Source organism: Aplidium turbinatum, chromosome 12 (genome assembly GCF_918807975.1).
Source record: "Aplidium turbinatum chromosome 12, kaAplTurb1.1, whole genome shotgun sequence".
In the NCBI taxonomy this organism is placed as follows: domain Eukaryota; kingdom Metazoa; phylum Chordata; class Ascidiacea; order Aplousobranchia; family Polyclinidae; genus Aplidium; species Aplidium turbinatum.
This window is the reverse complement of record NC_137483.1, coordinates 10312086-10433981: the sequence shown is the minus strand read 5'-3', so window position 1 is coordinate 10433981 and position 121896 is coordinate 10312086. Positions and strand designations below refer to the sequence as shown.

At 38.0% G+C, this 121896-nt stretch overlaps 5 protein-coding genes and 1 non-coding gene across 7 annotated transcripts; 2 read left to right on the top strand and 4 right to left on the bottom strand.

Moving 5' to 3' along the window:
* The first annotated feature begins 9157 nt into the window (after window positions 1-9157).
* On the top strand, window positions 9158-16282 carry LOC145780829 (sn-1-specific diacylglycerol lipase ABHD11-like). The gene is made up of 7 exons (XM_082592473.1): window positions 9158-9384; window positions 10769-10913; window positions 11197-11370; window positions 12138-12204; window positions 13717-13832; window positions 14519-14709; window positions 15559-16282. Exons 1-7 carry the CDS (start codon window positions 9293-9295, stop codon window positions 15710-15712), a joined length of 939 nt encoding a protein of 312 aa, XP_082448599.1. The 5' UTR covers window positions 9158-9292; the 3' UTR covers window positions 15713-16282.
* Window positions 16283-21416: 5134 nt separating this feature from the next.
* On the top strand, window positions 21417-37567 carry LOC145781178 (syntaxin-5-like). Its single transcript, XM_082592953.1, has 8 exons — window positions 21417-21549; window positions 21844-22004; window positions 30336-30409; window positions 30724-30779; window positions 31137-31324; window positions 34730-34874; window positions 35175-35436; window positions 36764-37567. Exons 1-8 carry the CDS (start codon window positions 21501-21503, stop codon window positions 36921-36923), a joined length of 1095 nt encoding a protein of 364 aa, XP_082449079.1. The 5' UTR covers window positions 21417-21500; the 3' UTR covers window positions 36924-37567.
* Window positions 37568-37882: 315 nt separating this feature from the next.
* On the bottom strand, window positions 37883-55862 carry LOC145780777 (neutral alpha-glucosidase AB-like). 2 transcript variants are annotated; one of them, XM_082592413.1, is made up of 22 exons: window positions 55638-55862; window positions 53845-53952; window positions 48248-48484; window positions 47631-47822; window positions 46418-46493; window positions 46189-46324; window positions 45549-45747; window positions 45065-45197; window positions 44540-44688; window positions 43911-44021; window positions 43636-43767; window positions 42917-43027; window positions 42255-42438; window positions 41980-42076; window positions 41793-41894; window positions 41247-41442; window positions 40757-40935; window positions 40525-40607; window positions 40212-40325; window positions 39744-39853; window positions 39337-39434; window positions 37883-38894 (listed from the first exon to the last, which is right to left on the bottom strand). In XM_082592413.1, the coding sequence occupies exons 1-22, from the start codon at window positions 55661-55663 to the stop codon at window positions 38785-38787; spliced, it is 2883 nt and encodes a 960-aa protein (XP_082448539.1). In that variant the 5' UTR covers window positions 55664-55862; the 3' UTR covers window positions 37883-38784. The 2 variants fall into 2 exon arrangements, with proteins under 2 accessions (XP_082448539.1, XP_082448540.1); XM_082592414.1 differs by having other exon boundaries at window positions 55537-55671.
* Window positions 55863-59143: 3281 nt separating this feature from the next.
* Window positions 59144-94889, bottom strand: LOC145780744 (uncharacterized). Its single transcript, XM_082592372.1, has 18 exons — window positions 94768-94889; window positions 94027-94126; window positions 93546-93652; window positions 88004-88085; window positions 85719-85924; window positions 82249-82405; window positions 74871-74992; window positions 74209-74346; window positions 68787-69000; window positions 67720-67853; window positions 67452-67542; window positions 66835-66999; window positions 66526-66599; window positions 65720-65795; window positions 65202-65286; window positions 63415-63494; window positions 62926-63128; window positions 59144-62659 (listed from the first exon to the last, which is right to left on the bottom strand). Exons 1-18 carry the CDS (start codon window positions 94851-94853, stop codon window positions 62014-62016), a joined length of 2766 nt encoding a protein of 921 aa, XP_082448498.1. The 5' UTR covers window positions 94854-94889; the 3' UTR covers window positions 59144-62013.
* LOC145781455 (U6 spliceosomal RNA) lies at window positions 75633-75739 on the bottom strand. The gene has a single exon (XR_014290748.1). It is a non-coding gene; the product is annotated as a U6 spliceosomal RNA (small nuclear RNA).
* An 8490-nt stretch (window positions 94890-103379) lies between the features above and the next one.
* On the bottom strand, window positions 103380-115383 carry LOC145780721 (delta-1-pyrroline-5-carboxylate dehydrogenase, mitochondrial-like). The gene is made up of 11 exons (XM_082592343.1): window positions 115254-115383; window positions 113238-113418; window positions 112762-112965; window positions 112268-112420; window positions 108328-108402; window positions 107784-107971; window positions 107537-107662; window positions 106760-106904; window positions 106021-106218; window positions 105645-105766; window positions 103380-104807 (listed from the first exon to the last, which is right to left on the bottom strand). The coding sequence occupies exons 1-11, from the start codon at window positions 115298-115300 to the stop codon at window positions 104576-104578; spliced, it is 1671 nt and encodes a 556-aa protein (XP_082448469.1). The 5' UTR covers window positions 115301-115383; the 3' UTR covers window positions 103380-104575.
* Between the last annotated feature and the right edge of the window lie 6513 nt (window positions 115384-121896).

Here is a 121896-nt window from a genome sequence, read left to right as displayed (position 1 = left end):
AGCCTACTATAGTCTACACAAGGTGGAGGTAATTCAAAACAAATTTGTTCGAGGAAGCTTGTTAGTGAAAGGAAAACCTCGACCTCGGATCTCCTACTTGTAGGACTACAACAAATTTCAAGTATTGAAAGTATATGAGCTTGCAAAGCTGGTATATGCACACTTCATGTTTAAATATGAAAACAACTTATTGCCAACTTGTTTGGCTACTTTGTTAAGCTTGATGACGTAAGCTGCATCAATACAATAGCCTACAAGACGGGACCAACTTTGGTAAAAAAACACTGCAAGTGTGGAGTGACATTTTACACCACACAAAAGGTTTACTTTTTCATCGCTTTAAAAAAAATGTCAAAAACCAACTCTTAGGCTAAATGGATAGGCTATAGGTCTACATGCACACCAAGCTTAATGCAAAGGACCACCTTTCTCAATATCATCGTTCTTCTTTTCTGTCATCTACAGCTGTACCAAATCATTCTATTTAGGTTTTATTCCACCTCCATATACGTTTTTTTTTTCTGGATGTATTTTAGTAAAACTTTGGCGAACGCTGTAGGCCTATTCTAGCACACAATCACAAATTGATCGTTGATTTAATCTTGGTAGCTGGTTTGAATAAATATCATCGGGTTTCTCAGTCTGAGGGTGGAGATTCAAACTAACAACAGTTGTTTTCTTTAATGTCATCAGCCAAACCCTTTTTGTTTATTGAAGTAGTTGCCTGCTGCCAGTGGCGCCGCCAGACCTTCAACATTGGGGGGGCAAAATATTGACAGTGCAAGACAGTAGCATAGTCAAAAATTTTGAAAGGGGGGGTGTTGACAGCCGGCGGGCGAAGCCCGATGGCGTGTTCGCCGAAGGCGACACTTAGCGGCGGGGGGTCTGGGGGGGCCTCCCCCAGAAAATTTTGAAAAATTACTTTCAGTTTGGTGCATTCTGAGAGCATTTTCAACAAAATTGTGGGTATGAATATTTCTGTAAAATGGTGCTGTCCGGTGGCATAGCAAAAGGATAAGATCATGTTTTCTTCGGCATTTTTCGGAAATAAAGCTAAGTCTCTATGTTTTCTTGTTGCTAATTCCAGACTGAGATATTTGAATGTTTGGTATTGGCAAAACTCGCTTTTTTAATGCAGTTTGGTTTAAATTTAGGCAAACTTTGTTTTAGAGACATAGGTTGATTGCTTTTTTTGCGAGATTATTACAGTTTTATTATTTATCAATTTTTCCTTGGTTGATTCAAAAAACGATCTTATTCCGGTAAGTCACTAACTTTTATGCTCTAAAGTCAACTCAAAGTTTAGAAAATGTAACGTCATAGAGGTCATACATCTTGATGAGTGTCAAACAAAAAGCTTTGAGACAATGAAGTTACTTTAGGCCAGGGGTTCTTAAACTGGGGTCCGTGAACCCCCAAGGGGTCCGCGGACTAGTTTTAGGGGGTCCATGAAAGCTCAATGGAAATCTTAGTGTATAATTTCAACAATAGAATAAATTTTTCAAAAGAAAAGAGATTAAGTTCAAATAACGCTGATGATTTTCCTCAGGTCATCGTTACTCATTGCTTTTTACATCGCCATGCATTAGAATCGAAAACTCTCCCAACAAATTTGAAAGAAATTTTGTCGGGTAGTGTGAAAAACGTTAATTTTATCAGAGCTTGGGCTTTGAACCATCGAATATTCAAGAGGTTATGTCAAGAAATGGGAGCGGAACATGAAGTTCTCCTCTATAATATAGAAGCTCGCTGGCTGTCAAGGGGACAAGTTTTGAAGCACTTATTTGAACTTCGAATGGAAGTTTCTTTTTTTCTAAGAGACAAAAATATTGAACTCTCAAAGCAGTTTAACAGTGAAGAGTTTATTCAAGGGTTAGCTTACTTGGCGGATGTTTTTACTCATATGAATGAGATAAATCGTTCGATTCAAGGCCCTGCCGTTACAACTATGGATGCTTCTGAAAAACTTAAAGCTTTTCAGGACAAGTTATCTCTGTGAAAAAGGACATTGGAGACTAACAACTATTCTTATTTCTCAACGTCGGAAGAATTGATGCTTCAAAATGGAACTGCAGTTTATAATGCTCTACCATCTTCTCTGCACACAGACATGTGCAGTCATTTGGAAGCTTTGCAAAACACTTTGTGAGGCCACTGCTCAGCCGCAGAGGATATTAAAAATACAGCATGGATAGTTTGGATACTTTACTCTTTCCTCGTTGAACTGGAATCTATCAGGATGAGGAGGACCTTGCAAAAGATGAGTTCATTGAACTAAGGGCAATGGAATCATTAAGAATGTCCTTCAATTCGAAAAGTATTGGCGATTTTTGGAGTGCGTTGACGCAAGCATATCTTCTTTTGGTAAAGAGTGTCATGGCTGCTATGTATAATCTCTTTGGGACTATATAGGCTATTTATGTGAGTCACAATTTTCATCCTTGGTAACTATCAAAACAAGGAATCGAAATCGGTTGGATGCAAAGGATGACATGCGTGTTGCCCTATCAAAGACGAAGTCACAATTTCATATTCTTGTTGAAAACTAACAGCAGCATCCTTCACATTGCTGAAATTAAATCGAAGATATTGAAAAACAATCTGCATTCGCTATTTCAAACATAAATTTTGTTATCAATTCACTTTAATTTTATTGCGTTATGTCCAATTCATGCTGATCAAAAAAAGTTTCTCGGACTAGGCCCCAAAGGGGGTCCACGCAAATCAATTTTTTTTTTAAGGGGTCCGCGTTAAAAAAAGTTTAAGAACCCCTGCTTTAGGCTATTTCTGATATATTCAAGTTTTGTATAACGAATAGCTGTTTAGATGTTAATCTAGATCGAACAAGGGATCTCAGCAGTTGCAGATGGCTTGCATCCTTGCACAGTTTGACGAGAAATTACATCATAGGCTAAAACTTTTCTTGTAAACAATGTATTAACATCCGTAAATTCAATTTGAAAGGTTGAAACCCCCGAACCCCCCTCCCTTGGCTACGCCACTGGTGCAAGACAGTGGTATATTATTTATTTTCTCTTGTTTTCTGCCAGGGCTGGAAAAAATGTTTAGCTTCCCGGGAATCTGCTTTTTAGAGAAAAAATTTCCCGCGGTTTACAATCACGATAATGAGAACCTTATATTTTACTGATCTCCGGAGCTGACGTAAACCTTAAAAGTCATGTCGACATATTCTTGATGCCCCTTTATCGAAAATTGTTCTTTGTAATACCGCTTTGAAGGAGGATTACGACTATGAACAAAAGAATAAATTTCAAACTTCATATTTCTATTGAAAATACATGACGTAATGTCTTCCAACCTTATCACATTTTTTTCATTACGTAATATTTACCACCACCAAACCACTTTTGACGATCGAATTTGTTAATTTATTATTCGGTAAAATGTTTAGATGATGTCACGTCATTACGCCGATTTGAGATATAATTTCATTCATGACGTCGTATAGATGAAAAACTTTTACAAGTTTTATACTCTGCTGAGATTAAAGAAGAAACATAAATGATAAATATTGGAGAAATTGAGTCTCCTTTACAACTTAAGAATCGAACAACTCAAAACTGCTGAAACAAAACGTTTTGTTTAAGTGAAAGAATCACTGCAAGCAACTAATGCCAAAATGGGCGCGGAAGAAGTCATGGGAGTGTGAGGTATCAAAAATTTAACAGGTTGTTATTTTTCTACTTCAATGTGACGTTAGTTAAAACTTTAAAAAGTCTTTATCTTTGCTTCTGTAGAAAATCTTTTTATCTACTGTACAATTTAGTCATCAAGGTTTTTCATACTTTTTTTTAAAGAGAGAGCTTTTACCTCCCCATCCCCTCCCCCCCCCCCCCCTTGCAACTTGAGTTGACTTACTTGAGGTTGGGATCCAAATATTAAAAAAATAATATTAATATGTATTAATAAAAAAAAAAAAATTAAAAAGATGATGCCCAAAACATTGGGGGGGCAGCTGCCCCGCCTGCCCCCCCCTGCCGGCGCCACTGCCTGCTGCCTCTGCGCGCACACCTGTGTGTATGAATGTGTAATTCGACTTATTGTTGTGGCATTGTGGCTGACTATACAGTAGATCCGCAGCCCCCAACCTTTTTTCTATCGCTCACCGGTTTTAAAATGAAAATAGCTTCGCGGACCGGCCATAAGAAAAACGAAGTTTGATATCTCTTGTTTTATTAAAAAGTAAGTCTTATTTTCTCTCTAACTCTTATTTTTATAGAGGTTTTAACACCTATCAGTATCTTCGTTTTTAAGTGGCCCTTTAAAAACTTTGCCAGTTGGCTACTATTATGTTCCTTCAATCCATTTACGGAATGCCACTAGTTGCGAAATTAGCAACATGATGGAGCGAGCCGGGCGAGCCAAATTTTTTGCAAAAGTTTTGAAAATTTACGTTTTTTTAAAACTATTTTTGGGGAGCAGGTGACTTGCCTCCTGCCCCTCCCTGGATTCGTCACTGCTTCTTTTATAGATGTAGCCTACAATAGCTAAAAGAAAAGATTCATTTTATGGCCAAGGATATATAGGCCTGCTTTCAACCCACTCACACGCTTGACCGCCATTTTAATTGAGTGTTCTCGCGATCCGGTAGCAACCATTTCGCAACCCGGTAGTTTGGGACCCCTGGACTAGATGACCACTTAGGCTACGGTCTTTCGCTGTGAACTGTGATCCTAATTGTGCCATAATCTAACCAACAATAGGTGTAGGATAACTTACAATGAATTGTGTTTACTTTTCATTTACTCTGCTTGTTTGTTTATATATGTGGAGCTAATGAAACAAAATAAATTTATTTTATTTTTTTTAAATTATGAAGTTGAAGGCTTATGAAGAAATAAAACTGCAATTTTGGAAAATTAGGTAGCTGAAAAAAAAAACTGTTGCTTTAAAAAATCATTCCATTGTTTAATTATTCTATTCCGTGCAAATTTAACCCAAAACCATGCATGGCCTATAATAGTTAATCGACAATCGTGCAATGCCACGTCGTGGCCTTCACTTCGTCATGGAGCTTGCAAATTGTTTCGAAAATTCTATTGGATAAGAAACTTTTTGCAGGAGAGTCATGATGACGTGCTGGTACGAAACGTTGTTTTGAGAGATTCTTCCAGTTATTTATAATGATTTTGTCAATGGCGTTGTCGTCACGATGTGCAATTTTCACTCGGGTGATCTTCCTTCTGTTTAAATTTTGTGTTCACATTTTTTTTGTGAAGTTTCATAAAGGAATCAGTAGGCCTACAGTTGTTTTTATTTCTGACTATCACAGCGAAAACAATACGCGTCAACCGTCAACTTAGCAAAGGTCTAAAAAAGGATAGAGGCGACAAAACGTATTTAGCAGTCGCGTTTGGTTTCATTCCACTTTTACAAAAAAAATTTCAATTTTGATTGTAGTAAGCGTGAATTTGTTATATTTGTGACAATTAGGTTACTCTTATAGCAGCAGGCTACAGAGCCACTATAGTAGGCTGCTTTTCTTTAGCAACTGGGTTAAAACTTTTAAAAACATTTGGCAACGTTGTTCTCAAGTCATTTTCACCAAGTCCAAGCATAGGTTCAAGTTAGTTTGGTAACAACTAACTAGAACATCACACAACTAAGGCGAAAGAGAAAATTGAAAAAAGAAAACTGATCGCGAAATAATTAAAACATTGCACTCTCGAGTTTTTTGGCGCTAAAAGCTAAAAGTAACTACTTTCAGTTCTCTCATTTTCGCAAACCATCAGTTTTCCCGATTAGTTTTATTTTTTTTATTTTTCTCTGGTTGCACTGAAGTTTAAATGCCCTTGCTACAAGAGTTTATTGATTTCAAAAGTTTTTCCTATTTTTAGTCACCCGGAATAAAGTTTATATTTGAATAAAACCACAGGACTTCACTTGAGGATCGCAGCAGCACATGATTTCTTTTCTTTCATTAATATTACTGAACATCAGCCTATCTTGTTTCAACGTAATTTGCCGATGCTTGACATTTGTCACATTAAGAACTGGGAAGCAGCTGACTCGATGACTGATATAGTCTTTCGCTGCTTCCTGTCTGTTGTGGTATTTAGATAGCTATGGTACTATTTTATTTGTATTGTGTATAATTGTACCGTACTATTGTCGCAACAGACGAAATAAAAGGTTTCTCTCTCTCTCTCTTTTGCCTGAGTTGTGTGATGTTCTAGTTGTTACCTTCAAGTTCAACATAAATGCTAGGCAGTAGAAAAGATGCCAGGTTGGCATTTTTTATGTTGTTTGGCATGAAAAAATTCTGTTTGGCATTTTTTTCAAAATTCTTGTTTCTGAAGAATACGGTACTCTCAAGAATGAAGATAGCTAGGTTGTGCATTGTGCAACAGCAGCAAGTGTAGGCTGAGCTTTGTTGCAGTTTTATTCATTTTTTACCGAATCCACAGAGATGTACGTATACGCCGCAAATTCTACGCCGTAGACTTGCGGCGTAGACTTTTTGTTTACACTAACGCCTGCGGCCACATTTTTTTTTGGATAGTTGTCGCTTGAGGCTACGCCGTAAAGTTTTTGCGGTTTTTTAGCGCATAGCGTCTACGCATACTTTTTAATATCTTTTTTTGCTACAACACGCCAATACCGTACCTTCCAGCGCTGCAGTTGAAAGAATGTTTTCAATGTGCAAAGACATATTGAAACCAAAACGCAGCAAAATGTCAGATGAACACTTTCAGATGCTTGTGTTTCATCGTGGAAATTCAAAATAAAATTTGTTTGTTTCGAGTGGTTTGGTTTGTACCGTGTGAATGTTTGGCACCTAGCAAACAAACTGACTTTACGCTAGTGTATGCGCTGACACTGACGCAGCCAACTTTTTTTTACAAGTTACGTTGACGCATACGGCGTATGGTTTTTCGAACGTTTGCGTTTACGCTGACGGCATCAATATTTTTTGTATGAGCGTACATCACTGCGAATCCATTACTTATTAATGAAGAAACCTTCGATTTTGCAGCGTTTTGCCTATTTGGCATTTTTTAGGTCATTTGGCATTTTTTGACAAGTTGTTTGGCATTTTATCCATCAGTGGAGCTGGCAACCTTGGGCACTTGGGCAGCCTGCACGCCCTGCAGCATCAGAGATCAGAATCTTTAGCATTAGAGAGGGTACGTAATATTTATGGTGCACGGTCGTTTGGTCGACAGACATTTGGTCGACAGGACGTTAGGTCGACAGAACGATTCATTTTTGGGTTAGGGTTAGAGTCAGGGTTAGATTAGGGTTATGGTTAGTTAACTAACCCTAACCCTAAAATAAATCGTTCTGTCGACCTAACGTCCTGTCGACCAAACGTCCTGTCGACCAAACGTCCTGTCGACCAAATGTCTGTCGACCAAACGTCCTGTCGACCAAATGACCGGGTACCATATTTATCAAGTTCTACAATTTTCAAAATAGTCCTGTTTCGTTTTCTTTTAAACGTTCAAAACAAAGCAGCGTTTTAAAATTTGCGCATACAAAGTTACAGAAACTAGAATGCGAAACTTATTGTTTTGTGCAGCAAAGAAAGATTAGTGACTGGTGTTGGCTTTTGTCTAATCAGCAATAACGTCATCTGCATTCGGCTTATTTAAGAATTAATGTTGTGGTTGCATTACAAAATAAATATTATATGTTTATGTTATGATGGGAATATTTATCTTTTAATAGCATAAAAATCAAAATTTGAAAACTTGGCTTGCATTGCCATGATTTGTAGGCTTTTAGACTATCAGAACAATCATCAGGCACAGAATTAAGCAGAAGTTAGTAAAGTTATTTCAATGCGCAAAAACACCAATGCAGGCAAATTCACAGCATACTATAATTAGCCTATCTTATTGACATGCAATACACAAACGAGTCACTGCACCAGGAAGCCATAAAAAAAAAACGCAAGGTGATCGTGCCAAGGCTTCCTTTGGCATTCTGTAGGGAACAGTATCAGTGACTGGAAATTAATGGCACATAAAAGGTAACAAATATATCGACGATCAAAAACAAAAAAGTTGTAAGTAACATTTTGAGAAATTCCCTTTTTTGCATTTTCAAAACCTTTGCACTTAGGACTATCTACTGCTATTTTACGGATGCAACCTAGTTCGTACCCTGAACAGTTCGTACCCTCAGTTCGTACCCTAAAAAGATCGAAAGAAAAAATTAAAAAAAGCCGAAGTTGCTGATCGCAGTTTGCGCAAACCAACAAAAACTCTTAAATTCATTACCGGAAATTTTAAAATGTTTGCGGAAACTGCAATCAGCGACTTCGGCTTTGTTCTATTTTTTTCTCTCGATCTTTTCAGTTTGTTTGTTTGCGGAAACTCCGATCAACGACATCGGCTATTTTTAATTTTTTCTTCTCGGTCTTTTCCTAATCCTAACCCTTTTAAAATGTTTGCTGAAACTGCGATCAGCGACTTCGACAAACTGTTTGGATCATTACTGGAAATTTTAAAATGTTTGCGGAAAAACGGGAACTCCGATCAGCGACTTCGGCTTTTTTCTATTTTTTCTCTTGATCTTTTTAGGGGGAAAATTTTAAAATGTTTGTGGAAACTGCGATCAGCGACTTTGGCTTTTTTAATTTTTTCTCTCGATCTTTTCAGGGTATGAACTAGGTTGCACCCCTATTTTACTACTATAGTTACACATATTAATGCTCAAAGTAAAAGCATTAACGAAATTTAAAAAAGAAACTCCAAAATGTAAAAATGCACTTACGACTTTTTTGTTTTCGACCGTCGATATATGCGGAATGGCCCGTTTCGGTGAGTCTGATTCGGTGAGTCCGATCCCTTAACTGGAGATTTTTTCATTTTTTTTTAAAATTATCGGGTACCGTAGCCTAATTATCATTGCCGTTTCAGGGTTAGTGGTTAGGAACTCACCGAATCGGACTCACCAAATCGGACTCACCGAATAGTAGCAGACCCTGATATATGGTCGGCCTATAAAAAAAATCACAAAAAAAACACAGATGATAGGTGCAGAGTAATCGTAGTTTTCATATTCAGAGAGAACTTAATCCTACCGTATATTGTAGGTCAGTTGTAACTATTGATAACATTTATGACTTCCTTTATAATGTGGCCTGCATATAGCATTTAACACTAAATCAATTTATATTTTTAATAGAATAGTGTGCAAGTTTTTATTATTTTAGATTAACGTAGTCTAGGCCTATACTTTGTGTACCAGTGATAAAAGTTTTGTTCCAGTTAGTGAACTGTCCAAGTCATAGCCTTCAGTTTGTTTGTATGCCTTTTTCAAAATGAAGCTCATGCTAACTTTCAAACGGTGCAGAAAATGTATTGCTGACCTTTCTGAAATGCAAAAACGCTTTGTACAACTCAACTGCACAAGGTAGGCTAGGCTATATTTTGGGTAAACATATTATGTAATGCACATAAATATGTCACTAAATTATGCTTGGTATTTTATTTTTTAGTTACTTTCTAAGATCATGTTTTTATAAGTAGAAGTGTTAAAAAGTAGCAACCTTATGCAATTTTGATTATAAAACTTTAATAATCTACAGCGCATGCAGACACCAGAGATAGCACAGTTTGGCTCAAAATTATATATATCATACGCGCCGACTTCCGGGGGGGCCGAGGGGCGGCACCCCCCATAAATTTATAGTTGAGGGGCAACAAAAATGACTAATTACAAGTGGTGTTTCAAAGATAAAATATTTCGTGAAATAGATTTAGATCATTTAAACAGTCTTTAAGAATTCCGAAAGCGAAAAACAGCCTAGCCTTGTTCTGGCTCGCAAAACAGCTGATTGCACGGCTTTTTCTGGAATGTGAATTACTGGCGCACGGCACGCACACTGCTTTTCTTCCCGCGCGTGAGGAGCAACTTCAAAGTCAAATCGCGTGGTAGCAAAAAAGCGAATGCGAGGTTGAATGTTTATTCTCATTTCACAGGTTATTTTTTCTGTAACTTCAAACATGAAATCGAACAGCAAACTTTGTACGACACAACGAACAATTACGTGAATACTGACTACTGTACAGCTTAAAAAAAAACGCATTTTTCAAAACTGTCATCCGTGTTTTTCTTCAATAAGCACTGTATTGATGTATATATTTTCACAATATATACATACATCAACAATTATGAGAAAACTGCACTATTCAAAAAAAGACTAGCCACTCCCACTTACAGAAGAGAAAACACTTTGTCGTTATATTAATGCTTTGAAAGTAATTACTGTAATTAGCAAAAGGAGCGAAACGAGGTAATAAAACTGATAGCGGGTTTCCACTCTGCTTGAAATCATGATTTTTTGCGTATTATTTCGATAACTTCACTGTCTTGATCGTTGTTATTCACTCGCATGAAAAGGAAATGAATCGGCTTGTTTTCCAACTGTTTCAATTATGAGCTAACACAGTAACACTATCAAAATTTTTACGACTAGGCGTAGCCTACTGCATGCTTAAAACTAATCGTTTCACAGCGATTCTAATAAATTCGGTTTGCGACCTAGGTGTCAATATAAACAAGACAGTAAGCTATTTTACTATTTTAATTGAGTAAAATAGCCTTATGGTTATGACGTCATCACCTTTCTTGCCCCCCAAGGTTTTTTAAAAAGTCAGCGCCTATGATATATATATTTAATGTTTTTGCTTCTTTAGAGTTACTGTACTGTATATCATATACAGATGTACACTGTAGTGTACAGTATAGCGTTGGATATGTTTATAAATATAGTAAACAATTTTTATTTTTTTAGAATGAAAACCACAAATGTGTCATATAAAGTTCTTGATGGCACATCTGATCTTCAGTCACCACTTCTAATGGCACATGGAGTAATGGGAAACAAAATGAATTTCAATTCAGTTGCAAAAAGACTGCATGAGGCTACAGGAAGGATGGTACATACTTGGATGCAATTTCATAGCCATCTTATTAATCTATTGCATTCCTGTAATCTCATATTCTGAGTAAAATGTATCAAAACTGAACATGCCATTGTAAGAAGCTTTATATTTTTTAAGTTCATTTGTGACATTATTTTGAAAGATAGCAGACAGATAGACTGCTTGATTATAGTACTGGTACAATATCGTACTAAAATTTCTGTTTAATGTTATATTTTCCATCACAAGTATCATTGTATTTACCTCATTGCCAATGATATAAATATGCATTTAACAGATAATCACATATGATGCAAGAAACCATGGACGTAGTCCACACAGTGACACCATGACATTGGAAGACATGGCTGGCGATGCAGTTGCCTTGCTCGATTCCTTAGATGTCAAAAGATGTGTATTTATAGGGCATAGCATGGGTGGAAGAGTAGCTATGCAAACTGCTCTCTCATATGTATGTGATTGTATTTTCTGTTAGCAATATTTGTGTAGTCGAGCTATGTTGCTCCAGAAACTAAGCTAAAAAGTCATGGCAACCTGTCCTTTATGCACACTGCACAGGCCATGTCAGTGTGCAGCTTCAAATTTGACTGGCGCTGATATGTTAATAACCAAAATTGCTAGTATAATATAAGTTATATTGCTAAGTATAACTTTGAGTAGTGGTTACCATTAGTCTGGTGTTTATTTTATGTAATTTTGAGCTACGCCTGTGCTAATGTTATCGTACAAATGATGGACTGGATTTTGGCACGTGTGCTGGAAATCCAAAAAGCATCTGGCAACACTGTTGTCAGTTTTTAAACGTAAAATTAGACGTTTTGGACTTTTGCAATGATTTGAGATTCAGTGATCACACTTTGGCCATTTGGGTCCTTAAACTTATTATTTCAAATGGAATAGGGATATCAAGTAATTTTAGCAATTAAATCCGCCTCCGGTTGGCCTGTGTATATAGGTCGCTATGTTTTAAGTTTTTAAGTAAGTTTTGAAAGGCTTACTGGTAATTCTAAATGTAGAATGTGTTTTAATTTAGAATTTATGTGTAATGAAAAAAACTCCATAGTTAAAGAAATACTTGGGTATTCCCCACATGTTTTAAATGTAGTCAATTTGTTTCAATCATGAGCGTAAGTTAGTGTCTCTTAAGCAGTTTTTCATTCATTGCTTGCACAGATTGTCATCGTAATGAATCCCAAATGATGCATGTTTTACTTTCAGCCGGATCGTTTGGACAAGTTAATTGTTGTTGATTCATCTCCTTCAGTCGCCACTTGCACTCATTTTGGTAGGTTTCTTGTATTTCATATCAGTCTGTCTAAGAAGGCTATGACTTTTCCGGTATTCTGAATTTTATATGTTTAATCATCATCCATTTCGCTTCAAAGATTATTACGTCTAATGCTACTAAAAAACCATAACTAAACTATGGTCATAGAAAACCACCATATGCCACTGGGCTACATTGAAGCAGGCTTCTGCTTAATAGTGGTTTATTCTATGTCCGCTTGTTTTCTATGTCGTACTAAGGCGACTGCACAGTGCACACACGTCAACATCAGAACAAGAAAAATTGAATTTCTTATATGCGATTCAAACTACAACGTCTTAATTATAAAGTTTTTTCCTTGTTTTCACTGTCCTTCTTTGCTTGTTTTCACACCCAAACAAATATTCATGCATGTTTTCAACCTTGTAAGGTTTTGCCACCTTTTCTTTGCATTTGCGTGCTGATATATTGCTTGTTGCTGCCTTGGCATTTTGTTGTTCCCGACTTGTTAATGACGGAAAATCAATTGTTATGAATTTTGATACCAGTAATGGCTACTTTGTTGTCACAATTCTTTCTATCTCTTACCAGGAAAGAGACTTTGGAAAGATTGATGACGTATTATTGGGATATCAAATGTTAAACAGTCAAATAAATGGTGGAATAGTTCTACTTGTAAGATGATAAATGAAAATTCTTGAACTGACGAATGATTCACCACTTCCAGCACATAAAGAATTCAAATTCTGAACAGCACACGTCTTCGTCGATTTCAAAATAAATATACACTATCACTTGCAACAGCTACTTTACAATTGGAAATAACTTGCAATTTTACAACCTATTCTATTCAATATCGGCTAGAACTCTACAATCGTCTTCAATATACTTTTCATTACAACTTCTAATCCCCATAATACACAACTCCATAATACTCTAAACACCACTATCGGTACAAACATAACTGCAATCAAATCATATGGTTACTATTATTTCAAAGGGATATTTTTATAGAGGTTTTAACACCTATCAGTATCTTCGTTTTTAGGTAGCCCTTTAATAACTTTGCCAGTTGGCTACTATGTTCCTTCAATCCATTTACGGAATGCCACTAGTTGCGAGGTTAGCAACATGATGGAGCGAGTTGGGCGAGCGAAATTTTTTGCTAACCTCGCAACCTCTGCATTTTATGAAAGTGGTTTTCTTGGACCATAAACTTCAGAGACTAGGGTAATATTACATCACAAGAAGTCATTCTTCTGGTCAACAAGCCAAAGAAGTTTCCAGAATCACACGTACACAATTTTTTTTAGAAGCAGGTTTCACAATAAAAATTGCGTAACTAAAGGTTACCAATCGTCGAAACACCACAGCAAAATTACACAAAAAATAGTTCACCTATTCTAGATTCTCTAGAACATGAATGCAGCCTGCCGCCCGAGCTACGCATATTAGTTGTGACATTTATGTGTTTTATTGTTTCCAATATCCGTCCTATACTCAAACAAATTGGACATAACTTTTTTACAGCTGGAGCAACCTTAAATTATGTAAAAGCAATGCAAAGTGTCGTCTGGAATGAGGATGTGCGTACGATGTCTGATGCACGACGGAGTGCAGATTTTCAACTGCAACGATATATCCCGGTGAGTTCGTAGATATGCTCACAGCTCACTCACCACTTTCCCTATTCAACATCAGCTAACGTGCAGTTTTTGCTGTAAGAATTTTTATACATTGATGTCATTTTTGCCTTCTTATTTGGGCGATATTTATCGATAATCTTTGACATCTTCTTCTTCCTGTTTTACATCTCATTTTGCGGAGTCGGGGTAGGACGGAGTCTGGCAGGACACATACTCAGTCTCCGCTCATCACGGTCTAGTGTTGGTCATCTGCCACCGCTTGTTGTCATCGTTTATTGTATCAGAACACATCTTTCTGGGACGTCCAGTTCAGGTTTCTTTATGCTGGGAACTGGCACATCTTGGCAATGATGTATCCATCCGCTGCTCCTTTCAACATTTCCAAACCAGCGGAGACGGTGAAACCAAAGCACATTATCGACCTTTGGCAAGCCCAGCCTAGCAAGTAGAGTGTCTGAGCTGGTGTACTGGATCTCTTATGGTCTGATGTTGCAGATCCGTCGCATCATTTTGTGGTCATTCAATTAAGTTACTTGATTGTAAGATTCTTCTTCATCAGGCTTAGAAAGATTATATCTCTGATTATATCACATTCAAATTTCATTTTATAGTGTTATTTGTTGAACCCGTAAACAGCACATTGGTCAATCTACTCCGAGCATGACCACGAGTTATTGTTTTGTCAGGAAAATGCGGTACGAAATTTCTTACTTACAAATATTGTCCAAAACCTCCCTGACAAGTACGAATGGAGAGTGAATTTGGACGCAATCGAGGACCACATCAAGCATATGCGCCATATCCACGTTTCTGGTCATCTAAAGCCCTACACCGAGGACACTTTATTTATCGGAGGCGGCGATTCCAACTATATCACGTACGTGTGGTTGCTTTAAAATGAAAAAATAATTTTTTCTTCTGTTTTCAACAAAGCTGTGCATTTTTGGAAGCGCCGTGCATCGGGCGTGCAAACCATGGATATTAATTATAGTGGCGAAGAAGAGTATTTATAACCGCATATCTTTAAGGGTTAGCTCAAATTTCAGTGGTTAAGCGCCCGACTTTGTACACAAAGACACCTCAAGATCAAGCGGCGCTGGTTCGGCTCTTGTAATGTGCGCTTGAGCATTTCAGTACTGCTCTCCATTCAACTGCACCAAGTGAATGGATTAATTCACGGACAACAACACTTCAACAACAATCGGAAACTTCATTCTGCGAATCTCGGTAACCGGCCCTGCGTCAAAAGTCTACAAATATGCGAAACTACCAGGAATAACATATCAGAGGCTTAGTCCGTCCGAGTATAAAGACTCTAACCAACCAACTAAGGGTTTGTCTTAGACAAATGAAAGCCTCGGGTTTCTAATCCAGAAAATGATATAAATTGACTTTTTAAAATTGATCTCCTCCCTTTGTAAATTGGTGTGGGAATTAACTTGTTTTGTGAAAAAAATGACATATTTATAACTTGTATAACGTATTCACAAGTTCAATCGAGTACACGAACAGCTTGCTTGCTACCATTTTTCTAGATTTGTATGGTGTACGCTACGCCGTGTTGCGTAGAGCTTGCTATAATCTTGCGAAGAAACGGTAATGGAAATGTTCATTGAAAACACGGTTAGACTTTTGATGCATCAACGTTCTGCTGTAGCCAAAGTTGTGGTGTGTGCTATCTGGTTCTGCTTTGTATTTGAATTATTGAATTATTTTTTACGTTCAGTTCAAACGACTACACTTCGATCAGAAAATTGTTTCCGAAATCCACCATATCGCATATTCCCAACTGCGGCCATTGGGTCCATAGCGAACGACCCACTGAGTTCGTTTCCAGCGTCATCACCTTTTTGCAACCAACAGCTATGCCTTTGTTTTAATGTGTATCTGTAACCTTGCAGAGTTATTATTTATTCGCAGCCGTATTAGTACAATTATTGCCAGTGTTGACAAAATTTTGCTGACCACCTGCCAGCCTTCGATATTTATTTCAAGATCTTCAACGTAACACAGCGGATAAATATCTTAAGGAATCGAGTTTGGGGCATTTCATTTGGTAAAAATTTCCCCAACATGTTTTTGGTAGACTGTTGGTTTTGTATCGGTGTGTTGCAAAAGTTAAACTTGTTTTCAGTGTTCCATTCTATTTTTTAGGAAAATTATAATTTTGTCTGGTTAAATGTTATGCATGTAGCCTATGTTCAACACCAAGTAATAACGCACGAAAGCCTTTAATAACACTGTGTCAGTTGATGAGTTATTGCCTACGAATACGATTTGTAACGTCAAACACTATGTGTTTTGTTTTATACTGCACTGCTTTCTGAATAAGCTTTTTGCAGGTTTTAAGACAGTGGTGGGTACGACCGGTTTGCGCGAACCACTTAAAAATAAAAATTCGCACAAGGGAATGAGTAGAACCAGTTCCTGGCCGACTTTTTCCAATGGACCTGACCAGGGTTGCCAGATTGATAAAACAAAAAAGGCCAAATGCATCTCCAGAAAAGGCCAAATTATAGAAAAAAAGGCCAAACCTGAGGTTCTGTTCTCTTTGTTGAAATCAGTGGTGTCTTTGCACTTACTTTCAACAACAAGTCAGATAATACTTACCCAGTTTCTACTGTTCTACATGTTATCTGTTAAAGAAGAATTGCTTAGTAAAACTCCAGAAAAAATGCAATCCATAAAATACAAACAGATAGGTATGGAAACAATTGCAATACAATTGAAATATGTATATAACATTAGGCTAAGCATCATCCTGTAGACTAAAAAACCGTTAACGTCCACCAGTGAGACCCTGGTGACTAGTGAGCAGAGGAAGTGGCAAAAGGAGTTAATATTGGCATATCACTTATTGCAATATGAAATAGTATATACAATATTTATACCCAATACAATTACTTGTAGGCTACATTAAAGACTCAACACTGCAAAATCAGAGAAATCAATTGCATTTATGTCCAACATCTTTCCACAATGAACACTCCTTATTCTAGGAATGCTAGCGCCTCTGCCATTTCGTTACTGCTAGTTTCACCATAAACAATATCAGATGTGAAATGCCTTATCATTATGGCACTGGCATCAAAGTTTGTGCAACACTTTCCATTCAGCAGCATGTCCGTTCGTATTCGCAAAATCGCTTCCAAAAGCTCAGTCTGCATTTTGTTTCGTGGTTTTGTTTTCACTGCAGTAAGTAATGAAAAAATCCTCTCTACTACTGCATTACTGACAGGGATGCAGAGACATGTTAAAGCATAGCTAGCAAGGTCTTTGAAATGAGCATGATGTAAAACACTACTCCAAAACTTTTCACTGTTGCTGGGGATGCCTTCTTTAAAAGCTGCTTCATTTTGCCAGTCCACAAGATGGATTTTCCGATACTCATCTTCAATGACGTGTAGCTGAGCATTGAACAGTTTTAAGAATGGCAAATCTCTGAATGTACTTCTACTGGTTTGACTCAAGATTACCTGAGGGTTAAGCTTTGCCAAATTTTTGTACACATCTTGTGCAGAAGGGAGTCTCTTTTTTATCTGCTCAACTGCTTCTTGCAGCACCAATTGGCATCTGTGCTTAACTGCTTTAACAGTGTTGTGAGTTCGCTCTGTGTCATTTGATTGAACAATTTTTTGACATTCGTCAATAAATTTCATGCCAAAGTCCACATTTTCAATGTCTTTTGCATGTCCATTGGAATAGAAAAGCCTATCGCATAAACTCTGATAATGTATAGAGAGAGCATTTGAGAGGCAGTTTGGATCAGCGTGAGTTTGTTGAAACAATGAGTTGATCTTTTCAAACTCCTGAACCACTGGTGTTGCGAACACAAAGTAGAGATAATTTGATTTGTCTTGCAGCATTTCCTTAAGCATCCTTAGTTTGTATCTGGCATCTCCACGAATAGAACCAGAGAACTCAGCAGCCACGAAGTATGCAAGCAATTCATCCCAGTTTACTAGAATGTTGAACATCACTTTACCCCTGACAAGCCATCTTGTAGAAGAATACTTCTGAAAGGGAAGTGGAGCTGCTCTGATGTTTTCATCTTCAGCGATGTTCATTACATTGAACAAATCTTTGAATGACTCTCGTCGAATGGAACTTTTTGCAAACCACTTAGGTATTTCTGCTAACAAGAAACTTATATTGGAAGGAAGTTTTTCTACAGCATGCTGCACACACAAAGCTACAGAATGACACACGCATTTGATCAATGCACAATGTGGTGCCACTTCCTGCAGACGGGTCCAAACAGAATTGTTAGATCCCAGCATCACAGATGCACCATCACAAGAAAATCCTATGCATTTTTTACTATCCAATCCAAAAGATGACAGCTTACCTTGAATGGCTTGAAATATTGCCTCTGCTGTTGTTTCTACAAGAGGGACCAATCCTAAAAGTTCAGTACGTATTGCCATTTTTTGATCACTAAAAAATCGAACCAAAACACACAAGTATTTCTGTACAGATATATCTGTAGATTCGTCTACCAGAAGGGAAAAATTCTTCTCTTTAACATCTTCAGCAAGTTCTTCTTTCAATGCAGGAGCAATTACATTTTTTATAAGCCCTAAACACTTTGTCCTATGAAGCTTAATCTTATGAAGGATGCTGCCTTTTCCATGTTCTACAATGATTTCTCCTACATGGTCGATGCATGATATGGAGCAGTGACAAGCCATTGCAGCTGCCAACTGCAGTTCTACTTTTTTCAGCTCATCACTCACTATGTTTGATGCCCTTGGTGTTCTGATAGGATTTATCACCTGCTGTCCTTCTTTAGGTTGGCGCTTTTTATGCTTGCTTGTTTCTTGATGATCTTTCAAACTACTGTGCTTAGGTCTCAAAGTGCAATGGCACAGCTTGCAGTAGGCTTCATCAAGTCCAGTGGGTGCTTTTTTCAACCATGGAAACTGTTTTTCCCACTCAGTATTATATTTTCGCTGACTGTCGTAAGCTGGCTTCCACTTCTTTGAAGATGCCATGCTAAACTTTCAAAACCAGTTAGGCTACAGCTTTTTCAATGCAATACAACGAATACCTGTTTAAAGTTTACACCTGATCAGCTGAAATAGGACTAGGTTACCGACCACCCAACCGAAAGATCCCTGATTCCCTGGTGTTCTGTGACATCATAGTTAGGTGACATCGCCAATGCCGAAATCTGACTGAAAACTTTGATACAGTATAGTTACAGTATCTACAGTAGAAAGCGGCAAGGACTTAAACTATCAAAACCAAAAGAAAAAAGGCCAAAAAAATGCCAATCAGGAAAATAAAAAAGGCCAAAAAAAGGCCAAGCGGCCAAACAAAAATTGTCCGGCCAAACACTTTTCAAAAAGGCCAAATTTCTGAAATTTGGCCGTAAAAAGGCCAATCTGGCAACCCTGGACCTGACATGTTAACCGTTTGAAGGGTTGCCAGATGTGGTTAATTTTAATCGAGCTAGTTGGTTACTAACTAGATTAATTCCCACCACTGTTTTGAGACACATATTTATTACATAAGCAAAAGAAATTAATGCAAATTTATTTTTTGATAAATCACTCATTACATATTGGATGTCGCTAAGCTGGGAGGCTATTCAATTATCATTAACCCTGTCGGAGTTTGTAAAAATCATCACCTTGCAATAATTGCCTATAGTCACTATTATGCTTAGTAAGTTATTTTTTAGTAACTAATATATTTTCATCAGGCACGAACTCCATAGAAACCATATACGATTATACAGATGATTTCAATTGAAGATAGCTTTGCATTTCTTTCGTCAATAAACATGCATAATGGCTTTCTGTTGTGAGTCAAAATGTTGAATCATAATGCCATTCAGTTGACAATTGACATGATACTGAATGAGCAAATACAGATCGTTTTGAGTTTATTTTCCGAAGAAGTTGCCTTTGCCAACTACGTCACGCTTCTGTTGCTACGTTCAACCAGATAAAAACAACTGGTTGGGGTCCCAAACAGAGTTGGATCAATTACACAGTTTTTAGTTCAATTAGGTATTACAATTATTGTACATGTGGGGTAATAAGTTACACGTTTCAATTAGGATACGTAAATTAAATTTTTCAGTATTTATGCTCATCTATGCATCATCGATTTTTGTTGCAACAAGAGTGATTTGAACTTTACTGCACAAAAAAATAGTTGTGACAAGTTTCCAGAACTTCCAGTTTAAACTGTTTAAGAGTAAACTGAGGTTTCTCGTGACAGCATCGAGTTTTGAACACTGATGGAGTCAGTCACCATTCCACTGACCACTTCGCCACTCAATGTCAAATAATCAACTAATTCGATAAGTTTTACACGGACAGCACACAAACTCAACAGACAGCAGCCTCAAGTTGAAGAAAAGAACCTTACAAAATTACAACACACCAACTCCAACCCCATTCGTCATAGCACATAACTAGAGAAATGTGTTTTGTAAAGTTACCTATAGTTACCAAAAGTAATTGTATTTTAGACCAAATTTTTGGAAATTACGATGACACAAGAACAAAAGTCGCAATTACATAAAAATTTGTAATAAATTCATTAATAATAATCGTGTTTTTTATTTGCGCCCATTGCGGTAACATACAGTACACTGCGATCACAGATGCGATACAACAGACGACAGGAAGTAGCGAAGTGTGCTTCCTGTTGACCGCGTCGTCCTTTCGAACGTCGCGAAGACGTTCTCACCACTCGGCTACGCAGCCGACTTTCAGGTAGGAGTTGGTGGAAATTTTGTTTCCTCAATGGAGAAACTCATTCAGTGGCGTCTGGCAACAGTTCAGTAGCCTAGCCTAATCTTCAATTTTTGTGAGATCATGGATGAGATGAATACAGCAGTGTATTCAGAAATCAAATTTCAAAGTTGAATTTTAGACTAGCCAGACAGTAGAAACCCAAGCATAAAACTGTTTGGCGTATCCAATTTTGTATTGAGTTAACAAGGGAAAACCGCTGTTAGCTCAGAAAGTACGGTACCGTACGTACGTACTAGATCATTCGGCGATTGTTAGGCTCTTCTAGTGTGCCCATGAGCAAGGCATTTCAGGACTGCTCTCCATTCTGCGACATCCAGTGGATGGAATAATTTCTCGGTAACATATTTCAACAATCAAAAACGTCACTCTGCCAATCTCGATAACCTGCCCTGTGTCAAAAGCCTCTACAAGTACGGTATATGAAACTACCTGGAGTAACCTAGTATCAAGGCTTTGTCAGCTGGAGGATAAAGATTCAAAAATCAAACCAACCAACCATGTTGCATTTATCGATTGTTGGAACCTTTATCCCTAGATTGAGAAACTTTCATCCTGACAGTTTCGCAAACTTGTAGAGGCTTTGGTCTGTTAAAACAGGCCTAGTTGCAACGATTGAACGTTCTGCTTATTGAAGTGTTGTTATTGTACAATATATGAATATGGTCAGACGCTGTTAATAGAAATAATGATAGTAGTATAGCCTACATTTGTGGAAACATACCCTAAATGACTAGGCATTAAGCTAGATGTGTTTTGAACAAACATTGTGTATGTGTTGTATATTTTACTGATCAAACATTCAAACAGTGTTTACATTTCTGAATACACTAGCCTAGTTGAGATAGTATCAGCTGTTGCTGTGGGTTAAATAAGATTTTGGCTAGTCTAAAGTTCAATGGCAGCAAGACATCGCTTTATCAACAATCAAGTTGCTAAATCCACTGGTGAGCAAATACGTTCATAGTTTAACTTACCAGTACAGTAATACTGTAGCCAACAGCTATTTAACAAGCCACATCTCAAATTAAAAGTATAGGCTATGTTGGTATAGTCAGCTACTACAGATACCATTAGATCTTAAGTGTTTATAAAGATAATAAGTTGCTTGTAGGTTTTAAGCCGCCTCCACCCGCTTGTCGGCAACTTCTCTTCTGTATTTATCTCTCATAAAATTGCGGGCAGCTTAAAACCTACAAGCCCCAATAGTATGAATCAATTTATTAGGATACAATTGACAGATTTGTGGAGCAAAGGTAAAGAGATTCCTTCTCAGTGTGAGTTTGATGCAAATAATCAAACAAGCATTCGTCTTGATGAGGAGCTACAAGCATTGAGTGTTGCCAGTAGAGACCGTACAAATGAATTTTCTGCAGTTTTGAAGTCCATAAAGGCTAGGCAGGTAATATGATATGTCAAATTCGATTTTTACAGTTTCCTGACCTACTATACAATTATACATACAACCGCGTGTATTCACTTGGCACTGTACAAATAAGCATTAACACATCATGTGCTGAAATAATAAAGTAAAAGCCGTTTAATATGATCACAGACTAAAATAGCTTCTCGGTTTATTATATAACTATGTTAATATGACCATCTTTAGGTGATATAATCACATCCATTTTTCACTTGTGTCAAAATGAATTCACCATAAATGAAAGAGCTTGATAACTTGGATAAATTTATAATTATGAATAAAAACATTTTGTTTCTCGAGACAAGTTGGATGTTTTTGAATGAAAAAGCGATAAAATATAACTTTTGGAGATAATGAATGCATGCTGGTGCTGTACATGATGAAACCAATGCTTATCGGTCATGCAGTGTGTTTTAGCCACTATGGTCTTTTCCAACATGGTCATAATAAGCAGAGTCTACTGTACTGTCAACAGAAACAACTTTATCAAAAATTTTGTTTAAAGTGCAAGAAAAAACTATTAACTGTAAATCTTTACATCAGGTTGGATATGGGAGAACGGGGTAAGTTGAACCGTTTTTCGCGATTATCGCCACAGATCGTAAAATACTGGCACTAAGAACCTGATACTTGGACACAAGTTTGTGACACCTATCATGCATGTTTACGAGTAGATTATTTGCAGTAGCAGCTTTTATTATGTACATAAATATGATCCTAAAATGATCAGTCTTGCGGTTCAACTTACCCTGCTCATGGGGTAAGTTGAACCGGACAATAGGGTTAGTTGAACCACTATCAATTGGTCACAGCGGTAAACCATAATTTCTTCGTGGGAAAATTGTAACTTAAAGTTCCCGGATCCTTTCGTCTGCATATAATGACCGAAGAAACACACACTTGAACTTCTTTTCAAACAGTGTATTTCTGTAAAAATTAGCCCACGGCTACCAAAAACGAGGGGGTGCAACGCGTACACCACTTAAACTGTCACTACACAACAGATTACTTGGATAAAAGACGGAACTTTTGTCCAGCTAGCAAGCACTAAGCCAACAGTTAAATGTGCGGCCAACTTTCAAACAATCATTTTACGAATGACCAGAATAGATATCAATATCTCAAATTCACGTAGAAAGTAACTGTGACGCAATAAATGAAAGACAATTATGAAGTCATTCCAACAGGTGTTTAAGCTGATGTAATATTTCCTGTTTAAACAGGCCCAAACAGGTCCAAACAGGTCTTATGAACGATGGTGCAATTTTGGCACATGCTTTAGGAATTTCCATGACGTAATATTCAGTAGACTTGAACGGTTTTTATATGACGTTTGATTTGGTGAAAATTGTCGGGAACATAGCGGCCCCTAGTTATGACAGTCTGACATGGCATAACTAAAAAGAAATGACGACAATTGTGAGCCAATGAATAAAAACACATGATACACAAATTGTTTAAATCACTCACGTTTAAGTTAATACGCAAATACAAAGGGCATGCAAAGAATGAACAGCAATAAGAATAAACACGACGATACATGAAATTGGTACCATAGGTACACGCTAAATGACGCTATATACAATGGTTGCGCTAATAACCGACTGTTCCGGGCTCAGACAAGGGTCGGCCACCGCAGACAAAACCAGGCTCAAACCCTAACACTTAGGTGTTCTTTACGGGGGCAAGGCACGAAATATCCCTCAACACGTAGTCTACTTTCACTTTCCCCGTACTCTCATCATAGTTGCAGACGGCAACTTTGGCTCTACGAACCACAGGCTTCCCTTTCCTAATTTGTGGAACTACCTCATGCACCCTCCCAAGTTGATACTTCCCACGTTTACCAATGTCTTGGAGAGAACCTACCACTACAAGTTGACCAGGCTCCAAATTCTCGGCCATTTTTAGCCATTTTTTCCGGCCCTGAAGACCTGGCAAGTAAAAATCGATCCATTTACTCCAAAACTGCTGAGAAAGTGACAAATTGAACCGATAATCCCTTTTTAATTGGTCACGATCATGTGGTTGCCCAACAGCACAGTATGGGTCTAAGTATGGGGTCAAAAGTGAGGCAGGGGTGATGACAGTAAAATCCCTAGGGTCGTCACTCAAAGGTACCAAAGGGCGTTCGTTCACGATCCGAACGGCACTGCCTGTGTACGTAAGCAGTTCAATAAAATTGGGCTTGCGTATTGAAGAGTCCAAAATGTGAAAAAAGTACTTGGTCATATCGGCCACGAAACCAAATCTGCCAAGCCGCAATCTAGCCAAGAGATCTGCCAGAGAGTTTAACAAATCAGGACCCGAAAACATTACATCATTAACACAAGTTCCTCGAAATTCAGACTTGCCATCGTAAACAATGCGCTTTTTTAATTGTGACGTCACAAAGTATGGTAAATACCATTCAAATCCCTTGACATTTCCTGCTTCACCCGCGCGCTCAATATAGCCATTAGATTTAAGATCTTTCATGGTGTCAGTAAGGAAATCACGAAGTTCAGGTTGTTTTAAAGCTTTCTTTCTTAAAGCAGCAGCTCTATCTGACGCCAACACAAAATTGTTAGGTAGATCAATATCTTCCTTCAACGGAACAGGTATCTCAAATCGACCATCTTTCAACTCAATATTCGGTTCGACAAGTTCTCTAGCCAAAATATCATTGCGAGACAATTCACAGGTTTCATTTTGCAAAGTCAAATCCTGAATGACTTTATTCAGGTCTGCTATTTCCATATCACGAGACTCAATTTTACGCTGAAAGCCAGAGATGACATCCGACTCTGAAGACGTCTGCACTCTGCACACTTTAGCAACGCTTTCAACTAAGGGTGACTTACCACCACAAGCCAACCAACCGAGAGGAGTGAGTAAAGCATGCGGTTCACTGCGATTTTCACCAACACGTTCTTCTTTTGCCCACATCAAATAAGCGTTGTCATTGCCAATCAGTACATCTACAGTACTACAATCATTCAAATGAAACATATTCACGTCATGAAAATGACGGAAACCACTTAAATCTTGTTTATGAGGTAAAGTTTTAACATCGTCAGCCCAAGCTGGGTTAACCACCGAGGTTATATCACAAAACAGTTCATCAGTCTCTAACGACTGGATGTTGAGTTTAACAAGGTCAGCACAAGTAGGTTTCTGACCAGCCAGAGTATCTATTTTAAACGACGCTTTATCATACGGTTTAAGACCAAGTTCGCACACCAAGTCACTCGAAACAAAGGTCAACTGCGAACCAGGATCATGCTGACAATACACCAACTTCGATTTGCCAGTCATTGGATTCAAAACACGAGCAGCAGTAACGCGGTTAAAGGCTGCTTTAACATTTCCAATCTTAACATTACGCACAGGAACTCTGGCACCAGCCTCATCTTTACTTACCAAATCCAGAGAATCACGTGACGTCACATAAAAATCATGCAGAAGAAAATAGTGTTTCCTATCGTTGGTAGGTCCACACTTACGACAGTTATTTGCATGATTACAGTCTCTAACCATATGCTGGCGCAAACAATTCAAGCATTTGCCAGCTTTCACAATGACATCTCTCCGATCTTTAGGTGTCAAGCGCAAAAATTCTTTACAATTAGACAAAAAATGATATTCAACTTGACCACGTGACGAACAACAAAAACATGCCGGTATGTCACTACGTCTGGCCACACCGCCGCGCGGTGCGCCAACAGCAGTCGAGTACTGCGAACTCCCTGAAATCACATTATCATGGGGTTTTACCGACGTCTGCCTAACCGGACATGAAGGCAATTTTCCTTTGCCAAACTTTTTAAAATGCTGCGACTCACCAGAATCGCCCATTAGCATAATGCTAAAATCAGTCGACTTGCGCGTTTCCTCCCGTACTACAAAATCAAACAAACTCTGAAAGGTAGGTTCCTCAGTGCTACCATACTGATCACCTAAAAAGTCAAGATAACGCTGCTTAGCGTCAAACGGGAGTCGCTTAGCCAAATCCAAAACAAAACGTCCTTCTAATTTATCACGCTGACCATAAGCTTTCGCGTAAAGCAAACACTGCGACAATTCATCTTTAAACTCTTTCAAATCACTGGAAGAGATAGAAGTCAATTTGCTACCATAGCGATACTTTCTAATTTCTGGTTCTGCGAAAAGACCTCCACGAACCCCAAAACGTTGGGACAAGCGAGCTAACGACATTTCTATCCTGTCTTCCTCTGACAAGCCAGGAGTGTCAGAAACCAAATTAGCAATCGTTTGTGCAGCTGTTCTAACACAAGCTGCTTGCAACAAAGTCAAACGAGTTCCCTTAAAGGGCGAAGCTGCCATCAAGGCCATAACACGATTTTTAAAGAAGACAAATGGCATATTATTACCATCGTAACCAATCAAGGCCGCCTCATCGAAGAACGTCCTACTATTTTGGTATTCAAAAAAGCAATCCTGCTGTTGAGAACTCGATTTAGCGGGAGAAGACAAGCTATATCCCTTAATGGGCTGAGTGGGCTCAGTCACATGCACAGCCCGATCACGATCCTCACATACGTTAAAATCAGGAGACACGATACGCCTCTCACAACCACCCAAATTACGTGTAGCTGGGCGATCAAAAACTAGCGGCGCTGAAAACTGTGAAGGGGGCAAAGCATTACTGCTAATGGCGGCCCCGTGACCTGTACGCTCTGGGGGAGGAGTTCGGTTGTAATTTGCAGACCTTGGCTCTACAGCCTTCGGAAGATCCTTAGCCGCGGCCCCGAGACCTCCTGAAACAGCTGGAAAACATGTGGATTGTACAGGTCCACTTACGGATTGAACAGGCGTGTGGAAAAGGTTAGGTAAATTAAACTGTGATTGATGTTCACTTCTGGAATGCCTAGAAGAGCCCTTCCTAGAGCTACGCCGGGAGCCCAACTCAGAACGATATTCAGCTAAAACTACCTCTTTACGTTGTTCGGCCCTCAACTGAGCGTCTTTGAGTGCGAACTCAGCAGCTCTAGCTTCGGCTCTCGCGGCGGCCTCAGCAGCTCTCGCTTCGGCCTCAGCAGCTCTCGCGTCGGCCTCAGCTCTCGCGGCAGCCTCAGCTCGTATGGCCTCAGCTCGTATGGCCTCAGCTCGTATGGCCTCAGCTCTTGCGGCAGCCTCTGCTCGTGCGGCAGCCTCAGCTCGTATGGCTTCAGCTCTTGCGATGGCCTCAGCAGCTCTTGCTTCGGCCTCAGCTTGGATCTGGAGCTCCTCTCGTCTTAACTGTAGGTTAATTTGTGCAACTATCCGTGACGAGCTCTCAGACATCCTAGTGCTTACATTTGAGGCGCTATCCTCAGGATGTATGTCAGCATCCAACCTATCTGACAACTCACTTTCTTTTTGTTCGAAGTTATTTTTTAACGAGTTAAATTCGGGATCTACCCTATCACGAAGTTCTGCCAAGATTGCAGAGTTAACAATTTTACTCAAAAGAGCATGGAAATGCCGTAATTCCTCTTCTAAAGTAGATAACTTAGATCTAAAAATTAACAGTTCCTGCTTATCACTCAAAGAACCTAGGGCCACAGAAAGTTTCCCAATTTGAGTCAAAATATCCCGTCTAAGATGCCGGGCCTCTCGAACTGACTTAGCCTCATCGTTAATGGGTCCCTCCCCAGAATGGCCTGCCCGACCGCAAAGAACATCATCAGGCTTAAACTCAGTCGAGTCGACGGCGGTCGAGTCCCTGTCGCCACCGAGTGTATACATATTAAATGTTAGGGCTAAATTTAACAATTAAAAAATTAAGTTACACAAACACACAAATTACAGTAGTTATAAAAAACTTAACTGCAAAGACCGTAAAAAATACAAAAAAGAATTTAAATGCACGATACCGTAGCTGTACGAGTATGTGAAGTCCAAACGTCCACAAAACTTGCTTGGATTCTTCCACTTGAATCTTCAAGCACAGATGGATTGCCTTTAATCTTCTTTCTTGCCAATGAATGTCAAAGTTATTTTTTCTTCTGTACCAAACTGAGAAGAAATGTCTTTACTTTTTAGCTTAAAGTTCTTCAGTTGCCTACCGAGAAGAAATGTCTTTAATTTTCTTTGCTTCTTTAGACTACCAACCAACAAGATCTTCTTTTATTATTTCTTTGCTTTTGTAGCCTACCAACCAACAACTTCGTCTTTTATTTTTTTATGGTCACAGCGGTAAACCATAATTTCTTCGTGGGAAAATTGTAACTTAAAGTTCCCGGATCCTTTCGTCTGCATATAATGACCGAAGAAACACACACTTGAACTTCTTTTCAAACAGTGTATTTCTGTAAAAATTAGCCCACGGCTACCAAAAACGAGGGGGTGCAACGCGTACACCACTTAAACTGTCACTACACAACAGATTACTTGGATAAAAGACGGAACTTTTGTCCAGCTAGCAAGCACTAAGCCAACAGTTAAATGTGCGGCCAACTTTCAAACAATCATTTTACGAATGACCAGAATAGATATCAATATCTCAAATTCACGTAGAAAGTAACTGTGACGCAATAAATGAAAGACAATTATGAAGTCATTCCAACAGGTGTTTAAGCTGATGTAATATTTCCTGTTTAAACAGGCCCAAACAGGTCCAAACAGGTCTTATGAACGATGGTGCAATTTTGGCACATGCTTTAGGAATTTCCATGACGTAATATTCAGTAGACTTGAACGGTTTTTATATGACGTTTGATTTGGTGAAAATTGTCGGGAACATCAATATATGCCTAATTGTATATACTGCAGCTGAAAACCATCATTGAGATGTTTTCAGGTAAATTGAGATTTGACACTGCCGAGATGATATACAACTTCTCCATTATCTTGGATTAATGTGCTGATTTAAATGTTACCGGAGCTTGACATTCAACATTTTCAGCTATCCTACAATATACAGTATTTAACGTAAATAGACACATTAGGCTACTACAGCTACAGGGTATGACAAAAATTGTTTTTGCAAGATCAAGCAGAATAAAATGCAACAACTACTCAAGCAAATTCATCCAATTATTCAAGTCTGCTGGGAAAACAAACTTGTTTTGCCTCTTTGTGGTTCCACTGATTTCAGTAAATGGAAGAGTCATGACAATGTCCTTTTTGGGAAAGGAGCATTCATCGCCATCTTTGAATGTGAATGTTGGTTGGTCAGTTGCTGGATCATTCCTTCCCTTCTTTAAAAACTTGCCTTCACATTCTCCAGTTGTATCATCTACACACTCGACAAGTCCCACGTAATGAAGAGTTCTTTTTTTCCCTGTAAACCGCACCAGCACATAATCTCCTTCTGATGGTTCAACAATAGGCATATCATCATCACTGTTGTCATCACAGATAGCTTGTAGTTCAGTTGAATTATGGCTTTCAGTATCGGTTTTTTCGTCTGGAATTAGTCTTTTCTTTGGTGCTTTTTTTGCTAATTTTACTGCATGGAAAGATTCTAATTTTTCTTTTTCTGGCATGTCTGTAAGAATTCGAGTTTTAGCTCTTTTACGACCTTTTCTTGTTTGTTTTCTTGGGCCTGCAATTGGCAGGGGAACGATCTGTGCGGGTGACACATAGTTTCCATTATTATGAAAGCTGCTTGTGGTCAAATAATCAAGATCATTGCTAGTTGTAAGACTCTCTGCTCCACTTAATTTCGTTGTACTTTCTTCATGGTCTGTATCATTGGTGCCATGCTCAGATGTCACATTTGGCCAGTAAGGTAAGTTGAACCATGGTTCAACTTACCTTTATCTGAATGGTTCAACTTTCCCCAAACCTGTGTTGCAACTTTAAAGTAAATTCTCATCGAAACAATAAAACCTAGGTGTACAAGCTTTAGGCAAAATATTACAGTGGTACTACCTCATATATTAGCTACAATATCATATAAATATAAATTCAACATTAGAACTTATGAAACCGAAAAAACTTTTTTTAATTTTTCACTTTTACCTCAACAAATTCAGTACTGCTCAGTCACTACCAAACCGCTACAGCTTTCTTCATGATTCCTAGAATAAAATGGCGTTCTGAACTGACTTAACCAGTAGGTGACGCACAAGAATTTCTTTACGAATTTATTTAGAAAAAATAAGGGGTGGTTCAACTTACCCTCCGGTTCAACTTACCCCGTTCTCCCCCTACCTTTTGTATGTTTCGAGATCGGTTAATTGTTTTCCAGCCTACAACTTTACTTACATGGCAATCACCCCTTTTCAAAAAGTTGTTTACACCAATTATTGAAAAACAAAAATATTTGCTAAAGCAAGCTACACATAAATGAACCAAAACTCATAGTAATTATTTTTGTAGTCAAATGGAAGTCGGTTACCTGTTCAATCCAAAACACCACTGCTTCAACGAACTGAATTCTCAAAATATGCTAAGTATGCTCCTAATTAGAAGTTTATTTTATTGAAGTTTTTGAGTTTGCATTGAAATTTTTGAACATTTCAGAAATTATTTTGATTTAATAATTAAGACACACCATCCCATTGACTGTGAATGCTCATGTAGTTAGTGATTTGTGAGTAGTTGCAAAATGAATAATCACTTTGTTTAATGTATTAATTTATTCTGTGTCATTAGAATGTTTTTTCTGCTATGATATTTATGCAACTTATTGATATAGCTCAGGTTGTCAGGACTGAATAACTTTTAGTGGCCTGTTTTAATTGTAAAATATATTTTTATTTTTCAGACATGTAGGGAAAGATTTAGCGAAAACCTATGAAAAGCTGGAAAAGCTTGCATTACGTATGTTTGACTTTTTAAGAGTGTTTTAATTATGTATACATACAATGTAAATTATTTATTTACACAACTTTTTTAACATACAATGTATATATTATTTGCACAACTTTTTGTGTGAATTTGTTGGTCATATATAGTATACTATCATTATCCAAATTCAGTTTTGTGCCCACTAGTCGGGGTGGCCGATTCTTTCCTTGCAACGAATGTCTTCACTCCTAAAGAATTGTATTTTCTAATATGGCTATGTGAAGAGGCAACTTCTTAAACTTCGTCTTCTATCAGCTTCAGTTTTTTTGTATATCTTCAATTGAATTTTTGTGTTATCCGTCATTTCATGATTAAGATATTTCCTTGCAGTTTGCAAAGAGAGAACCCCATTTGATGACAGGCCGATTGAAATAAAAGAATTGACATATATCGTCAAACAAGACATCACTTCATTGAAGAGGCAGATCCAGCAGCTGGAGGATACCAAGTCCGGAGCCAAAGTGAGCATGAAACGGGATGTCCAGCGTCACACCACCTCAGTTGTGAGAACTCTCCGTGTAAGTAACCACTGTGTTTAACGGTAATGTGATAAAATATGTATATCTTTATGCATTTTGTAAATGGGGCAATATAGCTGCATTGCACTTACTTGTACAATTAAACCAGTGCAGAATGTATTGCTAATCAAGCAGCAACAGTCAACTAGCCTCAATTTCAAGATGAGGAATCGACTTCGCAACAATAGCATCTGCACAGTGGCGTAGCTAGGGAATGTGCCGCCCGGGGCGGATTCAGATTTTGCCGCCCCTTCAAGAAAAAGCATGTGAAAATGAAATGCGTTTTTTTTATCAGCATGGCAATACGCAACGTGCTATTTTCAATTTGCGGTGCAAAGTCAGACGAACGTACCATTATCAGTAGCGTAGCCAGGAATTGTGAAAGGGAGAGGTTTTGACGGCCGGCGGGCGAAGCCCAACGGTGTACTCGCCGAAGACGACACTTATCGGCGGGGGGTCTGGGGGGCCTCCCCCAAAAATTTTTGAAAAATTACTTTGAATTTGGTGCATTCGGAGAGCATTTTCAACAAAAATGTGGGTATAAATATTCCTGTAAAATGGTGCTGTCCGATGGCATAGCAAAAGAATAAGATCATGTTTTCTTTGGCATTTTTCGAAAATAAAGCTGAAGTCTTTATGTTTTCTTGTTGCTAATTCCTGACTGAGATATTTGAATGTTTGGTATTGGAAAAACTAGCTCTTTTGATGCAGTTTCATTTAAAATTAGGCAAACTTTTTTTTAGAGACATAGGTTGATTGCTTTTTTTTGCGAGATTATTACAGTTTTATTATTTATCAATTTTCTCCTTAGTTGATCCAAAAAACGATCTTACTCCGGTAAGTCACTAACTTTTATATTTTAAAGTTAACCCGAAGTTTAAAAAATGTAACGTCATACATCTTAATGAGTGTCAGACAAAAAGCTTTGAGACAAAGAAGTTACTTTATTTCTGACATATTCAAGTTTTGTATAACGAATCACTGGAATCGGGTATAGGCTATAAAAGGTTAGTGCAATTTTTCACAGCTGTAGATATTGCGGTGTTTCCATCGACTGCACGAGTTAGCTGGATACCATGGATACTGAACAGTTGTAGAGCGGTCACACCCTGCTATATGAATTATGAAAGGTCATTCGAATTATAAAGCATAATATGCTTTATAACACACAAGTTCTTACTCATTTTAAAAGATAAAGCACCAGAATTGCTTTAACATGTCGAATTAGTAGAATCATGCTTACAGCTAACAGCTATGAAAAATTCATCAACACAAGCAATAAGAATGCAAAAAATCATTGATACTGATGAAACTAAAGGGAAAAAGGAAGTCGACGAACCTTTTCACACATCTTGTTAATGACATCCTCAACAGTTGGGACCAATTTTCTATACAGATTAACCAAAGCCAAACCATTTAATCGGTTTTCGGAGGTTGAATTTCTTAAATAAGTTTAAGTCTTCGAAGAGCAGAAAAAGATCTTTCATTGGTGCAAGTGGTAGGCTAACTGGAAGAGTAACCAGAATGCGGAGTAAAATATTAATGTTTGGAAACGTTGACTGCGGGCAAAATGGCAATGCACTTACAGCACTTTTTGGCAAACTGGTTCGGGAAGAATTGAAAAGACATCGATACCACATATACGCAGTTCAGATATAATAGCAAGGGCGTTTATACACGGCAGATCTGCTTCGTAAAATTTAAAGAGTGATTCAGTTTTCTCCATTTAGTTTTTCTCAAAAGGGGGGGTTGAAACCCCTAACCCTCCCCACCCATTGGCTACGCCACTGACCACTATAATTTAGTAATATACTGAATGCAAAAGCACAAACACTGCAGAATGCACAAGTGCAAAAGCACAAGCACTGCAGAATTAAAATAATCAATTTGTAACCTTTTACAAGGCTACCCAAATTTGAAGAGAATGTTTCCGCCTCTGCTTAATAAAGGCTAGTAGGAATTTTGTAACGAATTTTGTAACGTAAAAACATAACGGCAGAAAAATTCATGAAAATTTGAAACGTTTTTAGATATTTAAGATGTTTTGACAGGGCCGGATTTAGCAGTAGGCAGAGTAGGCAGTTGCCTAGGGCGGCAAATTATTGGGGGCGGCAAAATATACGAATATATTACATTGATAAATGATAATACTGTACGTGAATATAATAATTCACAACAGATATATAGGAATTAATAAATATGTTATCACATCACACACATTTATAAACAGTGCGGCAAGTCATGTATGGCAAGTCATCGCCCTTAGAGTACTTCACGTTTGGTTGGTTTTCAACAATATGTGCTGCTTAGCGCTTGTTTTATTTTTCTGTCTCGCTTAGTATGGAAGACTAGGGTTTGTCTGTGCAATTTTTATTAATCTTTGTTCGGTTTGTTTCACTGTTAGTAAATTTAAAGGAGCCTAGAAAAAATGTTTTTAGTCAATGTTAGGTTGATGGAAAAGTTGCAGGCTATTTTGTGTACTTACCTTGATGCTTAAAGTATGTAAACAATGAATGATCTCACATTTTTGAGGATTAACTCATCTTTATTGTTTCTACAGACTTTGAAGAAATTATTGATTTGTTTGCAAGAGAAAAAGCCCGCCGCAAGCGATTTTAAACAATTAGTTCATTATACAATGACATTCATTGATGTATTCAAATAAACACTGCAAATAACTTTTTTGTAAGGAATTGAAAATATAAATCGTAGCGCACCATCGAAAAATTTTTTTTGGGGGGCGGCACTTTTCGTATCTGCCTAGGGCAGCGCTTAGGCTAAATCCGGCCCTGTGTTTTGAACGTTGCCATTCTGTTTGCTTTTATTTTTCGTGTACTTTTGCATTATAAAAAAAAACGTCCTGTCTGAAAGTGCCGCCCCCCAGACGTGCCGCCCGGGGCGGTCCGCCCCCCCCCCCCCCCTAGCTACGCCACTGCATCTGCATTCTCACAACGTACAGTTAGCGTATGTTTTTTCGGTTCACAACATTTTGACGCGGTTCGAATGTCACGAACTCGAATGACGCAATCCGTATGCCATCACACCCGAATGCCGTGAGACAGGAGACTTGGTTCTTTCTTGGGTCTGTTGTTGATGTTGCGCAGTTCAGAAACAAAACGTAAGCTTCAATACTATCATGGTCATGATGACACAGACGAATGAACAGTGACGCACGTTATATAGAGAGTTAATTCTGCATACTAGCATTGTAGCAATGCAAGCGATACCTCTGAACAGCACAACCTCAATAAATAAACAAGTCCCACGTCATTCGGGCATGGCGGGATTCAAACCGTGTCATAAAAACTTGCTTTGCAGATTCTAGCACATAATTGAATGTTTTTTGCGCACACCATATGACGTAGCCTAACCTTTGTCTTGATGATGCTCTTTTGTTTGTTTCAGTCAAAACTTGCCAATCTGTCTGAAAATTTTAAATTGGTGTTGGAGACACGTCGCGAAAACATGAACCAGCAGAGGCCAAGTGATGAACAACACAACAGCTCCAATCGTACTGCCATAGTCCAACCATTGGCCACGCCTTTTACTCGTAAGTATATGTTAGACAAGCGGTATGATCAACGGACCAATTATTGTTTTGCACATAACTTGTACAATGTTACTTGTACATCAGTTTCATTTTGAAAAGTCCTTCTATTATTTGATTGTAAAATTTCTTTAAAATCTTGCCATGGCCGATAACTCGCATTCCTGGCTTCGTTTGGTTGTATATAGCCTACTCTTAGGTATAAAGTTTACTTTTTTGAACCATAAGTGGTTTTATAGTCTTGGTATCTACAAAAGCTATGCCTCAAGTGTTCATACCTGAGAAGAATGTTTTTTTTTTCAGAGGGGCCAGTACTGCGGAGGGTCGAGCGGCAGCCCAACAACCCGGCCGGTGCGGTCGCTATATCAATGGAGGGAGGTTCGTTCAGTGGTGGAAGTAATCCGTCCTCTCAGTACCAAACGTCAGAGCTGGTTGAACGACAGAATAAATACATCACTGAGCGAGCTGACGTCATGGATACAATTGAGACAACCATCGTTGAACTTGGAAATATCTTCCAACAACTTTCAACCATGGTAAAAGAGCAAGAAGAACAAGTGACGAGGTAAGTAAATACTTGTGTCGTGTGCTGAAGTGGTCTTTTCGCGTCAGGGCAGTGAGAAAGAAGATTATTATCCTAGCACTGTACTAACTCTATCGGCCAGCTTAATTTTTGACTTAGAATTTCCTTTAACAGTTATTTTGAGAGCAAGTCTTTTAGGCGCAGACAGTTAGACGCCGGTCAAATAGGCGCGCACACTGTGGCGTTAGGATATTAAGGTGCGGAGCACTGTGGCGCCCGTTCATTTAGGTGCTATTCCTAGTAAAGTCTGCAGATTGTATCAGCTTGGCAGGTAGGGCAATGCTTTTTACACAAAATGTTATATTGAATAGAAAAATATGTTCTTTTGTTAATGCGCGTGCATTTATTTGTTGTTAGTCATGCTTCAGTGAGTGAAGCTGCTTAAACCGGTAATGCTTTCAGTTTTCACACAAAATGTTGTATTGAACAGAAAAATATGTCATGGCTTCGGTGAGTGAAGCTGCTTAAACCGGCAATGCTTTTCACACAAAATCTATGTTATATTGAACAGAAAAACATATTGGTTTTTTAATGCGCGTGTTCGGCATTTATTTGTTGTTAGTCCAGGTTTGCGTTGGCGAAAGCTTTATCAATAAATTATTCAAGTTTCCGAACTTGACTGAGTTAACTTTTAGTTATATAAGTCAAATAATAACTACACTAAACATCAGTAAAAAATATACCGTAGCCTATATTCAAGCGGATGGTAGGCTTGAGTGAAGAGTAACTTAGTTTTCCGTCAAAACCCCAACTAGGTTTTGCCAAAACTGAGCTGATACAATCTGCAGACTTTACTAGGAATAGCACCTAAATGAACGGGCGCCACAGTGCTCCGCACCTTAATATCCTAACGCCACAGTGTGCGCGCCTATTTGACCACCGCCTAACTGTCTGCGCCTAATAGACGTGGACCCGTTATTTTACACTCAAACTCATTCTAATTTATTACACTTCAGAAAAAGCGATGTCAGTGAACAACGGCAGTTGTCAAACCAAATGGATGAAAACTAATTGTATTAATTTCCCGATATTATCAGCAATTCATTACAACTTGTTTCATATCTGGGCAGCTGAATTATTTTGTACATGTGCGATCTTCTTACCAAGTTTTTCAAATCTTTGATATCGGTAACCTAACCATTTTTTTAAATATCCCAAAATATGGGTTCTTAATGCGGTCTTAAATTTCGGAATTTGTGAGGGAGAGTTTGGTTTCAAATCATACATACCTCTCACGGGTACTGCCAATGATAATTTTGCAATTAACTATCATTCTGGGGTAGTGATAATCATTGAATTGTTGTTCCAGGATTGATTCGAACGTAGGAGAAAGCGAACTGAACATTGACGTCGCGCATTCGGAAATACTCAAATACTTCCACGGCATATCATCCAATCGTTGGTTGATGATAAAAGTTTTCCTAATTTTAATAGCTTTTTTTCTTGTCTTTGTTGTATTTTTTGCATAGCATAAACGTATGACATCTCCCTTACATAGGGCTTTTATGTAGAAATTACTATAAATAGGAACGTATTGTGCTGAGAAGAGGAATTCTTCGATGTTTTTGTACTTGGTGAAGCCTATGGTCTGATTTTAGAATAATTTTTTTAAGCTTTCGCGGGGTGATTAATCCTCGCACCGGTTTGGTGGACTGGACATGGCGTGATAAATATTCTAAGGCTATGATTTGTTTCATGACATTAAGCTTCGATATCGAACAAGTTCCTAGAACTTGAAACCTAAAAGTGAGAATGTTCTGTTGTCGTATTTGCCCAAATTATTTTTGTTGAATTGGAACTTTATTTTTAAGCCGAATAGGTTATTTTTGACATACTGTTTTTAGCATTTTGCTAACGAAATGGAGTTACTTTGTTTTCAATAGTGGAAGCACGAACGATGTAGTTTGATTGGGGCATTGCTTATTGGGATGCTAGATTATGTGCAATATCACCAGTGGTTCTGCTTTATTGAATTGTGCAATTTACTTTCATGGAGAAAATAAATCCGACTTCTCTAAATATGTAGGAAACCCTGTTGCTGCTTTGAATGCTTGACATAAAGTAACTAGGGAGTAGGTAACCAAATCAACTTTTTTTTTTAATCGCAAAAGTTTAAATCTGTAAAAAAAAGGTTGATTTTGTTACGTGGGACCAAGACTTGCATAGTTGGAGAGCGCAGCCGACTGAGGAAAATGACTCTCAGTAAGTCTGCAGACGTTGAATTAATGTAAAATGATGAATATTGCTGTCTGGAGACATTTGTAGATTAACAAAACGCAATTTTTACAGTTCGTTTTGAGGCTGCAGTCCTGGAAATGGCTTCAAAATGACGTTTTTGAATATAATCCTCATGTTCTGCAGCGACACTATCTTTTGTCTTGTGGTCGTGATGAAAAGTGAAAACGCGTGATGAAAATACCTTGGGCTTTTTTCATTTAATAGAGATCAAATAAAAGTCAAAACGATAGCTATATTTTGACTTGCAAAGGTAACAAGCGGTCAAGTTGATTGTTGCATTAATGTAGTTCATAGCCCAAAGTTACCTTTTTACGTTAATGTTTTTAAACCACTAGAATATCTCAGACTTCTGCTCAAAAGTACGATTTTAAAGGACTGGGCCAAATCGTTAAAAAAGTTAAGTCTTGACCTCCAGAAAAAGCGAGTTCTTGTTCGCGGCAGCTGTAGTGATGCCCAATTGCCCATTGTATCAGCTGTTATTTTGACATAAATAGTCAAATTTGGTTCCGTGGAAAACAGTTGTGTCCAGAATAATACACTTCTATGTAGCAGTCAATTTTAATTTCAGTAATTGCACACATTTTGTACTAATACAAGGCTAATTTATTGTTAGTGAAAGATATACCTCCATCTAGAAAGACTGGGATTGTAATCTTCACGCAAGATGGTTATGACTAAAAACTGCATTCGTACGTACTGTGAGACAACATACTGTGTTGCCACCACAGGTGGGTGGTGTTCCACCACACACAAGAAAAGTTAATTGCAAGAAAAAACGAAGTATGAATTACTCTGTTGATTACAATATTCAGCAGTGCTAGTATAGAAACTAATTTACGTTGTAAGATACACTACAAGGGTTACGATCACAACTGAAAAGTAGATCAGTGACGCAAAAAGAACTTTGGCAGATCGCATACTATAGTGGCACCCACACATCTGATTAGCAAGGTGCACGCTTTCTCCGATCATATCTACGTCAAATAACGTCCAAGCAGAACAATCTCTGTCCTGCAATCTACGATCCTAAAGCAGTTTCAACGTTTGACAAATTCCCTAAATTTCGTAATTATAATAACGTCAGTTGGAATTTTAGCTCAATGTGATGGTCCAATCCTTTTGCATGTTGACCGCGGGCTTTCGGATCGTCAGCACGCGAATGTTTGGATCGAATGAAAACTCCAAGAGGGTATTGATGTCCCCTGAACGTAAAACAGGTAAAACGTCTGCAAGATATCAGCAACAATATTCTACTGAGAAGGAAACTAGTTTTTATAGCATGAGATCAAAACTAGTTTTCATATGATCAGGGGCGGATTTAGCTGATGGGGGCCCCCGTGCAAAACATTTTTTGCGCCGACGGCGCGAAAAACCACCTCTACGTCTACAGTAGCATTAATTCAGCACTTTTTTTTTCAAGCACTTCACTGAATAGCATTTTGCAGAAACTTCAAAAGCTGTGAGAAAAAAAAACAAACCACAAAATCACATTTTTCCACGTCGGGGGGCACCTGCACCCCCTAAATCCGGACCTGCATATGATGTTCACTTGACTTAAAGAATCCCGTATAATTTCTTTCAAAAGATTTCTGTGATAAATTGACAAGAAGGTAGTAGACGAAAAACAAACACAAACGTTCATACCTGACTGCAGTCTGATTTGTGATGGGTTTCTGGCACCGATCACAACTATTTTCTCCAGCCATGAAGACGTTTCCCATTTCGTACCTGCGTCGATCGATCTAAAGCAGCAACGACAATGTAAGTTCAAATCCTATTCTGCCATTATTTGTCAGAGGCAATGTGCCAATGTAAATATGCGCAACTCTCAGAATGGGAGTTGAAGCCAACTCAACCATTTAACTAAAAAAATAACAATAACGTTGAGCCATGAGAGTAGCTATGCAGACAGCAAATGAGTCATTTTTTACATTGATTCAACGTCTGCGGACTCATTTACTGTCCGGGCAGCTTGCAGAAGTTGCCATCATTGCGTCGTTTCAAGGTCGTGATACCGGAAACTTTTTGCCGGCTGAGCAACAAGCACTCACCGCGAGGTTAACTTGTTATTCTCGAAGGTCATGTTCTTGTAATTATAAATTCCCTGCTTGTAGTCGAAAGTGTGGCCATCGTCCATGTACACTTCGCCATGCGCTCGGCCCTGATTTTAAAATAAATGACTTTCAGTGTTCATGAAAGTTGAAATCTTCTTTTCAATGCAAACGCTTTAGGATTCTGCAGCATGAAACGAGATTTTCAGTGTTCATGAAAGTTGAAATCTTCATTTCAATGCAAACGCTTTAGAATTCTGCAGCATGAAACGAGATTATCATCAGCATTCATGATGACCGCCATATGTGATCCGTTCTTCTGTGGTCGAGAGATCAATGTGGAGCCTTGTATCGGTATGAGACCTGCGCTAACACTGGCGAAATGCTCCAACGCAGAGCTTATGACAGGAGAAAACACCCCCCCCCCCCATCGGTAAAATGTATCTCAGAGGCCCTGTCCTTACGCACCTGCTGGCTGAGTGCCACGAACAAAGTGTACGGGTCATGCGTCATCAATGAGGAGGTTCGTCGCACCCTCATCTTTCGGGGGATGATGCTGCCAGCTTGCTGAAGCACTGCGATCTGAACGTAAAACAAAACGGATGTGAATGCCCCACCATGCAATACTAAGTTACTTTGTTTTGAAAGGTTTGGAACTGCATGGCCAACCCCGTGCCCAAAGGTACACCAAATATGTTAATTCCAGTGTGTGCAGACCTATTACATCAACTGCACTATGGAATGTTAATTTTTCAGTTTCGCAAAAAGGCTTCAAACTTACTTTATTTAATGGGGTTGACATGGAGACGGTGTTCGGACTAGGGTAGTACTGATACGTCTTCACGTCATACCAGCCGTTAGACCCTGAAAAAAAAGTTACCGGGCTGACAAATGATGAATATACCAACTTTGTGTTCTTCCAACATTGTTAAGATGAATTTTAAAACCACTCCAAAGCGAAACGCTTCAAGCTAATTTGCAAAAAACGAAAGCCTAAATACATTTCAAGGTACCTGGGAGATACACAGTAGTATAGCCAACATTCGGTGACACAACAGGATGGACTAGAAGAGCAGAGCCGACCATAAAAGCCTGGTCGTTCGCGAACAGACCGGTTTCTTTCGGAAATTCATACCACAACGGACGCATGGGAGGCTCTCCGGTTTTGTGAGATTGGTAAAACAACGTGTACCTGGAATGAAACTTTCAAATTTAAAGACTGGATATTTCCGGTGCACTTTTAAAACAGTTAAACGTCGGTAGAGTGGTGAGAATGCCCACATGATGTTAGAAAGGATGACGGTTCGCAAGTAAACGGCTGAGCATTGGCAAGAAAACTAAAGATACGTCAAACATGAAGCAGCGGGCTCGACGACTGCGTAGTGTTTTTACTGCTTCCAGCTGTCTGTTGGGTTGCATCTGCAACCACATTGCACTGTAAGATGTCACAAAATCATTGGCACTATCAAGCTTAAATTCATCAGGTGCAAAGTGGAGTCTTACCAGAAAGGCATAAGCTCATATCTCTCTCTGATAGCAGCACGAATAACATCCTTGTACTTATCTTCATACAGCCAGGGCTCGCGTCTGGTTGTGTCGATGTGAGCATGAGCCCTCACAAATGGTTGGTACACAGCGGCTTGATACCAGCGCGTCAGCAGCTCAGGGTCAGGGTTTTTGAAAAAGCCACCGATGTCGGCTGTAGAAAGTGTTTAGGTTAGTATACAAAGCTTGATTTTACACCAAGGGCGTAGCCACAGGGGAGCTTGAGAGAGTAATCGTTCCTCTCACAAATCTAACTCTTCCCAAAAAATGGATTTTTAATGCTACTGCAACGTTTTAATGACATTTTATTACATTTTGAATGACATTTCATAAATGTTTTGCTGTATTCGGTAGTTAATTTTTTTAACAAACTCTGTCTTTGAAATATTAAAATGTTCGCCCAGCGAACAGTTGCATATCTCCTCTAAAATTTTCTTTCTAGCTACGCCACTGTTTTACACAAAAGTGGTTTAAGAGATTTGATAAAATCTTACAAAAACCTACCTCCGCTGTGGGCTATTCCGCAAAGGCCGATAGTTAAAAGCATGGGAGTGCTATATTCGAGATGACCCCATTCTGCCGTGTTGTCGCCGGTCCAAATTGCGCCTGGAAACAAGAGAGTTGATTGAGCAATCGACTGGCGTGACTTGCACTCGTTCAAGCTTCAACCGAAATCCTTTCAGAGTCTCACCGTATTTTTGTGTGCCCACGAAGAAAGCGCGAGACAAAACGAACGTCCTCTCATTCCCGCCAGAACGAGCTAGTTGCCCTTCAACGGTAGAAGCCATCTAAAGACAAAGATGCTTAGTTTAAACTAAGCCCTACTGGAAACCATTTGGCGTGTCAAACAACGAAGGAAAACCAACATTCGCATGTTTTTGTTTACTACACTAAATAAATAAGGTAAACGAACATAATTATCCCCTCCAGTACACACTACACAGCGTAGGAATGCGCATAATGTACCTGCAAAATGCCATACAAATTGTGGACGTGTCTATGCTCCCATCCGCCACCATGTTGAATATCTTTGTGCATTGTTATCTCTGGACCGTTGAAGACGCTTGGTTCATTCATGTCATTCCAAGTGAAGAGATTCAGAGTTGATCCTTTGTAGATGTCCGGTGCAAACTGGCTTGCCCACCATTGTCTGGTTAATGTAGGTGCTTCATTAAGTGTTGAACAGTGTGCAAACTGTGCATCGCAGATGTGCGCTTCTTCACTTTCCGTTATTTTTTCAATGATTCAACGTAAAATGACGAATTTTGCTATCTGGGTTACAACGCTTTACAATAGTTAGGCAGTCAAGTGAAATTTCATCTCAAACCGTGGCGACCTATGTAAAACGCTGTGTCTCAAACGAATTCCATATCAATGTTGTCGGCTTACCAAGAACCATATTCAATGCCATTTCAACAAGACCTTTGGTATTAGCCTCGAGACATAGAACCACGTCTGCCCATTCAAAGGCGGATATTCAATACACAAGGCCACGTGAAAACAAAACCGTGTTTTTATAGATTGAACAAACGGAAGTTATGATTGTTGTAAAACCAAAATTATATCAGTCGCTTGATGGCAAAAACAACATGGAACGAGGTTTCAACGACACCAGAAAGTCTCCTCACCTAACTTCAGGCAAGGTGAAGTCGAGATAGGCAGAATCTCCAGGCCAACACCAGCCTTTGAACTCGCCACCATTCTTGTCTTTGATGAAGTAGCCTTTGGCCTGCGCCTCGCTGAACAGAAGGTAAACTGTAACTATCACTGAACGGACAGTACTATCGCTTAAAATGTGAACTTACACTGAACTGTTAGTGTTAATTCAATAACAACGATTTTCAATCGTCTGATCGACCCTGATCTTTCGGAATGAAGACCAGACTTCTTAAAAGCAAAAAGAAGATATTTTCTATTGCAATCTATTAGCAAAAGTTGGCGCGATACAATATAACACCACGAGAAACGATCATAAAAAGAGCATATAGAATAAAGAGTTTGCACAGATGTACAATTTCAAGTATAACAACCATGAGTAACATCATAAACATGCAATCAACTATGTTTTTCGGCAGCCGATTGTGCAGTGCTGCAGCAAAAATTGAAAGCAACCGACACGTGTTTCGCCAATGAGGCTGGGTTCACCAGTATCGCACAACTTTATCGATATCATCACACCAGTTTGGATAGTGTTAATGTACATCAGTAAAGTTAGCGAATCACAATTGTTCGCTACTCTCTAGTGAGTTTGACATTCAGTCTTGTGCTGACGCCAGGTAAATCGCTTCTTTCTATTTAATCGTGAACATGACTAAGTTCAATGTAATCCCGCGCAACCTCCACTCACCGATATATGTGATAATTGGAGTCGACCTTGATATGTGGATCAATGATGGTGACCATCTTACGGCCTTTCGATGCAAGCGTGTCCTGCATTTCAACAGGATTTGGAAATTTCAGGCTATCCCAAGTGAAATATCTGAAAGAAAACATAGAATGTTAGCGAGTAGCCTACTGTATATAGAGAGTAAACGCTGCAAGGTTATAAACGCAATCTTCTATCAACGTTAAAAAGATGCTGATCTAACGTTAAGATGAAGTACGTTTGATTGTTAATCTGACCGTTTTCCGTCAGTGTGTTCAATGTCCAACCACAGGCAGTCATAAGGAATGTCGTGCTCATCAAAGCTTTTATCCACAGTGTTCACATCATCCTCGTCTTTGTAGTTCCATCTGCGAACACATGAAAGCTATTTTATGTTCGCCAACGTAAAGCTAATCATAAATTTGGACAAATACATCATGAAAACAGACGTCAAACGTAGAAAAGCAAAGCGAACTATTGCGTTAGAGTCAGCAAAATTTGTCGTTTTTAAACTGATTTAACGTATGCAGACGTTAAATCGATGCAATACAAACATGATGGATTTCTCTGATTAGGATGTGATACAGTTTTTTTTTTTGACGTTAAGTTACGTCTTCGCAACATGTTTAATTGCAAGGTAAACTTGCGCAAAAACTTCTACGTTTCTGGTAGAAATGACGGACCAGAAAACGCCACGAACTACAGTTTCCCAGCCCGAAAGACTAACTTACCAAACAGACGGTACTCACGATGGTGGGTGAAAAAAGCTCTCAAAACGCTGCATATCTAATCGCGAATGCTGCTGCAACGTAACAAAACATTGCGAAAGAAGGTATCGGGGAAAAAAATGGAGAATGAAAGAAAACAACACGCGCCATTGCTGCACCTGCTTTGGTGGTAAGCAACAGCCCACTCTGGCGGCATGTAGGTTGTGCCTGTCAGCTTCGTGTACTGCCTCATGACGTCACGCGGGGAAGGGCCAAGCATGAAATAGATATCAATGACTCCACTCTCGGACATCCAATGGACATTTACCTGAGGAGAAAGATGCATGCGTGACACCAAATGAAGAATAAAATCAGGCCAGTTTAGAATGATATAAATCAAAATTCGGTTACAGTACATCGCGACCAGAAAAAGGTCATTCTATTAGCCCCTTTCCGAAAGAGAGTGTCTATTAGCCCCTTTCCGAAAACCCAACTAAAAAATTAGTTATTTTTTACATTGATTCAACGTCTGCTAACCAGACTTGAGTCAAGCACACCACAGCGAGTTTCACCATAATTGATATGGCGGAACCGTGTCTTTACATGACTTGTAGTGAAAATACATAAACTATAATTTGACACCATAAAACAAACATCCCATACATTTTGCTGTCTGGGATACAACTTTCGCAATTAATAATTACTTCTGGTACAGTCTCTTGGCCGGCAAAGTAGCTGAAGACAGTCCCCAAAACGCCTTTGTTGTCCGCGCTCGAATCAACATCGATCCAGGTTTCAGCTGAGTTCAACCACAACAGACCGACCGTCCGTTTTGCACTGGATGAACACAAAGGGTATTGGTCTCAATGAACACCAACAAATAATAATAATAATGTTTGTATATAGCGCTGTATCCCTCACAGCATGCGTAGTTAAGATTTCCGAATGCCGACCATCAGGTGACTTTCGAAAGCTTTGCTACGCTAAACGTCAAAACCATGTTAATATCATGTTAAAATCATGTCAAAACTATGTCAAAACCATGTCAAAACCATGTTAAAATCTAAATGTTCAACAAAATTCGTATACTGTTTAAAAACCAATGCAATGAAACGGTATTTTATTTCCCCAAAATGTTTGCGCAGTCCACCAACGTTCAATTTTCCACGGCTACAAGCGTACACCTACTTGTGGCCAATCATAAAAGGTATGGAGCCGTAAAGTGCAGCTCTGCTGTCCAGCTCGTACTCGAAGACATCAAGATTGTAAAGCCGGTAGGGTTCGGACCCGATCGTTGACTTGAGCGCCAAGTGGTCTGCATGCTCCGGAACACCGTAGACATGGGCAAAGTTAATAAAGGAAGTGTCCAAGCCGATCGATTCCGGACCTGTTTCGCATATAATGGAACAATGATTTCACAAATACACCGTTTATTTGGAGACAATTACACTTTCAAGCCGATTTTAAATGGAGTTTCTTCTTGCAGAGCGGCAAAACGGTCTTGGTTCTTCTTTTTTTTTTCATAAACAATTTTAAAGAGTTGTTTTACATTTAGCAACAAGGGGGATTCGAACGCCAAAGGTAATTTTAAGTGTACAAAATGAAATAACTTTCTTAGGTTAAAAGCTTTGATATAACTGGGTCATGGGTGCATTTTGTAAAGTTATGTGGTGTAGAAGTGATTAAGTCATTCAAGGTCAAAGCTGCCTAATGAAATGGTGACATTGCAATGTCCTGACAAAACCAATGTTATCATTCGATGAAGAAATTTTCATATTAAAAGCCTAGCGCCATCACCAGTGTCCAACAGGTGCCTGGGGCGACTAACCTCTGGGCTTGCTGTCTTGGTGAGTTTTGAAGGTTTCTTCCCACATTCCAGGCTGATTGTCCTCATTGTCTTCCTTCGGGGCTTCTTCCGGCTTTTCCTCTTCCTGCTCGTTCTCATCAGGTAATTCCGCAGGCTCCTTAAGATACCAAATCAAGAAAATAACAACAAATTTTGCATTTTAAAGCAACAAGATGGAAACGCTAACTTTATTTTTAAGAATTCAGCTAACCTCAGGTAGTTTCTCTTCTTCATGTTGTTCCTCTTCATTATTTTCCAGGGGATCAGATGGCGTTTCCTCTTCGCTTCTGGAAAACAGATAACCTCATATTAATACAATATAAAAAAATTCATAGCCCTCTATAATTCCAACAACAGAAAAATCTAAACGGGCTATACTACGTAAATTGGAATGAAACCAACAACATACTTTGATACAGGATACACCAGTTAGGTTCTTAGGCAATAATAATGCATAGAAAATTTAAAAAAAATGTTTTCTCCACGAACACAGTGAACAATGATTCATAAATTTAATATTTTGTAATACATAAGAATGGGCATGACCAGTAGAAAACGCAGGAACTGACAGACCAAAAAGTACTTTAGCTCTTGCAAAGGGACTCCATTTCCTTTCAAACACATGTAAACAAAAAATCAAACTAACCTATTTTCTCTTTCAAAGGCCAGCTTAAAGCACTACAAATACCACGCACCATTGTTGTAAAGTTGTCGACGTGTTGCACAAAAAAAAGAAAAGGATCAAAATCTTTCGTGTGTTATAAAACATCACATGCAAATCGTACCCATTTAGAAAACATACCAACCATGCATTCAATCTGCTCTGTGTTCAACTAACACCACCGGGAACCCCTTACTACTAAAGGAGAACTTACTCTAGTTTACCGCTGGCGCTAATAAGACCGTTCAATGGAAACTGGTTAGCTAATTTCCAAGCAATAAGTATCAGTTTGTTGAAATACCGATGGTACCATGGTACGATAGCACAGACGATTGATTTCATTTTAGTAATTATTCCTCTGGATTTTAGTCGTTTCTTAATCTTGACTTTCTTACGGTCTCGATTTCTAGATCAAGTTTGACAGGGTGAGCAACTGAGCATCAAAGTGCATTTGAAGAAAGTTTAGAAAGCTTTGTTTGAATATTATATCTAATGACAAAAGTAGTGTTTCAAATTCTTACCGAACAAATCCTAATAAAAGTTCAAAAAAAGATTTTCTTTTACATTATTTTGTTTTTTCATTGTTTAAGTCAGCCAAACAATCAAAAACAAGACCAAAAAAATCTTCATCCACAAACACCAAAGTTGTGCTTTATATTCTATCCCAATAATTATATATCCCATTTCTAAGTATTTGTTTCTACAGAAAATGTTGAAATTAAATCTGGCAATGGAGTGCAATTTATGTGAAAAACAAACTCACGCCTTTGGAACCGGCTTTTCACGCAGATGTTCAATGTTTAAAAGACTTCGTGAGTTCAAACTGTAAACTGGTTCATCGTCATCAAAGACATCAAGGCGAAAGGGTTGACATGAGATGCTTATCCTTATGTTGGGATTCTCAGCAAGCACCAAAGAGATTGTCTGACTTACTGCATCAGAAGTTAGTAGAAACCTGAAAAATGTAATTTTTGCATGACCAACAAAAAACTTAATAAACTGCTGAAAATCTTTTATATTTAATATTTCTATGTATGGCGTATAATATGCGATAAAGCATTTCTCATTTGCTTTTATCACAGTTAATGTTTTGCGTGTCATAACTTCATCCTGTCACTAATTCTTATGACACTATTTCAATGAAGTACGGTATTTAGTTATACGCAATTGCGCGTATTAAATAATCAAATTCATATGAACAATGGAATTTCTAAACCATTGGCTTTAGCCTTCATAAAAATCTGGTAAAACACAAAAAAGTAAGTAAATTGCCTATGCAATTACCTAAGTTCATCTGTTGTTAAATAGTTTTTTGATCAACATTGCGAGTAAAATGTTACAAGAAATAAACGATACAAAAAGTAGGTAAACCATACATACTTCTGATCTTCAATAGCATGAATGGTATCTGGAACTTCATAACGAGGTTTTATAGGAGCTGCTTCATTTATTTTTAATCTGAAGATCCCATCTTTAAACGCAAACACATCAAGAACAAACGGTTGATTATTTTTAAGATTTGTTATATCTACTGAAACTTGATTTAGCTTTGGAATTCGCAAGGAATCAAAGTTAACCTTGTATGGTGATGTGTCTGGTTTATAATTTCGCTGACGCCTGCAAAAAATTGCTTCAATGAAATATATATACTGTACAATAGGGTGGATAAAAAAAAATGAATTTTTGAGTTCAGCTTAGTGCATCTGCCAAAAGTTGCAGTTAAGCAGGTTTGCAGTAAAACTAAAGTTAAGCAGAAAAAGAAAAGAGCAGAGAAAAAAGCAGATAACTGTGCCAATCCAAGCTTCTGTAATCTGTAGTGATGAGCAGCTGCAAAGAATAACAGAGTTAACAGTCTTTCTTTGCATTTTCTACTTTAAGCCATGGTTCACTGCTCCTTTGACCGTTGAGTCACCCAGCAATGATTTAATGTTGATGATGGATCGTAACACGAGCAAGTATCCTAAATTGTTTAAACCATTAGCACAGTTGTTCCAGGCTAAGCTTGACAACCATCTTTGGTACTTGGCAGAGAGACTTGCAGTCTTTAGCTTGTTTAGCCAAGAAGTTTCCATAATTGAAAAAAAAATCTGCTGCGCAAATCATGGTTAAGTATCAATGGAGTCAGCATCAACGAACTCGAACAACCTCCCAATCCCAAGAGTTACTTAAGCCTATTATACAGCCACAGACGCAACTAAAAGATTTGTTTGGTCCAGATTCATTTACTTTATTTTCCCTCTTGGAGGCCTTCCCCGACTTTTTGCACTTTCCTCCACGGCTATTGGAACAAAATGAAAATTTTGCTTCTATCAAGCAGAAACTCAGCTTCTTCCGTGTCACCAGGCCCGGTGCTAGGAACCGCGGGGCCCAATTAGAAATGTGATGACGGGGCCCCTACTCTTCATAGCAAAATTTATGGGTGTTTATATATCATAAAATACATACCAGTACATACAAACTACAAAGATAGACATTTATTACTTGCTATAAAACAAATTAAAGGTAATGTGGATGTTTATTTACGATATGTTGTTTTACTTTTAATAGCAAAAAAGGAAAATTAGGCAATTAACCTTTAGTTTTTCAGAAAAAAACTTTTCTTGCCTTTTTATTAGCAAAGTCATTCAAAATAACTTCAAAGTCAATGGCTTTAGCAATCTCGCATTCTATAGAAAGCATTGACAAACTGTTAAGTCTTTCTTGCGCGATTGTAGATCTCAAGTACGTTTTAATTAGTTTCAGCTTTGAAAAGCTTCTTTCCCCTGATGCAACAGTTATTGGCAAGTCAAATAAATCCTCAATGCAATGAAAACATTAGGAAATGTTGTAAATCTATTGTTTTCTATCAAGTGTTTAAAGAGGGCATACAGCTTAATTCTGGGTTGAAGGAAAGTTTTTAGAGCTTCAAGTTCTTCAGCTAGCATATACCCATCAATATCTTTGTTTTTTTCTGTAACAATCTTTTCTTCAGCGTCCTGTCTTCTTGTGGTAATTGTTAAAGCAGCTTCAAGGTTTGATGTGTGCTCCCTTATTTCCTCCTTTCGCATATCTTGAAAGCTATTTATAAATCCAAATAATTTTGCATGATCTTTAAGTTGTTTAAATCTACTTTCCATTGACTGAATAGCTTGATCGAGGACTAAGTTGAAGCATTGAACTCTGTACATTTCTTTTGGATCATCATTAGGTTGATCCTCTGCTTCATACAAAAACATTCGCTTCTTTCGACGTGTCTTTTTTTCATGAAATTTTCTAGACTCCGGTGGTAATTCAATCGATTCAGCCAATTCATTTGCACCTATTAGAACATCATTAAAGCCTTCTTCTCTATAATTTCTTAGCCATGACAAGAGTGTTTTAAATGACTCTATACCTTCATTAATATCTTTTGTTTCACTTTGTAGTTCCTTGCTTACGTAGTTAACTTTAAAAAGTACTTCATACCAAAATATCAAAGAAACACAAAATTTGTAGTCTTTTAGCTGGTTTGCTAAAGATTCAGCTTCTGCTTTTACCATCGGCTCATTTGTTATCTCTGATATTTCAACAAGAGCATCATATACTTCTCCAACCTGATAACGGATAGCTTTAACACTGTCAATGCGACATTCCCATCTTGTAGTGCTCAAGGGTTTTACTGATAACCCAGGTACATATTTTTTAAAAATAGCCCACCTCTTAGTTGATGCCGAGAACAATGTGTAGATCGATTGCAAAACTCCAAAGAATGTTATAGCATCTGGACAACATTTGGCTACATCTCCGAGTAATAGGTTATAATTGTGACATGCACAGGGTACAAAAAACGCTCTTGAATTTTCTTTCAGTAGTCGTGCTTGTACTCCAGATGTGTGACCTTTCATGTTGCTACCGTTGTCGTAGCCTTGGCCTCGAATATCTTGCACTTCTAAATTTATTTCCTTCAGTGTGCTTAATAGTGTTTTATACAAATCTTCTCCTGTGCTACTTTGAACTTGTATAAACTTAACAAAATGTTCAAAGACACCTGGAGGAGCCAAGTTACCATCAGACACATACCTGATAATTAGAGACATTTGCTCTTGATGACTTATATCAGGAGTGCAGTCTAAAATAATGGCATAGTACTTAGCTGCTTTTACACGTTTCAGTATCTCATTCAAAGTAGCTGTAGCCATGATATGTTCATTCTGAGTATCTTTTCCTAAATAATGATTTTTAATCTCGTTTGTCTTGATTTTTTGCAAATGCATGTCAAGAACAGGATCAAACTTTCCAACTAACTCCACAAGACCTAAAAAGTTTCCATTGTGAACACTCTCATGTCGAACATTTTCATTTGTTCCCCTAAACGCTAAATTTTTCTCTGCAAGAAACTGCACTATAGCTACTAGCCTTTCAAACACTTGCTGCCAGTGCTTTGCTTGCTCATTGATAATTTTTTCTTGATTTTTATCAATTGTCTGTCCACTACAAAGTCTTTTACGTAGCTCCCAGTAACTGCATGTAGCTTCCATATGGTTTGTTGATTTTTCATGCTGACATAACCTTGTGTGAACATTAGACCAATCGTTGAAGCCACTAGTTGACAAGGCCGTGGATGCATTCTTTACAAAAAGTTTGCAATAAAAGCAATAAATTCTATCCGCAGACTTAGAATATATAATCCAAGGTCTTTCAACACTCTCCCCATTCAGAAGTTTTTTCTTACAGTGGAATTTTGAAAAACACAATCCTTTCCCATTTCTTGGAAAGCTATTCCCAGGAATATTTTGAGGACCTTTCATTGCTAAATAATCTCTAAGGTTGTTATTCATAGATGTTAGCCAATTTGCTGGGTCATCGTCCATAATATTTACAGCTGTACTTATGAATGATACATTACTGCATGCTGACGTTTGGGCTTGCTTTTTTCCGGTTATGATTCTGCATTGGAACTTTCCTGTGATGAATTGAGATTGTCTTCAATTCTATTCACTGCTGTGTCATTCTTTTCTAATTCGTTATTTATCTCCGATGTGTATTGATCAACTGTTGTCGGATTCATGGTTATACCACTTTCTGAATTGCTATTATTTTCTTCATTCTCAATCCTTGAGCGCTTCAAAGGTGGGGTAACAAGGAATTTATCGATAGCCCCTCTTTGTTTTTCATTTTCAGCTTCTTTTGCCTTCGCCAATGCTCTTTTCTGGTTACCACTTAAATACTTGCGTCCTTTATCTCGATCTCTGCTAGTATTTCCCATGATATAAGGCTTATTTATATCATATTTATCTCTTTTAGAATAAACTTCAAAAATCTTAATCTGAGTTTCTGTAATGAAGCAGAACAGAAAAATTTAATTGCTAATGGTGACATAACGATAATTTACTAAAATTACTGTAGCACCTATCACTTACCGAAATAAAGAGACTATTTCTTTAATACTGTACGACTTAACACAACTAGACCTGCAACTATAACTTAGTTAAACGATTAAGCATACAAAAGAACTACATTTAAGATTAAGCTTGCTTCAAGTCTTAATACGACACACTTTAAAAGAACGAATGATCAGAGCTGCCAGATTTTTGACACAAAAAGTAGCAAAATGGCTTGATAAGTAGCCCAATCTGGCAACTCTGCGAATGATTGCAAGCAAGCAACCATATTCATTATGACGTAACAGGCAGACACAGAAATATAACTTTGATTTAGTTACGATGCATAACAAATTGATGTTATGAGAAAGAATATTATTTCAATTTTTATTTTACATTTCAGTAGTATTTTAAACCTCGTAATATAAAAAGACCCCCGCTAGCGCGGGGCCCCTTCAAGGTGCGGGGCCCAATTTGATCTAATCGGTCAAATCGGCCTAAAACCGGCCCTGCGTGTTACAAACGATGCAGATAAGCTAGCGTTGGGAACGGTAACAAATTATCACTCCAGTAAAGTAACCAAGTCTGAAGAAAAAAAAGGCCATATATATATACAGAGTTGTACAAGATCTACACAAGCAACAAACCATGCTGGCTGGAAGTTCTGCACAAGATAAATGTACGAAAAAAGTTATGCATGCCATAAGTTGGTGAACTGAGCAACAAAACACTCACAAATTGATCTTGCCTGAACCCGTTGTCATGCATTTTGTGCTATGGATAATTGGATGAACAAATCAAAGGCAGCATTTTTGCAAAACTTCATATGGTAATTGTTTGCTTTGTATGTTTGCTTCAGTGTATTATACTAACAGAAATGCCTTTAGCAGCATTATGAATTTGTTTTTCTTTGCCCTTTTTCTAAAAAACCCCCATAAATTTCCAACTTTTTTAAGCATTTTTGCTGAAAAAGGGCTTTGATGTCATTTTGCTAGCCCATAGATGATTTTAGATTGCAGAAATGACTTCACAAGCCTTGATTTAGTGGGGATAGACACCAAAACCACTAACCTGCACCCACTAGAAAAAAATTATAGCCAATTTAAGGAATTTTGGTTCGGCGGCCACTAGAGAGCTCTTGGATAGGGGTCAAACGGGGTCAAAAAATGTTTTTTCAAGTACCAATGCAAAAGATAGCCCAAACTGCAACTTTTGGCAGATGCACTAAGCTGAACCCAAAAATTCATTTTTTTTGATCCACCCTACTGTACAAGTGTACATGCACAATATGAAACAAAAGTACAAAAAAATGTCAACAAAACTAAGCAACTTCTGAGAATCTGGGACCTCCATGTGAAAGTGGCAGCTAATTTAATGATCAAACATCACTAGTCTGTTATAGAAACAACTTGGTACAGTAGTCAGTACTGTCACTCTGTCAGTACCGTGTATCACTACAAAACTACACACACACTTTAATATTAATGAAACTTTATTCACAAAGATAACATGAAACATATTAACACACCAACAGCTGAAAGCTACAAGTTACTGTAACCTTTTGTTTGTCCATGAAATTTATTAACATATGTATTTGTATTAAAACTTAAATGTATGTAAAAATTCAACACGACTTACTGACAAAAAGCGCTTTGATCACATCGCTTGAAATTACTTGAATCAAATGATTCTACTTCTTCATTTATAATTGTCGACATCACATACACGACAAAGAAAAAATGTTTTCTGAAAATTTAAAAAAAATTACAGCTGAAAATCAACAGGCTAGTACAACATAATTAACATATGAGCACATTCCACAACAAATGCAGCACAGTCCATCTCAAAATTTTTGAGATGCTCATTGTGAGCATAGTTACTACAATTAGGATAGGGAGGTAACATTTCTGAACTATAGACAGACATAACTAAGCAACAACACAACGTTACAAAACCAAAATAGTATGCTTAGTAACTATGGTATCAATAGTACACATAGGTTATTGTTATTGGCTACCATTAGCAACGTATTTTCAGATACATAGTTTATATAAGTTTTCAATAAAAACAATATCACATATCAAGCAGTATTGATGATTGAACATGGAAAATTTATGCTTGCAATAGATATTTATAAGGTGACGGAGACTCTCTTTGTCTTTTATTCTTGGGATGTTCAAAACCATTTTTTTTTTGCCAAGACTTTTCGGTCATTTGTCCAAAATGACTTGAAAAAGTTAGGTCATTTTTTATTTATTTCGGTCATTTTTAGTCATAGTCAATTGACTGTATATTTTTTTTGACATTTTGACTAAACTGACTAGATTTTTTTCGGACATTTTGCTAAAAAATCGGTCAATGACCGAAAAAAACAACCTAGGGTTCAAAATAAGATACAGCAAAGGCTTTCATTATTATAAAAACAAAAAAATTAAAATGTGTTAGTGAGATCCCTTAAATGATTGATTGAATCTCTATTGTCGGGCTGGGAAAGCTTCTTTGAAAGCCTAATCCTGGCAATTTCGTATACTTGTACACTATACAGTGTACACTGTAGAGGCTTTGAACCAATGACGAAAGGCCGGTCATTCAGATTGACAGTGAAGTTTCTGCTTGTTGAAATGTTGTTGGCGGGGAATTATTTGGGGCTTGTAGGTTTTATGGGATTTTATTCAGTCTCCTTTTCTCTCTTCTTAAATGTGACGTATCTCTCCGAAGTTGGCATTGCCGACCTTTGGAACTTCATCTCTCACTTTCCTGTTTATGCCGCTCTTCTATTCATTACAATTTCAAAGTAATGCTGTGTTTAAAACTTATGTTTGCAAGTCAATAGAATAGATTTTACAATATGCATCAATAATGCTGTGTTGTTTGCAAGTTGGAAGAAGCAGTCACAACTGTGACAGATGGTCGGCAACATTTCTCCTATATTTCTCTCTCATACCGTAGAATACGAAAAAAAGAGAGGAAAAAATAAAATTCTGAACAGTTTAAAACCTACAAGCCCTAATTATTCTATCTAACAGGTACCACAAAATGGAGAGCAGTCCTTATACTGTGTTGCTTAAGCGCACACCTCGAGACTCGCATCTGCGCCGCTTGATCTTGAAGCTTATTTGTTCATGAAGTCACGAGCTAGCTATCAGGGCGGCGAACAGAAATGCATAAAATACTCAATGACAGTAATATATAAAGGTCTTGTAGATATCCAGTTCCATGATTTGAAACACAATATTTTCCATGCTAAGACGTGGAGGGAAGTTTAAAACCTGCTGAGGTTATAGAAACTTAAAAAAGAAAGCATAAAAAATATAAATTTGTGCAATATACCTTTCAAAAAACGTACAGCCGTATTCCGCAACCACTGATGATGTTTTCCATGTACAAAGGTAATGCCTACTAAGAAAAACCTACTGTTAAAAAGTCCTCACCTGTCAAGCAATGGCAATCCCATCATTAGTGCAGTTCTTCCTATCAATGCGGTGCTAAATCCGTGTTTGGCAAGTTCAGCCAATACAAACAATAGTGCAAGGTGAACAAACTTTTGATCAATCCGCGGTCATGCAGCACGTTATTTTAAAGAAAAGTTAACTTTTAAAACGTGTTTCTCAGAAGCTTCGCAGACCTGACAACCACGTAACAGGTGTAAGCAAACAGCAAAGTCAGCTAGAATTTTCGGCAAGATGAGATTTAGGACTTCCTGCGGCGTGAGAAATTTTGTTCTGACGCGTCTAAAATATTTATTGATGCGTGACAGTAACACAAGCTTGCGTGAAATCTAGGTAGCCACTTTAACAAGTCGAAATTCTGCCACTGAAATTGACTACAATTGCAACCGCCAACCAATCAGAACGTGTTATAAGAGGCTACCTTCCAATTGTGACCCTTCTAGCACTCATCCAGAGAGTTAATGCTTGTTTTGAACTTTATTTGGTAATTACAGAAGAAAAAGAGCAATAGCAGTGGTGAGAATCGAACGCGCGTCAATGAAATGACTACTTTCTAGCCCTAACCCTAACCCCTGAGCCAACCAGCTGACAAAAAATCCATCACTTAATTTGCTTTCTATGATCTTCTTTTCGCCATTTTTTACGTCACTTAAACCGTAGCTTATGATTGGTTGGCGGTTTCATTCTAGTCAATTTCAGTGGCAGAATTTCGACTTGTTAAAGTGGCTACCTGAAATCTATAGCAAAGATGTTTCGATCTACTTTTTTTAAGATCCTAATTCGATGAGTGCAAGTCCTGATTTGATGGTTTTGGAAATTTGAAAGACCGAAATTATAGCTCACGTCATGTCATGCATAGGCTATTTACATGTAAAGAATAAAATCTGGTAAGTTTGCGAACATGCTGTTTTCAACCTAGGCCTATAGGGGAAGGGAAGGTAATTTGATACACTTTTAACATTTTTGCCTGTTAACTGAAAACTACGGGACACAAACTATTGACTTTAAACTGAAATGAAAGTCTAATCCCTTACACACTTTTTAAAAACATTTTCACTTTTCTATTTTTATTACTTTTTTTTAATTGAAATTTTAAAAACGTGATTACTCAAATGTATCAATTTACCTTCCGCGGAAGGTAATTTGATACAGTAAAACTAACACAGAAATTCCCTTTGACAGCAAAGCAATAAATGAAAAGTTAATATGTGGTTGGCGTGCTTGGGTGCAAAGACAACTGTTGAGGCCCATGTGTGCGGCGAAGCTTCTGCAGCGGGATGGACATGGGAAGGATGATTGGCTGGAGTTCTTATTCAAGGGAGGTGCTTTGCGCTGTTCTCATTTTTTGACAGCAGATAGCGTTTAGGCCTACGAAAGCCTATATAACAGTTGTTTCCCAAAGTAGCAGGTCTAGTTAATAAAGAATAACTTATTTAAATCAACTAGATCAATGACATTTATTACAGTCACAAAAAAGAATTTAATATACTGTATCAATTTACCTTCTCCGCATGTATCAATTTACCTTTTTCAGAAAAAGATATAAAATTCTGATTTTTGTATGATGCACATTGCAGAAAAAGCGTGACATGCCCTTGAAGTCTTATCAATGAACTGTCAAATGAGTTTGGTTTCATCTTTCGGGAACTTTTCTTTAATTTTCCAGACGAAAATATTCATGACTTAAAAATTTTACGAAAATACTCAAAAAACACACTTTTACAATTTTATGCCACAAAAGCACGAGTTAGCTGCATGATGCAATTTTTATGGCATTATTTTTACAGATCTTCCATCTAATGACAATATTTTAGACTAATATTTTTTGTACATTTCTGTAGGGGGGCTGTATCAAATTACCTTTCCTTCCCCTAATGTGCTGCAGCTTTAAAATTAAGCAAAGCTGGTTCGACTCTCGGGGTGTGCGCTTGGCGGCTTGAGCAAAGCATTCTAAGGACTTCTTTCCATTCAGCGGCATCTAATAGATTGAAAAATTCCCCGGCAACAACACTTCAACAATCGGAAAACTTCACTAGGCCTATGTCAATCTCGATAACCGGCCCTGCGTCAAAAGCCTCTACAAGCAGGCTAGGCGAAACTATCAAAAATAGCCCATCAAGGCTTTGTCAGTCCGAGGATAAGGATTTAAAACTAAACCAATTTAAAAACCTTGAATCCTGTCTTGATTTTCCTCAAAAATCAAGATCCTATCAATTTTCAATGACCCTACAGGATTTGGATTGATTGAATCTTTATCCTCGGACTGGGAAAGCTTCTTGCAGAGCTTAATCCTGGCAGTTTCGCATACTTGTATCACTGACACCGAGATTGACAGAGTGAAGTTTCCGATTGTTGAAGTCTTGTTGCCGGGGAACTATTCCATCCATTAGATGCCGCTAAATGGAGAGCAGTCCTTGACGTGCGTTGCTCAAGCGCACACCCCGAGAGTCGAACCAGCGCCGCTTGATCTTGAAGCTTCTTCGTTCCAGGTGACGCGCTAACCAATTGAGCTATCGGGGCGAACTCGTGAACATCTCTAATGTCCAGTTACCCACCAACCTCAGACATAATTCTGCCAAGGACCAAGATACACCTCTTGGTGAAAAGCAATGATGGCATTCTTATCGAATTTTTACAAAACGCAAACTGTTGGAAATGTAGTGTTAGCAATCAGTAGCCTACGCCAATCACCTTCTGGACGACCGTCAGACAACTCGGCATGCCACAATTGCCATACCGGTAACTCAACATTTCCATTTCAGCTATTGTCCAAGTCAGCAAATGAGATTTTCACCTAACATCGGACTTGCTTGGTCATCGCTTGCTAAACTGAGTTTGCTGACTTTTGGCGTGCCAAGTTACCGCTTGCTCAGTTGTTAGGCTACTTTCTCAGTGTCATCATTTGCCAATTTCAACCAATTGCTGAAGTGTTGCTAGCTCAGTTTACAACTACCGACTTGTAGGAGACTCCTTCTGGACCAGATGCTCTGATGGCATATATGCCACAGCTACTTTTCTTAATATCGAGACTTGAATTTTAACAATGACCTATGATCAAACTTATAAAGTTCAGAAGCATGTTTCAATAAATAAGTAAAAACTGAAAGCGTTGTCGAAAGAAATTTTTGCTAAAAATTTGCATTGAGACAGATCACAGGAAATTGTAGAGGAAAATTTGCATGTGGCATACGTGATATGTAATTTTAATGTTGGCATGAAAATTGGTGGAGACGGAAAATTGGACATGTTATGTCAAGTTGGGGGTCATTGGATGCGATGTAGTAGACGAGGATGAAAGCCAGAAATTGCGATTCGATCCTTTTTCTTTTTTAATGCATTTAAGAAAAATATCCATCTTTGTTCACTTATCTGTGACTGTCTGAAACAAAACAAAATTAAATTTCTGAATCATCATAGACACATTGGTCTTCAAACAAAAAGAGAGTAACTTTACCTGTATGAATGACCGTAGGCTAAGTTAGGTAACATTTGCATTATCATAACCGGTTTATTAAACGGTGTTGTAAAGACAAAACAATACAAACAAAAATACAATACAAACAATAACAATACAAACAAAGTGGCAAAGAAACAACAAATCCGAAAAACTTCACAAAAAATCGCCCAAGTTGACGACATCAAAGAACAGCGAAATGGATCGCTGCGGCTTTGATCAAGCAACCTTGTAAATTTCGGTCTTCGTTGAACGCAGCATAGTTGACTGCGAATACAAAAAGAGGCTATATTGCACAATAAAGAAACAAATACAGACACTAGCCGTCAGTTTTTACGTGAAAACGACGTTGCGTACACATGGAAATATGCAAAAAACAACGAAGCACTATCCAGACCTTGAATCAATGTAAAAAGGACCAGTTTTTACAAGCTGGGAAATATGCCAATTAGTTTATTTTAAAAACAAGTAAGTGTATCGTTACGCGATAAGTTAATTCACACAAAACAATTTTGAGAATTATTTACTAAAACTTATCAGTAATAAACAACTGTTATTTGTTTCCCAAACGCAGCAAATGTTCAAAGAAAGTTGACAAGACGGACTTAGAATACAAAGATAAAAGTAGCAAATATCACGATGGAATGTGTTGAATGTGTTTAGCGAAATGAGACAGACGCACAGTGGCTGTGCAGATGACAGCAGGATTCAGATGTCACGTTCTTCTGAGAAATTGGTCTGTGTATTTTTGAGGAAACGCAATGTGAGAGGCTGTGATAATTTAATTGTGGCCAAACAAATCCATCAGCTGGAAAGACTCAATGATAACGAGTTTATCCCATGGTGTTATCGTTTTATGAGGTCGATAAAATTAAAAAAAAAACGAGTTTAAGGCGGAAATAACTGGCATAAACTTGTTTGATTCAGGCATCGACAAACAGCGAGTAGGCTTCAGCACAGTTGTGTCAGGAAAGTATGGAGCAAAACATACAGATTTCAAACTATTTCTTTAAGTGTATAAAACGTAGTATGTTGAGTGATTTTCCACATGATTTTATATTGTGTAAAATATAACAGACTTTTTAAAAGCATAACAATGCCAATAGAGAAAGAGCGTACACATGACAAAGTGATATGCAAACTATACACTATTTTCAAAGTTAAAGCACTTCGAAAAATCTAGACTTGATGTTCAGGACAAAAGGTAGCAACTATTATTATAGCAACTATCGTCACAATTCACCAACCTTTGAATATTAAAAGCCAATAACGTGATAAAAAACTTGAAAAAGCAATGTAAACTTTTTCGCTTGGACCGACAGCCACGTTATTTTTGTTAGGTCGTTTGAGCTGGTTATAGGTGAATTGTTCGTAAACAGTTGTTCGTAAAACAATTGTTCGTAAACAATTGTTCGCAAAATTAATTCTTCGTAAAACAATTCTTCGTAAATCATTTCTTCGTATACATCAATTGTTCGTATAGTGAATTGTTCGTAAACAGGTGATAGGTCAATTGTTTGTGAACAATTTTTCAGTTGTTACTCAAGGGCGCCGGAAGCGGGGGGCATCATGGAGGGACAGGGGGGGCAATGGTGCCCGTTTAAAGTCACGTAAGCTACTGCACATTTCGCAATATGACAATTTCTGCTATTCGCTTTTAGCCTAATTATAACACAGACCAACAAAAAGTTTTTGGCACAAATAAAGGTGAGAGTCATTTTAAAGTATTTCAAGGCCCTTGATTCCGAAAATGCACTTAGTTTTTTCGAATTGGCTCTAGTTTTCGAGATATTCAACAACGAAAATATTTTTGAAATCGTTAATCAAAAGCTTTTAATCAAAAGCTCAAAATGATATTCAGAGCACAAATTCTGCAACACAGTAGGCATGATGTCCTGCCTCCCTCCAGTCAAAAATTGTTTCGGCGCCTCTGTTGTTACTCGTGCGGGACATTTCCTTTGAAAATGCTCAAATTTCCAATAAGTAGTTTCTTGCCCTTGTGCGTTAAGTGCATTATAATCTTTGTAATAAAGCTGGCCACCATACAAAAGTTTTGGCTTTCCTTTTTCGCTGCCATTCTGAATCAGGGACTCTACTCTCTGTCTGCTCGTCTACAGCACGTCACATCTAGCACATCTCTAGCATATACGCTACCCTAATTAATTGTTCGTAAAGGATTGTAACTGTTTTACGAACAGTTAGTATTACGGTCAATTACATGCACGAAAAAATGCTTTACGAAGAATTGTGTTACGAAGAATGAATTTTACGAACAATTGTTTTACGAACAACTGTTTACGAAAAAAACGTCGGACACCGTTTGAGCTAAACCTTACGAAACATGTTCTTGTACAGTCTGACGATGCCAGCTGGATCAGTAGCGTTGGCGATGAATAAATTCCATTAGAGATACAAACGAAGACACGATTAACTTGGAAAGTACAGACAGAACAACTGGTAACAAAAACGAAAACCGAAATGAGGAAGATTACAATACCTGATTTCAATTTGACCAGGGATTTGAGCTGCCGTTTACGCAGAAACTTTGCATTAGGACAAAATAAAAATATCTTTTCAATAAATACAAGATAGGAGAAAGATGTACGAGACTGCACACAAACAACAAAACACCGTTTCGTGTGTGCAAAGTCTTTCAACATCATTCCGTGAAGTAAATTACAAAAATAGGAAATTCAGCCGCTACATCCCTTCACTCGGCCAGGCAAAAGTGCCAACAACGCACGAAAGAGTGGGGTTTTGTCCAGCGTTAAAATCTCTTAGCCTGCTAGAGAAACTACTGCTTTTGCATGATACATAGATGAAAGAAAGTTTTGAAATAAACAAAAAAAAATCAAGAAAACAACAAAATCATTCTAATATTAAGAACCGTGAAAGGTTGACTTGCTATGAAAAAGTTGGAACAAAACTCCGTAAAATTTGAGCGGCAACAGATGAGTTGTTTTGAGCAATAGCGAGAGCGCGGTTGACGTCATTGTAAGAGTAACCTAGCTCCATGAGGCGAGCTATGTTCTCGTCTAGCGTTGAGCTGGAAGTGGAGGTCTCTGGATGCGACATAGTGGGGAGGGTAGCTGTGGATCGTATGCTGTTGTTGGATGATCGAGATGGTACAGGAGGTGCTGATGACTTTGGAGAAGCTGATAGCTTTAAAAGAGCTGATGATGGAACAGGAGGAGCTGATGGCTTTGGAAGAGCTAATAATGGAACAGGAAGAGATGATGACTTCGGAGGTCGAGGAGGAGGGATAGCACCGGATGTATTGGATTGAGACGATCGTGGAGGAAGTTGAGGACCATTGGTGGAGTCCAGTGATGGTGACACCCATGGGGATTGTGATGTCCGTGATGTAGGAGGCGGGATGTGGCTGGTTCCGGAACGTGGAGGGATCACGGGAGCACTATTCATATCAATTGTTTTAAACAGGTCGTTGGTTTGAAGGTCATTTGGTTGACTGATCGGTCGCTTCTGAAGCTTGCTCATTGTGCTGGCTGCTGCCATGTTGCTTGGTGCCGGAGGAGATTCAGTATTTGGTCTAAAAGTAAAATAAGTTGACCAATTCATGAACCTGCACGCTTCATAGAAAAATGATTCCCAATTTGGAGTTCGTAGATATCAAGGGGTCCTTGAGTTTTTAAATGTTAGGAGAAAGTGCTAAAATTTAAACACTAAAATACATATGCAGTATTTAAAAAAAATTTGCAAAACTTTCACTCAGCAGCAGTGGAAGTTTTTGAAGATACTTTGACTATATTGATAAACCTTGTAATTTTTGTTACATAAAACAATCGTAGTACAAACCTCGCAACAATCCAATCATACTCAGTGGGCACACGTCGACGCTGCTCGTTGTCCGTCGGTTGGGAACCATTGAGAATGGGTGTTGGGTTTGAAGCTGGTGGGGGGGCTCGGGAGGTGACTGGGGACGCAATGCTTTCGTCGGCAAAGTTATAGATTTCTGTCGACAGAGAAGGCGCTGGCCGCGCGATGGGGGAGCCGTTTTTCTGAAGATAATCGTTGAGGTCATCAAAATCCAGTCAGTTTTGCATTGACACTATTACTACATGTTTGAGTAGATGTATTAGAGCGACTTTAAAGTGGTAAATACTAGAACTTGACCATAGAATCGACATGGAAGAAACCTTAATTTTTCAGTTTTCGAAATCTACACTCTTTTTTTACAGCTCATGCTTCTCTTTCTTCAAAGTCCATTCTATGGTCAGGTTCTTGTGTTAACCCTTTAAAGTGACGAATGAAAAAGTCAGACACAAGAAAAGTAAATTATATAACCTTGAGTTTCATTGAATTTCTCTCCTGTCGAAACCCAATATCGGGGGAATTCCCAGTCGGTTGCATTCTGCGATCTCGCACTGGAAAAAAATAGAAATACGTCACAGTCGTCTTCAAGCCTGAGTCCCCTGCAGGTGAGTTAAGTATTTGCTGAAGGCATCGAAAAAGGGCTACCTCTCAACTTTTGTTGACATCATAATTACAACTTAATCCTTTAAGAATTGAAATGAACGTTCGCTTTAATATGTAATAATTCTGTGTAAATTTTTTTTCAATTGTCAGTCAAATGCAATGTGTACGTTATTTATGTATTTTTCACTAAAATTGTAACTGGGGCACCAAATTTTATACGACCATTAGGCGACAAACGGTCTTAATCCAGTTAACGTATTTGAAATGTGCAGATCGCTGCAGCAGATAGGGTGTTTTGACCAATCAGAAGGCAGGAATTTCGCCCATGGCACGTAGAGAAGCACAAACTCATCACAGAAAGGAAAATCTGCACTGGCACGAAAGATATTTTCTGAACGTTTTCCATAGAAATAATTAATTAAACTACCATTCAACGTTTTATAGGCAGAGAAAACTTTTTCTCGAACCGTAGAAAATTTCATTATCAGATCACCGCTTCAATGCGTGATGGAAATCTACAGATAAATCTGCATCAGGCATTGCAGAGTGCAAAAAACAGTGTTGCAGAACGCGTTTTCGAATATTAAATTCTCATCAGTGCAACTACGTTTATGAACGCAATAACAACGGTTAAATTTAAACTCAATACAATACATTACAAACATTATAAGGACATATTCTCAGTGTTCAATTGAATATTAATAAATCCAGAGACATCAGAAAATCACTTCCCGCATGCAATTCCAGACCGACATTACTCGCTTAAGGTGTTTTTTGTTAAAACAAACTTAATGTTCAAAGCAAAAAAAGCCATCACAATGAACATCTACCGAAGTATACTAATTTACATTACTTAGATAAGCACTGAAAATTAATAGACGGTATTGTTATTAATATCAATTCAATATGATTTCAGTGATTATAATACAATGTAATACAGTAGCGTATCCAATTAATTAGCGACGACCTTTTAAAGTACACGTTAATTCGAACAGAAATAAGAATTTATCAAAAGTCTCAGTCATTTTAGAAAGATTTCACCACCGGTTACAGGACCATCTTTGCTTGTTTATAACAATACCGTCTATTAATTTTCAGTGCTTATCTAAGTAATGTAAATTAGTATACTTCGGTAGATGTTCATTGTGATGGCTTTTTTTGCTTTGAACATTAAGTTTGTTTTAACAAAAAACACCTTAAGCGAGTAATGTCGGTCTGGAATTGCATGCGGGAAGTGATTTTCTGATGTCTCTGGATTTATTAATATTCAATTGAACACTGAGAATATGTCCTTATAATGTTTGTAATGTATTGTATTGAGTTTAAATTTAATCGTTGTTATTGCGTTCATAAACGTAGTTGCACTGATGAGAATTTAATATTCGAAAACGCGTTCTGCAACACTGTTTTTTGCACTCTGCAATGCCTGATGCAGATTTATCTGTAGATTTCCATCACGCATTGAAGCGGTGATCTGATAATGAAATTTTCTACGGTTCGAGAAAAAGTTTTCTCTGCCTATAAAACGTTGAATGGTAGTTTAATTAATTATTTCTGAAAGTTCCTTGGTTTCATATTATCTGAATTTTCCATAGAAAGTGATCAAGTTGCAATGTTGAAGTTTAACCAAAGAAGTTTCACATCGGTTCACGTACTTGCCAAGACCGAATCAAATATATTTGACATGGGTCGTTGTTTTTGAACCCTTCCATTAACCGAGCCTTCGTCAAACGATGAAGTCTGCAACAACATAAATGTATCACGTGATCTTCCTAATGACTAAACTTAATTCGCAAACACATCATTCGAACGACGATGCAGATAGGAATTTGCGTTAAACAACGTTTAACTAACATTAAAGTCAATATCGTTTTTATCTACATCCAAGCTCATGCCTTGATGGCACAACAGGCGGTAAAAAGCAAAGGGTCAACAAAGTAAGCTGCCAACTTGGTATAAGAAAAAATAAACATACTGGTTCTTAAAAAAATATGACAGAGCATCAAAATCGATTGGCCTCGAAGTTAACATCGACAAGACAAAAGTAAGGTTTCAGATCGCAAGTTTTTGTAAACAGATTAACTCGTGCATAAGTATCCAGATAGCAAATCAATGTAAAAAACGACTGATTTTCTCTCTGGGATACCCAGCCAGATATCGACCAATCACCTACCAAGTCCGATCGCTTGAGAGCGCCAGCACGCGGCCTACGAACCACAACTGCTGCGGTTGAATTCCAGTCTTGGCTTCTGAAATTTCACACAGCAACTGATGAAGTCAAATCAATACCCTTGCCAATGCCATTTAACCACATTCGTTTCAGTTTATTCACAACTTGCAAAAAAGAAACTTTGTCAATTTTCTTAATGCGGTGGCAATTTTCTGGTTTCGAGAACAAAGGATTTTTGTTCAGTCAATTCCTGCTGAGTGTTGATACATGGCGTTTTTTTTTGAATTGTCAGCTTCATCTGGTTTATGCTGTATTGTAATATTTTGACAAGTTGTGACAAGCGGAGTTCAAAAGTTCTCTTATTCCTTGACGTCACGCAGTTTTACTTGCTGTTGTATAGCCTACGTGACGTCTTTTGTCCGTAATCAAGTACCAAGCCTGCAAATTTGTTTCTTTTTACATAAACTTAAGGTCTGTAAAATGCAGCAGTCAATGTTCATGTACCCAGTCAGCGAATCAGACATATTTACATTGCTTCAACGTCTGCAAACCAGTGGAGGGTCGAGGAAAGGGGGGGGGGGGGGGGGGGATGGGGCAATTCCCTTTTTAAATCACACAAAAATAACATTATCCATGGTGTGTTTTTAAGGTCGGATTAAGGTAAATCTACACATCATTGCGTTTTGTTGAAACCCCCCCCCCCCCCCCTGTAAGGAAACTTCCTGGATTCACCCCTGCTGCAGACGTTGAATCAATGTAAACAAGAACAGACTTCCTGCCCGGGTAACGCTTTTTTTCATAAAACTTACTTGCTGTGCAGTTGACTAACAGGGACAGAAAGTTGTGGAGAAGGCTTCGGGGGAATCACCGGATTACTTCCAATCTGCAATTTCGTGCAATTAACTTTAAAATCGGTTGAACGCGAATTGAAAGAAAAAGTTATAAAAGGTGCGTAACGGACTACAAAGTCTCTAGGCAACAAGAAAAGGTGGTACGGCAAAATAAGCTACAGCGCGCACCTACAACAACTCCAAGTAAAAAGCAATGGAGTATAAATTAAAATTCAATCGAGCTTGAGCTGGTACAAAACAAATTTTACAACCAGTCAAGATTCTTACTTCAGGTCCGTTTGCAGAAGATAAGGTAGGAGGAGCCACTGAATGAGAAAGAACTCCAAGCTCCGGTTGAGGAGGGATGCGACGTGGCATGCTTGGAGATGGTTGAGTGACGTCAATACCGGCTCCTCCAATAGGATTTGAGGCTGTCGGCAAGTTGAGGCTGGCCTGAACCAAAATCGAGTTCAAATATTATTAATACAAAAATTATCTCCCAAAACAACTATCCAGCTAGCAAACGGTGCTATCTGTACATCGTTTCACCGTAGCTAGATGTAGATAAAACTTTGAAGTAAAAATGATGGCTCTTGCTGAATGGGTAAATAAGGTTGCACACAAAGGTATTTTGAAATTTTGGACCTCTTTAAATGAGGATATGTTGCCTGATTACCATAAGAACCTCTGTTGTACGAAACGTGGTATGTAAAAAGAACTTGACATCCACTGCCAATCGCTTTATACCGTGTCCAGACATAAGATTCTCTAATCCACAAGCAACTACATAACCATTGATTATATAGCATATGAACACGAAGATTGCATTGCGAATCGTCTCTAACATATCAATGCCAATGAAGCCAACATTGATTATTATCAAGTAGTGAAACCAACAAACTCACCGTGATGGGAGTCCCCACTTCTCCAAACAAATCTTCTTCACTTTCTTGTATCTTTTCTAGGTCTTTTTTTGTTATATCCTCTTTAAGAGCCCTTTACCATATTTGAAATTGTTTCAGTTTGTTTTTTAATGTTCATTCTGCGCTGCATCTTTCAAACCACATGTTTTTCTAACCAACTAATGAACCGATTGGACACGATACGACACTGAAATTCCAATACTAGTAAAAGTAAAGTTTACCAAAAAAAATGCTAAAAGAAAAAACATACTTTGCTTTTGCGTCGTCTATTGAAGAGTCGGTGGTGACGTCATCTTCCTTATATGGCTCGATGACGACAGACTCTGTCCCTTTTATTTCGCATCTGCACCAAGGACAAGTGGGAGTTGTAGAGTTGTCCATGTCCTGATGGGAAGACAAGAGGAAGTTTTCGAAAACGGGGAATTTAAGAATCCCTACAAAAGCTCCGAAGTCAATTTCGGAACCTTAGTCTCTCAAATTAGTCTTAAGTTGCACTCCATCCTACAAATACTTTTTGTGATACAGTATTTTTATCACAATATAGACATACCAACAAGAACAGAATTGATATATATATAAATATATTAACACTAATATAACGTTAATTCGACGTTAGGACTTTTTTTAATTTTGAACACACTTGGAATATCAACAAACAACGATTGAAATAATTAGACATAAGACATGCCATTAATTTGTAATATCTATATAGTAAAAAAAAATCAGAAAAGGCTTGCGCCGTTCCGTGTATTTGTAATCAGTCGGTCACTGCAGCAGATGGAGTGTTTTGGCAGGAAGACACTTAACATAGGACAATGAACCAGCTGACTGCAGCGCTGTGACCCTTCTCGCACTCAGCCAGAGAGTTGAGTCTTGCTTTGAACTTTGTTTGGTAATTACAGAAGAAAAAAGAATAATGGCAGTGGTGAAAATCGAACCCACGCCATCGAAACGACTATTCTTTAGCCCTAACCCTCTAGGCCACGCTGGTGAGGGCAAAACGCTCACTTAATATATTTTCTAAAGTGCATGAATCACATGGCTGGAATCAGCTGGTGAAATCTTGCCTTCTGATTGGTAAATAAACCTCATGTACTGCAGCGACCTGCAGATTATAAATACACGCACACTCGCACAGTATAGAAGCCATTGCTACTGACGTTGTACTAGTGGTAACTGTGTGTCAGTAATACACATGATTGAAAAGCCGATTCTTTAGTCCCAGACAACAAAATCCGTCATTTTTACATTGATTCAACGTCTGCAGACGTTGAATCAATGTAAAAATGACGGATTTTGCTCTTTGGGGTTTTTCACCTGCCAAGATTCAAGACAAGCTTTGCATATTAGATGGCCGCAAGGTTCGATCCGGACGTCTTTGTTATTTTCGGCGCAAATCTTGCACAACTGAAAAGTGGAACCCATTTCGCAGTACAACTCGTACTGTTCCTGGCTGACGTGGATGTGTTCTTCGTCATCTTCAGATTTTTCCAACGTCGGATTCGTTTTCCGGCCGTCGGGGAAAAGGTAGCTGTCAAAACAGAAAAAAATTTTCAGAGGGATTTTGTGAATTACAGAAAATTTCTGTTGGTTTCAACTGGCACACTGCACAGCAGCTTCAATGGAGCACATAGACACTGGTTTGAGTTCACCTCAGCCAGAAAATCAGTTATTCAACGTCTGCAGAGTGCAGACGTCGAATCTTTGTAAAAAAAATGAGTAATTTGTTGACTGAGACAGCACAATAAAGTCTTAAGCCTTAACTCAGCAAAAGATACACATACTGTAGTTGCATAGCAATGCTATGCGATGTTCATAACCAACCGAAATAACCTAAAACGATAATATCTTGTTTGCTTTCAAAGTGTATTGCCAAGAAAAAAACACTAAAAGCTTTCGTTACTGGGACATTGCGATGCCTTCACAGAAATTTGGCAACATAGTGAAAGCGCCACTGCAGTGTAAAAGGAACTGTCAGTAGCATGCCCTTTTGACCCGGTAGCTTTTTCGTATCGTCCAAACTATAAATACCAAACTATATATGACGTCTTAACAGAGTGGATATGCGACGAGGACAAAGCTATATGCCATTTACATGTAGTATGGACATAAACTGTACGTTTTAATCAGCATGCACAGTGCACACAACCATTTATGCACACAACACAGGTTTACTGTCAGCACTGTGATCTGAATGGCATTGATTTCAAAAGGAAAGGTATTTTACGAAGAAGGGAAGTGATGACACTATTCACTTTATTTGCTGAATTGACAACAGTGGAGACAGGGTGCTTGCAATCTAGGTAACGTTGCAAGCAAAAGCTGAGCGACTTCCGCTGGTAAAGCCTCGTTATCATTCATGCTTTTGTCACAGCACATAAGCTGCCAACGCAGATGAGTTATGCTGTCACGCACGAATGATACCCGATGCGTGGCTATGAAAAAAACAAAATTCATCGATAAAACTCGCACTGTTAACTATTTGCTAATCTAGGGGTGTGCAACCCGCAAATCGCGCAACCCGTAAATAGAAATTACGACATCTGTTATGGGTGCAGTGGTCAGTGCTGTGTCGCATGGGATCAGCGTTTATTGTTTATTAGAGCAAAGGCAGACTTACTGTTTAATCGCCATCTGCTTCGTGTTGCCGTTTTCTCGTCAGTTTCTCAATTTAATCTCGCTTTGTTGTATATGACGCGGAGCCGATAGCGAGTTTCTCAACAAGCAAATCAGCTCTTATTACGTTGATTCAACGCTTACGGACATCGAATTAATGTGAAAAATGACTGCGTTCTTCGATATGGCAGCTTGTGAAGTATTCGGATATTACAACTTCCCAGCTGGCACAAGTTGTCTTTTTTACATCGTTTTGGCATACGGCGACTTACATAGATATTTCTCAGCCAGCAAATCAATTATTTTTACATTGATTCAACGTCTGCTGGGTTTGTGGTAAAATTAAAAATCGATTCTCAACTCAAAAAAACAATGTTCAATAGAGTTAGAGCAGACTGTTGCGCGCAACTCTAACTTTGAGCTCAGCTCCAAATCGAAATTGCAAATCTTGTGTTTAGTTGGAGGAATTACAATCCAGTAAATGAGATTATGGAGCAACACCAGCATGAAAAGGTGAAGAGGGCTTTTTAGGCACAATGAAATTAAAATACTGCACTTTGCCAATGCCTAGCATCGTCTTAGCAACATAAGTGCCAGCAGTGAAACGTTTTTTCCTGTATACTTGCGTCACTACAGGTTGACAAACGGTAGTAGCTGGACATACCGTAAGCAACAAGTGCCACAATCCAAATTTTAAAAACCTCATTTCCACGTTAGGGTAAACAAAAGACCTTTGTCACAAATCTTTGCTTTGTGTCAGCAAAGTCACAAAGCCAATTTTTTTCAATGAGCTTGGGTGAGCCGGATATCTGAAGCACATTTGTCAATCCACATCGCACACTTCCTTTTCAGCGTAATAAGTGGTCTAGACACAGCACGACTTCTGCGCGTATGGAAACAATTACAGATATATAGAAAATCATAAAGTAATTAATTCTGCTGACTGCAGCCTTGCGTAATATTTATTTCCTGAGCACAAACGCCATTCACGCTTCATGTTCTCACAGGCTGCCCAGAGACAGTCATGTCTTATTCTTGCTTTAAAATGTTGTTTAAAGATTTGTTTCTTTAGTCAAAATAGAATAAAATTTAAAGAAAGAAAAAGTGGAAACTGGAAATACTGCGCCAAGAAGATTCCCATCCAGCAAAAGGTTTGATGTCTAACGATGCTGAAAACGATGCAAAATTACACAGCAAAAACTGCCTGCTTTCAACATCAATTAAACGTTTAACGACGTTGAAACGATGCAAAAAGGAAAGTGTTGTTAAAACATTCGGCTGCACGTTGCACAATGAATGTAGGTAAAATCCAGAAAGAAAATATTCCGAATGGAAAATATCACGAATGAACAATATCCATTATCCATACAAGAAAGTTGATCTACACTGGTAGGTGGCCTATAGCATTTGAAGGAAAAAGTAGTCCCCACTTATGAAGCCCACTTTGGAACGGGCGATTTCGGGCTTAGTAAGCGGCTGGGCCTGTTAACCGTGAGCTTAATAGGCGGGAAATACTGTAATCAGTAATTTACAGTGCGCTAGAGTGCAATTGTAGCCTACTAGACATTGTGTAAGTGTTTCATAAAATATCAACAGGATTACGAAATCAATCCTCTTTTTACCGTGTTAGCCTATTCAAAAGATCGTAAGAAGTTTTATATCATGGCCATAAGGTCTACTTTGATAAAAAAAACAAAAAAACAGCAGTAGGTCTAAGTTCAGTTTAATTCGCAGAAATGAGAATGCTCGAAATAATGTGTGAAAAAACTCGAAGGATAATACTAGTTTTCGACTTTTCACCATGATCGGCTTGTCCCTTCTTTATTTGGTGAGACCTTGCGATTGTTCTACTACTAGGCATCCGCAAGAAGTTGCTCCCCTCCGCCAGTCTTAAGCCTCCTGATGTTTTTTTTTATCAAAATTTAAGCTATAATCATGAAATGAAACTACCCACGATATTTTAAATAGGCTAACATGGTAAAAACAAAATTGATTTCGTAATGTTGATGATATTTCATTATGCACTTAGACAATGTCCAGTACAATTTCACTCGTCCGTTGAAAATTACCGATTAGCCCGACCTTCAAAAGCTATACGTCAACTAACAGGATGAAATTTTTCCTGCATGGATATTGTCCACTCAGGATATTATGCATTCGGGATTTTTTTTCCATTCGGGATATTTTCTTTCTGGAATTTTACCGATTACCTTGCACAACAAGTATTGCAAAACCATTTTGAGAACTCTGTGACATGAAATAGTGGTGCAATACGAATGAGACGTGGGGAAAAGACGTGTCAATAATATTCTTGTTACACGCAACTGCCGAGAAACTATTGTATTGTTAACTGAGATGGATGAAAATGTATCACAGAACCTCAACAAGATGTACCGCAGTGGTTCTCAACGGGGGCGGTACCGTCCCGCGGGGGGCGTTTTGGTTTTTAAAGGGGGCGTTTTGATTATTAGGGTGCATTCTGGTTTAACCCATCTACCACCCAGCGTAACGATTTCGTCAAAGAGCTCGTATCGTCGTGGTAGCATTTCCTACTTCATACCTGGTTGAAAAGAGATTCAGCTGTGTTTTTCTGCTACATACCAATCCACTTGACATATCCATAAGAGGTGATCTTCCAATGTTTCTCACTGGCTTTACACTGGATGTGGAGAAACTGGCACTTTCTCACCAAACCCAAGGTTCACACTGACTACCAGTAGGCCTATAGTCCTACTGTTTTCATGCTCGCAAATATATATTTGCTTTTTATTAAATATAGTTACTAGTCTCTAAAACCCTTACAGCCTGTTTCACCCTAAAAGGGAATCATCAAAAGGTCCTTATTCTAATAGAAATAGAATTCTATCTGAATAAGGAGTAAGGACCTTCTGATGGTCCCCTTTTTAGGGTAAAATAGGCTGTAAGGGTTTTAGAGACTGGTAACTAGCCTATATTTGATGTAATTCGCTTTGCTTGGCTTTTTGCTTGGCATAGAGCACATTTTGTAGTATTAATAGCATTTTTTGTTTTATATTCGCTTTTCATAATTAATCGTTTTTGTTGGGGGGCGGTAAAATTTTGCCAATTCATGAAGGGGGCGTTGGGCCAAAAAAGGTTGAGAAACACTGATGTAACGCAAGACTATGTGAGGCAGCAAAGACACTTGTTGCGGAGTGCGATGCGAAAACATTAGAACTCAATGCAGCACAGCAGATAGTGCAACTTCGTTTTTGCCAGCCTCATCAGACGAACCCGGCAGCATTCATTTATTTTTTACATTAATTCAACGTCTACAGATCAAAAAATTGACTGATTTGCTGATTGGGATATGGAAGCAGAATAATGATGACTGAATGTGTGCAGGGGTCATTATCCTCGGACAGAAAAAAACACCTTGAAAGATAAATCCCGGCAGCTTCGCATGCAAAGAATTTGAACCACTGACCACGGCCGGTAACCGACATCCTGCAATTGCTTTATCTTTGTGAACACGCTGAGAATTGAACTAACGTTGGTTGGTTTTGACGTTTGTTGGGTCATAGAGCAAGGTGTATGCCAACTGAACAATCTGGGCCGACTACGACAACCGTATCATCACACAAGTCTCAAAGTAGCGACTTTCGGTTTCGCTTGTTCAGTTGCTGATAGAACACACATGTTGCTAAAGCAACCAACCATGGCCACCTGGAGATCCGGCCTGATTTGTCACATTTTGCAGATTTTGATTACAGCTACTGCTAGTGCTTGACTGATATTTTTTGAGATGTTTTTACTTTTGGCGGTTTCCTAATGACATAAAACTTTTTTGTTGCCTTGGGGAAGCAGCAGCAAATGAGAAAAAAGTTGAAAAACGCTAAATCAGACTGTTATTGAAAAATTAACAGTCTGACTAAATCTTCGAAATCAAATTTTCTTTGTTTTTCAACATGTGAGGATGTTAAAACCTATTGTGTCTTCCTGGGAAAAGAGAAAAGAAAGCGTAAAAATTTAATTTTTAGAAAAATTTATTTAAAAGTTCGCCCAAAGTTAGAAAAACCGGGAAATTTCTGCAAAATGTAACAAATCAGGCCGTATCTTTAGGTGGCCATGAACCAACCAATCATACATGAAACCATAGACTTACAATCCTTCCTTGTATCCATCAATAAGCGCCTGGCACAACGGTTTATTTTGAGAAATGGTTTGCAAGATTTGTCTATCCGACGTCACATATCCGACCGCCCACTGACCAAGACGAGTGCAGCTCAAGCGAAAGATGTAACTACAACGCAAATTACAAACAATTAAACGTGTTTCAAGATATTGTCTGTGGAAGTAATGTGGTAGGCGCACAAATTGAATAAATTTATTGATATGTATTGGATTGTTTTATCGAATTTTCTATTGACTGATGGCATTTTTATATTGTAAAACACACCACGATATACAGGTCGATATTCGAAACATAACGACATGTGGCCAAGCCAAATACACAAACTAACTCCACCGTTGAAAGCCAGTGCTAGCAGAAAACCAACACCTAGAAATTTATTAGCAAACAGATAAATAAATTATGGAAGTATGCGATTCGCCTGACAACTCCGTCAAGAAAAGCGCACATTTAGATTAAGTGAGAACATGATATGTAGGAAATAAATTTAATGAACTAATAAGGAATAGAGATAATTGGTATATCTATCAATTTTGGTTAATAATTAACCCCAAGTCAATTCATTTCTGTTTAAATTCACTTAAATTACCGCGTGTCGTAAAATAAACATTCCTTCAACGCCACACCAAGTTTACCTTCCAGGAGTGTTGATGTACTTTTGAAGACGTGCTTTTACTTCGTCGTAAGTTAAAAAGGCCATGTAGCCTGGGTGGGTCACGGCCAGCATGTTCCAGTTCTTCAGCAAGGTTGACCACGGCTAAAAAAAATACTCTTTGTTGACGACGTAGATTCATAGTTGTTTTTCTTTTACACTGGCAACACTGAAGGGGTCAAATCAACAACCCTATAGACCAGGGGTCACCAAATGGCGGCCCGCGGGCCGCATGCGGCCCGCCACGCTGTATCGCTGCGGCCCGCGGAAGGTATCAGCGTACAAGTATAACCAAAAATACTTTTCTTGAGGAGTTAAAGAGCACGAAGGCAAAAAATACTTTCCGGGAAGCATATTTTCGCTTTGCATACGATTCCACCGACCTACCAATCAGATTATAGTTCTAGATGGGGGTTGCTTAAAGTTATTCCAATGCGATGTCCAGCCACACTGTTCCAGTGGTTGATTAAAACGTCTGTTTTCGAATTTCGAAATTGTCTGTGAGCAAAAGGTTGCTTATTTTAAGCTTGCAAATGTCATGTAAACACTAGTGTGCGTTTCACCGTTATTGTGTTTCACGAGCAGTGTTCTCTTTATGCAAGTTTTTGTTAGAAAATTAGGTTTGTGTGCCAACTCAATTTATAATAAATTGGCAAAATATTATATATGAATTTAAAGACTTTTTTCTGATTGTATTATGAAAATATTTAGCTTAGTAGCCTACTGCAAAATGTTTTTTTTTTAAAGAAATATGAAACGCTTCATGATTTTGCGTGTCATCCTTGCGCAGGGGCCATGCTAATCTTCTCTGTATCGTTCCAATTTTAGTATATGTTCTGCCGAAGCAAGTACTGCAAAATGTTGTTAATCAACAATTCTTGCCACGCTGATAAGCACCGCAAGTGACAGTTGTCAATAATCAAAGAAAGACGGTTTTATAGACTCTCACAAAAAGGATAAAAACCAGCTCATTGCTTTTTTAGAGGGAAGACTGTTCAAGAATTACGATAGAATTACAATTTTTCGATGATTTCCACAAGCGTTTGTATAATGGTTGCCTGGTTTCTTTTTCCCTGTTATTGGAGCCTATTTTTCGGTGATATGTTTGCAGGTCACTATTGTTGCCTATATTGCGATGTGTCAAACATTTCCTTGTTTACTGAAATTGCTAATTGCAAAATATCTTTTGTGAAGCGAAGTGACAACTCCACTCTTGCTTGGCGATGAATATTCTGATTTTTTTGTTTGTCGTATCCAGGTTTACACCTGGTAGTTGAAGATTTAGATTAAGTGGACGGGAAGGTAAGGAAGCCAATCTGGGTACGAAATGCGTTCTTTTCTAGCATAAGATTCAACCTACCTAACATTTTATTAGTGCGGCCCGCCACAGCTCTCCTTAGTGCCAAAGTGGCCCGCATGCAAAAAAGGTTGGTGACCCCTGCTATAGACCAACGGTGTTCAACCTGCGGCCGTACGGCCGCATGCGGCCGTTAACACGTAATTTAATAAGCATGTGTTGGCGGCCGTGCCCTGTTTTTGAAATAAAAAAATTATTTCATCAATAAAAATGAAATGTATTTTAAATATTATACAGGGATATCTAGAACCACTGGATACCCTTGTAGCTTGTAATTATATATAATATTTCAAATTTTAAAACTTGAAAAACATTCTCATCATAACTTTTTGTAGGCTAGGCTATATTGTTAAAATCGTTTTGAGACAAAACTTTTTCCTCAACCTAATTTCATTGTAACGGTAGCCTACATTCAGTGCCGGTCTTTGGTGTGTGCAAATCGTGCCATCGCACAGTGCCCGAAAATTAGGGGGCCCCGCAATTTAGGCTACTCAAAAAATGCAGTAATTTTTGTCATTTCCAATGGAAAAAAATTCAATTCGATTCACAAGCAAGTACCGGTAGCCCATTCCTTGAAGTCATAGTTGCGACTTTAGGGTGAGGCAAGTGCTGAGGGTGAGGGTGAGGCAAGCACCATTTTACAGTAATATTCATACCCAAATTTTTGTTGAACATGCTCTCAGAATGCACTAAATTCAAAGTAATTTTTCAAAAATTTCTGAGGCATTCCAGTCCAGACGCTGGGTGTCGCCTTCGGCGAACACGCCGTCAAAACTCCCTCTCCTTTCAAATACCTAGCTACGCTACTGAATTGGATCATTGTCATTAGGGCCCGCAAAGCATATTCCGCACAGGGCCCGAAATACCCTAAGACCGGCACTGCCTACATTGCATTATGTCCTTAAAAAGAAAAAGAACACTAGCAGAGGAGAAAAGGGTATTCAATTCCAAATGGGAGTTGGGTTATTTCATGATGGAGACGGCAGCGCATATTATGATCTGTCTAATATGCAGTCAAGTGGTTAAAACTGTTAAAGGAAATTATGCAAAACAGCATTTTTGTCGTCATATGTCACACCATTATGCAAAATTGGGAGGCGAGTCGAGGAAAATCTGTGTCGAAAATTTGAACAAAAGTGTGAGTCTGCTTTTTCACGAATGAAGTACCAACAAAAACGAGTAGGCCTACCGAACAAATCAGGCTAACTGAGACTGGTGTCTTAACCGGTGCTCGTATGCAAAATCAAGGGAGTTGCAATGTCGCAGACTTTTATTGAATAAATTCATTTCAAAATGTTTGATATTTCATGGTACTGTTAGGTATAGCCTAAGTATGATAAGTTTAGTAAATATTAACGAATAAATTCTTCTCTTAGATAACGCAAATTGAAAAAAAATCATTTAAAACTCACTGGCGGCCGTGCTTTATAGAATTAATCGGAATGCGGCCGGCAATAGCAAAAAGGTTGTGCACCCCTGCTATAGACATTAGACAAGCGCCAAAGAGTTTTTTTTTTTCAAGAGAAGCATTTTAGTTCAAGCAAAGCTCAGCTTCTAAAGCACATTTCGCATCTAATGTATACAAATCTATCGCAAAGAAAATGCTGCTGGCAACACCTACAAGAAAGTACTGCATCCCAGCCAGCAAACCCCTCATTTTTTCGTCTATACAGGTTGAATCAATACAAAAAGGAGGATTTTTCTACCTTGGATTGTTAATAATGATAAAACTGTGGAAAATACCCACTGAACGGAGGAAGACGCGATGAAAGAAAAGGAAACTTCACAAATCTAGTTATGAAATAGCTCTTTTCCACATGTCACATGTGTTGGGAACGTCACAGGAACAAATACGTAAAATTAAATGAAACCATTGACACCTTGGCCTGATTGCCTAATGTTGCTGACAGTGTGAAAAAAGGCAATTGCCCCCAAAAATGTCATCTTACTACCTCTAAAAAATATGTTTTAATACCATTACAACGTTTTCATACATAATTAATTCATATTGAATGACGTTTGGTCCCCAAACAACTGTTTTTGCCCCCCCCCCCCTCTAAAATGTTCGGTCTAGCTACATCACTGTTTGAAACGCTATCTGAACATGAGTATCTACAACTTCAACAGTATCTATATTTTGGGTTATTTATATTTTTATTAGATTGACCGGGCGTTCCAACCATTTTGCTCCTAAGTCTGACAAAATTGCCTAAAAATCAGATTTTTTCATCTTTCCCTGCACTATCCAGACGAGTAACGTTTATAATGTGATTACTCAAAAAGTTTCAATTAGGCTGCATGCAACGACCAGCAAAAGTTTACAAAATATGACTAATGAAGGCGTGTCTTTAAGCAACCATCAAAAAACAAAAAACATTTAACTCATTATACCAAAGACAGGCAAGACACAACAATACCACAGGGTTGAGCATTACAACAGTATATATTTTACATATTTACAAAATAGTTTAACATTGTAAAAATATGTAAAATATATACTGTTGTAATGCTCAACCCTGTGGTATTGTTGTGTCTTGCCTGTCTTTGGTATCAAAAAGCAAACTCACTCCCGAAACTATATTTAACTCATTATCGATAAACGCCTTTGCAATCCGCCACAATAAGCTCTCCGGAAAAGAAAATCCGTCACTTTAACAAATTTTGCTGTTTGTGGAGCAATTGGAGCGTTAACAAACCAATGACTGCGGCATTCGAACATGTTCGGACAAAACTAACATGGCCGTATTTCTCTTTTAAACAAATGTACAATACCTCCCATGTGTGGAATTTGCTTCCGTTTTGAGACAAAGACATGCAAATGAAATTAGTTGCTATGCAAAATCAGCACGTCCATGAGGATGGTGATATGATAAAACCTTGTACAACTTAAAACGGGTATGAACATACCTGTAGCTGGCATAGCTTGCATGGCCAGCTTTGTCAAAAGCGAAAATAATTTACATTGCAAAGATGAGCGGGAACCGAATCAATAGTCTACTACTGAAATAACTTATTCACGAAATGTGTCATACCCAACGCAATAAGGCAATAATAATGGCCGTCTCGGTCGTTGCTGATGGTGCATATAAAATGTACAAGAACCATAAAGTTAAACCCAATGCAAGACTCTCTTAAAAAGTAAAAATCTTTAAATTTACCAACAAACCTTACGCCCAAGTGGTTGAAGGTATAAAGACTTTCAGTTCATACTAAGTTTGCTGATTCATCAATTAATACGTTTGAAAGTTTACAGGATTACCGTAAATGGTCTATTTCTATGAAGAAATTGAACCAGGGTTAAGTGTTGTACAGCTGCTGTCCGTGTCCAGTCTTATTACAACTACCCAGAGCTCATTTGAACAGTTGACGAAAGTAAAGCACGTTTTGACTTGTGGATGAAATTGCCACAGATATGATTCTTATAAAGAACTGAATGTGCGTCATTAAGACGGTTAGTGATAGCAAGAGCTGCATTAGAAAAGCAGTTTAGTGATTTATGTTTCTGAGCAAAGCTCTTGCATGCAAATTTCTTTCAAAATCTTGCGGGTGTAAAAAACGTGATTAGCAGGACAACTTCCCTTGTACTTTTGTTTTTAAGTTTCACGCGTTGTGAATAGAAATGAACGTTCGTTTTACAAAATTACAACATCCAAAAACACGAAATCAACTGAGAAGAGTGGAAGATATCTTTGTACGCAAAAAGCGCACTCAAAACTGTATCAATTTGTGATTTGAAATGAATTTTATTTGCAAGCAACGTGCAGTTAAACTAAGCTTGCAGGTCGGTGTATATTGTTAGTACGGATTTCTAGATCCCAGACTGCAAATTAGCCATTTTTACATTGATTCAATGTCTGCAGACGCTGAAATGGCTGATTTGCTGTCTGAAATCATATCAGAGATTACTTTGTCAGGTTAATAGACCTTGCAGCACCATAAATACCGGTGTGTTACAGTTATGTTAAACGTGTGGTAGCTAATAAGAAAAAATTGTGTTTACAATCAAAATACAGTTGGCCGAAACAATTTAATGACCTCACTACACACATACCCCCGTGCACAGGCGGAAGGTAATACATTGCAGTCAGTGGTCGAATTTAATTTTGCACCGGTGTCAGGAACAACACATCAGCAATTTGGTAGCGGGGGATGCATGACAGGCCACACTCGCTCTTCTACCTCAGAGAGTCAAACAATCGATTATAATTTTGTGTGCTCCAGCATCGGAATGGCCCGTTTCGGTGAGTCCGATTCGGTGAGTCCAATCCTTTAACGGGGGATTTTTCAATTTTTTTTTTTTAATTATTGGGTACCGTAGCCTCATTATCATTGCCGTTTTAGGGTTAGGGGTTTGAGGTTAGGGGTTAGGAACTCACAGAATCGGACTCACCGAATTGGACTCACCGAATAGCAGCAGACCCTCCAGCATACACACCAACGTGCAACTCAGTGCAAGTAGAACTTAAACAGCCATAAATCTTTTTTTTTCGTATTAGGCTAATTCAGTGGTTCTCAACCGATGTGCCGCGGCACCCAAAGGTGCCATTTACGTTTCGCAAAAGTGCCGTAAGTTATTAGAGTAGCGTTATCAAATATGGGGTCTGCTACTATTCGGTGAGTCCGATTCGGTGCCGTAAGTTATTAGAGTAGCGTTATCAAATATGCGCCCAGACATTAAAAGGATTTGTGCCAACACTCAGCGCAAATTTCGCACTGACTTCGTTTGAAACGATCTTCATTAAATCGTACATGATATGATACGGAACTGTAGTTAGTTGTTTTTTTTGCGAAATTCTTTTCAAAATTATTTTTACTTAATGCAGAAACTTTTTGGTTTGACTGTGGATGCCACCAAATTATTTGGTTGTTTGCAGGGTGCCGTAAGCCGAAAAAGTTTGAGAGCCACTGGGCTAATTGGACGAATGCAGAAGTTGAATAAACGGACATTTGCTGAATGGGTAGACACTAGACAACCTACTTGCCTGTGGACAAACAATAATATGCTTACATCGAAGGTTATTCTGTCAATTCACTTCTTGTCCTTTGGTCAAACTTTATCACTTTATTTGTTGGCTGAGTTGAAAAGCTACTTTTTGATGAGCAAGTGGTATACAGGCAGGAAAAGTTACTTTTTTTTGCAACGTTTCAACGTATTACCACATTGAAGTGATGTAAAAAGACCACGTCTGCTGTCTGAGGCATACACAACACAGAAGAGGACTTGGAGCATTTGCAACTGAGCCATGTTTGTTGATCGAATCTTACAAGTGTCAGATACCCCCCTATGGTATAACTTACTGATTGCTGTGTAGAACAAATCACTTTACTGTCAACTTTTTTCACAGTTTGGAATGATCACGATAATGAAAGTAAGGTGGGAACAGTTGAAGAAAGTGGAAAATTTAAAGTTGCTACTTCTCTCATCGAAAAGCTCTATACAAAACCATGACCCATGGCAAAAAAGTTCTTTAAGTGCAATATCAGATTACAATGTATTATTCAACGCAGTCACAGCAACAAAGATAAGAATCGTGGTCTCACACAATTCTATGCTGCAAAATAATCTATGCCCCAAACCCAGACAGCGAAATCAGTCACTTTTACGTTGAATCATTGTAAAAATGACGGATTTTGCAGTCTCGAAAGGTTTGATAAAAGATAACCAAAAAAGCATGCACAAGAATTAGTGTTGTGTCGAAAAAAAAAAAGAGCCCAATCTCGACTAAGGTCCAACACTCTTATGACTTATTGCATGGGGTTGGTAGTCGTCTGCTGACTAGGTTGGTAACAACCGATGCAAACGTAATTAATAGACCAACAGTGTGCTGTCGGGGTATTTTATAATGAGCTGATTCAAAAAGCAAATTTTATTGAAACTTTACATATCGTTTGCAGCTAGCAAATTTTAGAAGGTTTCACAATACAATTGACTTACAGTAGAAACAATGTGGCTTAGCTGCAATACCATATTCAAGTGTTCCATACAATCAAAATAGCAGTGTACCTGAAACAGCCTTGTGAAGACATCAAACTCAAAGTTTGATATGTAATCGTTGCAGACAAGATCTATGGTCGACTTCAAGGCGATACATTCCAATCCTGACGATATTGGGTGGACTTGCGTGAGCTCTTGGCGAAAAACTTTCCAAGGTATTATTGTCCTGTGTAGTAGTCAAATGCAAGTTGTGATTTATGTGAAAATAGTGCAAAATAGAAACAACAAAACAAAGCACACGCAGCACCAAAGCACTGGTCTTGCTCACATGATAAAAACATTTGTTGAGCTAATGCTCAAATTTAAGATTTTGACGTTAAGAAATTCAGTCAACTATATTGAGAACACACAGGGCTGCGATTTTTGCCTTTTTCGGTGACGAGGTCACTCGACACGCGCCATCACTATTCGACAAACGCCGTGCTTTACGGAAAAAAAAGGAAAATTAAAAGGAAAAAAAAACTGAGAGAGGACTAAACGTCGTCAGGTCGAGGAACAATCGGGGGGGGGGGCATCACGTGATGCAATCATGAAAGTGCTGACTTAGGTAAACTTTCCTTCGCCAGGTACTTCAAAGCAAGGTCTAAAAGTGACGCTTCACACGAGAAACTCCCAAGGCGTCAGCGCCGTCATTTTGAACACTGCGGTAGAATGCTTTGATCGAAGTTCCAACGCCTGGCATCAAACATTTCGCAACACACGTTTCGTGCTATTCGACATACAACGGGTTTCTTTTATAGATGAAATAATCTAGGTTACGTTGAGTTGTCAACGTCTATGCCACTGCCAGTTTGTATTTTGCCGTTTGAGACAGCCTAGTTTCCGACCAGATGTTCAGAAATACAGATGAAAAAAGCCGCTATTTTTATGGAAAGGACTTCTCTTCCAGAACATTTTGAACACTGCGGGAAAATGCTTTGATCGAAGTTCTAACGCCTGCCATCAAACATTTCGCCACACACGTTTCGTGCTGTTTCGTGCTATTCGACACAACGGGTTTCTTTTATAGACAAAATAACCGAAGTAGGCTACTTTTAGTTGTCAACGTGTATGCAAGTTTGTATTTATGTCTGACTTATGGCACTTGTTGTTCCAAGATTGCAGAAATGTTTTGCAATGTGAATAAAGAATAGTAGACAGATAAACACGGTTGCAACTCGACTTCCTTCCACTAAAAGAGTTTCTGTGATTACGTAATGGGTGATTTTGCACATTCACAAAAGCACACAACCCAGCTAGCAAAACCTGTCGTTTTTACATTGATTCAACGTCTGCAGACGTTGAATCACAACGCATGACATGTATAAACAAGTTTGCTGGCTGGGAAGTCTGGACATCTGCAGGAAATTTGTCTCGCACCAGGCGAGATGCCATCCTTTGAAAGATTTAACAGTGATGGATTTATGTAGCCAGTGCATGATGACGTAAACAAATTTAAGATTTCCTTTCCGTTATATAACTTAAAGCAGGTGATTGACACAGGAGAAAATAATTGCAGAAGCACACAATAAAAGAACACAATAAAGCCTACTTATTACGCAAGTTTTTTTTACATCAAGAAAATAGCCTAGTTTCCGACCAGATGTTCAGAATCAGAAACACAGAAAAGAAAGGCCGCTATACATAACAGTTCGCTTCTAGAAGAATAGTAGGTAGTCACTGGGAGTGGACAAGGCAAGGTATTATTTTAGGCAAGTTGTAAGAACAGCATAGCTTTGCCCAACTACAGATAGGATAGTCTTCAGTTAGTCAGTATCCTATAATGACTAAAAAACGAAAGAATCCTCCGACAACACGGATGGCAAAAGCTTCGGTCGGTCTTACCGAGAAGCGGTTAAGGTTCAGCAAACAGCGAGTGAAGTGCGGGATCTGTTAAAGAGATGCCAAAGAAAAAATTCTCTATCACGCAGTAATTCGCGGCCAAACGCTTATAATCTGACTCTTGTGACGTCATACCACTATTCGACAAACAAACGCAGAATTTTTGGTCGTTCGACAAGAAAGAAAAAATCGCAGCCCTGAACACACCTAATACTGACAAAGCAGCTTGAGTACAGGATACTGGTAACGGATAAGCTAACGAAACCACATTTTAACAACAGTAGTCTCAATTAAGCAGTACCGGTAAGTGTAGCAATGAAATACGCTTGTTCCTTCACTGTGTGGCAGCAACAGATAACGTTAAGGTAGGCTGAGAGGTAGAGAGAGAATGGAACACAAATACACAAAAAAATAACATTAGAAAAAACAATTTAACATGTGTAACCGCTCACACGTTCAGCAAACCAGGTATATAACAAAAACTGAGTATATCTCCCAACTTTTCTACAGCTCTAGCTAGCTGTCGAGCTAGAAGACACAAGTGTGTAAACACTTCTGAAAATTACCACCAGCTTTATTTATTTAAGAATATTATCGAGATAAACTGTTAGTGTTCAGTCGGTTTCCATACCAAGATAAGAAAAAACGTTTTTTACGTTGTTTTTACGTGACAAGACACTGAATAAATGCAGAAAAGATGGGTTTTGCTAAGTTGATACTCTTATCGGGTTTCGGGTAGAACTTCAACATATAAGGACACGTCTTCTTGACAAAACTTAGTAGTTTCCTGAAACTAGCCGAGAAGTTTCTGTGCGTAAATGTGAGCAATGCACTGCGTTTGTCAAGAAGTCAAAATGCTACTATAGCAGACTTGGGCTTGGCACACGTCGCGATATTAGTATTACTCAGTTCCACAACATTCACTCATTCAGTGTACGCTGTAGTGTACAGGTTAATACATTTCAGCCGAACTCTTAAAGATAGGACAGATTTGTGTATTGTACTTCTGAAATCCCCTTCGCCTGTTGAAATGAGGCCGCTTGTATTACAAAGTAAAACCACCTACAATGTCTACCTAAAAATAATTTAATCATCCTCTTCTAAAGACAAGAGTTACATGGAAATGATTTCTCGCACACGATTGCCAGAGTGACGGGTTACAAGCATGAATGGTTGTGACATATAATACGAACATGAATCATGACTTAAATATGAAGTCATTTTCTCAATACAGCCGAAGTGAGAAAACGCGTTACTTTTGCATAATTAGACGTTGAATCAACACAAAATCATAAAACACAAACAGGCTTTGTTCATAGATTAAACTGCTTAGCTTATAGCATTTTCAATTTGATTATGTCACATGCCTATTCGATCACCACAATACACGCAAAGCATGTTGGGTTCATAAACGGTCTATAGAAAAGTGATTATTGTTCTAATAGCATAATGTCATGCTCTGATTAAAAGTATGATTCAAAATCCAAAAGCAATTGGAAGTTTGATTTTCGTTTAAGAACCATATCTATTTATTATCTATGCTTGGCAGACGTGTAGTAGGGCGACAAGACCAATGAAGCGATAATATAACAAATGGCAACGACGACACCACCAAGGTGGCAAAAATTACAGCTTTTGTGAGCCAGGAAAAATCTAACCTTGTTCCAAAGGTATTCTGCCAGAAATGTGCCGCTTCTGACTTGGTTATTCTGTAATCTTCTCCAATAAATCGGCCGTCTGGAAATTCAGCTTTCAATTCTGCTAACATGTGGCTGAAGACCAAAGATAACTTCGTCAAACTCCGTCGATGCTGTGAGGTTTCATCAAACATTCTGTCTCGGCCTTCCTTGAATAGCTTGATTGCCTGGTGAAAAATTCAAACTGTCAAACAGTGAATGAATATGCGCCCTAGATTTCACTTTAAAATGTGGGAGCAAAGCTGCTTGTTAAAGAAGTCATTGATACTTGACTATTAGACATAATATAACTGGCTTGCATGGAGGCTACACCAGTATGGTTCACAAAACGCAATGCTCATTGCTCTATAGTGAGTATGATAGTGCTGACGCCCGGTAGATCGCTCCTTCTCAACAACACAACATTTATCAGGGCAGGCAATTATCAGTATCACGGAGCTTCGCGGCTTATTTTGAGCGAACACCAGCTCGTGAAAAGTGTTTCAAACCTTGCTAGCAAACGCTAAGCACGTGAAACTTAAGCCGTGGATATCTGAGCGCAGAAATTACTGAGAAGTTATACCGTAGTTGACTTTGGCGGACCACAGAGCCCACGCCGCTTCGTCCACACGTGGGAAGAGAGATCGATTTTGAACTTTAACAGGCAAAAACATATTCAAGCGTGAACCGTGCAGAAATGTCGCTGCGCAATGCGCATTACTTGACAACACATTGATTCATTCTTGGTATCAAACAGAGATGCATCACGCTGGGCAAGGAGAAAAGGAAATGGTCAAAATGTAAAAAAAGCTGAGGAAATGAATAACCACTAAAACTTTTCCGATTTCATGGGAATACAATCAAGCCGGATGTTAAAAGTCAATAAATAGCAAAAATGTAAGGAGTTGCAATGAAATAATAATTTGCCAGTGTGATCTGTGGCCATGCCTAGAGTTTACATTTACTTGAATGTGCACTAAACAGTGTGACAGATATTTTGATTGTTTCACCAACTGTGACGAGTTTGAGTCGCCTATACAACGTTGTTACTGCTAAGTTCTGCAAAACCATTGACAACCATGCTCAGCTATTGAAAGTGACAGCCATCCAGAAAAAACACAAAGATTGTTATGATACTGTTAAATTACAATTCTTGCTATTATAAAGAAAATCTGTATTAAACTAGATATGTTTTCCAGTAAACTCGACTTAATAAACTTGCCTAGACTAAAGTATAATAGCAAAAATGTAGACTTTTAGGTCACATTTATTGGATTGCATATTTGCTCTGTTGTTACAAAAACAAACAACTTTTAAAAATGAAAAAAATCAAGGTATCTGCGTGGAATTTTTAAACTTTGAAATGTATGACAAATAATGAAGAAAATTTCACAAGTGTAATAACAGGTTTTTTTTTAAGGTTTGGTTTGGGTGACCGCTAAGTAGTTTTAAGAGACCGCAAGTGTTTCATTTAAATACCAAAAAATAGCCGTATTTGCTTAAACGAATTACTTATTAGGCTACTGTAGTTGCAAGTCCAAATTTTGGGAAACCGCTGGAGAAATTTGGGGGACCGGTTCGGTCCCCCAAAACACCTTAAAAAAAAACACTGAGTGTAAATACAAACGACCTGCTTTAGCCTAATGCTGCGGGTTTGCTGCGGTGGTAGCGGTTTGTCACTAGCTTATGGAACACAGTTCTCTAGAGACGAGTTTCGGAACACTCCTCCTCATTACACATGACTAGGGAACTGTGTTCGAAAAGCTAGTGACAAACCGTTACTACAGCAAACCCGCAGCATCAGGCCAAAACAGGTCAGAAAATGTCATTCAAGTATTACTTTCTTATAAAAGTCAATACAGTCGTCGTCGTGTTGTGAGCCTCTGGGGCCGAGGCCCGAAAGTCTATCCTTTTACCACCCCAGAATCAGTATGTTCCCGGACTAAGCTGGAAGGCTACCAGAGAGCAGCCAGTCTTTTTTTTCATCATCCAAGGCAAGCAGACCTTCCAGTCCACTAAGTGACTTGAAGATGGTGCAATCGTTGATGATGTGGTCCGCGGTTTGCTCCTCAGCACCACATTAAGTAGAAAAAGAAGCCATTCCCCATTGGTGCATGGTTGAGCGGACAAGTTAATTACCCGTTGATACAGTATGACAACTGTTTTGAAAATACACTCCTGCAGCACTTTCAATAAAGATGTAAGTTTACAAGCACAAAATAAATTATCAAATTTAAAACAGAAAAAAAAATCACAGAAATACTCACTTCTTTGCATTTCTTTATCAAGTTGTCAAGAAAAATTCTGAAGTATTCACAATCATTGAGAACTTGCAAGCGGTCTTCATACCTAAGTAACCCAAAAAAGTTGTATCACAGGGTGCTTCTATTTATAGAAGTTTAATCACAAGAATTGTAACTTTGTGAACGCCAATTAGACTTGCAAAAGTATGGCACTTGAAAATGCAAATTCAAGAATGGTCCAATTCCCGGGTCTGCTACTATTCGGCGAGTCTGATTCGGCTAATCCGATTCGGCGAGTTCCCTATTCGGCGAGAGCCTTTTTCGGCGAGTGCCCTATTCGGCGAGTTTTTAAAATTTTATTTTTGAAAGGGAATTATCGGGTACCGTAGCCTAATTATAATTGCCGTTTTTACATCGTTAAACGCTGAAATCGTGCAGAAAAGAATAAAAATAAAATGTTTGAACTATTAAATTAAAATTCGTTATGTCAGTTCAGTTGAGTTGTTTTTATTTCTGACCATCATATCAAAAACAATACACGTCAACATAGCAAAGGTAGAAGCGACAAAACGCGGACGTTAAAACGTGCTTCAATTCGTCATGTCAGTTCAGTTGTTTTTATTTTTGATCATGATATCAAAAAGAATTCACGTCAACATAGCAAAGGTGTAGAAAAAGGTAGAAGCGACAAAACGCGAACGTTAAAACGTGCTTGTGACCGAAGTAAGTTATTGAGTTGAAAGAAATTTGGCACGGTCGCAACACCTTCAGAAAAATTTAAGAAATGAAGAGAAAATAAAAAAAAGAAAATGTTACAAAAAAAAAATCATGTTCCATGTCTATAAGTTAGTACTTTTGAATAGTTAAAAATTAAAATGATTAGTTTGGATCAACAAATGTGTGGCCTACAGCTTGGATTGAAAGGAAATCATCGGGTACCGTAGCCTAGTTATCCCAACCAGCAGAAATTGCCGTTTTTACATCGTTTTAACGTCGCTAAACGTTGAAATCGTGTAGAAAAGAGAACTTTGCTGACTAGGATACGTTGAAACTGGGAAACATTCACAGAAGCCCTTCGATTTGTTCCAAGAACCCATTTAGCCTAACAGTTCATTTGTACATTGATTCAACGTCTGAATACATTATCTTAAAAATGCATAATCTTAAAAATGCAACGTATCGAAGGGCTTCTGTGAATGTTTCTCAGTTTCAACGCAGGTCTTAAAACTCGTGTTTTTTTCCGGCAGCCATCGTGGCCTACCGAGAGCTCCTTCTCGGCGGCCATATTTGCGTGCTTGGAGGCCAAAATACAATAACGATAGCACAAGTAAATAGCATTAAACTTGCAACAATGTTAAAATGATCACTTAGCGTTGTTGAAGTCTGGGCGACGTCCTGCAATAGAATCGTTGTACCACGCATTAAATGCTTTATCGGGATTGTGATCCGGCATTGCGGGACCATCTAACGACCCTAAATTGTTTTAACTGCTCGCAGCTCAGTAAATTGTTTCAACTGCATACCGCCTTTCATAAAACCTGACTATTTATTCCGTTATGATGTCACCATTGAGGGTGTGAAGTCACTAACCCACAGCGTTCTCAACTATGAAGACACGTGTTTTACCCACGGATGTCAACTAACCCAGTTCTCCTTTTTAACAACGATTCAATGTCCGACAACATTGAATCGATATAAAAACGATAATATTGCCAGCCGATGTAAATTAGCAGTTCGGATTAACACTTCGTTAAAATAAACATCGGGAATTGCAAACAAGACTTACAGCGCTGGTGATCGCAGCTGGATATATTCAATACAACAGTAGTGAATATGATGCGCTGACCTAATTCTGCGTCACTCTTTGATACTACATATTTTCGACATTTAATCCACGATCATTCTATTGCGAAATTAAATAATTGGCTAGAAGAAACCGGCGGCCAAACTTGGCCGACGGAGGAGGTAGCACAGGCGGTCATTCAAGCACTACTTAGCGGCCATGGCCGCCGGCTGCTTTAAGGCTTGCAACGTATCCTAGTCATCAAAGTTTTTTTTTCTACACGATTTCAACGTTTAGCGACGTTAAAACGATAGGCCACACATTTGGTTAACCTTTTCATTCTGTTACTACAATGTAAAAATGGACTGTTAGGCTTTCATATGATGGTCAGAAATAAAAACAACTGAACTGACATGACGAATTTTAATTTAATAGTTCAAACATTTTATTTTTATTCTTTTCTGCACGTTCAGCGACGTTAAAACGATGTGAAAACAGTTATGCTACGGTACCCGATAAGCTACTTCCCTTTCAAAAATAAAATTTCAAAAACTCGCCGAATAGGGCACTCGCCTAAAAAGGCTCTCGCCGAATGGGGAACTTGCCGAATCGGACTAGCCGAATCGGACTAGCCGAATCGGATTAGCCGAATCGGACTCGTCGAAACGGGCCATTCCGCCAATTCCCACAATGGTGTTTTTGAGACAAATACGTTTTAATTATTTTGATTATTTCTTTTTGTGGTGGAACTTCAATAATGATTATACCGGTATGCTTAGATAAACCGGTAAGAAATATTATGCCTGAAAATGTCATTCGGTAAAGATTCTATGGGAACAAAACACCATAGCAAGGTTGAATGCCAATTGCTGAAGCTGGACCTTTCTTAAAATCAATGGAAATATTGAGGAGGTATTTTTCATGTTTAGGATTGAAAAAATTTGGCTCTATATTCAGGTATTATTTAGAAGACACTGAAAGGAATCGGAAAAGCACCAAAAGTGAAATTAAAAAAAAGAAATTTGCCCCTTTTTGAATTCACATATTCATTATTCAACAATCATATTCAAGACTGATTGCATTAGAAAACTGAAACAAAATCAATGGTAAATGTAAAGTGTTTTGTAATGGACGTATGTACACGTACAGTATATGTACACATGAGCATTTCTGGCATAGTATCTTGGAGAGGTTGCTGTAAATATAGAAACGTTTACAACACCATGCTCAATGATCATTTACTTGGTGGCCATTAGTTTTTCAGGATTGCTTTAGTTTGAGGTATTCAGTCCATAAATTTCTTCAAAAAACATAGAAAGTTTTGCCGCACAAGAACTTTTCAACTAGAGTACATGATCAATGGAAGAATAGAAGTTGTGCTTGTGACAAGCATGGTACCTGGTACATCAAGAATGTCCCAAGCAAGCATGCAAGTAGGGGTGTTCAATTTCGATTTTCGATTCGATTTCGATTAAGGTGATATTCGAAATTCGTTTTTCGTATCGGACATATTCGAAATTATAGCAGCCCTTTCGGCTGAACGCGGTTGAAAGTAACGCAAGTGGAGCGAAACCTGTCTTGTCGCATTTTGCAAGCGAAAAAAGACTTCGACGCATGCGCATCGTCGATCACGTGACTATCACACGTTCTCGCGGGTCCAACGGCCAGTCCTGCACCAGGGATGCCAGGTTGGCATTTTTAATGCCAAATTTCACAAATTTCTCTCAAGAATGAAGATAGCTAGGTTGTGCAATAGCAGAAAGTGTAGGCTGAGCTTTGTCGCAGTTTTATCCATTTTTTACCGAATCCATAGGCGCCTAAGCGTGGGGGCAGAGCCGTAGCCAGACCGCAGAGCAAGGGGGGGCAACTTTTTTTTAGGGGGGAGGGGCCAAAAAAATTTAAATGGGCAAAATCATTATAATTGTAGCTGTTGCTTGAAAATGTTAAGATTTTGCCAAGGGAGGGCGAAATTTCTTTCAGGGGGGCGAGGCCCCCGGCTGGCTACGGGCCTGCGTGGGTGCCAGGCCCCCACGCATATTTCTGTGTGGGGGCAACTTTTTATGCTGTATTGAATATTGATACATAAAACAATAGATGAACTAGCGATCGGCAGCAGGAAAACACTTTTTGAATGCAAACTGCAACAGCTTCGCGATAAATAATCCCTATGAACGAGTTGCGATGCTACAATCCAACACCAGACAACAAAATCTGTTATTTTTACATTGATTTAATGTCTGCAGACGTTGAATCAATGTAAAAATGACTGATTTTGTTGCCTAGGACATAGCAAAAATCTACCATTTTGTGTCGATTCAATGTCATCAGATGTTGAATGCACCCAAAAACAACATAATTTGCTACGTAGACGGAGCGTGCGTTTAGCTTTATGCGCTTGCAAACATACTCGATGTCGCTTTCGAGTCGAAACCTCTGCACTCTGCAGTGAAATGTCGCGGCAGTGAATCGCTCACTGTGAAAATGAACTTGAAGTTTTTGGTATCCCAGCGACCTTGGCTCCAGCGGAGCGATCGTTTTCAAAAACTGGCCTGACCTTCACGAAGCTGAGATCCCGACTGACGGGTGACCATGTCAATCAGCTTGTGTTCATAAACACCAACATGGGCCTGGAGCTGTAGACGTTATTTTGTGTTCTTTTTTCGCAAATTATCATGGCCTTTTTTCGCGTTTTCTATCGAATTTTCATGTCGTTTCTTTCAATAAAATCTCATTTTGCAGTTTGGTGAATAGTTGTGATATTCGAAATTGAAATTCGGAAATCGAAAACAAATTGAATTTCGAATTTCGAATATTCAAATAATCGAAATTGAACACCCCTACATGCAAGTGTGACAAAGTCATTTAAAGCTTTTTTTGAATAACGCAATTTTATTCAAAAAATCAAACCAAAGACAAACTAATTTAAATAATTAACAATATTAAACTTAAAAACTAACAGGTCACAATCCATTTCAACATCACCCCTGATTTAAAACTCCACAGAACTAAGCAAGCCAGAACTTATTTTAATAGCAGAACACTGGAAATAACTACGATTGAAAATAGAAAAATATATGTAGGTGAGGTGTCATGTCTCCAGAGGCCTGCCTTTTTAAATATAGTTGTCCGTCACAAATATCCGAAAAAGTAAAAGAAAGATACAAAGATGTTTAATTGTTTATACGGTACATTTAAAGCTTGTTACTAATTTTAAATTTCATAAATGTTAAATACCATACAACGAAAAAGGAACATTAAGAAATGTGTGTATGTATGATACTGCACCACGTTGCCTGGCACCTCAAGAACATTTGTCACTTCCTCTACCAGTTTAGCATACAGTTTCGAGAGAGAGTTAGCTTTTTATGTATGATGGTTTTGATTACACAACACATAACATATCATCATACAATGGCATGTTGTATGGTCTACCTTAACTAAAGTTATCAATAAAATCCATATCTATTTTAAGCAAATCACTCCACTGTCTGTGCAAAATGCATTCGACTAGTTTTTGCATCAAGTTGTCAGTAACACCAGAGCACATACGTTGAGATTTGAAAGTTGGTTGAAAATAGTTATAAAACAATTCTGGATCACTTTGCTGGTCAAAAATCCCTGAATTGATGTCTGCCATTGCATACTAACCTATTCTATCGATAATACAACCGGATAGTACATCAAAAAATGCAGAAAAGATGCTTAAAATTGTGTTAATAACTGACCTCCAATCTCCATGTAATATACTGAACTGGGTGTAACTTGAAATACCTTCTTGCTTACCTTTGCATGATAAGACCAAGATGTTTGTAGGTGTCAGGAAGGATGTCAAGAATATAAGGTGGACTATTTTTCAAATTCATTTTAGACTGCTGGCAAAACTTGGCTACCTAAAAGTGGGTAAACATGTGTTTTTAATCAAAGTAGTCTAAATTGTCCTATATCATACAGTTGTGTTTATACATACAAACACATGTAAGCATAGGCTAGCCTATACTGTACAACTGTAAAACCACTTTTCATTTCACAAATGTCACCTTGAGATGGATATTATCAAAAAAGATTTATTCACATTTGCTAACTTATGCAATAAAGACTTTGAACATAACTTTGTTTATTTCTTGCACCCGTTTGAATATGGAAAATTGTACTTAAAACACAACTTCCGTTGAATGTTGTTATTACAACTTCATGTCCTGTTAAGCAGAAGGCTGAGATATCAAACACCCAAACAGTTAAAATATAGATCATAAATAAAAATCACCTTGTCCATCAATTTTGAAGATTTTTCAACATATTTCTTATCAATAGTTGCCCTCTGATGATGATGATGTGGAGATGCATCATTCAATGCATCATGCAGCCTACAACAGAATTGCACTGCAGTGTGATTATGAAGTCCATACCATAGTTAGTAAGTTATACAATTAAGCCAATAAACAGCACAACGCTATATAAATAATGGTTAACATAATCTGCCTAGGCATGTGCTTCCTTGGGAGGGTGCCTGTGACAGACTGCAAATAACATTTTTATCAAATTTTCAATAACAGGATGAATCAATTGGCAACCAAAAAACACTTTGCACAGCAAGGTAACGAAAATGCTGGAAAAATTTACGAACTCAGCACATATTATAGTCTATCAAAGACAATGGGTTGCAAAACATTTCATGACAAACTTGAAAATAAAACACATGCACAATAGCAATATAAATAATTGAAATCTGTCAAAATTACACAATGAAATAGGCCTAGTTAATAAACATAAAAACATTGCTAAAGCAGAGCATAAAAACTTGTTGATACTTGAAAAGACGCTGATCCAAAACATTGCTATTCTTTAGCTTGACATTCAATAATTTACTGAAAGATGGATGTAAAATTCCTAACTTTCGTACTGTATTTTCTTGCTTTACACCAACATTGCTCTATCATATCATACACATATCATACACCAACATTGCTCTATCATACACATATCATACACAAAAAACTTAACTTACCCTCTAAAATGGTTAAGAAATGCCATCCCTACACGTTGGCCTCCTCTTGTCTGAGGCGGACGACTGCTACTGGAAGGTGTTGCCATTGGACAACTCAAAAGTGATTTTAATTGCTATATTACGCTAAAAAAACTGAATAAAACGTTGACATTACACAGACAATAGACGTCAACTAGACCATACTAGCTAATCAAACACCAATAAATCACAAATACTTTCGAATCAAACTCCTCAGCCAATGACTTACTCTTTTTTGCTCATACCTTTAAGAAAGACAGTTTATACCACTAGTTCAATCATAGCGTAACAAAGATTTGGGAGCTGATATACAAGTCCCCCTCCCCCCCCCTGGTAACTCATGACAAAGACAGGACTCGACCAAACATATAGGGTGAAACTACTTTACCTTTGCTTTACTGTTTACACACTTCAATCCACATGTTTTGGTCAATTCCTCTTGAGTTACCAAGGGGGGGACTTGGATAGTATGGATACCAGCTCCAAGATTTGATGTCTCTTCAATTTTCATTCAATCTTATGAAGTTTGTTTGAAAACAAGTAGGCCTAACCTAGCTGCGTCCTTACATTTTGCTGGAGTTAGGGAATTTCTCTTGGTAAATTTTCATCTGCCAAAAGGGGTTGAACATGTTTGCTAAACGAACTTGTCACGTGATCTTTACTGCACAACTGTTTGCTCCGCGTCACTAAATCAAATTTCTATTCCTGTTATTTGCTTGCCAAGTTTACAAAAATGACTGATTTTTTGCCCTCTATGTTTGCTGTCAATGCACTCTCTCTATCAACGAGTAAGTTTGGTGGCTGCAAAAATTAAAAATACTTATTTCACGAAAACAGGTTTATCACATATATTATTTAAGTAATAAATCTGGTGCTTCTACCATTCCCATGCCAAAGTTTCGAAAACTACACTGTCTTCATCTTTAGCTAGCACTAAATATAAAAACATATTAGCTGAAAATCGGATTAGTAGGCCTACTGTACTGTCTAAGATACAAATACATTTGGACTTTCGCTCAGATATCTCAACTGATAGCGCGTGACTTCTGGAACAAAGAAGCTTCAAAATCAAGCGGCGCTGGTTCTACTCTTGGGATGTGTGCTTGAGCAACGCACGTTAAGAACTGTTCTCCATTCAGCGGCATCTAATGGATGGAATAATTTCCCGGAAACAAGACTTCAACAATCGGAAACTTCACTCTGTCAATCTCGGTGACCAGGCCTGCATTAGTGATCCAAAGCTTCAGCAATAATGCGAAACTGCCAGGATTAAGCTCTGCAAGAAGCTTTCCCAGTTTGAGGATAAAGATTCAATCAATCAAATTATCTTTTGCTTCTAAACCCTACCAAATCTCCTACTACCTAGGGTAGAATTCATAAGCAAACTGACTGCTAAATCAACGTCATAATCTAATCACGGTAGTTGTAAATCATATTGTGGAAGGGTTTTGCTATTGCTAATCCGAGTTGTCAGTCAATTGGGATCACATTGAATGATGAAGGTCAATTGTCAACACTACACACACTCTTTTTTTTCAACATGGATTTTCTTTAAACAGAAAATTTATTATGTCCGTGAGCACTGAAGCATGAAAAAAAATAATAATTTGCAATTCGAAAGTTTTGAAAAGATACTGGTTTGAATTGAATACAAACTGGTTTGGATCACAAATAAAAACACAGTAGAATTTGACAGTTCTCCTTGTTTGTCACATTTGTTTCAGTTCCGGCACAATTCCTATAGTTTTGGCAATGGCATGTTTGTATAATTCGTCAGTTCGTCACATGAATCCCTGATTCGTCACTATATTCTAATCCCCTTGAGGTGACGAATTAAAATTTTACTGTAATTTTTCAAGCTACAACAAAAAGGCAATTTGAAGCTATGTTTAAATTGCCTGCATCAAAAAGCTTTTATGCCATTGCTATATTCCAACAGTTGAATAGGTTGATCTTTTGTAATCTAAGCTTTATGATACAATTTGAGTAGAGAGGTAACTTTTTTAAACCATAAACAGACATAACCCAGCAACAACACTACTGTACATTTAACATTATAAAAACAAAAAACAATAAGCTAACGTTTTCGGCTAATCATGAAAAGGGCTGTATGATTAGCCGAAAACGTTGGCTTATTGTTTTTATAATGTTAAATGTAGTGTTGTTGCCGGGTTATGTCTGTTTAAGCTTTATGAATTTAAATTTTTGTGACACGCTGTAAATTGTTTTCTGAAAAAAGTATTCTTGAACCAAAAGTTGTTCAAATCGAACAAATTACGTATGACAGACATGCAGTGGCGCCGGCAGAGAGGGGGCAAACGGGGCAGCTGCCTCCCCTCCCCCCAATGTTTTGGGCATCATCTTTTTAATTTTTTTATATTATTAGATATTGTTATTATTTTTTAATATTTGGATCCCAACCTGAAGTCAACTCAAGTTGCAAGGGGGGGTAAAAGCTTTCTCTTTTTTTTACATCAACGTTGAATCTCAACTACAACGCTGAATCGATGTAAAATCAGCAGATTTAGCTGGCTGGGGTTGGCGTTTTAATTGATTAATTACACTGGTCAACAGCAAATTTTAATCGAGCTCGTGATTGATTGATTCTAGAAGCATTTTGTGCGCTGATTTCAAAAATGTCTTTATTTTTTTCCTAGCACATCATGTTTTCTAGATATTCCAATTTTAAAATTTTGAAGACATGCCACAATTACAGGCAAGTAAAGCAGTTTTTTTATTCGCAAATTAAGTGTGACGTCATAAAAAAACAATGATAAGCCGTACAATTGATGAGCTGGAGCCGTACAATTTTACAGCTTTGTATATGAACATTGCATGAATCGATCAAGTAATAGAAGCTAACGATCGAACGAACAATCGTTGATGGCCCCCTGTGAACTACTTGAAGTTGATAGCCCCCTGTGCTTTTGTCATGATATTGAAGAACTTTTTCACAAATTGGGAGAAGTTCACAATCCTCATGAGTGGCGATTTTTCATCGATTCCTCGAAAGAAGCCTGAAAGCTGTTCTTTTACATAACGGAAATGAAAAGCCATCCATTCCCATAGCACACTCGGTGCACCTAAAGGAATCTTATGAAAACATCGAAATTCTTCTCAATGCTATTAATTACAGGGATTATGAGTGGAGTATTTGTGGAGATCTGAAAATGATTGGAATCTTAATGGGGATGCAAGGGGGATTTACAAAGTACTGTTGTTTCTTGTGTCTGTAGGATAGTCGCGCTACTACTGAGCACTACCAGAAAAAGGATTGGCCAACAAGAAGCTCCTACAATCCTGGAAAAGAAAGTGTCCAAAATGTCCCGCTAGTTAATCCTGACAAAATTCTTTTGCCGCCGTTACATATCAAACTCGGCTTGATGAAGAATTTTGTGAAAGCAATGGGCAAATCAAATTCAAACAGTTTTCTGTACCTCTGTAAGAAATTTCCAAAACTAAGTCATTTGTTGGTCCACAGATTCGAGAAGTTTTAAAAGATACTGACTTTGAAAAATCACTCACTTCATCAGAATGTCGAGCATGGCAATCCTTTAAATGGTTATGCTCTAACTTTTTGGGAAATTTCAAGGCTGCTTCCTTCAGAAAAGGTGTTGAAAGGTTGCTCTCAACTTTTTATGACATGGGCTGCCGCATGTCCCTCAAGATTCATTTTCTTCATTCCCATCTGGACTTTTTCCCTGAGAACCTTGGTGCAGTGAGTGATGAACAAGGTGAAAGGTTTCACCAAGATATCCAAAGCATGAAAGGCTTTGGAAGCACGCTATCAAGGGTTCTGGAACGAAAGGATGATGGGTGATTACTGCTGGATGCTGCATCGCGATGGATGTTGGATCGCTGCATGATCCAACATGTAGCCTACACCTAAACGAAAATCATATGCCCAGCGATTTTAATGCAGCAATGTCTAAGTGTCATTGCAACATTCTAAACACTATCTTTGGTATCATGCTGAGCGTTTTTCTTGGGTTTTTGTTTGTTGGTTATTTGATGTATGCAAGGTGTTGCAGCTGATCTTGTGTAGCTTGTTTGAAGTGCACATTCAGCGTCAACCATGACTGTTTGAAATATAATACAGGGAGCTTAAAAACCTGACACTTCAGTATTGTGCTAGCTCAAGTATTTAGTACCTCAGACAAGGTGTAAGAGGCATTTTTTGCACTCTATAGTGTCTATGCATACATATGCAACTAAATAGTGTTGAATCTGTGAAAGCAATGCACAAATCTGAAACACTCTGCTCTCTGAAGCTAATCTAAATTTGAAAATTGTAGCAACAAAATCGGTATTTGAACGCAATATTGACATTTCTGGTCTAAATTTTTCAGACCAATAACTTTAAAACCTGATGTGCTAGAGCAAAACTAGCGCCAGATTTGAAATCAGCAGCAAATTGTGGTCTAAGAAAAGTTACTCCCATTCTCGATTAAAATTTTTTTTCAAATTTTGTTAACCTGTGTTATTTTTACTTTCAGTGAAGCTTGTTTTTACGTCTAATAAACGTAAAAACATGTTGACTTTAACTGTATTGTTCCGTCATAGCCTACTGCATTTTTGGCATCTTAAAAAGAAATATAAAAATTGTTCTCTAATGTTGTGTTTTAAACTTATTATTTGATATTGTGCATTTTCCTAAGGAAATCTTCGTGGATAAGAAGAAGAAATACAATTAATAATGAAAAGTCATTTAACACCGGCTGAGTAGCCTATTTATTGCAGTTGAACTAAGCCCGGTGGCCGTCACAGTAGGCCTATATTTATTCCATTAACTTTTATATTAGCCTCAATTCTCACAATGTCATAGGCTACGCAATACGCATGTGACCGCCTCTGCGTTTGATATATCTACTATGTTTTGACATCTGTATTTTCCAAGCATGAAAAAACGTTTTCACAGCGTTTCAGTAGCCTACAGTATTTGATAATTTCTCTGTCAACTGACAAACTAGTCAAAATCATGAGGCATATTTAACTAACAGACTGTTGGGTAATCAGAAAGTGCATTTGTAAAAAATGGTTTTTCAATCTGGAAAAAAAGCTACCGGTACGCAGAATTTCGCTAGACATGGCTGTTGCAACTCCCATACGGAATCAAAGTGTGATTTGTGCAAATGATATTGCAAATCAAGAGCTTGTATGCATAGATCAATGGCTATCAACAAATCGATTGTCTCTAAATGTCACCAAAACCAAACATATATTATTTTCAAGTCAAGGAAGCAAGACACTATCAAGCCACCCACCCTTAAATATTCGAAAAAACAACATAGAACAAGTTGCCTCAATAAAGTTTCTGGGAATAATTGTAAACGAGCGTTTGTCATGGAAATCTCATATGGAAATCTTGCTTCAAAAAATAAGATCAACACTCTGTGTGACAAAAAAAATTAAGCCTTTCCTAAACAAACAAGCACTTCTCTCCATTTACCATTCTCTAGTTGAGAGTCAGTTATTATATTGCATCTCAACATGGTGTCATGAAAACAAAACTACATTGCAAAAGCTACAACGTACATGCAATAACTTTCTTCGTACTGTATTTAACATTGACCGCAGAGAAAGCGTAAAAGGTGTAATGGAACTCAACAATTTAAAATCAATTAACCACATGAAAACTACAGAGATTGCAACTTTCATGTTTAAATATTCAAAAAGGCTACTTCCCACAACATTCAATGATATAATTATGTGTAAACAATCAAGTAGCCTAACAACAAGAAGTAATTCTCCTTATATTCCGATGTATTGTAGAATTAACACTTGCAAACAATCAATACGGTACATGGGGCCAACAGTTTGGAACAAGCTTCCCCCTACTATAAGAAATGAATGCAAAACTGTAAAAGGCTTTAAATTAAAAATGAACAAGCTAAATCTTTCTTAAAATGATCCTATCTAAGTATTACATGCACCAAACATGCTAATATTATTTTTTTTTTGCCCAGAAATGATAGGCCAATGTGTGTAGATTCATTAGCAAAATAGTAAGGTTGTAAGTACTCCTACTGGCCTTCTGGTTCTTGTGTTTTTTGTCCACAGAAGTTTTACAGAGTCTTCAGAAGTTTCTCCATCCTCTTCGACCAATCGCCATCTTTCGGTGAAGCGGTGGCCATGTGCTCCAACCAGTTGTTTTTTATATCAATATCTTGGACTGGATCGTCATGCTATTGTCTGATTATTTGTCTATTTTTCTAACATGCCAAATTGGATTTCTTTATCACTTTTGTTATGGTTTAACGTGTAAAACATATACACGGTAACCCAAATTTATCATATTACTGTGACATGCCACTACTACTTCCCAGCTAGCGATGCCTGTCGTTTTTGCATTAATTCAACGTTTGCTAACGTTGGATCAGTGTGGAAGTGACGAGTTTAGCTGACTGGGTTTTAAAATTATCGCTTTATCAACGCAACTTTTATCAAAGCACGCTTGATATCTTCAAGACATAACTTCCCTGGGTATAATTGAATTTCCGAAAGATGATGATGTTGTTTTTGCTAGTTTGTTTTAGTTGTTTTCGTCATTGTTTTCAGTGTCGTCAAGTTATAGCCTATCTACTGTATTTTGTGAGTCGTGCAAGGCCTATGGTGCGTTGCGCTTGAAATGGCTTTGCCCGTGGTAGGATTTCTTTGTGGGGTTTTCTTTGCCTGCCTTGCTCTTCTTGCTATGAGCTAAACGCATCAAGACGTGTTCCCCTTAAGACCATCAGCACTCTTGATAACGCACCATGGCCGATCTTCATAGCAACTGTCCATACAAATCTTAAATATATCAGCTAAAGCTATGTGGGCTAATAAAGCTATAGCCTAAATTTATTTGTTTTTTTTTTTGTTTATTAACATTTTCTTTTTTTTTATTTTCTTATATCTTAAATTTTTCTGAAGGTGTTGCCAAATTTTTTTTTTTCAACTCAATAACTTACTTCGGTCACAAGCACGTTTTTAACGTTCGCGTTTTGTCGCTTCTACCTTTTTCTCGACCTTTGCTATGTTGACGTGTATTGTTTTGATATGATGGTCAGAAATAAAAAACAACTGAACTGAACTGAACTGATTTATTTTGAATTTTATTTTTTTCAACAGATCAGACATGTCAAAAATGTGGGACTTTTGGGAGGCTATATTGCAGTAGAAAACAAGAGAAATCTTGCATGTTTTGCACCAGTGGCGTTGCCAAGGGAGGGGGGGTTTGGTGGTTTCAACCTTTCAAATTGAATTTGCGTATGTTATATACATTGTTTGCAAGAAAAGCTTTAGCCTATGATGTAATTTCACGTCAAACTGTGCAAGGATGCAAGCCATCTGTAACTGCTGAGATCGCTTGTTCGATCTAGATTAACGTCTTAAACAGCTACAGTATTAAACTTAGTTAAACAAAACTTGAATATAACTTATCAGAAAATGAAATAAAGTAACTTCATTGTCTCAAAGCTTTTTGTTTGACACTCATCAAGATGTAGGTTATGACGTCTATGACGTTACATTTTCTAAACTTTGGGTTGACTTTAAAGCATAAAAGTTAGTGACTTACCGGAATAAGATTGCTTTTTGGATCAACCAAGGAAAAAATTGATAAATAATAAAACTGTAATAATCTCGCAAAAAAGCAATCAACCTATGTCTCTAAAACAACGTTTGCCTAATTTTAAACGAAATTGCATTAAAAGAGCGAGTTTTGCCAATACCAAACATTCAAATATCTCAGCCTAGAATTAGCAACAAGAAAACATAGGGACTTAGCTTTATTTCCGAAAAATGCCGAAGAAAACATGATCTTATCCTTTTGCTATGCCTCTGGACAGCACCATTTTACAGGAATATTCATACCAACAATTTTGTTGAAAATGCTCTCAGAATGCACCAAACTGAAAGTAATTTTTAACAATTTTCAGGGGGAGGCCTCCCAGAACCCCGCCGCTAAGTATCGCCTTCGGCGAACACGCCATCGGGATTCCCCCGCCGGCCGTCAACACCCCCCTTGTCAAAATTCCTGACTACGCTACTGTCTTGCACTGTCAATATTTTGCCCCCCCCATTGTTGAAGGTCTGGCGGCGCCACTGCAGACATGACTAAGTTATGCTAGATTCTCCAACTCAATTTTTGTGTTCGCTCACTTTGTAGTCTAAAGACACGAGCTCGCTTTTACGTTTTTTGTTAATTCGTTTTAGTTAGATGGTTTTTGAATCTTTAATCTCGGACTGACAAAGCCTTCATAGGTTATTCCTGGTAGTTTCGCATGGGCTACTCGTGGAGGCTTTTGATGCAGAGTCGGTTATCGAGATAGGCAGTGTGAAGTTTTCCGATTGTGGAAGTGTTGTTGCCGGGAAATTATTCCACCTAATAGGTGCCGCTGAATGGAGAGCAGTCCTGAGAATGCGTTGTTCAAGCGTACACTCTGAGAGTCGAACCAGCGCCGCTTGATCTAAAAGCTGTTTCTTTCACGATTCACGCGCTATCCAACTGAGCCATCCGCTCTTCATTCTGAACTAAGCTATTCTAAAGGAACAAGGAGGGTTGATGCTGATCACACTTAACCTACAATACATCACATCCAACCGAATGAAGGCAGGTGCTTTCTTCAAGCAATATTTTAATTTATTTAGTACTTTCGTGTATTTGTATGCTTTACAATTTGGCAAGTGTGTTTACATAACATGGGAATACAGTATTTTAATACACAACACATAGTGAAAATGTTGACAAAAAAGATTCTCCTTTGTGTGTCAACTATAACCCACGACGTGCAGAATGCAGAAAAGTATGCAGGCTACAATTTACAAAACAAAACAAGCCACTTTTTTGGTCGCTGATCAAATATGATGTCATGAATTTTGCCTGATGGCTCAAGCTTCAATGGTTAACATTGAACAACCATTTCACTTAAAACAAGGTTTCAGAATTGGTAAGTTGGGGACCATTGGCATTAAACAAGACGAGAAAAATTAACCGGTAAGTTTAAAGAAATGTTCATTGAAAAACAAGCCTAAACGATTTAAAGTGAGAATTTTAGCACTTTAAAGTATTTATTTATGTTACAAATTATTACTCAACTCCTAAAACGTGTAGGTAAGCATACAGAACATAAATTCACATAGCACTTTCTGTTATATCAGAAAAAACTAAATATTAAAGCTGATTTCCCAGCATAAAATAATACACCATGTAAACTTTTTGAAGTAATTTACTTCACACGCAACTTTATAATTCTTGTAAACTTTTGCTTTTAAGGTAAATGAGGAATGAGGTTAGGCTACTAGACACTCAATATATTGTAAATTTGATATAGCTACAATGCTACATCTTTGGATGCTGATAATTAATACGTTTCACAGATAGCAATTCAGCATAACATATTGAACTTTAAATTCATACATCAAATTCTACACCCTTCTCTATATCACAGGAACCAATGATATGTGTGTAACATGATTAAGATTCATCGCTTTCTACAAAAAAGAAAGAATAATAGGCTACAGTTGGTGGCACATTTTGATTGCATAAATGTACAAACCAAATAAAAGATTTTCGTCATGAAAACAAAGACCAAAAGAAGTCCTCACTTCACCTCAACGTCCACATTTAGCAATTTGCTGCTTAATGATTCGGGCTTTAAACTATCGAACAATCTGATTGAAAGGAATCCTGGAACTTGCTGTCCAATATTTAATAACCGACAGTGGTGCTGCAAAGCACCATTTGTCAAGCGGAATAGCCGCAACTCACAATTTATTCAGTTTGCAAACCAAGCAACTATGGCAGTTTCCTCTACTCCATTGATGGATATTTCCAATCTTTTAAAGGAACTTTCGTGCGTTTAATTGCTCTTGGAGAAACCCATCTGAGCACGTAGTGTGGACTTCCAGGCTTATCGTTCGTCCCAGACTTTCTGGATCCACCAAACCACTGTTGACCGACTACGGAACCGGTAGATTTGTCATTGATGTAAAAATTCCCAGCAGCTTGCTTGAAAGCAGATTTCGCTTCTTCCACTACGGCCCTGCGTTGAAGATAAGATTAAAAACAAACAAAAACAGTGCACTTTGGCGGCACATGTTTTATCTGCTGACGTAATCGAATGGTCTCTAGACATGAAGTAACAAAACAAGTGAAGCAATACCAGCCGGTGAATAAAAGTAACTAGCGAAAACGTAGGTACTATAATTGTTTTGCTTTGCTTTATTGAGTTCACATAGCTCCATAATTAGCAAGAACAATAACCTAGTTAGGCCTCTGAGCTCCTTTAGTTTTTCGGCGACCAAGCATGGACTACCAGAGTTTCTTCCCGGCGGCCAAATTCTGGCGCCCGGCAGCCAAAAAAAATCCGTTAAAAATTCGTGTTTTTCAAAATCCGTTAATATCGTGTTTTTGCGTTCACTCAGGTGAAAACAGCATAAACAAGGCTTTGAAACACATTTGCAGTTGTAAAAAGCACTGCTTCTCAAGGAGTAGGTGTTGAGTCAGTCCTCCAGTTTTATAGGTCGACGCTCAGACTAAAAGATTACGAATGCGAGTAAAGAGAAGAACGTTTCACGCACAAACGCGATTGGAAAAAACGCAACTCCCGACGGAGTGGAGAAATGTTGGCTTGTGAAAGCCAGCGACCAAACATGGCTTACCGGCGCGGTAAAGGAGGAGCCTATTGCCGACTTCTCGCTGACCATGGCCACGATAGCCGCCGGGAGCTTAGAGGCCGGCAACTAGCAAAATCTAACTTTTTTAAGTCAATTCAGCGTCTTCCAATAACGACTTTCGCTGGCTAGAACAATAAGGTTGCAATAGCGCTGTTGTTTAAGTTTGAGAATAATTTTAAATTTTCCTTGTTACATATTCTTACTCGTCTTTGGCAAACACCGAGCCGGTGAGACCGTAAGCGGTTGAAGAATCAATCATTTCCAAGATGTCTTTGTATTTATCATCCTCGTAAACGTAGCATGAAAGCACAGGGCCGAATATTTCCTTAATATTACAATATGGCATTAAGTGTACTTAAAGTGTAAGTGTACTACAAAAAGTAATTGAAGTTTCAACAAAATAAAAACTAAAATATTATTATAGGCTTAGTCTACATGTATCTCGAAATTGAAGCATTCTGCAAATTAAATAACAAATTAACACTGCAAATTAACTCATTCTAAAAATTAACACGGAAACATTTTTTTTACAATTTTGTTATACTTTTTCAACTAAGAAAAGAATTAATGGTCCTTTACTTCTTTTAAGAGTGTATCGTTGCTGTCATGGCACTGCACGATTGTGGGCTCTACAAAGTATCCGACCGAATTATCGCATTTTCCGCCAGCCAGAACGTCAACTTGGGGAGAGAAGTTTGCGTGGTCGAGGTAAGACTTGTTCCGTTTAAATGATGCATCGTCAATGACTGCCGACAGAAAGACTGAGAAATCATCGGGCTGCGAATTATTTAATTAACATTAGTTAATGTATTGTTTAATATAAAAGTTAATGCATAGTATAACGCACATACATATTACAAGTAATACTTGTTGATATAAAGTAGTAAATAATGAGCTTGTCAAGTTATTCATCTTCTGGCTTAAATCTCAATGTAAGTTGTAGAAAAAATGCGTGTTCTGGGTTCACATGTGTAAAAAGATAACAATGCGTGTGCTTAACCGTCAAAAAAGAGTAGATTCGTTGCAAACGTGACTGTGCACAAAAGCAATCAAATATACTTCATGTAGTGGTTGTTCAATTATAGTTTCGCATTAAAATTCTTGCAGGATATGTAACTGATAAATTTTTATGATAAAACGTCGACAAAGTTGTAGCCTAAAGCTGGCCTAGTATTGCAAATTTAAAATACCTTGTGCAAAAAATTTCAAATGACTCATGAAGAAAATGCTTCGTTTGGATTTGACTTCAAAAGCAGAAGAGCCAATGATAATGCAAAATTAAAATGCTCCGTAATATAACGATGTGAACATCACTTACATTTCCCAACTTGATTTCTTTGTGCTTTTCAAGAAGTCCCTCTTTAATTTGTGGCCACAATGACTTGGGGACAAAAGCACGAGAACATGCTGAACACTTCTGGCCACTAAATTCAAAAGCTGATCGAATGGTTCCATTTACCACGCTGTAACACATACGAAGTTGTTGAGAAAGCTGTAAGGCATACAGACTGAAATGTAATCACATGTTAAAATAAGATTTAAAAAGTAGACACATAGAAAAGTAGCATCGCATAAAAACAAAACATTCATGTCTAGGACAGATCCCAAGCGTTAGCAAGAGCTACATTTTGAAAATATTTTAGTAAGTCAAGACTATCGTCAGCGTCCAGTTTATACACAAAGATTTCCATGAACATGAAATTAAATAAATTGTTCGCTTGGGTTCAATGAAAATTGGTGAAAGCGAATAGAGTGAGGTAGTATGAGCAATAAACATGTTTTGAGGAGGGATGAAGATGATGTTTTGAGAAGAGCGTTGTAGTTGCGAGTGGATAGTCGAAGGAAGCAAGAAGACCAAAAAGCATGGAAAAGGCAAGTTAAGGAGGAAAGCAGCAAGGTCGGCTTGACAAGAAAGGACGCTTTAGACAGATCGATGTAGAAGCAAGGTGTGAAGATTGATTGCGGCACGTCGTGGTGGATCCGGCCACTATTCGCAACGAGCACGTCACCGGATTAAAACGGACTACTACTACCTAATTGTATTCGGAAAAAGTTTTCTTTGTTACGAAAAGCCTAGCATCACAAGATGTGTTACCTTTCCACGTCAGCGGATGGGTGTACAAAATGGAAGTTTTTCCCTCCACACTCGCCAGCCAGTCGTGGGAAAGTTTTGTAGTTTGGTAAATTCTCTCCAACTTGCTGCCAGAGTCGGGTGAAGGTCCTGATATTGAAATTTCATCTTTGTACATTAAGCTGGCAGGAATTGTTATCACAAGCAAAAAGTTGTACATTCTCTCTCTTTGCTTCAAGTGCAATGTAAAAACAAATCGAAAAGCACTTACGGTACACTTCCCGTGAAATTAATGCCTGCCAAATCTGGTGAAGCTGTTACTGTGTTACCAAACGTAGGACCATCAGCCGGTATAAACTGGATTACACCGGGTGGCAATCCGCATTCTTTCAAAATGTTGTACACAAGCCAACTGGAAAGCATCGCTGTGTCACTTGGTTTCCACAAAACAACATTACCCTGCAAAAATCAAAAAAAAATTAAGTGTTGCCAATCAAATCTAGAGCAAAATATGAAACAAGCAAACTTACTGATACTCAGTGTAGCATACCGAAAGATGAGGAGCTGCGTTACAATGCACAGAAAAGGGTAGAATGGAAAATGATATAGCAAGCACATAGTTATTAATCACCTTCGAAACGCGGCAAACAAAAACGCAAAATAGTAGACTAGAGAATAAGATTCGTTCTAATGCGATGTCCTACTCTCAAAAGTTGAAGAGAGGAGACAGAAATTATTATCACTCTAATAATTAATTAGTAATAATTACCGCATTCTATTGCTTCAAAGATACGCAAACGACTCTTCAAACTTACCATCAGGGCCGGTGTTCCTGCTAAATTACCACCGATTGCTGTGAAGTTAAAGGGTGAAATAGCAGCAACAAAACCCTGCAAAAATAGTTACTGAAACATAGCATGTGAGCTCATTTTAATTAAATAGTAACATGAGGAACCAAAAGACTGCTTCGAAACAACTATGTGACACTTGTGACAGTTATTGTCGCTAGCCCTCGAGAATAATTCTTCACAAGGCGGATGATTCTTTTTGATATGCCAGTCTTATACGCAAAAGCAGATGAAAGTCAATTTAAAATAACATGTTGAACTGAAATTAGCATGTCGTCGTAAGAGTAAGTATCACATCAAATGTTCAGAAACTTGTTTGTTTAAAGACTTTAAGGGTCTTAAAAAATCCTTTTCATTTTATTTAGCTTTAAAACAACATACAAGTTAAAGAACATGTTGATGCTAGTCTTGCTGCCTATCTAGCTCTATGTGTATTATCACATCACAAGAAAACGACAAATTGACAGACTACAGAGAAGCTTGCTGGGGAAAATTAAAGCAATAAGGCAATTCTGACAACAAATGGCAAGTCTGTCATAACTTTTCATGTCATTGGTTAACCCTTTGACGCACATAAGGTACTGGAAATAAATTTTCAGTCAACCATTGTATTATTATGGTTAGTGGTGTTGTTTAAAAGGACTTTTGAAGAAATTTAAAAAAAATTATGTGTAGTAAGAGAAATAATGTATGGCACGTATGTGTGCCATTGTGCCTCAAGGGTAAAGATTTTGTCTATTTTCTTAGCACCAGTCTGTGTTACCAAAATGGCAATAGAAACGGTAGAACTGTTATATGGTTTTCAACAGCAGCCTGATAACCAATGCAAGGTTTTGCAGATCACATTGATTTAATCACAAACAATGAAATAGACAAACAACGCACCACAAAGACACTGAAAACACAGATAAAAAGAGTGGAATCCAAATGAAATCTGCAAAGTAGAATTTTGGAAACTAGTAAGAACACTCAACACAACATTTGACTGATTAAAAATTAAGCAACCTTCAAGTTCTATGCAAATATTATTACCATGCATTGTAGAGACTTAGGAAACTGACCTCATGACCTTGAACCATCTGGTTCACTAACATAAAGTAAGAGAATGGACACAGCAAATATATACAGTATTCTGAGGTAGTGTTGGGCGATATTGAAAAAAACAAAACGATACGATATTTGAAAAAATACTCGATATTTCGATACTTTTCGATATTTTTGTACTAATTAAGAAAAGAGTTTCTCAGTCTTCGAAATTAGTGTCGGCAAATGCCGAGGTGATTGCCGACGCAGATGCATGAATGGCGCATTAGCGTCGGCAATAAAAATGCCGAAGCCACAAGAGCGCTTGTAAGGTTAGGGTTAGATATCCCTCCCAGTCGTTATGCCACAGCCATAGGTTTGCTCCTTAGTCAACACCCTGATGGAGCTCTGCGAAAGAGGCGTGTGGATGGGTATCAAAGCACAAAAGCGGGAAAACGTGGACGCTTCATTGCGAACGGCAAAGACAGTGTAGATTTACAGCCAAGCGATGAGCCTCTTGATGTGTCCGATTCCAGTGATGACACGACAATCTCATCCTCCGATACAGCATCTGATGATTCCGATTCTGACATCTAGTTTTTCATCAAGCAGACTTTGTGTTGCTCGCAGTATCCCAACTGTGCCGAAATTATGTTAGTGCATACCTAAATCGAGGCAATCTTCTCGCAGGGAGCGATTAATTTGTTACCGGTACTTGGTTGAGCAATTAACGTTATTTTATGATAATTCAACGTCGCTAGATGTCGAATTAATGTAAAACAAACGTAACTTTCTTATTGGGCATTGTTGTTACGCAATATAACCAGCCGGGAAAATTAAATCGATTTGTGCTGACTCGAACGTTGAATCAACCCAAAATTAACTTACTTTTCCTCCTCGTGAGTTATTCAACGTGAATTACCGTAACAGCGTGCGTATTGCGTTGCTCGCTTTATCGCTACTTTTGGTATTATTACATCACAACAAATCACACAGTGCGGCCGTGATAGACTACTCTAGCATATTTTTCGCTTCTCGTTTTCCATGTTTGGTACAATTTTTTTCGTTATAAACGTTCACAGCAATTGCCGAGGCAATTTCAACTTTTGCCGTTTGGCTTTGGCAACGTTTTTGTAGGGGTTTGCAGTTATGAGTTATCGAACGATATTGAAATAAATATCGATATTGAAAAGATATCGTATCGTATCGAAAATTCGATATATCGCCCAACACTATTCTGAGGTAAAAACAATCACTGCAGATTGAAATAAAGGTGTACAAATCATTAGAGGATCTATAGCCACCTGAATCAATGTAAAATGATGATGAATTTAGGATACAATTCCCAAGATATTGATAAAAATTGTGCATTGGTTTTAAAATCACATCATACAACATGCATACTATACTATAAAGATTTGTGGTATGCATTGAAACAGTCTCTGTCTTTCACATAGAATAGATGATTACAACAAATACAACATCCAAACATTGGTTGTTGGTCCGATTATATGTTTTCCGAGTAGTGCACAACTTGCATTGCTTTCTGTCTTCCACCTTTTCCATTGTATGTTTCATATCAACTGATGCCATGGAGCGACTTCTTTTGGAGGTCATGATAGCTGATGATGCGACTGCTCGTTTCCTGTTTGTGAATGTTCCAATCATACTCCTCACAACAAGTCGTCGAAATGTTTTAGAGTCAAGGTTGCTCATATCAGGATTTTCATCACATAGTTTGTTGTAAATAACAAATGCATTATTTACAGCAATGTCCATTAGGTCAAACACAAATCGCAAGTAGTATTTGATTCTGGACTTGCCATCAAATTGATTTGTCACTTTTTTTTTATTCATTATATCTACGCCACCCATGTGCTGATTGTAATGCTAATTGCTTCACAACATCTGGACAGGCAATCAGATTGTTTCGAGCTTGATCCCTTCTTTCTTGTTTCACTTCATCCAATGGAAAAGCTGTCAAAAAGTTTGATACAAAGTTGATGGCTTTGTTGTCCATCCACTTCACAAAGTATATATACAAGATTTTTAGCTTGAAACCAAGCAACATCCCCTCTCTTCATGCTCTTGTCAGCAAGGACTTGTGATTTTAGCAAATGCTTCCTATTGGACCTCACTGTGCCAGTACTGAAAACATTTCTTTTGGAAAGGGCATCCTGCAGTCCGCAAATAACACACGATTGACAGCGACTTCACTCAAATGGAAAACTTTTTGCCTTTTAGCCATATTGTTATTTTGAAAACACTTAGTTTGCACTAATTAAACATGAAAATAAGCTCAGTATCAGGTTACTTTGCAATATGTTTTCATTTTGAATTACTATAGTAAACAGATTTTCTTCACACATTGCAAACATTACCAGACTTTCTAACAAAGATTCACATAAACTTGTGTAGCAATTTTTACCCTTGAAGTACAATGGCACATATGTGTGCCACACATAAATAGTTAGCCTCACAACCAGTAAACCTTAGTTTCCAACTTAAGTAATGGTAAAAAGGTGTCCTAGACACTCTAAAGTGTACTCTGAATATATCTTATGATGAATTAAGAATTATAAACTAATAAAAATAAGTTTCAAACATGCCTCTGAAGCAATAGCTAAAATAGGCAAAACAATTTTAAGGTATGTGTGAAGAAATTAGTTCAGAGTTTCCAACTATTAGTTTCAAATTAAAGTTTGATGTATAAAGAGGTTGCAGCATAAAAATCGTTTCAAAATCTAATGATTTTCTAACATAAAATCACAGTTAATTTTGTGGCACACATGCGTGCCACTGTACCTCAAAGGGTTAAAAGAGAAAGTCAGTAGCAATGCTCATCAGAAAGTAACAGAAGATCACCACAACAGGTTTCACCAACCTCGAGACCACGGTACTCCACACTATTAATGACATTGGGATCAGGGTTTATGGGTTGTTGTTTTTCCAACTCTAGAGCATAAGTTGCATTGAATCGAAAGAAATCGATTAATTCTGGAGCTGCGTCAATTTCAGCTTGAACAACATTCTTCGCCTAAAGCAAGTAATACATAGGGTTTTGAGTAAAAAATTCAAAAGACAAACTAACATGATCTAAATTTACATTATATAAATTGTGTAATGTGTATAGACATAAAATACTTTAACACAGAATTGTAACGTAACCTTTGAGGTCTAAATCATTAACGGGGCTTGCTTTAGGCAAAAAATTTCCACCAAGATAGAAGGCCCAGCTGCAAGGCAAAAGAGAGTTTCCTATTGAGAATGTTCAAAACATTGCACCATTAAACAAAAGATCAGTCATGACCAAACTAGGCGATAGTTAGTATAATTATTAGTATATATAAACTTATTGAATTCTACTTTGGAGTTTACCTGGCCAGCCATAGTTGTAGCAAGAATGTCAGGACGTTTTTCGCCACTCAAAACATCTGCTGCTTTAAAGAATATTTGAGCTCGATCTGACAAAGGTCTCGCTTCCCATTCCTTTCTCACAGACAATGAATTTTCAATGGCTTGATTTATCAAATCAGTATTTGCATAGCAATACTTCGCAATTTTCTGGCTATGACGATATGGCTGCAGAAAAAAAACATCATGAAAAATCATAAAATTGCAAGACAATCACAGCAGTGATTGCTATTAAAATGATTAATTGATTAAGCTTCACAAAAAATTGTAATAAAAATAAGCAAATTGACATGTTTATCAATACAACAAATTATAAGCAGTATATATATATGATACTGAACTGCATGAAACGATTAACATTTTTATTTCCTTAAAAACAACCATAGCCACTGTAACAACTGGAAATCTAGTTTATAAAAACTAGCAGTGCCGTTACTTACACAAACTTGATAGTGAACATCTTTGGTCCATATTTCTTCTCCACCAATTACTATTGGAACATCTTGAGTTTTTGATTGAACTTCTTTCAAAGAGGCCAGCACCTTTGAACGCTCCTGTGACCCAGGTTTAAATTCTAAAATGGGTTCATTCTTGACCGATAAGAAGCGTGATGACACAACTCTGTAATCCAAACAAGAAAGCTTTTATTACCTAACATTCTCCAATCCAATTAAAATTCCATTTGTCTGTTTCCAGACAGCAAATCAACCGTTTTAAAATTGATTCAACATCTGCAGACATTAAATCAACATAAAAAATTGTTGATTTGCTGTCTGGGTTGGTACAGACCTTTCTTGAGATTTTTACCTAGCCAATTCGTTCTTGATAGTATTGATAAACAATAACTGGGATATTTAGGTTTATGTTTAATCTCATAAGGAAACTTGTTAGATGTTTGGTCAATTTGAGTAAGAAATATAGAGTACCCGAATGCAAAAACTAAATTTATGTTAACAAACGTTTTGCAGGCTGAACTGTTTTCATCGTCAGTACTACAAATGAAATGATCAAATGAAATACAAATGTAGAAATACAAATGAAGAAAATACAAATAAAATAACTGGGATATTTAGGTTTATGTTTAATCTCATAAGGAAACTTGTTAGAGAACTAAATTTATGTTAACAAACGTTTTGCAGGCTGAACTGTTTTCATCGTCAGTACTACAAATGAAATGATCGAATGAAATACAAATGTAGAAATACAAATGAAGAAAATACAAATGAAATAACTGGGATGTTTAGGTTTATGTTTAATCTCATAAGGAAACTTGTTAGAATGTTTGGTCAATTTGAGTAAGAAATATAGAGTACCCGAATGCAAAAACTAAATTTATGTTAACAAACGTTTTGCAGGCTGAACTGTTTTCATCGTCAGTACTACAAATGAAATGATCGAAATCCTATAAACATATATATATATACAATATATCTAGTGGCGTAGCCAAGGGGGGGGGGTTTTGGGGGTTACAACCCCCCCTTTTGGCACGCGTATGACGTCACGATATTGAGAATGATGCTTTCAGTCTAAAAAAATTGCCTAATTTTATACAAAACTGCATTAATAGAGCGAGTTTTGCCAATACCAAACATTCAAACATCTCAGCCAGGAATTAACAACAAGAAAACATAGAGACTTAGCTTTATTTCCGAAAAATGCCGAAGAAAACATGATCTTATCCTTTTGCTATGCCTCCGGACAGCACCATTTTACAGGAATATTCATACCCACATTTATGTTGAAAATGCTCTCAGAATGCACCAAATTCAAAGTAATTTTTCAAAATTTTTTGGGGGAGGCTCGCCAGACCCCCCGCCGCTGGATCGTCAATCCCCCCCCCTTTCAAAATTCCTGGCTACGCTACTGAATATATCTATGTTAAAGTAGCAGGATGAATTATAACCACAATGATGAGAAAAGTTGCTATGTCTAAACATCTTCATGGGCTATTTGATACACTCAAGCACCCAATTTATAAGCAACATATTTTTTTATTCACTTTTTTATGATGCAGCATTTGAAGAGATTTTGAGCAACTGATGAGAATCTGCTACCAAGAGCAAGATAGGCTGTGTGAAACTTCTGCTACAAGTTGCAGCAAACAAAACGCTGCTGATGAAGTGGCAGTGCCTATCAAGTGCTAATATTAAATAGTGGAGATACTCATGCTTCATCCATTTTTTTTTTTTTGGTTCAGATTCAAGTAAACAAATAAAACTATCAGAGCAAAAATTAAATGATTGAATTCTACCAGACAGTTCTTAAACTAACTTACTTTACAAAAGTAGATGTAAACTAATATTCAACTTAAATACGGTACAGAAAAAAGACTCCTTTTAGTTTAGTCAAAAAAATGTGGACAATACATGTTTGCATTTTAGTAAGAAAATTACTAGGCCTACTTATCATTACTTTTGGAACAAACTAACATTAGAAGAAAACCAAACACTGATTACCTGAAAGTATTAAGTCTTTTGTGAATACTCCTTATACCAGTGATCATTTTTGTGTAATACAGAATGATACAGCATACACAACAACACAAACCTCAAATCACCTTTTTTCACTTTAAAAAGTTAAGATATATTATACCGTAGTTCTGCTGCAACAGTATGACAATGCTCACATTTACACTAGCACTGCAACTTCAAGCACATCTCACATACCGGTAGACTTTATTTTAAATTTGCAAGGTTTTTTTCATAAGCATGTGGCTACGATGCTTTTCGCCATGGGTATGGCCCATAAAAGGTATTCTACCTTAATTCAATGAAACTTCAAAGCTGTTAAAAACAAAACTTGCAACTTGGGAAATTTAGAAGGCTTGGTCAGAAAGCAAACCTGACCTGGTATTTTTGTAGATTTGAAAATGTCTTTAAATTTTGAACAAGAATTTTTAATCCAGCAACACTGCCACAAATCTCTTTGATTGGAAACTATGGCAAAAAGTGCCATAAATATAGCCACTTCCACATTGTTTATAAAAGCACTTTTAAGACCAAATCTAGCATCACAGGGTTTACTTGGGTACCGGTATCCTACTAGCTTTGCTAAAATGCAGAAGAAAAATTCCACAAATCTACTTTATGCTCGAAATTCACTAAATTGTAGGCCTATCAAAATTCCCCAAATCTGCAAACACACAAAAACTAGGTGTAATGTTGCAGCATCACAAACAGTCAAACTGTGCAACAAAAGAACTAACGTGTGAACCTTTCCTAAATGTGTCCCTAAGAAAGCATAAAATTTCCAATCTAGGGATGAATTCCCTAAATGCATCTTTGCTAAAAGTTAAAGCACTGCAGGTTTACTTACCCAAATGCTAGTCTAACCACATTGAAAGTGAGACCCAAGTTGGGGTTAATAACTGGCTGTGAGTGCGACTGGCGACTGCTTCCAGCCAAACAGATCTAGCAGCTGATTGGTCGTTGAATAGGCGTGCGTTTCATCAGTCATTTTTTTCACCAAACGTCGCATAGCTTACAGTTCATTGCCACTAGTGTGTGATAATAAAATAATGAGGTTTTCTTTTTCCCTCATTGCAGCTACATACACTGCACAGATGCAACACAACCAGGCCTGGATTAACCATTGTGCTAGGGTGTGCTAAAGCACAGGGGCCCCGCAGACAGAGGGCCCCACTTTTCCTAAAAATAAATAAAATAAAATAACAAATTTTGAATAACAAATAACAATAATAATTTACAAAAGAGTTGCTAAGAATTTCTCGTTTTTAATTGATCTTCATGCATCAAAGGAACAGATTTTACAGAGTGTCATGAATGTAGCGAAAGAATTTTCTACTGATGTTGATCTCTGTCTTGTTGATGAACTTTTGAATTTCTACCTGTAGTCTATCTTAAAAAGGCTTATGAAAATAAAGCAAGTTTTAGTCATGAAAACATGTAGCCTACCAGATAATAAAAAATGACAAAGTTGAAGCTGCTTTCTCTAATGTAGAAACAATTCTTAGATTGTTTCTTTGTATGATGGTCACTAACTGTTCTGGAGAAAGATCATTCTCTAAGCTGAAAAGAATCAAAAACTTACTTCGGTCTACAATGACACAAGAGCGGTTGCCTAATCTGAGCTTTCTCAGCATAGAGTGTGATAAACTGCGACTTCTCAATTTTGATGCTATCCTTACAGATTTTGCAGCAAAGAAAGTCAGAAAAAAGTCGTTCGAATGAATTTCATGTTAGTTTTCTAAATCCTATTGGTAGATAGTAGTGAATGAAAGAGCAGTTTACAATAGAAATTCAGAAAAACCTTTCATTACAATTTGCAGTGTAGTGTGCAGTAGGCTATACTAACAGTGGTCCCTTGCTACAATGTTTTCCCATGCACGGTTTCGTTGATTTAATGTGTGTGATTATTTGCATCCATTATAACGTAAACATTGTTGACTTAATTTGCACATGCTGAGTTAATCATCGATCACGTGCTATTTCAAAGTTATCTAACTTACCTAAGCAAGGCTCGGTTTCCTCTGCAAGCGAAACCAGCTTACTTCCATTACGCTCCACGTAAGCTGGTAAGGGCCCCCATAAAATTCATTAGCACAGGGGCCCCATTTGACCTTAATCCGGGCCTGAACACAACATACAAATATAATGAACGAAGTGACGTGCAGTCATCTGCTCTTCGTACTGCGCATGCCATGCTCAGCAGGGGATTCAGAGGGAAGACTTAATCTTAATTGGTCATGTCTCCCCCCACATAAACAATCCTAACAACACCGTTATAACTTATCTTCATGAAAAAAAAAACTATTTAAAACTTAACTTCAATTTTAAATCAAACCTTGTAGTCCTTTTCTACAGAAATTTTGTTCCAACATCAAATTTATATTTACATTAGATTCATTCAAAATAATTCGCAACTGTCAATCAGAGTTTGAAACTAAAATTCATGAGGCGCTCCAAATAAAGCAGCACAACCCCAGGCTCAACAAACAATTATTCGCTGGAGGGGCATCTTTTCTGTTGAATTTGTATTAGATTACGTTTGTTTTATGATGCTTAGTGATTTTTCCTTGATTGCTTTTATGTTGTTCCGCTCACTATCTTGTCTCATGACCAGCACACTCCCGCATAGTTTATGACAGATTGTTACCACCTTTTGTGTTTGTTCGTCAGTTTCATTCTAGAGTTTTCAAGCTAGAGGAAGGTTGTGAGATTTCTTCTAGTAGCCTAAGCATAGCCAAATTTTTGCTTGCGAGCTGCCCAGAGAAGCAAGTGTTTTGCGCGGTGCAGAACAAGAAGGAAGGTGCAGTTTGAAATACAAATTTGAGCTCTCAATTTTAAATCAACTCAACCAAACTGGAGACAGACGACCCAGAAAACAAGAAGAAGACGCCGTCTCTAAAAAGAAAACGAATGCATTGCGAAGAGGAGTACCAAACGGAAAACAACCCAGAAGAAAATAGCAACAATACTACTACAGTCATATTGAAATCGAACCAGCCGGGAGAGCAAAAAAAAACATTAAAAATGTATTCGCCGATAGCCTACTGATCGACCGATGTCTGCAATATCTAATAGGCGAATACAAATCCTGCTCAGCAAGACAAGATGGAGGACTTCAGATAAATGCAAACCCAAGCCAGATAGAGGTTATCCTCAAAACAAAGACTTCGTTCGCATCCTTCAGCGCCGCAAGAATATCTCCATCCTCCATGCCGAGAGGAACATTATATATTACTCCACCTGGAGCACCTGGAGCAAGTGGAGTAATTTATAATGTTCCTCTCGGCATGGAGGATGGAGATATTCTTGCGGCGCTGAAGGATGCGAACATATGGTCGGTTAAAAGGTTTAATAAAAGAAATTCTGACTCGTCTGAACTAATTGCATCTACTACTGTATTATTAATCTTCAATAGCAAATCACTACCAGACTCAATAAAAATAGGTTATCAACGATTTAGAGTCTCGCAATACATTCCAAAACCCTTAAGATGTTATAACTGCAATCGATTTGAACACATAGCAAAATTTTGCAGATCTAAAACCAAATGTCTCCGATGCGGTGAACAACACAAGCATGATGAATGCCTAAGTATAGCAGTAAAATGCTCAAATTGTGATGGAAATCACGTCGCTATTTCTAAAAACTGCCCCAAGTACTTGAAAGAAAAAGCCATTCAGAAAATGAAAACCACTGAGAACCTAACATATGCTGAAGCCTGCAAGCAGCAAAGAGCTGTAAATACAGAAATGCCAAGTTATGATCTAGACTTCCCTCCTCTTGTAGCAAGCACAACTCAAACAAGCCAATTGAATAAAAATCTATCCTCTAACCAAACTAATGACAGTATTAATTTAACTCCAGTCGCAATGGAAAAACCCGGACCCTCTAAAGTAGTAGGTAAAGTTCAATTTTAAAGTGATTGTCACAATCAATGTGCGAGGTCTTGCAACGGGCTGCTTGTGTCTTCAACGAGCGTGTTGTTTTGGTTGTGGAATTCTGGTGCGATGTGTTATTATCGGTTATGACCTGAAGTAACCTCTGATTACGAAATCTGTAGTATGTAAAACGTGTTTTCTGGAATCATTTTTCCTACGTGACTTTCTAGAGACTTCTGTTGTTTACATTTAAATGCTGCTTGATAGAACAATGGTTCTTTATGATGTAATCTTGCGTAACCTTCTCGAGGTTACTGGACTGAACAACCAACTATAAATAGTGGTGTAGTTTGTGTTATTATTATTATTATGATGATTATTATTGAGTTGGTTATGAGAGTTGTGCTATGAGTTGTGGATTGGTAGTTGATGCAGAAATTAGAGTTATTTGAGAAGCCGTTCGTTAAAGTTCTTCAAGAAGTCAGTTTATCATTTCACTAGTAGAATTATTCGACATTTAATTGACTGCTTTTCGGTTTAACCCATCAAACTACGTCATTGAACCTTTCCAAGTCTTTTTCCTGGTAAGAGATAGAAAGAAATCGTGACATTCTGGGGGCTCGTCCGGGAATAAACCGAAAAACGGATTAGAAAAACCGAACAATACCGAAAGGTTTATTGAAAGAATAATAAATTAACAACAAGCTGTCAAAATGGCGGATACCGTCAAACATGAGATGATTGAAGACTTACGGAGCATGGCTGAACGAATGGGGCTGAGTGACAATGAGAAGTCTCAGTTTGTGATGGAAGAGTATCACAAGATAATGGCCCAAAAAGCTCAGCGAGAAGCTGACGAAAGAGAAGATAGAAGAGCTGCTCGTGATATAAGGAAAGCAGAACTTGAAGCTGAAGAAAAGCGAGCACAACTTGAAGCTGAAGAAAAGCGAGCACAACTTGAAGCTGAGGAAAAGCGAGCACAACTTGAAGCTGAAGCAGAGGAGAAGCGGGCGCAGCGCGAAGCAGAGGAAAAACAAGCACAACGAGAAGCTGAAGAAAAACGTGCTCAATGGCAGTACGAAGCAGAAGCTGAAGAAAGAAGAGCGCAATATGAATTGGAAAAGTTAAAACTTGAATTAGAAAGACAAAAGCTGGACATTGGTGAGCGATCTAATTCTACTAATGATAATGCTCGAGATGTTATTGTGGCGCAAGTTAGACGTCCAGATTTGCCATCATTTGTTGAAGAAAAAGATGAGTTGGATAGTTATTTGTTAAGATTTGAAAGATATGCTACAATAGCCAAATTAGAGAAGTCGACGTGGGCTACCCAGCTAAGCATGTTATTATCGGGACAAGCTCTTGATGTATATTCAAGACTTTCGCAAGAAGAAGCCATGAACTACGACAGATTGAAGTTAGCTCTGTTAAAGCGATACAATTTTACCGAGCATGGATACCGTCAAAGATTCCGTGAGGCAAAGCCTGAACGACACGAAAGTCCAGGTCAATTTATTGAACGTTTGAGAAATTTTTTGTTAAAATGGTTTGAACTTTCGGGGGCCGAACAATCATTGGACGGATTGGCAAACCTTATAGTTAAGGAGCAATTCACAGATTCATGTTCAAAAGATCTGTCTGTTTATCTAATGGAGAGAAGTCCAAAGAATCTAGAAGAAATAGCCAGTGTGGCAGAACAGTACTTAGTTGCTCATGATGAGAAGTTGTCGACTGAAGAAACGTTGTCATGCGATAATGACGAAGAGCAAACAAATAATTTTAAAGGAGGTGCGGTTCCAAGAGAAGTACGTTGTTTTAATTGTAATGGCTTAGGTCATAAGGCTGTTAACTGCCGGAAGAAGACTAATAGAAATCATCAGGAATCGAGGAAGTGGTGCAATCGTTGCAATAGGCAAGGACACGAAGCGAAGGAATGCAAGGACAAGTCGTTTTCCCTATCCGATCAGTCTGGAAAAGATAAAGACACGGACGTTTATCGATGCGGTTGTGCGTTAATGATTCCTGAACCCAAGCTTGACGACGAGAAACCGGATGAAGATGTTTGCGAAAAAATAATAGCTGAAGATTACCAGCCAGTAGTGGATGGAAAAGTTGGAAACAAAAAGGTAAAAGTTTTACGTGATTCTGGTTCTACGGGTATAATGGTGAGGAGAGATTTAGTAAATGACAATCAGTTAACGGGAAAAACTGGCCATGTGATAAAGATAAATAACACTTCAATCCAAGGACCGTTAGCGAGGATATATATCGAAACTCCATATTGTAGTGGGACTGTGAAAGCGTTATGTTTACAAAACTCTTTAGTTGATCTTATAATCGGAAATGTTATTGAGAGAAATTCTGAAGTTACTTGTTATTCTTGTGGCAAGAATGGTCACTTTGCTCGAGATTGTTCTGCAGATAATCAGCGACGATCTCACAGTCATGGATACAATGAGCGCGAAGAACCGAGGAGAAGAGGCAGGCGACGACCATTTGGAGTTTGCTATAGATGCGGTAGACGCGGACACTTCGCCAGGGAGTGCGTTGCTGACGGCGGACATTCGGAAAACAGACGTTGCCGTGACAACCACTGCTACCGATGTGGGGAGATTGGACACATAGCCAGGAGCTGCTCTTTTGATGAAAAGGCTTGCTACAACTGTCATAAAGAAGGTCATCTGGCCAAGGACTGTCCGGAGAGGAGGTGTTTCCGATGTAGGAAGATGGGTCATCTCGCTTGCCGATGCATT

Coding starts and splice junctions, on each gene's coding strand:
- LOC145780829 (XM_082592473.1), top strand. CDS start 9,293: ATGAAGCTCATGCTAACTTTCAAACGGTGCAGAAAATGTATTGCTGAC. Junction 11,371..12,137: donor TGCAAACTGCTCTCTCATAT/GTATGTGATTGT, acceptor TTTTACTTTCAG/CCGGATCGTTTGGACAAGTT. Junction 12,205..13,716: donor CGCCACTTGCACTCATTTTG/GTAGGTTTCTTG, acceptor ACTTTTTTACAG/CTGGAGCAACCTTAAATTAT.
- LOC145781178 (XM_082592953.1), top strand. CDS start 21,501: ATGGCAGCAAGACATCGCTTTATCAACAATCAAGTTGCTAAATCCACT. Junction 30,410..30,723: donor GAATTCTCAAAATATGCTAA/GTATGCTCCTAA, acceptor TTTATTTTTCAG/ACATGTAGGGAAAGATTTAG. Junction 35,437..36,763: donor CAAGAAGAACAAGTGACGAG/GTAAGTAAATAC, acceptor TTGTTGTTCCAG/GATTGATTCGAACGTAGGAG.
- LOC145780777 (XM_082592413.1), bottom strand. CDS start 55,663: ATGATGGGATTGCCATTGCTTGACAG. Junction 44,022..44,539: donor GTTGCTTACCACCAAAGCAG/GTGCAGCAATGG, acceptor ATGTGTTCGCAG/ATGGAACTACAAAGACGAGG. Junction 39,435..39,743: donor AATAACAAGTTAACCTCGCG/GTGAGTGCTTGT, acceptor TTGCTGCTTTAG/ATCGATCGACGCAGGTACGA.
- LOC145780744 (XM_082592372.1), bottom strand. CDS start 94,853: ATGGCAACACCTTCCAGTAGCAGTCGTCCGCCTCAGACAAGAGGAGGC. Junction 85,925..88,003: donor TGATAAAGAAATGCAAAGAA/GTGAGTATTTCT, acceptor ATTTTTCACCAG/GCAATCAAGCTATTCAAGGA. Junction 69,001..74,208: donor GATGGATACAAGGAAGGATT/GTAAGTCTATGG, acceptor CTGTTTTGACAG/CTACCTTTTCCCCGACGGCC.
- LOC145780721 (XM_082592343.1), bottom strand. CDS start 115,300: ATGATCACTGGTATAAGGAGTATTCACAAAAGACTTAATACTTTCAG. Junction 112,966..113,237: donor ATGTTCACTATCAAGTTTGT/GTAAGTAACGGC, acceptor TTTTTTCTGCAG/CCATATCGTCATAGCCAGAA. Junction 106,219..106,759: donor AAGAAATCAAGTTGGGAAAT/GTAAGTGATGTT, acceptor AATAATTCGCAG/CCCGATGATTTCTCAGTCTT.